The sequence below is a fragment of the Mytilus trossulus genome, chromosome 6 (genome assembly GCF_036588685.1).
Source record: "Mytilus trossulus isolate FHL-02 chromosome 6, PNRI_Mtr1.1.1.hap1, whole genome shotgun sequence".
Classification (NCBI taxonomy): Eukaryota; Metazoa; Mollusca; class Bivalvia; order Mytilida; family Mytilidae; genus Mytilus; species Mytilus trossulus.
This window is the reverse complement of record NC_086378.1, coordinates 61009879-61120626: the sequence shown is the minus strand read 5'-3', so window position 1 is coordinate 61120626 and position 110748 is coordinate 61009879. Positions and strand designations below refer to the sequence as shown.

General features: G+C 31.5%; 4 protein-coding genes and 1 long non-coding RNA gene across 10 annotated transcripts; 2 read left to right on the top strand and 3 right to left on the bottom strand.

The window, feature by feature from the left end:
* The first annotated feature begins 1166 nt into the window (after window positions 1–1166).
* On the top strand, window positions 1167–50267 carry LOC134721633 (centrosomal protein of 89 kDa-like). Of its 4 annotated transcripts, XM_063584756.1 has the most exons (24): window positions 1177–1239; window positions 2514–2564; window positions 9099–9325; window positions 10892–10906; window positions 19381–19493; window positions 23364–23464; window positions 23726–23842; window positions 29292–29361; window positions 30455–30529; window positions 31908–32114; window positions 34986–35134; window positions 35811–35864; window positions 36449–36532; window positions 36802–36914; window positions 37363–37478; window positions 38103–38283; window positions 38454–38517; window positions 39156–39259; window positions 39919–40018; window positions 40548–40589; window positions 42058–42147; window positions 42433–42479; window positions 44086–44208; window positions 44932–50267. In XM_063584756.1, exons 3-24 carry the CDS (start codon window positions 9198–9200, stop codon window positions 45104–45106), a joined length of 2268 nt encoding a protein of 755 aa, XP_063440826.1. In that variant the 5' UTR covers window positions 1177–1239; window positions 2514–2564; window positions 9099–9197; the 3' UTR covers window positions 45107–50267. The 4 variants fall into 4 exon arrangements, with proteins under 4 accessions (XP_063440823.1, XP_063440824.1, XP_063440825.1 ...); XM_063584753.1 differs by lacking the exon at window positions 2514–2564 and having other exon boundaries at window positions 1167–1239; XM_063584754.1 differs by lacking the exons at window positions 2514–2564; window positions 10892–10906 and having other exon boundaries at window positions 1167–1239.
* LOC134721634 (uncharacterized) lies at window positions 13286–18014 on the bottom strand. Its single transcript, XR_010107892.1, has 3 exons — window positions 17503–18014; window positions 16033–16109; window positions 13286–13836 (listed from the first exon to the last, which is right to left on the bottom strand). It is a non-coding gene; the product is annotated as an uncharacterized LOC134721634 (long non-coding RNA).
* A 9693-nt stretch (window positions 50268–59960) lies between the features above and the next one.
* Window positions 59961–90880, bottom strand: LOC134721632 (pregnancy zone protein-like). Of its 3 annotated transcripts, none has more exons than XM_063584750.1 (34): window positions 90764–90880; window positions 89602–89721; window positions 88643–88826; window positions 88206–88374; window positions 87752–87822; window positions 87122–87176; window positions 86446–86519; window positions 86067–86106; window positions 85496–85580; window positions 84767–84911; window positions 83415–83660; window positions 82658–82840; window positions 81931–82101; window positions 81003–81194; window positions 80527–80676; window positions 79801–79938; window positions 78852–78900; window positions 78300–78419; window positions 77623–77737; window positions 76117–76234; window positions 75461–75697; window positions 74443–74574; window positions 73898–74069; window positions 73262–73450; window positions 72325–72403; window positions 71759–71933; window positions 71181–71282; window positions 70233–70413; window positions 69283–69698; window positions 68912–68974; window positions 66337–66479; window positions 63163–63337; window positions 62804–62909; window positions 59961–62091 (listed from the first exon to the last, which is right to left on the bottom strand). In XM_063584750.1, exons 2-34 carry the CDS (start codon window positions 89706–89708, stop codon window positions 61904–61906), a joined length of 4770 nt encoding a protein of 1589 aa, XP_063440820.1. In that variant the 5' UTR covers window positions 89709–89721; window positions 90764–90880; the 3' UTR covers window positions 59961–61903. The 3 variants fall into 3 exon arrangements, with proteins under 3 accessions (XP_063440820.1, XP_063440821.1, XP_063440822.1); XM_063584751.1 differs by lacking the exon at window positions 90764–90880 and adding an exon at window positions 90496–90519; XM_063584752.1 differs by lacking the exon at window positions 90764–90880 and adding an exon at window positions 90372–90395.
* A 5427-nt stretch (window positions 90881–96307) lies between these two features.
* Window positions 96308–97995, bottom strand: LOC134721631 (cytochrome P450 1A5-like). The gene has a single exon (XM_063584749.1). The coding sequence runs from the start codon at window positions 97894–97896 to the stop codon at window positions 96391–96393; it is 1506 nt and encodes a 501-aa protein (XP_063440819.1). The 5' UTR covers window positions 97897–97995; the 3' UTR covers window positions 96308–96390.
* A 7191-nt stretch (window positions 97996–105186) lies between these two features.
* On the top strand, window positions 105187–109118 carry LOC134721630 (putative tyrosinase-like protein tyr-3). Its single transcript, XM_063584747.1, has 4 exons — window positions 105187–105329; window positions 105829–106182; window positions 107273–107388; window positions 108055–109118. The coding sequence occupies exons 1-4, from the start codon at window positions 105327–105329 to the stop codon at window positions 109085–109087; spliced, it is 1506 nt and encodes a 501-aa protein (XP_063440817.1). The 5' UTR covers window positions 105187–105326; the 3' UTR covers window positions 109088–109118.
* The last annotated feature ends 1630 nt before the right edge of the window (window positions 109119–110748 follow it).

The following is a 110748-nucleotide window of genomic DNA, read 5'->3' as shown; positions in this document are numbered from 1 at the left end:
AAATTTTCACGTGTAAGTCTTTCTATCTGGATGAAATAATATGTTAATCTTAACATTTTCCATAATTGTTTTACAAATGCAGAATACGTTTCGTTTGATCCTGGTTTTTTTTTTTGTATATAGTTTTTTGTCAAATAAGGAGAGATGACTGACTCAAATAATCTTATTTCAATATAAAGGAATGAACACGAAAAAAGGTAAAACAACTCACATACTAAACCGTCCGAGGAAAACTCAAAAACAGAAAGTCCGTAATCAAACGGCAAACACATCAAACGAAGGAAGTATAACTACTGTCATATTCCTAACTTGGTACAGGCATTTTGAACTCTTTCTTCCCTTTCGAATTGATTTTGTTTTATGTATTTTGTTTTCTGTTTGTTTCATTTTGCAATTGATTATGTAAAAACAATATAATAAGATAAGCAGAGCTAAGTTAGTATTCAAAGTCTCTTTGTCACCTAAAAAACTTTTACATATTGAATAGCTGGCGTGTACGATATTAACTTTTGCATGTAAAATACTCTGTAGGGTAATATCGTATACACTCCCCGTACTTTTTTTAATTGAAAAGCATTGCACTTATGCTACATGGAAAAGTATCTGTCAATTGCAAACTATTTCTGACATTCAGATTCGATCAGAATAGAAAATCTTACGAAAAAATAATGATATGATATGTGAAAAACTAAACAACTATATTGAATCCAGCAAGGATTTGTATAGTTAGACCTATACAAATCCTTGAATCCAGTGATAAAAGTCAGGCTTTCTATTCACCGGTACAAATGATTATCTTAACTCTATTATAATCTTTACAAAATTATAAAGTTTTTCATTATCTGTGGTATATCTGTAGCTTAAACAGGCATATATATGACCTATAATTTCTAGCGTATATTTGTTTGGAAGATCTAAATCACAATTGCAGACTTATTATTATTTTTTTTATTAAGACCCATTACTACCCGATAAAAAGAAGCATTATTTTTTAAATTGTTGTAAAAAAAAAATAAGATTCCATTTTATTCCGTACTATTGTTATTGTAAAAGATATTGACCCTGATATTTAAAAAAAATATATTTTGGTGCTTAGCCCGGGTTCACAGTTCAAAATATTATTAGGACGACCTTAATACCTTAATTTCGCATATGCGCAATCGGTTGTTTATAATAGTTTCGGTGACTTCCGGTATTTAAAAAAATATGACCGGACGGGCGAAGAAGAACAAGACCTATGTAAGAGAGAATACTGAACGCATAAATGTTTGCAATGACCATATTCGCATAAAAACAAACTAAGTTTCCAGTTTCGACAATTGAAATCCCATTTATGCAACAACTTACTGAAATTCTTGTGGCGGAAAAACATGTCATGCTTGATCATGTTTTCACTTTTACAACCATAATAAAAAAAGCATACTCGTTATAAATTTTTGATGGTAATTGTTGTACATAAAAAAAAAATTGGTGACTTTGTTCCTTATCATTGCTAATAGTTGGATTTGTCAAAATAAAAAACAAAAGTTCTAATCATAAATTTAGATTACACATGATATCTTGTTATACATTCTGTTCTTCTTAAAAATGCAATATTTTAAATAGATAATACAATTGAGATACTTTACTCTAACCCATGGCTCAGCTGTAAGACAATTTATTGCATGTCAACCTCTTGTGCTGATGACCAATCAATTATTAAAAGGACAATGAATTGAATGTTAATCAATCATGTCAATAGGGGAATTAAAACAATGCCATCAGTCTTCTTTTATCCTCAGGACAGCATAACTTTTTAAATAAATGTCTTGCTTCACTTCTGTTGTTTTTATAATAAATGTTTTGTTGTTATGTACATGTTTGTGCTGTCAAAGTTAAGTATGTGTTCTTTCAATTTAAAATTTAAACATACAGACGAGAGGGTGATAGAGCTGATTAGTATCCATCAAAAAGGCATTTTCAACTAAGATTTCCTGATACATTATTGTTTTGACACTCAATGAAATAAAATGATTTAACACTTCAAGTTGGGTGGGCCAGTGGCATGTTATTTACACCCGGGTACATTTTTTGTAATTTACCAACTAGATTTCAGATACATTGTACTTGCTTTACCATGTTTACCTGTTTGGGTGTGTGAGAAAATGTAAATGTCTCTTATTTTCATTGAAAATGAAACTCACTTTATTTATTTGTTTAAAGTACTGTATAGAGTGTTGATACATGTTCATGTAAACTATTGAAAAATATCAGTTCTTTGTAAATTGATGAACATTTTTGTGCATGTGCATTTTCTAATCATTGCCAATTGATAACTTTTAGAATAAGCAACTATGTTAGGGATCATGGTGATATAATTTTTATGCTATAATTGAATGCTAGTTTAACAAAAAGGACAGGGAGTTACTGCCTTAAAGAGCAGGATTCTCTCTAGAAAACTACATTTATAAATCAAGTAATGTCACCAGACATTAAAATTTTGCTAAAATTATAGAATTAAGATTTGGTTTCAGGTGAAGAAAATTGAATGCACACATATTCACCCAGCCCATCATTGAAAAAAGGTTTGAGGCTATGAGTTTGCATGCATTTTGTTTTAGTCTATATTTTATCATGTTAATTATGGTTTTTGAATTGACACTTTGACAGTTTTGAAATATGCTATTGCTAATGCAATAATAATGTAATTCCACCAAATGGAAAAGGAATCGGAAATATATATACATGTACATTAAATCAGTGTTTTCCCTAGGCCATTCATGCATTGCGGTACCGCTACGCATAAAATTTCGGCCGCCATGCATTCATCATACCCGCTATGCATCCCGCTACGTGTGAAATTTTTATTATCTTATAATATAAAGTGACAATTGACAAAACTCTACAGGTGTTCAAACTCACTGGACTGATAATTGATCATAATTAGATGCAACGCTCTGATTTTACAACCACGTTGATTTATGATTAGATAGAACAACATTCAAGACTTCGTTTGCATAATAGAAGTCGGGAGTTAATTGTTTTAATGATGAATATTATAGCCTGATACAGCTTCCAAATATATCCTTCCGTGAAAAAATATAAAGTAAACCTTTTGCAGTATAAATTTTACGTTTTGAAATCATAAGTCTGATATCGAAATATTTATATCAAACGCAGTTGATTAGTTGTAACAGAGAATACACATCATTGGGTTGAAACATGATGTAACTTTGACCTCCGTAGCAGAGTTCAAAAAATTTATGGGTCACTGAATATTCACAATTCAGATCGTTTTTGTTTTGGTGTCAGAAATTATTTTATTTTTCAAACTGATCTTTCAAACTAGTTTTAATCCAGAAGAAAGTAAAAACATTGCTTGACTGTACCTTAAGTTGAATATCTATATCCAAATTAAATTAATTAAAGCTGTAATCCATGATCACAAATTGAATGCTTTGTTTACAATTTGTTAAAAGCCATGTGCTTTTTGGCGGGAAAATTCGGGAAACCCCTTATTAACAGGAAACAGTAACATTTCATTTTATTTATAGACAGTAGGAATTTCATTTTTGGAAATCATTTTGATTTATTCATGAAAAATTAATAATTTCTTAGGGTGAAACTGATACAATACTTTTTTTATTAAAATAATTTACATCTAGGGGACTGGAAAGGGGGGCTGTTTTTATCTGTTTTTTTTTCAATAATATTACAAATATATAAAGTTCACCAGTCTGAAAATACATGGTTAAATGGATATTAGTTCTGAAAAACTCATGTTTTTTTAATTCCTTCATTATTTCCATCATAATCAGAAACAAGCTACATGTATAAGGTATTTCAAACATTCAAACATATATTTTTGGCTTTTATATATATATATATAAGAACATTCCATACTATTAATATATATGTACTTGTAGATAAAACAAACCTGGTAGAGCCTAAAAAAATTCTACAGGGCCCTTGAAAAAAACTTTTGGATCTGCAGGCTGGCCTTAAGAGTAAATGTTAAGTACTGTTTCTGACTGTATTGCAGTTTTTAAAGTGACATGCACAATTCATTTTACTGAAGTGTAATAAAAATAATTCTACAAAACAAACGCCGCGCTACGCGTTGCAAATTCATCTGAGACCCACCATGCATCAAGAATTTTCTAGGGAAGACACTGTAAATGTAAGGAAAAAGTTGTAAACTATAAATGTAACAAAAGTTGAATGTTAATAAAATATTACATGTATTTATTAAACATTTTAACGAAACATAATTTCCAAAGATATTTTAAAGGTATGAAGATGCATGTAGTTAGGGGAGCTAATGTAAAAGCTTTGACAAGTCCATAAGATTTATAATGACATGATCTGACACAGTGTTCCAGGCATCCATGATCCACTTAATAATTGCTTTAATAAGTTTCTATTCACAGTGGCACATCAGATGCTCCTTTAATCTGCACATCTCTGTCTTGAAACTTTTCGGTTACATTTTAAAATATTAAATATTATTAGAAAAGTTTATGTACCGGTACCAGTGTTCTCCCCAGGCCCTTAAAGGACCACGGGCCCGCGATGTATAATTTTCTACCGCGGTGGTATCGTTCTTGCCGCGATGTATATTTTTTCTCCGTGGTGCTAAAGTTTTCGGTAAAAAAATCGTATTAAAATCGGTAAAGTTTCAAATGACTTCAACTTTCAGTGAGGGTTAAAATTTTACATGAAAATTGACCAGTTCTAACCAGTTTAATCCAGTATTGACAGGTAAATTGTTTACACCACGTGATCGATTTACCTGTTGAGGTTAACATTGATGATTGGATTTAATCGATGTACATGATTCTCTTGGGTTTTAATTAATTAAGAGATCATAATTTTAATAACAGACTTGTAATAGGGGACAAGCAGACATTTGTGAATGAACTCTTTTACGCCAGTCTTTAGTCAAAATAATTTGACTGTTATAAAAATTAATTGTAAAGTTATTTCCCCTGATTTTGCTTATCACAAATAAACGCTCCTCACATATAATTTCTCATTGAAAATTAAAATAAAGTACAAATTGAATGCAAAATTATATTAGAATGTTACATTAAGGATAAAAAAATTCTTAGAACATACCAACAAAAATGTTTTGCAAATTATTTTAGAGAATGATACCTTTATTGATACACAGACATTTTGTAATATATATTAAATAGATACGTTTTTGGATGGTCATAGATATAAAAGCTTATTGGGCTTAATCTTAACAGAAATGTGAGCTTAGAATTACTGATACAATTGATATAAAGTATTTATAAACTTAAATTTTAAAAATAATAATTAAGATGCATAAGAAAAGAAATAAAACTGTTGTTAAGAAGAATGGAAAGTAGTTTTCAATTTACTGAAGGTTCTGTAACAAAAATTAATCTTGTTCAAAGTTCATTGTTATGGTCAAATCTAACATAGGGAATGTGTAGTGTAACTACAAGTATTGGGACAAAATGGCTTGATCCAAATATAAGAAGTGACTTTAGTTTGAAGACTAATTGTGCTTTCTTTTCTTTTTCAAAGATATTAAAGTAAACAAACTGTTTTATTGATTTACTTTTTCTACCAATAATGTTCTGACCCAAAGTCTATACAACACAGTACCACAGTAAACAAAACAAAGGCAAAAAGGTAATGACAAAAACCAACAAGAAAAAAATAAGCGATGCAATGCGACACAAAATATTGTAAAATTCATTTCGTCACGCGTTACCCTGGTGCTATCCAAAAATCCTGGGGAGAACACTGGGTACCTTATTTCAAACTACATGTACATGTAATAAGTCATTCCAAAACTGAACATTGTGTTTGAATTTTACAAAATATACTTATTTAAGAACGCCTTTGAACATGGTGGTTTCATCTTATCCTTTAAAGCTTATTAATCAAAGGATATTAACAATAACAACCTCTAACATGGTATCTTAATTTATCTCTTCTTCTCAAAATCTAAACTTTTGCTCTGAAGAGAAAAATAAATTTGAATTTTGAAATTTAAAAACCTTCAAGTACAGTATATCAGTTAATATAAAAAAGAAGATGTGGTATGATTGTCAATGAGACAACTATCCACAAAAGACTAAAATGACACAGACATTATCAACTATAGGTCACTGTACAGCCTTCAACAATGAGCAAAGCCCAACCCGCATAGTCAGCTATAAAAGGCCCCAATAAGACAATGTAAAACAATTCAAACGAGAAAGCTAACGGATTATTGTTCTCTCTGCAAATGTAAAGTTTTATAATGTTAATTAAGGAATAAGGATATCACAGTGTGATAACATAACATCTCAGCATAGGTATTATTACCAGCACAAGTAGAATATGAAATGATTTTTATTTCAAAAGCAGTTTTTGATGAATTACCTAGCCTGATTATAATATACATGTATTCTTTATGTAAAGGTTTAAAAAAAAACCCAGCAGTTACACCACTTTAAAGATGCCATCAAAAGTAACTCATTATCATATTCGGAAGGGGTATTTCAGACAAATACCCACTCAGAATAGGTAAAATTACCTAAGCCATTAAATTATAGAAATTTGTTCTCAAGACTTGTCTACATGTACATTGTATAATAATAACAAAAACAGTATTTTTTAATGTGGTGTAAATGAATATAAACATGTATTACTCCCCCAAACAAATGTACTTATATTATCAATTACATGTATGCATGCATTTCCTTTATAATAGCCAATACACAAGTATAAATGGTTCATGTTACAACTTGTGACGCTAGTACTTTAGTTGGAAGTACAACACACAAATTACTGATCAGGTCAATTGTGCATGAGTTAGATGAAAGGGTTGGTAAATTTGCAGTCCTTAAACAGTCAAGGGTCTAATTTAAATAAGTTATCAGGGAAAAATAACATGCATGTTGTTATTACAGACACTTTCATGAGTTGTCTTCTCTTTTTTCCTCAGTCTGTAATAACATATGTGGGTTATCAGTGAAATATATCAAAAATGTTTTATCTTTAATGGGCACTTGGGAATTCTTAAAAACTTTTGCGCAGTAGCTTTATAATTTACCCTGATAACTAATTTTCTAATTCCATTAATACAATTATGATTAACCATGGTAAATCAATGAGACAAGGCTTTTAAGGGCAAACTAAGCTGTAATAACAAGGCTTATGTTATTACAAGCATGTAATTTACTATATCAGAGTAAATGAGACACTTGGAATCTTGCACAGTGCCTCATTACAAGCTCTAATCATAATTTCTTACAATGAATTGAAATTGATTCTTATGCAAGTCAGAGCAAAGCCTTTAAAGAGATATAGAGAAGCTGCAATAACACCCATTGGTTATTGCAGGAATGTAATTTCTGTAATAACATAGGTGTATTATACATGATTGGTAAGCTATGAGCTGTTATATATTTGCAAAGATTAGTATACATAAAGAAAATTATAATATCAATAGAACTTGAGAAAATTTTAACAAAATAAAGGTTGTATATTTCCCCTTTGAAACATGTAACATACATATGTTATTACAGTTTTTTGATATTTCAGCTCACAATAACAACATGTATGTTATTTTTCTCTGATAACTTATTTAAGTTAGACCCTTGACTGTTTAAAAGATGTAACTTTATGAAAACATATGCATATCCGCCAACTGTCGCTATTTGCAGGGGATTTCCCCCATGAAGGCTCCCAAATGGAAATTTTGTAAGAGCAATTTTGTCCACTATTTTAAAGAAAACAACTATGAGCTTGTTTAAGCATGACATGCACGAAGAAGCCAAAAAAACACATTAGAATATATTTGAAGGCCCCCTTGAAGGTTTTGTAGGACTATAAATCCCATCTTTCACGTAAAACCCCGATGGGCATTTTGAAAAGTTGGCAGGTATGCATATGTGATTCATCGAAACATGTCAATTCAACAAGTCTAATTTGATTAGGTCTTAAAAAAATAAAATATGGTTGAATTCATTACAGAATAAGGTATCTAGAAACAACTCCAATTTTGGTTTGGTCTTATATTACAGTCTTACATACATGTATTGAATACAGGTTGAATTAAGAGGCTGTCCAAGTAAATATCAGGCAAATCCTCTGATATGGGTGGATCGACATAATTTTTTCCCACTGAATTTTGATTCCAATCCAAGGTTAATATCATACAAAGGATATATATATGTCAAAGATATTTTTGAATCAACAGTGGATGGCTCAGAAAATGATTTTAAAGTTCACTTACAATGCAACAAAATGAAGAGTTATCTCCCCTTTTCAATGAATTTTCAGTGCTTTTTATGTATTTTTTTCTTTTTATTTGTTACAGTTAATAATAAAAAAAAAAAAAACTTTGAGAAAGAATGAATTTGTGATATGATATAGATGAAAAAAAATTAAAAGCAAAATATTTCATGTGCCTCCACTGCCTGGTTTTTCCATGGACACCCTCTTAATTATTAAACAGGAAACAAACTTATTTTTATTTGGTCAAGATTAAAACCAGGTTAGCCATTAATTTCAGTACTGGAAACAGATACATGTTAATGGGAACAACCTTACTTTTATTAGGCCTGGAAGAACAAAAACAGCTTTATTTTAATAAACACTAAAGTTAGTTAAGGATAAGCTAAAGAAAATGTAACTTGATTATACTGATGACAATTGAGCGAATTTGTTATAATTTGTAATACATGTACAAGTAAGCCTTTATAACAAATCAAGTTCCCAAAAGTATAATTTAGTATTTGATAATGATGATCATGTTTGAAACTTTAAAATAAATCTAACTTTCCAAAACATGGTAATTAGCAATACCACAACTTTGTTGGCATACAAAATGAAATGTAGTTTAAGCAAACCCAGACATCTAGAAATAATTTGCTTTGTGCGTTTGTTTGTTTTATATATTTGTTTGTTTGCTTTTTATACGACCGCAAATTTTGAAAAAAATTTCGTCGTATATTGTTAGTTTATGCTAAAACTTGTATGTGATGGTGTTTATCATGTTTATCTACATGTTATATGTTTATACATTTACCAGTACATGTCTTTAATTCTTAAATTAACATGTTTACAATTTAATGCTTTTTTTTTAATTATAGGGCACCGTATCTGCAGCTCTTCTTCCGGTGGCTGCTTTTTCAGCTGTACCCAGGACCCCGCCACCAGAAACCCCTGTAGGCATTACTCCAGGCCTCGCAATGACTACTGGAGTACTAAAAGCCTCCATGCTTGGCAGATTGAGAATGCCACCAGCTGGCCATGATGAAGATGTTCTGAGTGACCCAGAGAGTAGTCTGTATGATTACCAACAGATGGAGGAACCGGGGTATGCAACAAAAGTGTACCGTTAAAATAAATTAAGGACCTAATGGATGAAAAAAAGTGGGTTACAACTATGATTATTTGGTCCAAAAGGGTTGAAAGGAGGGAGGGGTTAGAAATACTTGAACTACATTACATTGTATATGGATGTTGTTGTCATTACAACCCCTGTGTCACAAATTTAATATACTTACAATAAAAATGAATTCTTTTAAGATATAAATGATAATTAATTCAATTAATTTGAACTGAAGTTTATGAAAACTATGTAGTTATCCATAACTACTGAGGTGCAATCACATGATAACCTATATGATGTTAGAACAGCTTCAAAAATATTTGTATGCACAAAAGTTGTACCAAAGCTTAAAATTAAGGAAATTTTCAATTAACGTAAAAGTTTCATCCTACACTTCTTTGTCACAATAAGTATCAGTAGTAAACAGGACATAAGATTTGTTTTTCCAAACATTTGATGCACTATGATGAAAGCTACTTATGTACATACATTTCCTGTTGTATAGTTTTCAATGCAAATGAGATATAAATTTATAATTAACTTTTAAGTGATGCAATTAAAGAAAAACACTTCAAATGTTTGAAGTACCAGATTACTTTTGCTACTTAGCTAATTTTGGCTCTTATACTTTACTGAATTTTAAATGGATTTTAGTAAATATTTCCTAGTGGGTTGATACTTCAATGGACTGCTTTTTATGCCCCTTTTAGGGGCATTATTTTTTTTAGGTCTGTGTCTTGATCCATTTGTCAGCCTATTCATCCGTCTTTTCTGCTTCAGGTTAAATTTATTTTCAGGGTGTATCAATCATATTTTCAGGGTGTATCAATCGAATATCAAAGATTTTGTCAAGGTAGTTTGATGAAGTTGAATTTTAATCAACTTGAAACTTGTTTCCAAGGCTATGATCTTTCTAATTTTAATGCCAAATTAGATTTTTTACCCCTTTTTCACTGTCCACTGAACTTAGAAAATTATAGTGCCAGTTGGGCATCCGTGTTCTATGGACACATTATCTTTTTCAGAATTATCTCACCAAATGCATATGGTGTTAGGCTTTCACATCATGTCTTCAAAATAACAAAATATTCAGTTCATAACAAAAATACAAGAAAAGATATTCAAAATATGTCCTGCAAAATTATATATGAGTAAGAAATTCATATTTAACAATATACTAAGCCTAATTCAGAGTTCGCGAAATCTTTTTTCCCCTGGTGGTCCTTGAAGAAAATCTGCTGGTCCTCACTATTAATCTATTGAAAAATACTAAAATTGTGTCAGTCCTATGCAAAATTTTGGTGGTGAAATACTGAGGTCTGATACTTTTCGCGAACTCTGCTAATTCACAATGAGAAAATTCAGTTCAAAGTTGTCAAAGGGAGACAACTCATTTTCATTTTGTCGCCTTTTATAAGTATTAAGTTTTTATAAACAAAATCAGTCATGCATAACAAAAAATACATTGTTAAGGCTATTTGATTTAGAAAGGCACATTAAATACTATTTCATTATCAAACATTTCATTTTACAATTCCATCTATTTCATAGCCTTCATCATGCAGGGTAGGTCATTGTTATGTACATGTTCATATGTCATGTTGGTTAGTATCATTTGGTACACATAATTTCACTCACGTACACATTAAACACATTCTCAATCTGGTTACACATTTTTTAACAGATATGCGTTAATATTTTTCCTTATTGTAATAATGATATTAACTTCTTTTTTATGACCTACCACAGCTATAGATTTACCCTTGTCTGTTTATTTTTCTGTCATAATTTGTTCAAATTTTCTCCAACATTAATAAGAAAAAAAATGAATCATATTGACCTTAATTTCATGGTTGATAACTTTTGTTTTTACCTTTCTTAGGTTTGTAAAAATGGATCTCAAAAGTCAAAACTATAGTGATGCATCAATGATATTCAAAATTGCCTATATGGGCTACCATATTTTTTATAATTATCTGTTAACAATGACCTACATTCCACACCAGTGACATGGGTTAGGTTTGTATTTGTTTTCAGGGTGTATCAATCATATTTCACATATTGTACAGATCAATAACATTGGGTCAGCATGACCTGTTTTTTGATTGACTTTGGTTTAAGCTTTATGTTTTTGTCACATCACAGAAACACATGTTGGTAATTGAATGAATGATATTTCACTGCTGCAATCATTTTATATAGTAGGAACTATTTCACAGCAATTGGGACACTATGACCTACATTTTATGTTTTGTTCAATTATAATCATAATCCACTTGTTGATTCATGTTAAAGACTCTGAAAGTTGTATACTATTGTTTTTTTTTTCTATGTTCATTCTTAAATGGACATCTATGAGAAAACCATGCAGATGGTGCTCCATGCAAAGTTGTTTGATTTTGATAAAACTTTGCTAACATGTTCAGATTGACCTTATATGAAAGTCATGCAAGTTTGAAGCCCTTACACTGCTGGTAACCATGGCAACGATAGGGATTTAGGGTATTTCCCAGTTTATTTATAGATGCATTTATTGAAATGCATAGATTTCATAGATTTCTCAAATAGAAATAAATACTATAATACTTCTGAGTGTTTAAATACTTTAATAGCACAGACAGGATGTGTATGAAGTATAAATCACATAATTTTATTAAACATAATGATATATATAGAAAATAAGGGCGTGGCAAAACACATAAAGTGATAAAAAATATGGCATTTTCATCAAATCACACTAAAATAGACACTACAGCCCAAAAGTCGCTTTAATTTACCCTAAATTTCAGACATACATTGCATTTTCTTTGGTTCAAAATATTTTGAAGGGATTTCGGTTGCAAATTAATTTTATAGATTTTATTGATCATTTAGATAGCCTCCCCCCTTTTTTTGAGGTATTTTCGCAATAAATTGAGGAAAGACTCATATTTCAATTAAACCAAGCATTCAAAAATAAATACTTGAATTATACAGATTGTATTATGCAAAATAGGTAATTCAAATAGAAAATTCAAAGTGAAATGGATTTTTGTGTCACAAACAATAGTAAGCATATATGCATCAGGCTTAAAAACGGGGGGAGCTGCCAAAGACTAATTTTTTTGGGTATTTTTTTTTATTCCAAATTCCTTCAGTACACTTGTCCTTATTACTTTAAAGAGTTAAATCCTTTCATTTCTTCCTAGTAATCCTATTTTGGTTATTGCAGCTTGCTAATTACTAAAGTTTTATTCTGGTTACTCAAAAATGATATGAAATTTAATGTCAAGTTCATCATATTGAAAAATCTTTAGTATTGACATTCAGAATATGTGTTCTACAGGTAAACAAAGATAAGACAGTTGCAACCTTTTACTTGCATGCTGGTAACAATATAAGTCATTTTGATCATGAGTACCTGAGACAGTGATGATAAAATCTGAATTTCTATTGTACAAAGGGAGATAATCCAATAAAAATGTCGTTTTTTTTAAAACCTTAAAATTGCATGTACATATTTATTTAAACTAACATACGCTTCATCAATTTAATAAAATACAAATATATCTCTATTAGGTTATCTGGTGAGAAAGTTAATATTGCAGTTGAGCATATACTATTCGTTTGCTTTTGTTGTAGTACTGTCTTAAATTCTCCTCGAAAAATGTCTAAATTCCTTTTAGCATTGATATATTTATAAATATTTCAATCTGTTTAAATGATCAGAAATGTTATTTTATTTATACCATTAGTATTATATTTAACAATCAATGTAGATGATACAATAACACAAAATGATGCTTAAATGCAAGAATAAGATTACTATAAACATACATAAAAGTTAATTCAAATTGACTTAGCAGCACAAGACAATTGTTGCATTAGGTATGGAATTTAGGGACGTATTAAATTATTTCCATACTACATGTATCTGATAAAGATTTACAAACATGTAACTACATGAACTACAAAAGGTAATTTACTAACAATTCAATCAATAAAACTAGTTAGTCAATCTAAGTAACAATTTCTGACAAATGAAAATATTATAATGTTTATCAAATGGCCAAGTACAACCGTAATCTTCTTGATTGTCTTCAATATTGATGACCTTTTAATGCAGAAGTAATTTTTAGACTTCTTCTTTGCTGATGAGAAAGCCATTCTAATGGTGAGACAGTGAGAACACTCTAAGTCCTTGCAAATGTCTCTCTCTTCTCATTTGTGTTGCAACTGTGTGTTGAATTGGTTGTTGGTAAGACTTCGGCGAGATTCACATTGCTGTTTATTTCTTTTTTCAAAGCATATCCATGAGTTCCATTTCAATTTATTTTTATTTGAGCTTGCAATTTTTTAACACCGACAGGAAAAATCAAAGACAGATCAGAGCCTTATTCAAGTATCCGTAATACTATCCAAGTTTTTCTTCATCATAAACATGTTTATCAACAAAAATGTGTCCCAGCAATCAGTCTTGTTTCATGAACTCCAGTTATTTTTGGATCACCAAATGTCTGTAAAAAATAATAAGAAAACAATTATTATCCATTAAATGATTGAAATTTCCTAAAAAAGAAATTGATTATTAACTTTGTCTTAGTGTAAATGTGTTTCGATTATCACAACTCTGACATTCCAGTACATATAATAAGAAATAATGTAAACTAGCTAAAAAGCTGCAGCCAACTTAATTTTAATGAAGTTAAATTTGCAGATTTCATCTTGTTTTTAATTAATGACATTATGACAACACAAAAATAGGGAGATGAGTATTGATTACAAATGAGACAAATATCCACAAAAGATCAAATGAAATGAATGTAAGTCCCCTGTACAACCTTCAACAATGAGATTTAAACAGCTCAAGTACATTCTATTGCAACGCAGAGATTGCACCTTACTGAGGTTGGTGGTGTTTGTATACCAAATATAGTTGACTAATGCATAAAGTATTAGCCAAAATAGACCATAACTCAAAAACTTAACTTTGACCACTGAATCATAAAAATGAGGTCAAGGTCAGATGACACCTGTCAGCTAGACATGTACACCTTACAATCATTCCATACAACAAATACGGTAGACCTATTGCATATAGTATAAGAAAAACAGACCAAAACACAAAAACTTAACTATAACCACTGAACCATGAAAATGAGGTCAAGGTCAGATGACACCTGCCAGTTGGACATATACACCTTACAGTCCTTCCATACACCGATATACTAGCCCTATTGCTTATAGTATCTCAGATATGGACTTGACCACCAAAACTTAACCTTGTTCACTGACCATGAAATGAGGTTGAGGTCAAGTGAAAACTGTATGATGGGCATGAGTACCTTGCAAGGTACGCACATACCAAATATAGTTATCCAATTACTTATGATAAGAGAAAATTAAACATTACAATAATTCTTAACTTTTTTTTCAAGTGGTCTCTGAACCATGAAAATGAGGTCAAGGACATTGGACATGTGACCGATGGAAAGTTCGTAACATGAGGCATCTATATACAAAGTATGAAGCATCCAGGTCTTCTACCTTCTTAAATATAAAGCTTTTAAGAAGTTAGCTAACGCCGACGCCGGATCACTATCCCTATGTCAAGCTTTCTGCAACAAAAGGTGCAGGCTCGACAAAAAAATCAAACTAAGTTTAGTTCTGAATCCCTTATACCTTGATTTGGTTCAATTTAAAGCTTTTAAGACATGCCCGAAATTAGAAAAATATGACTACAATGTACTGTTTAATTTTGCATAATATCAAAGAACACCAATTATTCCATTGTTTTATCAAATCAAGTTTAACTTTATTTAGATTTAAACATATTTTATTTGCTCAAAGCAAAAAAGCATCAGACACAAGTAAAACATACTTAAAGTTTAACTTTGGACCCTTTTGACCCTATAGCTGATATGGATCATTTAAAAACAAGCCAAAACATTTGAAATTTGTAAAACAATAAGCATTGAAAACAAATATATAATTAATTTTACAGCTAAATTCCAAAGGCATGTAAATCTAAGACTTTGGTTAGCTTGCATGGTTTGTTTGTATATTGTACAATTACAATTGGCATAATGTCTAATCAAATTTAAAAGTACTCTACCAGAAGATATCAACATTAATTACAAAGCTTGAATTAATATATATATACAACGGAGCAAGCCAACCTTCCAAAGTTTTACTCTACATGCAGTAGGAAAATAGCTGTAATAATGCTTAAAGTGCTTTTTCAAAAATGAAAAATACAAATGTAGTCTTCAGGTTTACAATAAACAAATGTATGCATGTATACTATAAATGAGGATCTGTCAAGCTGACAAGAACATATATTTTTTTCTAGGTTTAATTCTAATAAAGAAAACAATTTCAATATGATGAGTAATGAAAATTTTGTTGTGTAAATTGTACTGATATGGCCGTTACATGCCTTAATTGATCATAAAATAAGAATTTGAGTGTTCTGTGTGTTATTTTTACTTTTTGTTTACCAGATTCAACTTTTAAAATTGAAGGGTTAATCTAATTTCTGAACATTTATCATGTTTTTACAATAATAAATGTAACTGGTCAATTTCCAATTTCTGTATATGATTATATTTCACAAATAATGCCACAACACAGGTCATATTTGCTGTCTATTTAGTAGTCTCTTTTTATGACTTGTTTGATTCATTTTTTTATCAATTATATCATATATTTACCTATATGATCTCCTATCATACATGTATCTGCTTTCATTTTTATATTTTTTTTGTGCTTTTCCATCTTCAACATTAACCTGTTGATAAGAAATAAAATATTGTATATTTGTGCATTTGCATGATCAGTACAGTGAGTTACATCTACATGTATATGTACATTGTAAATTGAGTTGGCTTTATAAAATAATGCATTGGATCATTGAAAAAAAAAGTTTTGTAGATATGATAATTAATCTGTGTAAATGTCATAAATGCTATGATATCAATATTAATCACACCATCAAGTAATTCATTTCTTCAGTATGGTCATTTTGAATTTGTTTTATCTGAGTAATCTGTAATGTTATAATCTCATGTTGCCCGTTCTGTGCCCTTTAATTTGGATTAGTTTGTAAGCAACTATTCTGATTCTATTTTATTAACTGATAGAAGTAAATACATGTACAAGTTCTTTTCCCATGTTTATCACTGTGATACATGACCTTCACTTCGGAAATATAAAGAAGAAGATTCACAGTAACAAATATTTAGAGAGAAAAAAAACAAGTTCATAGTCTGTAAAACATGTTTTTGAGTTTGAGAACCATACAAATGTATATTGAATCAATCTAGTTGCATTGTACAATGTAGTATCGATCAGTATCGGTAAAGGAATGAATAAAGACAGGAAATTCACAACTCTTCAGGAGATATATTGTGACTTGAACAGTGTTTTATCAAAACCTTACAAAAATCTTTAGGTAAGGGATGAAAATAATGGTAGGTAAGGGTAGTGCGGTTAACACACATACTTTTTAGTTGGCCTAAATGTACAGTAGTTTTCGTTATGTTTATGTACATTAATTTGTACGTGTTTCTTTTTATTCCTTTTTAGACCATTGGTTTTCCTGTTCAAAGGGTTTTACACTAGTAATTTTGGGGTCCTTTATCATTTTTATAGCTTGTTGTTCCGTGTGAGGCAAGGCTCTGTATTGAAGGCCATACATTGACCTATAATGGTTTACTTTTATAAATTGTTATTTGGATGAATACATGTAGGCACTCATACCACATCTTCCTATATCTATCTACTAAATGTTTACTATTTCAATGGGTTATATTTAAAAACAGGGATTTGAAGCAACCATTAATTTTGAATTAGGAGAAAAAAACCTGAGTCAACGGACTCTTATTGACAATTTGGATAACAAACTCAGGGCGAACTTTGTAATCGAATATATCTTTTATCATGATAATTATAAATTTCAGAAGAATTCTAAATCATTATAAATGTATGTCAATGAAAATTAAATCAGTGTTTGCTTCCAGAAAATTATGTAAATACCCCCCCCCCCCCCCCTTTTTCTCCCAAAGACAAATGGTGAATGCTCTTCTTCCTATATTTATGAGTTGATGTGATGTTTCTAAAGTAGGTCTTTTTATGGTGTCAAATTGCTTTTTCTAACCAAAAGAAATAAAAAACAAACTTACCAGAACCAAATGAAACTGAAAGTTTTGCCTACGAATTTCCGTTGCTAGATTTGCAAGGGTCATGAAAGGATGACATCAACTCATTTTGTCTTCTTGTCCACTGCAATCCAACTCCTGTCCATGTTTGCAGCATATGCATTTAAAATTATGTTATGTGAGTCTGAAACCTAGACATGATTATCAGATAGTGAGTCTAGCCTCATGTCATGTCTAGACTATCTGATCAGGATCAGACTTATCCCAATGGCAGTTGGAATGTCTTAGCCACATGGTTTACTATGTTTTTGTTACACTCTTTCAATGAAAATAAGTTTTTGGCTACACCATATTCATCAAAAATACCATTATTTTCTATCCTTTTGCACATTTGTTGATTTCCCTCCTTCTGTTATTGACAATAAATCTACCTTTTATTGTGAAGAGTTTTACAAAGGGAGATAATTTTAGGTATATTTTTCAGTTTTTCATCATTTATTTAAATAAGCTTATATCAATTTGCAACGAAAATCCCGTTAAGGAATAGTAGTTTGAAGTGAACCATAACGTTTAACAAAATATTGTTTCAATTTGAGTGACTTTTGAGGTTTTATGGACATTTTCAGTACAGGCTGGATTCAAATTCTCGAAAAACACATTTATGTCAATAAAAATAAAAACAAAAATAAAGGTTGAAATAAGATCAAAATTACAGTTTATTTTAGTAGAAAGTCTGAATTTTAAGGTAAAACTGTTTTTCTTGTCATATAATACTTTGAACTATTCAATAAAAAAAAACCAAAAATGTCCATTTTCAACAACATTTTTCAGCAAATTTGGTACTTTAATAGAATTGCCCTGTATTCACATATTTTGAGATAAATTGTCAATTTTTATACATAGAACTATTAGATGTACTTAATACTTTACTAGGAACCCAAAATCAGCTGAAAACTCCACAACCCCTTTCATAATTTTTTTTTGATTTTGCATGGTTTTCTCGTAGACATCCATGACTGTAAAAACTAATATTTTTTCCATCAAAATGAACTTGGTGTGTCCTTTATTTAGAAACTTGGTCTACATGTAAGTCCAGTGGAAGCTTTTTGCAATTATAAAGGGTCATTATTTACATTCAGATTTTAAAGATATTCATCCACAGTCTCACAACATCATCTATTAGCTAAAAATAAGCTAAATTCACCTCACTTGATTTGTCACTTTAACTCTCTACATTATATATATTACATGGAGCATGTTTAGTTAACAACCTTTGTTTTTAGATCACATGACTTACCGGGGTAATTGATTTTAACTTGAACTAAATTATTCACAACAAACATTATAAAAACCATTTTTCTAATCGTTATCTTTCTTATAAAAAGGCTATAAACTATATGTTGTCTTATTTGGTAAGCTGTGTATAAAGCATAATATATAATAGATACATGAACCAGGATTGAAATTTTATATTTGCACCAGACACATGTTTTTGTCTACAAAAGACTCATCAGCGACACTAAAAAAAGCTAAAAAGGCAAAAAAAAAGTATGAGTTTGCAGAGAATTTGAGGACAGAAATTCCTTAAAGTTTTGCCAAATACAGCTAAGGTAAACTATTCCAGAGGCAGTACTCGACTTATTGGAATATCAACCTCCTGAGTCTTCTTAGATGGTCAAATATTCAAAAAGTGCAAAAGTTTTATACACATGTATGCAAATTCATAAATCAAATATCCACAGAAATAAAGATTTTCTTAAATCCAAGAATTAATAACTTGAAATAAATGAATCCACAGTACATGAGTTGCCACTATTATTCATAGCTATTTGTATTTACATATACATGTTAACTTGTTATAGGTTTAAAAGTTATATTTGTTTTATTTCTTACTTTACATAGGTATTCATCAGTAGAGTTTGGGAGAACAGCTGGTGGATCAAGGAAGAGGATCAGTTACTCTGATAGAGATAAGGCTCCTACTCCCCCACCTGGTACCTCTCAACAACAGTTTGGTAGGTACTCAGTGTGTCACACCATCTCTCCTTCACTCTGATAGAGATAAGGCTCCTACTCCCCCACCTGGTACCTCTCAACAACAGTTTGGTAGGTACTCAGTGTGTCACACCATCTCTCCTTCACTCTGATAGAGATAAGGCTCCTACTCCCCCACCTGGTACCTCTCAACAACAGTTTGGTAGGTACTCAGTGTGTTACACAATCTCTCCTTCACTCTGATAGAGATAAGGCTCCTACTCCCCCACCTGGTACCTCTCAACAACAGTTTGGTAGGTACTCAGTGTGTTACACAATCTCTCCTTCACTCTGATAGAGATAAGGCTCCTACTCCCCCACCTGGCACCTCTCAACAACAGTTTGGTAGGTACTCAGTGTGTTACACAATCTCTCCTTCACTCTGATAGAGATAAGGCTCCTACTCCCCCACCTGGTACCTCTCAACAACAGTTTGGTAGGTACTCAGTGTGTCACACCATCTCTCCTTCACTCTGATAGAGATAAGGCTCCTACTCCCCCACCTGGTACCTCTCAACAACAGTTTGGTAGGTACTCAGTGTGTCACACTATCTCTCCTTCACTCTGATAGAGATAAGGCTCCTACTCCCCCACATGGTACCTCTCAACAACAGTTTGGTAGGTACTCAGTGTGTCACACAATCTCTCCTTCACTCTGATAGAGATAAGGCTCCTACTCCCCCACCTGGCACCTCTCAACAACAGTTTGGTAGGTACTCAGTGTGTCACACCATCTCTCCTTCACTCTGATAGAGATAAGGCTCCTACTCCCCCACCTGGTACCTCTCAACAACAGTTTGGTAGGTACTCAGTGTGTCACACCATCTCTCCTTCACTCTGATAGAGATAAGGCTCCTACTCCCCCACCTGGCACCTCTCAACAACAGTTTGGTAGGTACTCAGTGTGTCACACCATCTCTCCTTCACTCTGATAGAGATAAGGCTCCTACTCCCCCACCTGGTACCTCTCAACAACAGTTTGGTAGGTACTCAGTGTGTCACACCATCTCTCCTTCACTCTGATAGAGATAAGGCTCCTACTCCCCCACCTGGTACCTCTCAACAACAGTTTGGTAGGTACTCAGTGTGTCACACCATCTCTCCTTCACTCTGATAGAGATAAGGCTCCTACTCCCCCACCTGGCACCTCTCAACAACAGTTTGGTAGGTACTCAGTGTGTCACACAATCTCTCCTTCACTCTGATAGAGATAAGGCTCCTACTCCCCCACCTGGCACCTCTCAACAACAGTTTGGTAGGTACTCAGTGTGTCACACAATCTCTCCTTCACTCTGATAGAGATAAGGCTCCTACTCCCCCACCTGGTACCTCTCAACAACAGTTTGGTAGGTACTCAGTGTGTCACACTATCTCTCCTTCACTCTGACAGAGATAAGGCTCCTACTCCCCCACCTGGCACCTCTCAACAACAGTTTGGTAGGTACTCAGTATGTCACACAATCTCTCCTTCACTCTGATAGAGATAAGGCTCCTACTCCCCCACATGGTACCTCTCAACAACAGTTTGGTAGGTACTCAGTGTGTCACACCATCTCTCCTTCACTCTGATAGAGATAAGGCTCCTACTCCCCCACCTGGTACCTCTCAACAACAGTTTGGTAGGTACTCAGTGTGTCACACTATCTCTCCTTCACTCTGACAGAGATAAGGCTCCTACTCCCCCACCTGGCACCTCTCAACAACAGTTTGGTAGGTACTCAGTATGTCACACAATCTCTCCTTCACTCTGATAGAGATAAGGCTCCTACTCCCCCACATGGTACCTCTCAACAACAGTTTGGTAGGTAATCAGTGTGTCACACAATCTCTCCTTCACTCTGATAGAGATAAGGCTCCTACTCCCCCACCTGGCACCTCTCAACAACAGTTTGGTAGGTACTCAGTGTGTCACACCATCTCTCCTTCACTCTGATAGAGATAAGGCTCCTACTCCCCCACCTGGTACCTCTCAACAACAGTTTGGTAGGTACTCAGTGTGTCACACAATCTCTCCTTCACTCTGATAGAGATAAGGCTCCTACTCCCCCACCTGGTACCTCTCAACAACAGTTTGGTAGGTACTCAGTGTGTCACACAATCTCTCCTTCACTCTGATAGAGATAAGGCTCCTACTCCCCCGCCTGGTACCTCTCAACAACAGTTTGGTAGGTACTCAGTGTGTCACACAATCTCTCCTTTACTCTGATAGAGATAAGGCTCCTACTCCCCCACCTGGTACCTCTCAACAACAGTTTGGTAGGTACTCAGTATGTCACACAATCTCTCCTTCACTCTGACAGAGATAAGGCTCCTACTCCCCCACCTGGTACCTCTCAACAACAGTTTGGTAGGTACTCAGTGTGTCACACCAACTCTCTTTCACTCTGACAGAGATAAGGCTCCTACTCCCCCACCTGGTACCTCTCAACAACAGTTTGGTAGGTACTCAGTGTGTCACACAATCTCTCCTTTACTCTGATAAAGATAAGGCTCCTACTCCCCCACCTGGTACCTTTCAACAACAGTTTGGTAGGTACTCAATTTTCCAGCTAGGTCGTTCTCAGAGAGCTTAGTGCCCATCGCTTTTATAGTGCACCTCTGCATTTTGTAGTTTCCAGGGTGCCCTTTCCTTTTTACCTCATCTGGCCCAATGGGCCAAGTGAACTTTTTTCATCACTTGGTGCCCGTTGTTGTCGTCCGTCATCGTTAACTTGTACAAAAATCTTCTCCTCTGAAACTACTTGGCCACTATCAACATTAGGGTATCTAATTTAAAAAATGTTTTGGGTGACCCTGTTAACCAACCAAGATGGCCACTTGACTAGAAATAGAACATAGGGGTAAAATGTAGATTTTGACTTATAACTCTGAAACCAAAGCATTTAGAGCAAATTTGACCAAGTTTAATTGTTAATTGTTGATCAAATCAAGATCTATCTGCACTGCAATTTTCCAACGAATCAGACAACTGGTTGGATTGCTGCCCCTGAATTTGTAATTTTTAAGGAAATTTTACAGTTTTTGGTTATTAACTTGAATATTTTTACAGATAGAGATAAACTGTAAACAGCAATAATGTTCAGCAAAGTAAGATCTACAAAAAGGCCAACATGACAAAAATTGTCAGTTGACCCCTTGAGGAGTTATTGCCCTTTATAGTAAATTTTTAACAATTTTCTCAAATTTTGTAAATTTCTGTTACTAGTTGGCCAAGTTCATTATAGATAGGGATAATTGTAAGTAGCAAGAACATTCAGTAAAGTAAGAACGTCAAACTCATCACCTTCACCAAAACACAATTTTGTCATAAGTCCATCTGTGTCTTTTGTTTAATATGCACAAAGACCAAAGTGAGCGACACTTCATGGTGCCTTGTTATTTCTAATTACTCTCCCCATTTTCTTGAAATTACCAAGTATATTCTTGTATGAGTAATTTGAGAAGTTAGGAAATGTTGAGACAGCAACCTAAAAACAAAAATAATAGAAGTTGGTTTTGTACAGTCTATAAAAGTAGCAAATAAACCAAAGAACAGCCATCAAAACTTAATTAAAGATTAGATGTACAATAACTATTGACAAGATTAGTAGTTGTATCACTACTTTATAAACAAAATGTGAGTCAAAATTAATTTACTTTCAACAGAAAATTTCCATGAAAATTATACTAGTGCAAATTTTTTCTTGTATGATTCCTGCAGAACTGAAGATGCTATTTGGCACAGTACTGAAAAAGGATGACTTTTGTTTCAGTCTTCAACTTTCGACAAATTACTGCTGACTTTTTGTGACACATGTACTTTATCTCTGTGTCTGCCTATTTTTAATTTCTTTAACTTGATTCCATTTCAGATGCAGATAACGAATACCGGGTCCTTGATCCTGAGGCTGTTAAAAGGGAAGCTGAGTTAAGTGCATTATATGCCACACCCAATAAAGATCGTAAAAGACAGGTAATATATCATATGTCTTCTAAAATTTTATTGTGTTCTGCTAAAATAATTTATTTGTTAACCTTTGCTACATATGTAATGGCTTTACTGTATGATTGATTGCAGTCTGTTTTTTAACTGAGTGCTGGAGTATATATATATTGTAATCCTATTCTTAGCTTATCAGGAAAGATTTTATACTTTTTTTTTAGCAATTTCAGAAAAATTCTGCATGACTTTAGATTAGAATTTTTAAATGTAAGTTATGTTGTAACATTTTAGTCGCAGACAGTTAATGGGCAGCCATCATTACAACACACAGGACAGAGAGTTAGAGCCGAGATGAAACGCTACCATGACATGGAACAAGATGATACTGATAATGAAGTTGAAGATATCGTAAGTTAAGACGACGAGATCAAATCACTGTTATTTTGACCAATAAAATATGTAGATTCCCCACTGTTGCAATGAAATTTTCTAAAATCAAAATAGGGCTACAGTAATAATATTTTGCAAAGTTACTGAATACAATATTCTTTTAATTGTCTTTATGCATTCAGTTATGATTATACTACATATGTGTTATTTTATGCACATCAGGAATCTACTAGGAATTCTAATATGACGTGCTTCTTTCGCTTTGTAAACAACACTGTGTGAAAATTCTCGATATATCTATACTTAGCGCAGACTCAGAGATATACATAATAATGGATGTTACAATATACCTCCCACGTAAATCCACATGTATTTGAACCTACATTGCAAACGCTTTGCCAAATTTATTGTATTACTAATTTTGATTAAACAAAATACATTACAGAACTTTTATTCTTATTCAGATGCATAATAAAAATAATTAATGTATTGCAACTAGTTTTGTTTATTTCCTAAATATAGTAACACTGTATATTTTGTGCAATGTCAATTTCATCATGGAACACTTTCTCTACAATGAGGGGTTCATTAAGGGATGCAAATAAGCTTGATATTTATGTTACGATTTAAAAAAATATCAATATACTAATTTAAGTTGCAGTATAAAAACAATATTTAGTCAATATCACAAAAATAAAAACTTTTTTGTAACCAACGAAGTTCGTATAATATTGTATTAAAATGGAATTCTGAGGTTTTCTATTCTATTGCCTTTGATTCAGCGAGTCAACTTGGCAGCTCCTTCTTTACGAAATGTCAATTTTGGATTTGACGGTAGCTGACGAGAAAACATGTAAATTAAAAATCAGAAAATATTTGGTTTGAGAATTAAACATATTTTTTCTAGCGGTTATTAACGAAATAATTAATGCAAGTTCAAGATCTATGAGAATATTTGAGCTTTATCTAACAAGGAGTAAAAAAGATCAGCTCCACACACGGCATACCAACCCTCGCTTCAGTATTTAAAATAACTTATTTGTCCTATTAGAATCGAAATAATTCATGGAAGCCATAGATTTGTTGTAAATTTACACATGGCCTGGGCCGTGATATTCGTTAATTTTATCCCTCGCTAACGCTCAGGATAAAATTCGAATATCACGGCCCAGGCCATGTGTAAATTTCCAACAAATCTATGGCTTCCATGAATTATTTCTTAAATGACATACTCTTCTCATTCAAGATATATATGTTGCAATTAATTTACCCTTAGTAGGTTTTTGCTAAGGGATCCAAATATTAGCAACTACAAATTAAAGAAGATTATCTTTGTCTGTGTTTAGGCATCATAAACTGAATAAAATAGATAAGTAATGTGCATATTTGATTAAAAAAATCTTTTAAGATAAAAAAAAATCGAACTTGCGAGAAAAAAAGAAGAGAATTACATCTTATGGTTTACTTTACTTGTCACAATCATTTTTTAATGTCAATTTTAGAGGTATAATTTATTTTTAAAATATTTGTTCAGGGCTTATTCTAGGATTTTGGAGAGGGAGAAGTGAAATTCCATTACCGTTTCGGTTGTATAGTGTTTTTGTGCTTATCACTATTTAAGGAAGTTGGTTTATATATGCAATTAAAAATATTCTTGTCGTGTTTTATATGATATTGTACAAAATGTATAAATTCTAAATACAACGGTTTAAACAATATTATTTGTTATTTATTTATCAGTTATACCATTTGTACTGTGAATTTTAAGTTTGAATAAAATTTGTTGCAAGCCTAGTTATATTATCATGCGCATCATGTCTCATGTGCATCTGCCTCATCTAGAAAAATATCATTTCAAGAGTCCCAGTTTATCTGATGACTCTTTTAAATGACTGAGTAATTTAATGAATATAACCACTTGCCATAAGTATGTAAAACATTATTTATTGTATATCCAGGACATCATGTCAGCTGTAAATTTAGATTCTCTTGAAAGATGCAAGTCTATTAGTGAATATATCTATCAATTACATGTTGATTAACCTTAAAAAAAAACTTTTATCTGTTTTATGCACCTGCCGTAGTGGAGGGGGCATTTAGTTTTACCCTTATCCGTCTGTTAGTTTCTGTTCTCTATCTTGAGTTTGCCTCAATCAAATGTTATAAAACTTATTCAATATGCTTTATTACCACAAAACGCAGATCAATTTTGAATTTCGGTGATGTTGTTCTAGAGTTTGCCCATTTAAAAATGGAAAAATTGCAAAAAAAATAGTTTCTGTTCTCTTTGGAAATACTTTACAATGTACATGTCAGTCTAGCAGGATTTATTTGACCATGACCTCATTTTTATTTTCAATTGCTCAATGTTAAGTTTTTGTGTCTTAGTCTGTTTTTCTAATAAAGTAATGAGTGTATGCAATAACTCAACTATATTTAGTGTATGAAAATATTTTATAAGATAGATGTCTTTGTTTGACCTTGACCTCATTTTCAGGGTTCATTGCTTAATGTTAAATTTTTGTGTATTGGTCTTTTTTTCTAAAACTTTACTTTCAGCAATAGGTCAACTATATTTGGTTTATGGAATTATTGTAAGGTGTATATATGTTTGGCTGGTAGGACCCAGGTATCATCTGACCTTTGCTTAATTTTCATGGTTCATTGGTCAGTGTTCAGTTTTCCTGACTAACTTTGTTTCTTAGACACTTTAAGTAATATGTCAATTATATTTGATGCATGGAATGATTGTTAGGTGTACATCAATGTCTGGCAGCATTCATCCTACTGTGATGTCATTTTCATGGTTCATTGGTCTATAAAATTTCCATGGTTTGATCTGTTTCTTTTATACTATAAAAAAAAATAGGTCATCTATATCTTTGATGTACGGAATGATTGTATTAAAGGTGTAATGTATTTTCAGCTGGTTTATCTGACCTTGACCTCATTTTCTTGAATCATATTCATAAATGTTAATGTGATACTTGTAGTAAAACTTAATATTCATGACTTTCAACATAAAACTGGGGCCTTGGTGGCCAAGTGGTCCAATTAGTTACTACTGTAATCCCTAGCCAGTCAACACTGAGGTTGTGAGTTTGATCATGTTGGTGCACTGGACTCCAATCTTAATTGATTAGGATTGTCAGTTTTCCTTTCAAAGGTCAGTGGTTTTCTCTGGGCACTCCAGCTTCCTCTACCAATAAAAACTGACCATGAAAATGCCTGAATACGGTGCTTAAAAGTGGCATTAAAACACCAAAAATAAATCAATCAATCAACATAAAATCAATGGTCAGCATAGTAGGCAAGGTATTTCAGTGTGAATGGTTTGGGTTTCCTAAGCTTTGTGCTAAGTTTGAACTACATGGTGAAATAAAAGCTGGTTATTGGTTGCATATTTGTAGTAATGAAAAACTGGAATAACATTTTGTCACCATGACTCCATAAATGGGTTTAAAATTAGAATTTTTATATCATTACCGGTACACATATGCACTCTATAATCATAGCTTGAGTGAAATGAAATGAAATGTTTCAAAACTCTGTTTTTAAAGGAAAATTCAGTTGGGGTAGGTCTTTGATTGGGTTGAACCTGTTTGCACAGTTATGAATTGTGTTTGTATCCTGTTTCACTGTGAAAAATTACAAGCATAATGATAACATATCCATATTCTCTAACATTGAAAATGTACACATGTGAACTTACAAATGTACTTTGATTTTTATTCACTTTTTATTGCATGAAGAATTTGATTAAAAATGTGAATACATTATACAATTAAAACAAATTTCATTATTACACTCTATACTGAGGTATAATTACAATTTATCGATAATAATTTGAAGGCCTAACCAAAATTTTTTAACAAAAGTTATGTCGTTTGATTATTTTTGTCTCGCTTGACAGAGTCAAAATTCGAGACATAGGTATGCTGTTTCAGGTGTTGGTGGCGTGAACAATGTATGAGTTTGTGATTAGGTCAGTTAATGGTCAGTTAATGGGGAACCACTAGTGATAAGTGAATGATAATTGGTATGCAGTTGTGTAGGCATTGGTATATCTAATTTCCATAGAGATTATTTGGCCCTCAGTTATTGTCTATTGACTTTGGAACATTTGCTTAGTTTGTATGCCCCACCTACGATAGTAGAGTGGCATTATGTTTTCTGGTCTGTGCGTCCGTTTGTTCGTCCATCTGTCTGTCAGGCTTCAGGTTAAAGTTTTTGGTCAAAGAAGTTTTTGATGAAGTTAAAAGTCCAATCGACTTCAAACTTATTACAGATGTTCCTTATGATATGATCTTTCTAATTTTAATGCCAAATTAGAGTTTTTACCCCAATTTCACGGTCCACTGAACATAGAAAATGATAATAGGAGTGGGGATTTCGTGTACTGGGGACACGTTCTAGTAATGTTTTAATTTGTGATTAGGTCAGTTTAAGGGGAACCACTAGTGGTTAGTGAATGATAATTGGTATGCAGTTGTATAAGCATTAGTATCTCATTTCTCATTTTGGAGATTTTTTTTTATGCAAATAAGGCCGTTAGTTTTCTTGTTTGAATTGTTTTACTGTCATATCGGGGCCTTTTATAGCTGACTATACGGTATGGGCTCATTGTTGAAGGCCGTACGGTGACCTATAGTTTTTAATGTCTGTTGCATTTTGGTCTCTTGTGGATAGTTGTCTTATTGGCAATCATACCACATCTCCCTTATATATAAAGGTGATGTGGTATGATTGCCAATAAAATGATTTAATGGATTAGGAATAAAAGAGTATGGAAAAAAAATATTCTTAAATGAGTAAGATCTTATTTGGTTTTGGAGACAGTTATTTTCCTGGTTTTATCCAATTCTTTACTTGTCATACCTTTGAAGTATAGTTATCATACCATGCATCAGCTTTCCTTAATATCGTATGTACTTTATGTTACAGTATTATGCCTGGCGCAACTATTTTGCAAGACTTTTTATACATATATAAACATATATATGTATTGCAACATTTAGGTTCTTTTTAGTTCAGGTCTTATTTGATAAATGAGAATGAATATATTGGTTGAAAATACTTGTATTTTTATACAGCTTTATTCATTTTTCAGTGGATGTAAACAATAATATTTTGTTATTAATATTTATTGATTTTTTTTCAGAACTGACATTTACATGTACCAATTACATTTCATTTGGATTTGAACTAGACTACATCTTTCCACTTTTATTAGGGTCTATAATATTTGTTTTCAACAGAAATAAACATTTTTTTTAATGATAAATCAATACTGTACAAAGTGGTGTATATGTTGTTTTTAATTGTGTAATAATATGATCATGTTTTTTTTTCTTTTCACATTTATAAAAAAGGAGTAGAGGAAAACATTGTTTTTTGTGTATACTTGCAAAGTGAAAATAAAACATTTGTTGCATTAATGGGAAATTACTCTTGGTTTTTTTTTCAGATACCCAAAGTAACTGTGGAAAGACAGACTACAACACCCCATAAAACTCCTAGTCAAAAATCAAGAAGAGGTAATAAATTTAGATTTTTCTATGCTTAAAAATCAGTTAAAAATGAATTTTGTGACAAATTAATACCTGCATGCTTATCCATGAATAAGTTATGTTATTCCATTTTTATTTTAGTGACATACATTTTATGCATGTTTATATGTGGGAAATCTCCTTTTATTATAATTTCTATAGTTGGCCATTTTGTGTATGACTATTTAAGAAATCCCTGACTAATTTATGGAAAACACTTTAAAAATGACTTATTAGACAGCTAATATGAAATCTGAGATATAATTTGCATGTATGGTGGGCAGCAAAATAAGTGGTAACTTAAAAATCCCCAATTCCCATACACCTTAATCTGCTGTTCAGAGACATTACATTTTCGGTTGTACAAGTTTAGTTTAATTCATTAGAGCAATCTATCCTACTTCTTAAACGATAGGATACAAATGTTCATCTGATGCCATTTATTTTGCAAAAGATATTAAAGGGGACAATTACTTTGCTGTGTATCGTTTAATTTCTTTTTTTCACTGATTAATTTAACCCATATTTCTCCATAATAGAATAGATCTTTAGATGTATAATTTCGGAATTTGGTTCTCTGATATCCTGTTATTCTTACTAAAACATAATTTGAATCTTTTTTTAAACACCACTATTTAATTTACATTATCAGTTTAGTTTAGATGTTATTATATTTATTTAGTGTATACAAGGAAATGTAATTGATTAATTTAGAATTACGATAGTCAAAAATATCTTTAAAAAAAATGTGATTTAGATTATTATGCATAATTTGTTGTAAATAATACATCTATTAAAAAAACAAAATTAAATATTTCAAGGAATTTAAATTCAAAAATTTATTTATTACTTCAAATTTTGAAGAGGACACTTTAATGAGAGATTTATCGATGTAAGTCCTGTACATTTTGAAATGGACATTTACAGTCAAAATTTGATATGTTGAATTAGATCATTTAAAAGCTCTCTGGATGCAAGTTTTGGAATGAAAAGAATTGCATTACTATATCCCAGTTTCCTTATATACACTATGTATACCCTTCTGTTTTATTTGGCATGTATATTGTGTGAACTTCTTTAGATGAGTCCCCTGTTGTCCAACAGGAAAAGCCAATAGAAATCGCAGTGGAGGTCAAACAGTCATCTCTCAGAGCAGGTAGATATCATGTGTGATGGAATCAGGTCATATCAAAAAAGCACTATTTGTTATTAATGCGACAAGATCACTTAAAAGAAATATGTCTAATCAAAAAAGCACTATTTAAATATAAATGCGACATGATCACAAAAATAGAAATTGTTTGATAACCAAACACAATAACTAAATATAGAATTTAAATTTTCACACACACATTGAATTTGTTTGCTCACAAAATATAGATGTGACTTGTTCACACTAAAAATGAAATTGTCTGACCACTAAAGCACAATGTTTGAATGTTTTAAAATATGACTTGCTCACACAAAAATAGGAATGGTCTGATCACAAAAGCACAATATTTAAGTATGAAAGATCACAAAATCATGATAACTAAATGCATACTAGCATGAAATAGTTTTTTCATCATTTGATTTAACAACCAACAAAGATTATAGTGATGTGATCATATCAAAAACCGAAAACTGATTTTTTTTTGGTAATGATTTTTGTAAATATTGTATTCTAGAGCATACTTTTTGACTTAATACTGCACTATATTTTGTGAAAAATGTGCCTTTACTTTAATTGTAAATGCCAGTTAACAGAAGAAATACAAATTAATATACTGGTTTGTTCTTAATTTTCTAGCTATAATATAAATATTCTAATGAAAAAGCACTGTCATATCTTTCAACTTTTTCTCTCTTTGATATTAAACTTTGACATATGATACTTCTTTCAGCAAATAACATTGTGGAATTGTTTTCAATTTTTAACCAATAATTAGTTTGCAACCTTCTTCAATTTGTGTTTCTTTTCCCTTCTGCCTGAGCAGTTCAGGTATCTGATTGCTTTTTTGTGCAGCCTGTAAAATTTTTTAACTTGAGTCTTGAAAATAAAATTTCATCATTTTGTATGTAATGAGAAATTTGCTATTGTTTTACAGATGTTGAAAACAAAAATGTTTAGACCGACTGAAATATCTTTACATTATAAGAATTGTCAAAACCTTTTAAAAGCGTTCTCTTTTAACCTGACTCTAGTAACCTTGTCATTTGCAATAAAGGTGATAGTACCCTGGTATATGTTAATAAGTGATTGAAAATTTAAGTTTCTGCTAATTTTCAATCAAGGGTGCTCAAGTTTCTGCTAAATGTCAATCAAGGGTGCTCAAGTTTCTGCTAAATGTCAATCAAGGGTGCTCAAGTTTCTGCTAAATGTCAATCAAGGGTGCTCAAGTTTCCTTCACCAATAAAATTACATTTGTTACTGCTATGATATTGCTCTAATTTACAGTAAGAGCCATTAAAGTTACGAAAGGAAAAAAGCAGATTTGTCACTTATATTAATAAAAAAACTTTTATATGGCAATAATTGAAGATTTTGATTGTAGAATCTCCTGACAGAAGTCACAGATCTGGTGCTAATACAGCTCGTAGTGGTGCTAACACAGCTAGGAGTGGTGCTACAACGGCTAGGAGTCATGATTCTTTACAACAAAGTCTGGAGGGAGAAAACTATATCCTCCGATCAAAAGCTGAACAACTGGAGTCAGAAGTTATATCACTGAAACATGTGACATCAGCACTGGAACATGGAGGTAGGTGTATACATACACTCGGGTCATCTTATAAATCATAAATTGGGGAGGGGGTATCTCCTCAGATCTATGAATTAACATCTGGAGTCAGAACTTGTTTCACTGAAACATGTGAAATCATCTATTGAACAAGGAGGTAGGTGCATATATCTCCTTAGGTCATCATTATATACTGGTAGGATGAATGAGGGTAATGGGGAATAATATCTCTGATTTAAACATTAACATCTGGAGTCAGAACTTGTATTACTGAATTGTGTCACATCAGATCTGGAGCAGGTAGGAGAGACATCTCTCTGTGTCAACATTTTATTTTGTTATTGTGATTGTTAATCATTGAACAAAATAATGTGATTTTTATACGCCCGTCAAAATTTTGACAGGACGTATTATGGTATACAAATGTCCGGTGTCCCTTCCGTCTGTCCGTCTGTCCGTCCGTCCGTCCGTCCATCCGTCTGTTCGTCCGTCCGTCTGTCTGTCTGGCGTAAACATGTCGCACCGTAACTTGAGAACGACTTATCCAAATTTCATGAAACTTAACATAGTTGTTTCCTTATGATCTGTATACTTTTTGGTGAAAATAAGATTAAAACTTTTTGAGTTACGGCACTTTGTAACTAAAACAGGGTTTGTTTTTTTCACATGTCGCACCGTATCTCAAAAACAATTCTTGATTATGGCTTAAAACTTTAAACACTTTTTAATATCTGTATACTTTTTGGTGATGATTCAAAATTTTATTTTTGAGTTATTGAGTATTTTGTAAAAAAGGGGGAGGGTTTTTTACATGTCGCACCATATCTCAAAAACGATTTATGATTATTGCTTAAAACTTTACACATGTCTTTGTTATATTAATTTAAAGATCTGTATACTTTTTGGTGATGATTCAAAATTTCATTTTTGAGTTATTGAGTATTTTGTAAAAAAGGGGGAGGGTTTTTTTACATGTTGTGCCGTATCTCAAAAACAATTTATGATTATTGCTTAAAACTTTACACACTTCTTTGTTATATTAATCTAAAGATCTGTATACTTTTTGGTGATGATTCAAAACTTTATTTTGGAGTCATTGAGTATTTTGTTAAACAGGGGAGTTTTTTTTTACATATCGTGCCATATCTCAAAAATAATTTATGATTATTGCTTAAAACTTTACACACTTCTTTGTTATATTAATCTAAAGATCTGTATACTTTTTGGTTTTGATTCAAAATTTTATTTAAGTGATATTTAGTTTTTTGTTAAAAAAAAAAAACAGGGTTGGGGGTTTCACATGTCCCGCTGTGTCTCAAAAACAATATATGGTTATTGCTTAAAACTTTCTCAGAAACTATTTATGATTATTGCATAAAACTTCCACACAAGACGTCGGGCGTATCATGCGCTCATGGCGCAGCTGTTTATTGAGAATGCAGTACAAAAACTGCCATCAGAAATTAAAATGCAATTATTTATTACCATTTCATTTTGTGCAAAATTAATGCAATTAAATTTTTAGCTCACCTGGCCCAAAGGGCCAAGTGAGCTTTTCTCATCACTTTGCGTCCGTCGTCCGTCGTCGTCGTCCGTCGTCGTCGTCCGTCGTCTGTCGTCGTCGTCCTGCGTTAACTTTTACAAAAATCTTCTCCTCTGAAACTACTGGGCCAAATTAAACCAAACTTGGCCACAATCATCATTAATGTATCTAGTTTAAAATTTGTGTTTTTTTACCCGGCCAACCAACCAAGATGGCCGCCATGGCTATAAATAGAACATAGGGGTAAAATGCAGTTTTTGGCTTATAACTCAAAAACCAAAGCATTTAGAGCAAATCTGACAAGGGGTAAAATTGTTTATCAGGTGAAGATCTATCTGCTATGAAGTTTTCAGATGAATCAGACAACCCGTTGTTGGGTTGCTGCCCCTGAATTGGTAATTTTAAGGAAATTTTACTGTTTTTGGTCATTATCTTGAATATTATTATAGGTGGAGATAAACTGTAAACAGCAATAATGTTCAGCAAAGTAAGATTTACAAATATGTCAACATGACCAAATTGGTCAGTTGACCCCTTTAGGAGTTATTGCCCTTTATAGTCAATTTTTAACCTTTTTTCGTAAATTTCCATATCTTTTACAAAAATCTTCTCCTCTGAAACTACTGGGCCAAATTAAACCAAAATTAGCAACAATCAACATTGATGTATCTAGTTTAAAATTTGTGTTTTTTTACCTGGCCAACCAACCAAGATGGCCGCCATGGCTAAAAATAGAACATAGGGGTAAAATGCAGTTTTTGGCTTATATCTCAAAAACCAAAGCATTTAGAGCAAATCTGACAAGGGGCAAAATTGTTTATCTGGTCTAAATCTATCTGCCCTGAAATTTTAAGATGAATGGGTCAACTGGTTGTAAGGTTGCTGCCCCTAAATTGGTAATTTTAAGGAAATTTTGCTGTTTTGGGTTATTATCTTGAATATTATTATAGATAGAGATAAACTGTAAACAGCAATAATATACAGCAATTTAAGACTAAAAAATAGGTCAAAATGACCAAAATGGTCAATTGACCCCCTATGAAGTAATCGTTTTTATAATCAATTTTTAACAATTTTCATAAAATTTGTGAATTTTTACTAACATTTTCCACTGAAACTACACGGACAAGTTCATTATAGATAGAGATGATTGTAAGCAGCAAGAATGTTTAGTAAAGTAAGATGTACAAACACATCAAAATCACCTAAACACAATTTTGTCATGAACTGTCTGCTTCCTTTGTTTAATTCACATATACCAAGGTGAGCGACACAGGCTCTTTAGAGCCTCTAGTTTAAATATCAATCAAATTTAGATGTAAAAAAGCTTTTAATTTTTAATTTTTTAGATCATGACACAGCAATGAATTTAATGTTAAAGAAACAGTTACAAGAAATGAAGGCAGAAAATGAAACATTGAAGAACAGCATACACAGACTGACAGTAGAACTCAGTGCTTATCAGGCTAAATTTAGACCACTTTCTGCTGAAGAAAAAGTAAATAAATATTACACATATTAAAGTGTGTGCAGGTGCTTTGAAATTGTTTACAAATAATTAAAAAAAGATATTGTAGTGAAATTATCTAGTCATGTATCTTTAATCTTTATGTGTAAAGTAACTTTTTTTTATATATATAGATTAGACCTTGGTTTTCCCGTTTGAATGGTTTTACACTAGTAACTAGCCAAGGCTCCGTGTTGAAGGCCGTACATTGACCTATAATGGTTTACTTTTATAAATTGTTATTTGGATGGAGAGTTGTCTCATTGGCACTCACACCACATCTTCCTATATCTATTTGAAGAGAGAATAAAAAAGTTTAAAGATAAGAATTTAAGCTAAGGGCTTCAGTTTGCCTTAATTAGCTTTACTAGCTCCCTTACATATTAATAATACTCCAATAAGTAGTTTGTATATATTTTACATGCTGGAAAACACTTTTTAAAAATTAACTTAGCAATGGTATTTTGACCTCCTCCCCTCTCTCACCCAACCCCCACCATTGAACACCCTACTATAGACCTCTTATTTCAAAATTTCTACCTATTCTAATTCCCTTACATAATGATTATACTAAATCAGAATTTCTCAAATTAACTGACAGAAAGAAAAAAAACTAATCCATGTATCAGAATAATGTAAATTTCATGGAAGGTTTTATCTATTTCAGACAACAGCTGGTCTGCTGGGATTACCTAGGGATGGACCAATACCATCTTGGCTGGTAAGTGGCCAAAGCTTAAACATTTACTATTGTAATAACATATTGGTAACTCTTTACATGAAAAATTTACATCTATGTACATTCTATACTTTTACAATAAATGTTACAAGCACTTTTTCTGATGTACTCTAAGTGATTAGAAATGTTGTTATAATACTGTAGTAATGAGCCTTGCAATAGGTCAATCCATAGAATGAAATACTGAAGATGTTATTGTGAAGGAACATATTCCGCACAACTTAATGTTTAGTTCATGGGTTTCTCAACAGACATTGAACCAAGTAGCATAAATTTAAATGACATTAGCATGAAACCATATAACAGTATGAACTAAACTGCATTAAATAAGACTATTTGACTTATATTTAGAAAGTTTCAGTTTGATTAGATATATCATCATAGCCAAAATCTGGTTGCCAATGAGACAACTATCTACCAAGTTCAAATGATTTTGGTCAAAAGATATATTTTTTATCAGCAAAACACTGTTGCTTTGTATTGTGTAAGAGCTTAATACACATTTTATCAAATACATGTCTTTATATTTTAATTGATTGATTTATGCAATCTCTTTTCGTTTTCAGATTGATACAAAATATCTGTCTCCCTTATTTATGGCATATGATGACAGACTGGAAGAAAAAAATAAAATTATACTCAAATATCAGGTTAGTTGAAATTTTTATATTGGCAATATGTGTGGAATGGCTGTAGGGTGTAAATTTAATGGAAATCATTAGCAGAATCTATGTTGTCTTTTCTTGAAAATAACATAATGTGTTATCATCATGAGCTATAATACAGGGTTTTAAAGACTTTTAAATGACAAATGAAATTGACAATCATTGTAAATTTAAAAAAAATGAAACAATAAATATCTTCTTTTTAACATTCGTTTTTGTACAACTAAATACAAAGATGTAATATATGTTTACAGGAAGATTTTGACAGATTAAGAAGAAATGCTGAATCAATAGTGGATGAAAATGAGCAGTTACAACATGATCTGGAAGAAACAGCAACAAAGGGACCTGTTGATATACATGAATGGTTAGTATTATGGACAAAATTAAGATGATTAGTATACATTAATGAGACAGCAACTTAAAGAAAAGAAAAAACAGACATTTTGAAGTCCTCTGATGGTCTTCAACAATAGCTCTTTATTTTATTTTTAGATAGGACCTCATTAATTTAAAAGTTTGGATGCAAAGAGATAAACAGTACTTCCTCTATATGTAATGTATATGGATAGATTACTTTCTTACTTAATTAAAATTTTTATTCATAAAAAAAAGAAACTTTCTTAGTTGATAATGGATTCTATAGAGATACGTTAGCTTATTCATTTAAGACATCGTTTTGTGTCCACTTGTGGGTGAAGGCACCAAATATTATTATTGAGTAAATTTAATGTGGGTTTTTTTTGGCAATTTGTAGTACTTTATTTTTTTAAAACTTTTAAAGGGGATATTCAAGTTTACTCCATTTATTACAGGGAACAATTGAAAGAAAATGCAAAATTAATACTAGAAGAAAATCAGAATTTGCTGGAACAAATCAACATCAAAGATCAAAAGGCTCATGATTTACAGCAAGCTCATATACGGGAAGGTAAAACTAACAATAAGGAAATTTTGTGTGCATTTTTAAATATTAAAATGGTTGAATAATTGACCTAAAATATGAGATAACTTATTCAAATTTTATGAAATGAAATGCATACAGATAATATTATGATACTTCAAAATATGTGTTATATTATTTTTGCAAAACCTGAACCTTTTTAAATCAAGTCCATATTTGTAGAGGTATGGATATAATTTAAGATGGAACCTACAGAAGATACAACAGTTAATTTACATATTTATGAGTGCATTTGCATGCAAGAAAAGTCTTGTAAAGTTCATAGAAATAACATTTTTACAAAATAATTATAATTTTCCTGTACTAATTTTGAATTTGAATTTATGACTGCAAGAACAATAACTACTGATTGAAAACTCTGAATAGTTTTTATTAATTATTTTACATACATCAAAGATATTCAACAAAAAATGACACACAACTCCTATTCATTATTACTTCCCTTGCTACTCTCACAACTTCTGTCCTTTATAACTTCCCTTGCTACTCTCACAACCCCTGTCCATTATTACTTACCTTGCTACTCTTGCACATTTATTTAAATGGAATGACTCTTACTAAAACTGTATTATTCATTATTTTTTTTAAAAGTGACCAAAGTTACAAAAGAGCTTGTTATGATCAGGGCAGAAAAATCCGACACAGATAAAGAAATTGAAGAATTACAAAGAAAATGGAAGGATACAAAACAGAAACATGATGTGTTGATCAGAGAGGGTGAAGATAAAACTACAGTGGACCAGTATATCAATAAGATTGCTGATCTTAAAAAGTAAGTGTTGATTGGCTTGGATGTCTTTGATATGGAGAAAAAAAATGGTGTAAAAAAAGTTATATAATTACTGATATTTTTACAAAAACAGTTTTTTTTAAGTTCATTTAAGTTGATAGGACATGATGACTTTCATTTTATTAAATATTAAATTTCTGATAATTTTGTAGAGAAATGTTAGATATAGAAGATCATCATAGGAAAGACACGGAAGAACTGAGAATCAAATTACAGGTAATAAGTTTTACAACTATAATGGGGAAATTACCATTAGAGAATACTCTTAACATAGCACTCAATATGAGGTTTTGATGAATCTATGCTAAGTCCCATTTTACAACTGATGGCAGTGAGATACAGTGATTAATTCTTCCAAAATAAGTTATAAATTTATGTCAAGGCTTTTAAAAAAATGAATTTATGTCAAGGCTTTTTTTGAGATATTATTTAAAGGAAATTGAAGGTTCTTTATATTTGATGTATAAACAGCTATTTATCCTTTTTATACGACCGCAAAAATTGAAAATTGTATAATTTTTCATAATTAAAAAGAAAATTTCTTCAAACATTTTTTTGAGAGGAGTAATATTCAACAGCATAGTGAATTGCTCAAAGGCAAAACAAAAATTTTAAGTTCATTAGACCACATTCATTCTGTGTTAGAAACCTATGACGTGTCAACTATTTAATCACAATCCAAATTTAGAGCTGAATTCAGCTTGAATGTTGTGTCCATACTTGCCCCAACCATTCAGGGTTCAACCTCTGCGGTCGCATAAGCTGCGCCCTGCAGAGCATCTGGTTATCTCCTCTGATACTTTCTTTAAAAGAAAAAAACATACAATAAATATAACTTCTTCTTTACTTCACAGGCAATGGAAAATGAGAGGAAATCACAGACTAAGACCATGATAGAGTTAACAGCAGAAATCAAAAGACATCAAGCTGAGAAAAAAGCTATGCACAGAAGTATGAGGTCAGTCACTCATATATATGTATATGGATAATATAGGCAAGCTTGTGTTTGGTAAGGAGGCAATCCTATTACAACATCTGAATCTTTTGTCCTGCAGACTTTGATTATCTGTGTATTCTTTGTTGCTAAAACAAGAATATACCATTTTGACAATGATTAGTTAAATACAGAACATGTCAGTGTGAAAAAGACAGCACTTGTGTACAAAAAAAAAAAAATTATAATAGGTAGATATCCAACAATACAAACTCCACAGTAATCTTGTGCTAAACTCAGCTGGCCTTATTGATAAGCAATATCTGCTCCATTCTGCTGCTCATGACGGGTGAGGGATTCCATTTGAAAACTTTTTGTATCAGCAACACTTACGTAAAAAGTGATGAAATTTCATTGTAATGTTCAGAGAATCACAAGATCCTAATCATATTATTGTTCAGTCTATTTTGTGCTATATGCAAATGGGTTTCCCATAGCAAAGCATGGACTTTTTCACATTTATATGTTATTGTTGCTTTCACTATTTTTATTGTCCTTTTGGTATTGACTGCATGGTTTTCTATAAAATTTTGTAAATAGTTACACGCTATGATTTTGGTGTATTAAGGTTTCAACTGTTTCAGTACACATTAGAGATTTAATATGATTTCAATGCATTTCAGGAAAACACAAAACAAGATGTTGTATCTACAAAGAGCTATAGAACAGTCAGAAACAAAAGAACAGTCAGTTCAGGATTACTTAGGCAATATTATAAGAGTGGTAGGTACTATAATAACAAAAATTTTAAAATAAATATCTTGGTTATTCCAGGATAACTTATGAATAGACATGAATTTTGGCATATGTCAATGATTCAATAACACAACACCCAATAAAACAAAATTATATCTTAAAATACAGTTGGAAACTAAAGAAAAGGCTTGTCTAAATTATATAGGCAATATAATTTATGTAAGGTACCAAATTATAATCCAAAATACTTGCTCAACTTAACCTGTCACAATTTTTGAAATAGAAACAGCTTAAAACTTCCAGCGATTAGATTAAGATAAATTAGCCACAGTTGCACACAATTCATAAGCATACTTGCAACTCTTTCATCTAAAGAAAAATTGTGTTTGAACAAAATATTGTCATTTTCTTAATGAAAAAAACCTGCTCTATGATTCAAACTCTTGATCATAAATGGGACTTCTTAAATAATTTACAGCTCTCACATTTTAAAACTATTGGACATGATTTCCTTCTAGGTTCTCAATTTATTAAAAATATTGAATAATATTTGCAGGCAGAGAAGGTAGCACAGGAAAGAGATAATTATGCCAAAGTGGTAAGATATTTTGAAAATTAAAAAATCTGACAACTACCATGGAAGGTGCAAAAGAGCTAGTAATAAAACCTCTTCATAACTTCTGATTTTAGATTGAAATATAAATGGTGTTTCAAATGTTTTCCCATATGAAATTTTGTGACGTTGAAAATGTTTTAAAATCTATTTTATAGTCCGTAAAGTATGATTTAGATGTAATCACTTATAATTTAACATTAGTTGACTCTTGCTACAGTGAATAACCTGTAATGTATGTAGGGGGAGGGTTGTAGTTAATTTTTCTGAGTATCCACCACTGTATTCCACATATATTATTGATTCCACAGTAATGTTAAACATATTCCATTTTGTCATGTTAACAAGTAAAGATAAGGTATAGTAATTGTCTTCAACAGTACAAGAGATACTTCAAAAGATGGAAGAGACTGGTAAATGGAAATCATCTTCTAAATCACACACAAACATTTAAATCACAATAATAATGTATTAATATAACTCACATTGCAAAACTGTACTGTATGTATAATATAAAACTGCTATGGTAGCATGACCATTAAAATTACTAAGTATACATAAAAATAATTATTGATGTTGTTAAAATATGCAGATGACAGTTTATCATGATCAAGAAAGTTCTGTATGTTAATAATATAGGGATAAACATTATCAGGATCATTGAATTTCCTTCACCAAGAAAATACACACAAAAAATGAATGACATTATTTCAGTCAGATATCTTTAAATAAATTTAAAGAAGCCTGAGACCAAAAGTTTGACCCCCCTCCCTAAAAAAAAAAAAAAAGATTGGAGAGCTTATAATATTGAAGAGAGAGAAATTTGTATGTGGTAGCATTTGCTACTTTAGAAAACATATCCAAAAAAATCTGTCAAAGGTTCTCAAATGATGACGAACATGCATTCTGGTTTCTAAGAGACACAAGCTATTGCTTTGACAAAGTACTCATTGCAAAAAAATATTATGAAGACATTTTCCAAATTGAATTTTACTTTAATATTCATTGCAAAAGATAAATCTATAATTCACTTTGATGTTTTTCATCTTTCACATCATTGTAATACACATCACTGTCATGTTATCAGTTTGAAAAGACATTGTAGCAGAAGAATGAGACAAACACATAGTTCATTTATCATATAAATTTAGCAGTTTATATGAAACCTTTTTTTATTAAAAGATGTTGTAGATTGGTAAATATATATAATAGATTTAAGCTTGGAAGAGTAGAAACTTCTTCTTGAAGACAGAATATGTACATGTTAAAATCATTTTAGTAGATACAATGTACTTCGTAACAATTAATAATATATATATAAATCTTACAATTATCTTGCTATTTCCTGATTTTTACAAAATTGGAAGCAAAACTTCATAATTATTTAAACCAACACAATAAACAAGACACATGATTTCATGTCTCTATTTCAATATATGATATGTTTATACAGGCTAAAGAGAATGAGATAGAAACAAAGAAAGCTGTTAACAAGTTACTTCAGGATAATATGATGAAAGCTAAACTGGAAGAAAAGCTCAAGGTATATATATGGAAAAGCCAGTACTGTCCAGATTGATATCTGTCTAATGGATCTAAAGATATCCATACAATAAGGGAACATCATGGTTAAAAAGTATTTTTATTGTTCTCTAAAAGTGATCTTTCTTGAAAAGTAAACATTATGTATGTGGTTACATGTAAGTGTAGAGAGTTTATAACCCAAAATGTAGAGGACCAACACTTTAATGGGAAAATAAAATGGGCAAGCATAGTTCTGAAAGCTATATAATTGTATTTAAACTTACACTTTTGATTTTCTTTACAGCTTTACAAAATGAGAGCAGCTGCCAAGATTAATACTGTGTCTGGCAGGTGAGCATCTGTACTTTTAGTACTGTTTATATCTATGCCCCCCTCCCCCACTTTAGCAAAGGCAGCATTGAAAAATACCCTCGTCCTTCTTTCTGCCCATATTTGCCAAAGTTGATTTCTGTTCTCTAACTTTAGATTGCCTCAACCAAATTTTAAGAAACTTGTACACAATGCTTATTACCACAAATTATTACCACAAATTACAGATCAAGTTTGAATTTTGGGGTTGTGACTTTTATTGTTCTACAGCTATGCCCCTTTGCCATGTTTACAAACAAAAAATTGCTGAAATTTTTTTTGGTTCTTTACTTACGTTAACCTCAACCAATTGTTATGAAACTTATACTCAAATTTTTATTACCTTACCACAAAACTCAGATCAAGTTCAAATTTGAGTCATTTTTAATGTTTAACAGTTATGTCCTTTATAACTTTCTATAAAATGCAAGCGGGGCATCATATGTTTCCCATGGACACTTTCCCCATATTTTTTTTTTCCCATTTTCTGGTATGTGTGTCCATTCCTCTGTTCGTCCGTCCGTCCGTCCAGTTTTTTTTATCAAGGTAGTTTTTTATGAAGTAGAAGTCCAATCAACTTGAAACATAGTTCAAATGTTCCCTATGATATGATCTTTTTTATTTTAATGCCAAATTAGGAATTTTAATCCATTTTCACGGTCCACTAAACCTAGAAAGGGATAGTGAGATGGGCATCCATGTATTACGGACACATTCTTGTTTTATATCTCTCCGTTCCTTGTAAATGTGTATACTATGTTACATATATACTCCTTATGCTGCATTATTAAATTTTCCAAACCCTAGATTGTTGAATTATCTTTTTCAGCATGCAAGCTTTAGGAGGCATTTTTAATTCTCAAAGGAGTAGGTTCAGTAAGACCCCTTTTTGGCCACAAAATATAGCAGTTTTAGAAAATTGTGAAAATGTAATCTTTCAGCTATATTTGGGAAAGTAAAATGCCTCGGCTACATAAATCTGAGCTGTTTTTGACAATACAATGCACAAATATCTCGTTGTAGCATCATTATGTCATGCAAAATTACTGAAATCTTCAAAATTTTAGCATTTTTGGTTAATTTTTAGATGGTTTCCATCTAAAATGAAAGTGCCCACATTTGTGTTCATTTATAATATTGAAATGTAAGTTGTATTTGATGATAATACAAAACATATATAAAGGTTAAGGATGAACACGAATGTGGCAACTTTAATTTTGACAAAAAACATCTGAAAAGTGATGTTTTTTTTGCATATTTGATAGATTTCTCAATTTTTGAGCTTGAATTAGTGCGTTTTTGAAGACTAAGCCAGTTAAAATCTTTCACTTAAACTAATCGAATCAATTGAAATAGACACTTATCTGTTTAAAAAGTGTCCAAAAACTTTCGTAAGATGAACATGAAATTTGAGGCCATAAACGGCTCTTACCAGACCTACTCCTTTATCTTTTAAAATTGCAAAAAAAATATTAATTCAGATTAAGATATGGAAAGAGAAAGTTCTTTCATATGTTTTCAGTCTTTCAAGATTTTATATATGTCACTGGATAAAACAACTATTAAGTTGTTTTGAATTCATTTCCAGGCTAGCAGAACAAGACCAAACATTCTTAAGTCAGAAGAAAGAATATGAGAGGGAGATTAAACATTTACGACATTTAATAAAGGACAAAGAAGATCTGATGCATGGATTTTCAGATGAAAAAAGGTAAGTTTTTTGTAAGTTAGGAACATTGGTCAAAAAATTGAAATTTTTAATAACACTTTTGTTATTCTCTTCCAAATTTAGTATGCGCTTCTAGCTTACTAAATTATAATCCTGGTACCTTTGATAACTATTATTAGGTTTTATACATGTTTTATGTTTGTATAAGTACTGATGTATTTCATGTCACAAAACCTGAGTAGAGTGAGTGATACAGAAAGTGGGACAACCAATAATGGAAAATGATAAAGCTTTCTTTGTATAGTCTGATCTATTATCAAATCTATTTATAGTAAATATGAAATTTAAATACATTTTTGTTTTTAAATTTTTTGAATCTATCATACATTTACCAAAGAATGTTTGCATTAATTAACTGTGAAAAGTTAAAAGCATCTTGGAGATGTTAACTGCTAAAATATAAAACAATATCCAAGATGATGTTGTTTTCAATCAGCAATTTGAATAAATAGAAAATATTAAAAGAGGCTTCTTGGTAAACATGTTGAATGAGTTGTCTATAAAAAAAAATCAGAGAAGAAAATATTTAGATAATTTGCTTACATTCAAAGTTAATTAATTCATTTGAATTATTTCTTATAAAGTGTCTTGATGACATGTTTTTTTCCTCATTTCATAAGAGGAAGATACAATTTATATACTTTACTTTCTTAACTATGAATAAAGATGGCCTAATTGTTTGTGTATTGATTTTTTTTTTTGCAGAGATGCAGAAGATGAACTTGAAGTGATATGGCAGGCGGCACATAATGAGAATGAACGAATGAAAGACGTTTTACACAAAACTGTTAGACAACTACGCCAACATGAAGCTTTATCAGATGCCATGGATAGGGCGGAGCCTAAAGAGCTTGTCCATGTGTCGTCTGATGAACAATGATCTTCAGTTATCTCCCTTGTCAGTTCTCAGTCCAAATGATATCAGTAGAAAAATCAAATTAAGATTTTATATCATAAAGTCTTTTAATTCTTGCAGAATTCAAAATCATAAACAGGAATTTTAATGTGAACATCATGGAACTGGTATTTCTGTGTTGAAAGGAAATGTTCTACCAGTTTGAATTCTCATGAAGATTGAAACAGAAAGTGCTAATATTTTAAAGGAAGAAATTCATATTAGCTGATTTTTTACTCAGGAAATCATGAGAAAATTGTTAAGAAAGTATCAGTCACCTGAAAAAAAAAATGGCATACAGAGATATGTTTCTTTTTTGTTCTGTAAGATAAAAACAAAATAATGTTTATTTGTATCCATAAGCATGTGATGTAGAATACAAATACAAAAATGCAGTAGATGTAATCTTGAACAACAAGAGATGCAACCTTGAACAACAAGAGATGTAACCTTTGAACAACAAGAGATGTAATCTTGAACAACAAGAGATGCAACCTTGAACAACAAGAGATGTAACCTTTGAACAACAAGAGATGTAATCTTGAACAACAAGAGATGTAATCTTGAACAACAAGAGATTCTTCTGCTCAAAGTTTTCATTTTAGTTGATCTTATGATGCATACCTAATTTACTGATGTATAAAGCATTAGTTTCTCTAATTGTAAGTCAATTTTCATTTTTCATTTTTTTCATATTTTACACAACAAACTTATGCACACAATGTCACTTCATTGTATATTAAATAGGACACTACATTTCTTCTGCTCTAGGTCAAGAATTTAATTCTCTGGATTAGTGAAATGTTATATCCCACCTGGTACAGTTATGGAATCTTATTTTTATAATGTTCACCTAAAAGGAACATACAAATACACAATGCCAAAATGTTTATAACTGTTATTTTATATTATACTTTTAAAATTTTATGAACTCCCTTTCTAAGAGGATCTTTTTCAGGATGTTTGGATTTGGCCTTATTTTTTAATAGAATTACAAATATACTCGTCTTTGGATTATTGTTTAATTTCTTGCGATCCGGCACAGAATGTTCTATATTTTAGGGGAGCTTATGATTCAGTATTTATTTTCTCAGAATTCAGATTCACTTACCTCCAACTCTCATTCTCTTCTACCAGATCCCCTTTCTTAGATATTTTAAAAAGTGCAGTTACTACATGTTAAACAAACAGTTTTCTAGATATACTGATATAAGCTACATATATATACATGTCAGTCATGAAAGTGAAATCTTTTTGACAAACATTAAAGAATATAGCTACAATACAGCCCAATTCTGTGCATCTTGGAGTTAGGTGGATATATAAAATGTCAAAATGTTTGTGTTATTTGAAAAGCTCAATTAGGACTGAACACCTTTATATGTTATATTTATTGATATTTTTATAATTGTTGTGTCCCTTTCAACTTTTATTATAGGCCAGCTATGTAGCAAATTTTTGTGGCCAACACTAATAATAGCACAAACACACCAACTTTATATTCATGTTTTCTTTTAAAATTTAGAAGAAAGATTTTTTGAAAAACATGCAATAAAAAATGGTATAAAAGAAAAGTTGCTCATCATGCACATCATAAATTTCTATACTTTAAAATTTCATTTATCTTTTTTTATTTCAAATGTTACAATATTTTTCCAAATTTAAATGCATTTATCAATGATATATATATATATAAATGATTAAGAGTTCATGTTTTATTATTGCTTTGTTTGATAAAAATTAATAAAATGTTATTTTCATATAATATTGTGTCTGCCTTATGCCTGCATTTATTTTGTACCAAATGCATTTTCAAACTTATTGTATATCAAGCCAGCTTATCATGTGATTATTTGTTAAACTTATTTATGTTAGGCCAAACAGTAGTCAGAAGCATATATATACAGACTTATTTTTTGCATTAAAAACACACTTGTTTGAGAATATTTGATTATTTAATATTATCAATCCTGCTTAAAACCCTTTAGAAAACATGTAATTTTGCTGATTTCTCACATTCATGGTTCGCTGAACCCATGATATCTAAGAAAATTATCATTAATTCAGTTATTATGAATAATATTGCTAGGTACATGTATATCAGAATCATTAAATGTTTGGATTAAGATAATATACTTATGATGTAAATAAACTATAGCAGATTTGTTTGTTATGGTGCTGTAAGAAAAGGCAGCAGACATGTTCATATGTAAAGGTAATTTTGTGGCCATATCACATCTCGCATATTTGCTTTAGTGAGTACATAAAACATTTGCAACATTATGACTGTTTATATCCCCCATATGAATTTTGATCAAATTTTTGAAACAGCTTCTTTCAATTATTTAAAAAAAAAAGAGTAAGTAGTTAAAATGCCATTTGGCACCCTAAAAAATTTGTGAAACCTAATAAAAAAAACGAATTGTTTTGATGTCTAATATTGAAGAAAAAAATATTTACATGATATTTTAACTTAGCTTTAGACAATTAGGTGATCAGTGCCATAGTAATTTTATTATTTAAAGGACAATTTAGTTTTCTAAATTTATTTGGTCCAAATATTTATATACCTAATTAGTACCACAAGCATATTGTGTGCTGAGCTAAAGTCTAGTACATTGATTTACTGCTTGATACATTCAACCTTGATTAAGAGCACTTATAAACATGTTTAAGGGGGCTCGCGAGTCTAAATCATTTTTTTTTATTTAACATAAGATTTCGCTAATTTTTTCAATAAATGAACTGTATCTTATACCTAATAGAAAAAAAGAATAAAAAAGAGGGGTCACTGATCATTTACGCCCACTATCTGCCTTCGAAAGAAGCACACATTTTTGTAAAGGTACTTTTTTTCTGTTGAACTAATAGGACAAAAAGGGGTAATATCGAAATAAAAAAAGAATATAATTACACAAATCGCTCAAATTTTACAATTATTTAGTTTTTGTATAGCTTATTTGAAAAAAATAATAAAAAAAATAGGTCACCGATGAGTAAAAAAAGACATTTCAATTTTAATGCCAAAAAATAGCATTTTTGCACCAAATGGAGATAATTTGGAGCATTTTCGATGATATAAACATTTTAAAAGTCATCTGGGGCCAAACCAAATTGATTTTTTTGGTTAAGTTTTAGCTCACCGGGCCCGAAGGGCCAAGTGAGCTTTTCTCATCACTTGGCGTCAGTCGTCTGGCGTTAACTTTTACAAAAATCTTCTCCTCTGAAACTACTGGGCCAAATTAAACCAAACTTGGCCACAATCATCATTGATGTATCTAGTTTAAAATTTGTGTTTTTTTTACCCGGCCAACCAACCAAGATGGCCACCACAGCTAAAAATAGAACATAGGGGTAATATGCAGTTTTTGGCTTATAACTCAAAAACCAAAGCATTAAGAGCAAATCTGACATATGGTTAAATTGTTTATCAGGTCAAGATCTATCTGCCCTGAAATTTTTAGATGAATCAGACAACCCATTGTTGGGTTGCTGCCCCTAAATTGGTAATTTTAAGGAAATTTTACTGTTTTTGGTTATTATCTTGAATATTATTATAGATGGAGATAAACTGTAAACAGCTATATTGTACAGCAATTTAAGACTAAAAAATAAGTCAAAATGACCAAAATGGTCAATTGACCCCCTAAGAAGTTATTGTCCTATATAATCAATTTTTAACAATTTTCATAAAATTTGTAAATTTTAACTAACATTTTCCACTGAAACTACATGGACAAGTTCATTATAGATAGAGATAATTGTAAGCAGCAAGAATGTTCAGTAAAGTAAGATGTACATACACATCACAATCACCTAAACACAGTTTTGTCATGAACTGTATGCTTCCTTTGTTTAATTCACATATACCAAGGTGAGCGACACAGGCTCTTTAGAGCCTCTAGTTGTATCATATTATAAGTTAATAACTAAGAGTGTGATAAAGAAAATTTGTTATAAAAAAACAAATGTTTAATTTTTTGCTGAAATTTTTGTACCTGCGAGCCTCCTTAACATGAATCTGTTCAGAGAAGTGTTCTGAGCCAAAGGATTTTATGATGAATTTTGATATCAATTAGACATGTCATGAGTATAACTTCTATAGATTGTGTATTCTGCTTTATCATAAAATGAAATCATGATTTAGATGTTTGTAGTACACATTCAAGAGGGTCTGATGGGTTATTTTCGTTCTTTGTGATTGGCGCATTTTCACCATGGTGATCCGTTTTTCTTCAGATTTTAATTTTTTGGGAATTTTTGTGATCCTTGATCATGGAAATTTATTTTCTGTGAATCGTGATTGACAAAATAATCAACTCATGAATCGTAATGAGACCCCTCCTATCAGGTCCCCCATTCAATTGTTTGAATTTAATTTGGAACATTGTGATCAAGTTAAGCAATTGTAATTTTGAAACAAACATTTTTTTTGAAAAGTGTATAATCTAGACTTATGATTATATCAGAAATCAAATCACACACTTCTACCATGTGTAAAATTTATTGCATTTTCGATATTTCGTGCCTTTTGTAATGAATTTTATGTTGATTTGGGAGAAGGTTGCCATTTTAAATGATTTGATATCTTGTTACATACATAATTGTATACATTAATCCATGTAAATGTTAAAAAAAAATACATGATGAGAATTTTAAAGAAGTTTTTGGGAAAGAGGGTTTGGTTAAATATTTCTTTGCTATCCTTTCGGAAAATAGCTAGATTTTTTGTGTTACATTTCAAAATTGCAAAATGTAAAATGAAATTCTAGATTATCTGCTTGGAAAATCCAAGAAGAATTATCTTGTTGGACTGATCTCTGCATGCTTTATTAAAGTAAAATCCTACAAATTTGACTGAAGAAAAATATAAGTCTTATCTATGGGGAAATTTAACTAATAAAATGTTTCCTTATTCAATTACCTCAATTTTAATTTAGACAATACATTGACTTTTTTTCGAAAAGAGTTTTGTTGTTTCAATTTATTCATGATTTTAATATTTATTTTCTTGTTAATTTTATCACTTCGCACATATTCATCTGTGATTATTGTTATATTTATGAATATACATTTATTTTAATGTTGTTGCATGTTATCATTTGTCATGAAATCACTTTTTATAGCAATAAATATTTTTTATTAATATGAGTCTTTTTCTTGTAACTTTGAACCAGATAAATCATTCAATATTTGGAAAAATTGTTTTCATAAAAAAAAAGTTATATAATACAGAAATTCACATCCAATCTTTTATGGTTATACCCTATACAAAGCACAAAAAAGTCGACATTCACCTCAAAAGCTAACCAAACCTTTAAACCGACTTATTCAGAAGGGATATAGTTACAACACTGTTGTCAAGTCATTTTTAAAGATGGCATATTTTGGTATCAAACTGATCCAATCATAGGGTATTTGCATCGAAAATAAATACATTTATTCTAAAACAAGAGTGCTCACACCGAAATGTCTCACCTTCTTTACTAATCATTGATATTATGTTGATAGTTCTAAACACAAAGCTTTATTACAACCATCACATAAACTTAACATTAACCAAGAACACTAAACATTGACCAATGAACCATGAAAATGAGGTCAAGGACAGATGAACCATGCCAGGCAGACATGCACAGCTTACAATTCTTCCATACAACAAATAAAAGTTGACCTAATCATGCTAATGGTTATAGTTAAAGAAAAACAGACCAAAACATGAAAACTTAACACTGAGCAATGAACCATGAAAATGAGGTCAAGGTCAAATAAAACATGCACGACTGACATAGATCATAAAATATTTCCATGCACCAAATATACTTGACCTATTGCATAAAGTATTATGTATTAGAAAAAAAGAAAAAAACTCAAAAACTTAATTTTGACCAGTGAACCATGAAAATGAGGTAAAGTCAGATGACACCTTCCAGCTAGACATGTACGCCTTACAATCATTCCATACACCTAATAAAGTAGATCTATTGCATACAGTATAAGAAAAGCACAAAAACTTAATTATAATCACTGAACCATAAAAATGAGGTCAAGGTCAGATGACACCTGCCAGTTGAACATGTGCACCTTAGTCTTTCCATACACTGAATATACTAGACCTATTGCTTATATTATCTGAGGTGTGGACTTATCCTCCAAAACTTTACCTTGTTCACTGATCCATGAAAATAGGTCAAGATCAAGTGAAAACTGTCTGACGAGCATCAGGGCCTTGCAAGGTACACACATACCCAATATAGTTATCCTAATTACCTTCTAAAATTTAAAGATTTTAAGAAGTAAGTATTTTCACAGTATACCAAATAAATCATGTATTAAATACAGAGATTTCAATTCTGGATAAAAGTACTTTCACAGTATACCAAATAAGTCCTGTATCAAATATAGGGATTTTAATCCTGAATAAAAGTACTTTCAAAGTATACCAAATAAGTCATGTATTAAATACAGGGATTTCAATCCTGAATAAAAGTACTTTAACAGTATACCAAATAAGTCATGTATCAAATACAGGGATTTCAATCCTGAATAAAAGTACTTTCACAGTATACTAGTACATAATAAGTCATGTATCAAATACAGGGATTTCACTCCTGAATAAAAGTACTTTAACAGTATACCAAATAAGTCATGTATCAAATACAGGGATTTCAATTCTGGATAAAAGTACTTTCACAGTATACCAAATAAATCATGTATCAAATACAGGGATTTCAATCCTGAATAAAGGTACTTTAAAGGTATACCAAATAAATCATGTATCAAATACAGGGATTTCAATTCTGGATAAAAGTACTTTCAAAGTAAACCAAATAAATCATGTATCAAATACAGGGATTTCAATCCTGAATAAAGGTACTTTAACAGTATACCAAATAAATCATGTATCAAATACAGGGATTTCAATCCTGAATAAAAGTTCTTTCACAGTATACTAGTACATAATAAGTCATGTATCAAATACAGGGATTTCAATCCTGAATAAAGGTACTTTAACAGTATACCAAATAAGTCATGTATCAAATACAGGGATTTCAATCCTGAATAAAGGTACTTTAACAGTATACCAAATAAATCATGTATCAAATACAGGGATTTCAATCCTGAATAAAAGTACTTTCACAGTATACCAAATAAGTCATGTATCAAATACAGGGATGTCAATCCTGAATAAAAGTACTTTCACAGTATACCAAATAAGTGGCCCGAGAACACAGTTATTTCGTAGTGCATTTCTTTTAGACAATAAATACAAATTAAAAAAATCGCACCTGCTCTTTCTCAAAAAGATTTTTACAGTGTAGTGTACTACCAGTGAGACAAATAATATCAAAATTATAGAAACTTCTACCAGCTCTAACTCAAAATATTGACAATTCTGTGTTAAGGGGGTGTAAAATTCAGTTTGACAGCTTCAGACGTGCTAAAATTTGACCTTTTAGAACTGGACCAATTTACTTCTTAACATAAAGATTCAGCACCCAATTTTTTTTTACATGTAATTACATCCCCCTACTTGATATTTCATGCATTTAATATCAAGAAATAAATTGGGAAAGTGTATCAAATAAGACATGCAAGTTATACACTGTTTACACTAGGGACTATATTCGTAGACAACGAAAACCAAAGGACGATAACTGTGTCCTTGGACCATTATAATAGGACAGAAAGACTTGACCAATCTTTATAAAACTTTGCATAACCTAAGCTTAGGCAATTGTGAGATAGGTTGCCAAGTTTCATGGCCATATGACATATATTAGAGACACTAGGGTCATTTTAATATAGACATTTGAATGTTTATTTTTGACGTGTAAATCAAATATCTTCAACTGTCAAGATTTTGGCCTTAAAATTTGAAATTTTGCAAAAATTTGCTTTTTAAATGCTCTTGAATATCAAATATTAAGTATTAAAAGCATCTGAACACTCTTTTATTTATCAGATGTATTGTAATTATTCCAAAGTTAAATTTATATAAGCCTATGCCTGAAAATAGAGATTTTCCAATTTAGGGACGCCTTATATAAATATGCATTTTTCTCAGCCAATTTGAAGATTTTGAAGTTTTTTATGCCTAATTTATTCTTTCATATATATAAAATGTACTTTAAATGTATAGAAAAGTGTCAAAAAGCATACCACATGAGTATAAAATGGTCTTGGGCCATGTAGTACTGAGAATTATTTAGAGTCGATTTAGGCGGTAGCCCATATTGACATATAAAAATGCACACAGAAGCTATTAGAAAAGAAAATGTGTAACTTTTTGCTCATTTCTATGCTAAGGCGTTATGATACAAGAAGTCTAATTGCAAAAGGACTCTTGCATTTAATTTTTTTAGAAACAATATGGTCTGATGGCCAGTTTTTTCACTTTTCAATGGAAAACTTGCATTTAGTTTTAGCCTTAATAGGCATAAAGTTGGACCACTTACTATCATACAGAGAAAAAAAATGGTAGCCTATGAAAGTAGTAAGGTGTACTGAGTATAATAAAGTGCTTTTTTTACAGATTTAGTGAAATATTTGTGATGGACTACAGATTTGATGTACAAAGCTCTTCACATTTTACATACATCTATTAGGCCGTTTAACCATGGCCGTGAATACAAATATCTGCACTTTTTTTCTGTGATAATCTACTTTTCTCTATATCCAGAGTTCACAAATGGTTAATTAAATTTGATTTAATCATAGAAACACAAATATCAGGAACAAAAAAGCTGTCAGATAGAAAGTCAGCATGCCTCTTAGCCATAAAATGTAAACTGCTTTAAAATGCTTATTATAGCCGTAGAATGCCAAAATGGCACATTTTAACAGAATTTCTGTAAACCAAAGATGTAAATCCTTTACTTTGATTGAGTTTGACAAACTGAAACCAGCAAATCATTCAGGAAAGTTGCCAAAGTACAGAATCTAGATTTCAGGAATCCATCTCTTAGGCCCGAGAACACAGTTATTTCGTAGTGCATTTCTTTTAGACAATAAATACAAATTAAAAAAATCGCACCTGCTCTTTCTCAAAAAGATTTTTACAGTGTAGTGTACTACCAGTGAGACAAATAATATCAAAATTATAGAAACTTCTACCAGCTCTAACTCAAAATATTGACAATTCTGTGTTAAGGGGGTGTAAAATTCAGTTTGACAGCTTCAGACGTGCTAAAATTTGACCTTTTAGAACTGGACCAATTTACTTCTTAACATAAAGATTCAGCACCCAATTTTTTTTTACATGTAATTACATCCCCCTACTTGATATTTCATGCATTTAATATCAAGAAATAAATTGGGAAAGTGTATCAAATAAGACATGCAAGTTATACACTGTTTACACTAGGGACTATATTCGTAGACAACGAAAACCAAAGGACGATAACTGTGTCCTTGGACCAAGTCCTGTATCAAATATAGGGATTTCAATCCTGAATAAAAGTACTTTCAAAGTATACCAAATAAGTCCTGTATCAAATATAGGGATTTCAATCCTGAATAAAAGTACTTTCAAAGTATACCAAATAAGTTATGTATCAAATACAGGGATTTTAATCCTGAATAAAAGTACTTTAACAGTATACCAAATAAGTCATGTATCAAATACAGGGATTTCAATTCTGGATAAAAGTACTTTCACAGTATACCAAATAAATCATGTATCAAATACAGGGATTTCAATCCTGAATAAAGGTACTTTAACAGTATACCAAATAAATCATGTATCAAATACAGGGATTTCAATCCTGAATAAAAGTACTTTCACAGTATACCAAATAAGTCATGTTACAAATACAGGGATTTCAATCCTGAATAAAAGTACTTTAACAGTATACCAAATAAGTCATGTATCAAATACAGGGATCTCAATCCTGAATAAAAGTACTTTAACAGTATACCAAATAAGTCCTGTATCAAATATAGGGATTTTAATCCTGAATAAAAGTACTTTCAAAGTATACCAAATAAGTCATGTATCAAATACAGGGATCTCAATCCTGAATAAAAGTACTTTAACAGTATACCAAATAAGTCCTGTATCAAATATAGGGATTTCAATCCTGAATAAAAGTACTTTCAAAGTATACCAAATAAGTCCTGTATCAAATATAGGGATCTCAATCCTGAATTAAAGTACTTTCACAGTATACCAAATAAGTTATGTATCAAATACAGGGATTTCAATCCTGGATATGCATGAATTATTTTCTACTGGGCATTAAGGACACAACTGTCAATCCATATATCAAAAGCTGTTGCCCATCATGCATTGTCAATGATGGAAACATTTTGCCTTTAAAACAACCTGACCTCTCTTGAGCATACAATGAAATCAGAATTTAAATACCAAAGCCACACATGACAACTGGAAACTTAACTTGACAACTGAAGTTTTAAAATGTGGTCAACCATTGAGAACTTATGACATGTTACATATTGACAATAACTTAATAACAAGAGGCTCTCAAGAGCCTGAATCGCTCACCTTAATTTTTTTGGTTAAATCTCTCATCAATGATTATTTTGGCTTTTAAATTTATTTAAATGTTCTTTGAATCGTCCTATTTTCTTCAAAAGCAAAAAAAAAAAATCATTTTCTCTTATGTTCTATTTTAGCCATAGGAGCTATGTTTCTTGACATACAAGAAAATAAAATATAAAATTTATACTAGATACTCTGAAACTCATTTAGCCTAAGTTTGGTTGAAATTGATACAGCAGTTTCAAAGGAGAAGATTTTTAAAAGTAAGTCAACATGAAGAACAAATCAGAGGCAGATTTAGGGGGCCCCCCCTTTTTGGGAAAAAATTTGGTTACTTATATAGGGAATCACTGAAGCATGAACTGAGCGGGCCCCCTCTTAGTTCATTAAGTGGGCCCCCACTTATGAAAATTTTTGGATCCGCCACTGCAAATTGTGAAAAAAGTCTTTAAAGGGCAATTACTCCTTAAGGGGTCAATTGACAATTTTGGTCATATTACTTATTTGTAGATCTTACTTTGCTGATCATTTTTGCTGTTTACAGTTTATCTTAATCTATAATAATATTCAAGATAATGACAAAAAACTGCAAAATTTCCTTAAAATTACCAATTAAGTGGCAGCAACCCAACAATGGGTTGTTTGATTCATCTGAAATTTTCAGGGCTGATAGATTTTGACCTAATGAACATTTTTACCCCATGTCAGATTTGCTCTAAATGCTTTCGTTTTTGAGATATAAGCCAAAAACTGCATTTGACACCTATGTTCTATTTTTAGCCATGGCGACCATGTTTGTTGATAGATCAAAACTTCGGATACAATTTATAAACTAGAATAACCTAAGGAACATTCAGTTAAAGTTTGGAAGTATTTGGCCTAGTAGTTTCAGAGGAGAAGATTCTTGAAATAGTTTACGACAACAGACACAGACGACGACAGACGACGGATGACGACGGATGCCAAGTGATGGCATAAGCTCACATGGCTATGCCAGGTGAGCTAAAAATGAATTGAATTATTCTGATTCATCAGTTCAATACAATCAGCCACTGCTAGACTCAAAGGGTCTGTAGATAAAAGATTCTAAAATAAAACAGAGAAACATTCAAGAAAACATTGGGGTGATCAGCTGAATAATTTCAGAACAGACTTTTAAAAGTAAGGTTTTAAGAATATAAACCAGGGGTGAATTATCAGGTTATCACATTATACAATCAGAATTGGAATTCTAAAAACCTGGAGAAGCTAGGTCTTAAACACCAAAGCATGTTAACTTAGCTAAAATTCTGACTTGCTTAATCACAAAAATTAAATCGCATCTGAAATCTCAAGAAAAAATCTATACCTTATACAGTAAAACCTGTATAAACCGGCCGGCTACATGACTATGAAAAAGGGCCGGTTTGGACAGTGAGCCGGTTTATTCAGGTTTCCGTTTTGACCGGAAGTTAATAACTTGTGACATCCAACATTTTGCATGTAAAAGTTCTTTCTGATTGTAAATTATATCTGCTAAATTAAAATACTTTCACTTCGTTTTTCATTGTTTGCATTTGCATCATAATGCTCGCGTTGTTTGGATTGTAAGACAAGAGTTTCGATTTACTTCCATGATCAATAATTTGAAATGTTGGAATGGCCGATTAAAAAGCCAGAATATTATCAAATGTAATTTCATCACTTTCGAAACGTTGTCGTACAGTGTACAATATCCATTGATTGTTGTCATCCGGGTGTTTTTCATTATCAAGGTCATGTATTTAGGGGTTCACAACAGGGAACCCAGGATTTCGAAATCACGATGTGAATTTCCTACTCCGCGATTTTAACTTGTTTATCCAAGTTAAAACGTAAGTTTAATTCGAGATATATTCGGTGTGTCTTTTCGTTAAATTGACACGTTTATAATGTTTTGAGAAATAATACAGCTCACTACTGTACAATTGTAGGTTCACAGTTTGACACCTGACTAATTGATTATCAAATATGTTTTGATTGCATATCGATCATTGAAATTAATTAGACAAACCGGTTTTGACAGGTAATAATTAATGTAATTAAGAGTATTGGGACTTCATAATTAGACCGGAATCAGAATACACAGGGTCCGGTTTACAAAGGGTATTTTAACAAAGACTTTGAATGAAAAAATATGGGACTTTCATTTTCGGCCGGAATGGACAGGAAACCGGTTTATTCAGGGTCCGGTTTAATCAGGTTTGACTGTAGTAGTCTATATAAGGTCCAGACATATGCCAAGGAAGTCAATATTAACCAAAACAAGCTCATCATTATTAAAATATTTATTTCCATTATATTAAGGAATGTTGATTAAATGTATAAAAACCTCTTTTTTTTATTACAATTTTACATATGTATAGTAATTACAAAACTAGATTTACGTAAAAGGTTTAAAATAAAAACAATTAAATGTCATTTTCTACAAATGAAAAATGTACAATAATATGGAATGTCATTTATTATGAAATTTCATTTTGCAAAAGCTGATGTGTGATATGTCCTGAATATTTGTAATATAAATGTTATTGGAAATAAAAGGATACAAATGCATTTTTCATCTCCAAAAATAATTACCAGATTCATGCATTTTGAGATGTCCGTTTGCGTTTTTAGAAACAGATTTATGAAACAGTGAAATCAAAATGCTTTTAAACATACAAAATTCCTCTCTTGTAAAGAACTAGAGGCTCTAAAGAGCCTGTGTCGCTCACCTTGGTCTATGTGAATATTAAACAAAGGAAGCAGATTGAAAATTGACTACAAAGGTCAATAACTCCTACAGGGGTCAATTGACCATTTCGTTCATGTTGACTTATTTGTAGATCTTACTTTGCTGAACATTATTGCTGTTTACAGTTTACCTATATCTATAATAATATTCAATATAATAACCAAAAACAGCAAAATTTCCTTAAAATTACCAATTCAGGGGCCGCAACCCAAAAAACAGGTTGTCCAATTCATCTGAAAATTTCAGGGCAGATAGATCTTGACCTGATTAACAATTTTACTTCATGTCAGATTTTCTCTAAATTATTTGGTTTTTGAGTTATAAGCCAAAAACTGCATTTTACCCCTATGTTCTATTTTTAGCCGTGGCGGCCATCTTGGTTTGATGGCCAGGTCACGCCACACATTTTTTAAACAAGAAACCCCAAAGATGATTGTGGCCAAGTTTGGATCAATTTGGCACAGCAGTTTCAGAGAAGAAGATTTTAATAAAAAAAATATATAAAATTTACGAAAAAATGGTTAAAAATTGACTTTAAAGGGCAATAACTCCTAAAGAGGTCAACTGACCATTTTGGTTATGTTGACTTATTTGTAAATCTGACCTTGCTGAACATTATTGCTGTTTACAGTTTACCTATATCTATAATAATATTCAATATAATAACCAAAAACAGCAAAATTTCCTTCAAATTACCAATTCAGGGGCCGCAACCCCAAAACAGGTTGTCCAATTCATCTGAAAATTTCAGGGCAGATAGATCTTCACCTGATTAACAATTTTACCCATGTCAGATTTGCTCTAAATGCTTTGGTTTTTGAGTTATAAGCCAAAAACTGCATTTTACCCCTATGTTCTATTTATAGCCATGGCGGTCATCTTGGTTAGTTGGCGGGGTCACCGGACACAATTTTTAAACTAGATACCCCAATGATGATTGTGGCCAAGTTTCAAATAATTTGGCCCAGCAGTTTCAGAGGAGAAGATTTTTCTAAAAGATTACTAAGATTTACGAAAAATGGTTAAAAATTGACTATAAAGGGCAATAACTCCTAAAGTGGTCAACTGATCATTTTGGTCATGTTGACTTATTTGTAGATCTTACTTTGCTGAACATTATTGCCTTTTACAGTTTATCTCTATCTGAAATAATATTCAAGATAATAACCAAAAACAACAAAATTTCCTTAAAATTACCAATTCAGGGGCAGCAACCTAACAACAGAATGTCAGATTCATCTGAAAATTTCGGGGCAGATAGATCTTCACCTGATTAACAATATTACCCCATGTCAGATTTGCCCTAAATGCTTTGGTTTTTGAGTTATAAGCCAAAAACTGCATTTTACCCCTATGTTCTATTTATAGCCATGGCGGCCATCTTGGTTAGTTGGCGGGGTCACCGGACACAATTTTTAAACTAGATACCCCAATGATGATTGTGGCCAAGTTTGGTTAAATTTGGCCCAGTAGTTTCAGAGGAGAAGATTTTTGTAAAAGTTAACGCCGGACGACGACGACGGACGACGACGGACGACGACGGACGCCGGACGCAAAGTGATGAGAAAAGCTCACTTGGCCCTTCGGGCCAGGTGAGCTAAAAATGTATTACACATGTGTGTTATTTCAATGCATAAAACAGATTTTCTGGATAACCCAGTATAAAATTAAAACGGTTGGAAAACATAAATCGGGATATGAATGATGAGAGCACTCTAAAATTACAGCACATTTATACATCAGATATGAATATATATATACATGGGGGAAAAGAAAACAAATATAATATGGCACTGAAAAGTGATTTGTCATATTCTCAATATAATAAAAATTCATTATACAGTCAAAATTTAAGTTTTTGGGTATACAATTCAAAATTTGCAGAAACCTTCATAATTTTGTACCAATTTACTCTTCTGTAATAATGACATTTCTTATTTTTTTCTGTCATCTTTCATTTGTTTCCAAAATACACAAAATGAAGTAAAAACACACCACATAAATTAAAGATGGTTTACATTTTTATCCTCTTTTTAATAGTGTTGAAATTTCACTTTAGACTGATCAGTGGACGTATTATTTAAATCTAGGCAGGTGAATTCATTCATGAACCCTTCATTTAGTAATCAATCTGTTTGTACCTTTGGTACATCTTTTCCTAAAGTTCAAATGATTAAAGGTTTAATATATATACAAAATGATATCTACAATATATACAAAATGTGTAATCCTCAAACATAAATATATATATTTGTATGTTATTTGTAATCACTCAATCAGCACATGTATGACAATTGTAAAAAGAAAAGGAAGTTATGACACAACCAATAAAAACATTGCTGCATTTCTTATAATAACAAAGTTACCTCAGAGGAAATATTGTTTATCTTTAGGACCAACAGTAAAAAGTATTAAAGCACAACCGTGTAACATAAAAGTGTCCTTATACACAAGATCCAACACTTCAGTCATGGAATTGTGGCCCCTGGTCAGGTGATGGACAATGCATTCTATAAAAGAGACCTTGAAAGATGAAAGACTGCTCTCAAATATTTTTTGTGCCCACTACAAGAGTCCATAATTTGTCAATTTAAGATATGCATGCAATGCCTCTCCATATTGGAATGTTTGGAATGTTAAAGAGATTCATTCCATGCTTCAAAATCACCTTGATTATCATATTTTGTAAAGTATAAATTCAAGTTCAAAATTGTAATATGAAATATATAAAAGAAATATGATATGTTTCAATAATTTCAAAATAAATTCATTTAAAAAATATGATACATAACTCCAAATGCTTGTACAAAAAGGAATGTCATTAGAATATGATATGTTTGATACTGATCACTAACCTTTAATTGACAAATGTAAAATTTAAAACAATCATGTAATGAAGTATTTGATTAAGGCATATACATGTTGAAGAAACATTTTATGTACATTTTTAGGAATTCTAGATTTCCATATGTGTATCTTTTATCTTGGTTATACAAATTTTCCACAACTACAATTATCCATATTATGTGCTCAATTTTTTAACTTAAGGAAATACCAGTTAACTCTGATGAGGAGAGTGGATGGCTGTTTAATACCCAAGTATACATTTAAATCTTCGTTAACACCCAAATTCAATATTTGTTTTACTATTTCACCAATGCAAGTAATAAAAAAGTTGAGCCAAATTTAGTAGAAGTTTTATCTGGGAACCAAATATCAGACTTTAATTAATAGCATAAGTATAATAAAAACACAAATATAGAAACCTTTGATTTCCATTGCATAACAATTGGTATGAATCACATGGTTATTATACAAATATATGATTTCAAATAACATTTGGTCAACATAAAGAAGTGTCAAATGAATTAAAATGAATGGACAGTTTGAGAAATGATGAATTCGTATATGTACAAATGTAGTCCTTCTTGTATATTTTTATGCATAAACAGTTATCTCTGAGATATATCAATATTCAAAAACAATAACAATGAGAAGACATTCTGTCACAGGACTGACACTGCTAAGTCACTCTTGAAAGATAATGTTTTACGATGAATCCCAGGAAAAGTGTTATCGTTGTAAATGTTGCTTTAATCACGGTTGCGACATTGAAGAATGGACAATAGGGACACTGATATGATCCACATACATAACAAATATTCAAGTTGAATAAATCATAAGTTGTGTAGAATCTTGTCCTATGCATTCCTGGAAATGACAAATCAAAATACATATGCATAATAATTGTGCTCAAAGAAATCTCAAGTTAACATTATATACTGGTGAAAAAGTAAAATATCTTATCAATATTTCTTCTATCTATAAATTTTCACAGGATTGAAAGTGTTTTTTTAAAGTCAGCAATGCAATTTTCATCCCTATTCTATAACAGAACAGACAAGTGTCATATAAATATCAGTTTTGTGTGGATGGTAAGCTGTTGCTAGAAAACTACACACACCTAAATCTAACATATGTGCTAACAAGTCCATTATCTAGTGTCTATATGTTACATGTTTAATGTGGAAGCAGCAAATACCATTATCATTATGTAAAGTCTAACAGGTGTGGGTTGCATTACCTCCAGCACTTGATAATAACCAATCAGCTTATACAAAGGATACTGAATATCCATTCAATCACTAGATTAAATTTAAGCTCTTAATACTTTTTTTTCAACAAATAAAAAGAATAAACATTAAGTGCACCATTTGGTCTCTGGTGGAGAGTAATCGTATCGGCATTCATACCACATCTTCTTAGTTTTATATTGACTGGAGATTAATTAATGGTTCATACACAAAATAATAAAATTAGAAACTTCTCATTATGTAACAATTGAACATAGTATTTTTTTCTAAAAAAACATAAAGGGAAGTAACTGTTGATGAAGATTTATGTAGTATTGATTAAAACATACCTGGTTCATAGTAATCATATACTCTCATTCTGTTCTGAATTGTCATGTTAGCTACAGGATACCATCGGTAGGCATCAAACTTCACACAAGTCTTACTGTTATCCAACTGAAAAATTATAACGTTCAATAAGTATGAATACCTCATATATGATGCTTATCTGTACAAAAATATTCATTCCCCCTCTTACTTTACTTCAGCCTATTATATCAACATTTATTTTGGAAATCAGACCTTATTTTACTGAATATCTTATAATAAATATTCAACCTTTTAATTGATTCAATATTCCAAATGGTCTTCAGACATGAACTTCAATTCAATATACTGCTAAACAATTTTTTCTTCTTCAAATACTTACATAGCTAAAATACAGGACAACTTTTCTTGCATAGTACTCAGCTCTCTTCAGATTAGCAGGTACCCCTTGTCGTACTATATTCCTCAGGGTATGATTCATCACAACATAACCAGAGGGAACGTCTATCTCTAACACACTTAGTCCAGCTTGTTTACTTCTGGTTTGATACACCCAACTATAACAGACAATTAAAATGTCATCTATTGGCAATTTTTTTTTATCAAAAACATGAAAAAAATTATAAAAAAAAATACAATTCATTTTTTCAATACGAACAAAATAAATGAATTCATAGAGAAAAACATAGGAAGGATAAGTATTATTGCAAATGGAGCTACCTCATTCTGGAAAAAAGGGATAACTACTGAAAAGAATTTTTTATTCAGTTTAAGTTATATCAAATATAATAAAACTGGTTTGAATACAACAGTATTTTTAGTTTCGCTAGTCTTTTCAACTTATTGTTTTAGCATTTGTGTTACATGTTTTATTGGACCTCTCTGTCTTTTCTCTAACAAATAGTAACCTACCTGCCTGACACAAGGATGTAGAGTCAAGATGGAATTATTCCTGCCACTAAGTAACCTACCTGACACAAGGATGTAGAGTCAAGATGGAATTATTCCTGCCACTAAGTAACATACCTGACACAAGGATGTAGAGTCAAGATGGAATTATTCCTGCCACTAAGTAACCTACCTGACACAAGGATGTAGAGTCAAGATGGAATTATTCCTGCCACTAAGTAACATACCTGACACAAGGATGTAGAGTCAAGATGGAATTATTCCTGCCACTAAGTAACCTACCTGACACAAGGATGTAGAGTCAAGATGGAATTATTCCTGCCACTAAGTAACCTACCTGACACAAGGATGTAGAGTCAAGATGGAATTATTCCTGCCACTAAGTAACCTACCTGACACAAGGATGTAGAGTCAAGATGGAATTATTCCTGCCACTAAGTAACCTACCTGACACAAGGATGTAGAGTCAAGATGGAATTATTCCTGCCACTAAGTAACCTACCTGACACAAGGATGTAGAGTCAAGATGGAATTATTCCTGCCACTAAGTAACATACCTGACACAAGGATGTAGGGTCAAGATGGAATTATTCCTGCCACTAAGTAACATACCTGACACAAGGATGTAGGGTCAAGATAGAATTATTCCTGCCACTAAGTAACATACCTGACACAAGGATGTAGGGTCAAGATGGAATTATTCCTGCCACTAAGTAACCTACCTGACACAAGGATGTAGAGTCAAGATGGAATTATTCCTGCCACTAAGTAACCTACCTGACACAAGGATGTAGAGTCAAGATGGAATTATTCCTGCCACTAAGTAACATAACTGACACAAGGATGTAGAGTCAAGATGAAATTATTCATGCCACTAAGTAACATACCTGACACAAGGATGTAGGGTCAAGATGGAATTATTCCTGCCACTAAGTAACCTACCTGACACAAGGATGTAGGGTCAAGATAGAATTATTCCTGCCACTAAGTAACATACCTGACACAAGGATGTAGAGTCAAGATGGAATTATTCCTGCCACTAAGTAACCTACCTGACACAAGGATGTAGAGTCAAGATGGAATTATTCCTTCCACTAAGTAACATACCTGACACAAGGATGTAGGGTCAAGATGGAATTATTCCTGCCACTAAGTAACATACCTGACACAAGGATGTAGGGTCAAGATGGAATGATTCCTGCCACTAAGTAACATACCTGACACAAGGATGTAGGGTCAAGATAGAATTATTCCTGCCACTAAGTAACATACCTGACACAAGGATGTAGAGTCAAGATGGAATTATTCCTGCCACTAAGTAACATACCTGACACAAGGATGTAGGGTCAAGATGGAATTATTCCTGCCACTAAGTAACATACCTGACACAAGGATGTAGGGTCAAGATGGAATTATTCCTGCCACTAAGTAACCTACCTGACACAAGGATGTAGAGTCAAGATGGAATTATTCCTGCCACTAAGTAACCTACCTGACACAAGGATGTAGAGTCAAGATGGAATTATTCCTGCCACTAAGTAACATACCTGACATAAGGATGTAGGGTCAAGATAGAATTATTCCTGCCACTAAGTAACATACCTGACACAAGGATGTAGGGTCAAGATGGAATTATTCCTGCCACTAAGTAACATACCTGACACAAGGATGTAGGGTCAAGATGGAATTATTTCTGCCACTAAGTAACATACCTGACACAAGGATGTAGGGTCAAGATGGAATTATTCCTGCCACTAAGTAACATACCTGACACAAGGATGTAGAGTCAAGATGGAATTATTCCTGCCACTAAGTAACCTACCTGACACAAGGATGTAGAGTCAAGATGGAATTATTCCTGCCACTAAGTAACATAACTGACACAAGGATGTAGAGTCAAGATGGAATTATTCATGCCACTAAGTAACATACCTGACACAAGGATGTAGGGTCAAGATGGAATTATTCCTGCCACTAAGTAACCTACCTGACACAAGGATGTAGGGTCAAGATAGAATTATTCCTGCCACTAAGTAACATACCTGACACAAGGATGTAGAGTCAAGATGGAATTATTCCTGCCACTAAGTAACCTACCTGACACAAGGATGTAGAGTCAAGATGGAATTATTCCTTCCACTAAGTAACATACCTGACACAAGGATGTAGGGTCAAGATGGAATTATTCCTGCCACTAAGTAACATACCTGACACAAGGATGTAGGGTCAAGATGGAATTATTCCTGCCACTAAGTAACATACCTGACACAAGGATGTAGGGTCAAGATAGAATTATTCCTGCCACTAAGTAACATACCTGACACAAGGATGTAGGGTCAAGATGGAATTATTCCTGCCACTAAGTAACCTACCTGACACAAGGATGTAGAGTCAAGATGGAATTATTCCTGCCACTAAGTAACATACCTGACACAAGGATGTAGAGTCAAGATGGAATTATTCCTGCCACTAAGTAACCTACCTGACACAAGGATGTAGAGTCAAGATGGAATTATTCTTGCCACTAAGTAACATACCTGACACAAGGATGTAGGGTCAAGATGGAATTATTCCTGCCACTAAGTAACATACCTGACACAAGGATGTAGAGTCAAGATAGAATTATTTCTGCCACTTAGTAACATACCTGACACAAGGATGTAGAGTCAAGATGGAATTATTCCTGCCACTAAATTTGGGTTCATCATCCAGATAGAGATCGTAGAATGTTTGAAAGTCAACAGTCTCACGAACTTTCTCTTCCCATTCTACATTTACTGTTGTGGTGAGCTAAACAAATATAATTATAAAATATAGATTAAAATTATTATATTGTTGTCAGTCTATACAATACGTAACAAAACTTATTATTGATTAATTGATTGATAGGTGTTAAACCTCACTTTTAGCCCTGTTGGGTTTTACCTGGTGGCCAGTTTTTTTATTGGTAGGAGAAGCCGGAGTGGCTGGTAATAATTGACCTCCTGTAGAAAAACTAACAACCCTTGACAATTACAATGTTGACAGGATTATGATAAGTAAAATTTAACTGCATAGACCACTTGCCACCAAGACCCAAAGCTTATTACAAAAGTTGCATTAAAATCCTGTGATTTCTAAACCTAAAAGAAATCAATAATTTCATGTGAAATAATCCTGTAATTCCCTCCTCACAATAAGTTATGTGAAGACAAGGTCAATGATGTTGTTTCAAAACAAAGAAAAAACTTGTAACAATAGATTTTGTTCCTTGCATTTTTTCTAATCAAGTTTCAATTAATATGTCTACTTTTATTCAAATGAATTCAATCATGGGACCTTTCTTAAATTAGATTGGTTAATAAAAGAGATGCTATTTATAAGCATTTATAATTTACATAACAAATGAACTAGAGGCTCCAAAGAGCCTGTGTCGCTCACCTTGGTCTATGTGAATATTAAACAAAGGAAGCAGATGGATTCATGACAAAATTGTGTTTTGGTGATGGTGATGTGTTTGTAAATCTTACTTTACTAAACAGTCTTGCTGCTAACATTTATCTCTATCTATAATGAACTTGGCCCAGTAGTTTCAGTGGAAAATGTTAATAAAAATTTACAAATTTTATGAAAATTGACTATAAAGGACAATAACTCCTTAGGGGGTCAATTGACCATTTCGGTCATGTTGACTTAATTGTAAATCTTACTTTGCTGAACATAATTGCTGTTTACAGTTTATCTCTTTCTATAATAATATTCAAGATAATAACCAAAAACAGCAAAATTTCCTTAAAATTACCTTAAAAGGGGCAGCAACCCAACAATGGGTTGTCAGATTTATCTGAAAATTATAGAGCAGATAGATCTTCATCTGATAAACAATTTTACCACATGTCGGATTTGCTCTAAATGCTTTGGTTTTTGAGTTATAAGCCAAAAACTGCATTTTACCCCTATGTTCTATTTTTATCTGTGGCGGCCATCTTGATTTGATAGTCAGGTCACCGGACACATTTTTAAAACTAGATACCCCAAAGATGATTGTTGCCAAGTCTGGATTAATTTGGCCTAGTAGTTTCATAGGAGAAGATTTTTGTAAAAGATAAGTAAGATTTACGAAAAATGGTTAAAAATTGTCTATAAGGGCAATAACTCCTAAAGGGGTCAACTGACCATTTCGGTCATGTTGACTTATTTGTAAATCCTACTTTGCTAAACATTATTGCTGTTTACAGTTTATCTCTATCTATAATAATATTCAAGATAATAACCAAAAAACAGCAAGATTTCCTTTAAATTACCAATTCAGGGGCAGCAACCCAACAAAGGGTTGTCTAATTCGTATGGAAATTTCAGGGCAGATAGATCTTGATCTGATAAACAATTGTACCTCATGTCAAATTAGCTCTAAATGCTTTGATTTTTGAGTTATAAGCCAAAAACAGTATTTTACCCCTATGTTCTATTTTTGGCCGTGGCGGCCATTTTGTTTGGTGGACCAGGTCACCGGACACATTTTTTGAACTAGATACCCCAATAACAATTGTGGCCAAGTTTGATTGAATTTGGCCCAGTAGTTTCAGAGGAGAAGATTTTTGTAAAAGATTACTTTAATTTAAGAAAATGGTTAAAAATTGACTATAAAGGACAATAACTCCTTAACGGGTCAACTGACCATTTCGGTCATGATGACTTATTTGTATATCTAACTTTGCTGAACATTATTGCTGTTTACAGTTTATCTCTATCTATAATAATATTCAAGATAATAACCAAAAACTGCAAAATTTCCACAAAATTACCAATTAAGGGGCAGCAACCCAACAACAGGTTGACCGATTCATCTGAAAATTTCAGAGCAGATAGATCTTGACCTGATAAACATTTTTACCCCATGTCAGATTTCCTCTAAATCCTTTGGTTTTTGAGTTATAAGCCAAAAACTGCATTTTACCCCTATGTTCTATTTTTAGCCGTGGCGGCCATCTTGGTTGGTTGACCGGGTCACGCCACACATTTTTTAAACTAGATACCCCAATGATGATTGTGGCCAAGTTTGGTTCAATTTGGCCCAGTGGTTTCAGAGGAGAAGATTTTTGTAAAAGTTAACAACGACGACGGACGACGGACGACGGACGACGACGGACGCCGGACGCAAAGTGATGGGAAAAGCTCACTTGGCCCTTCGGGCCAGGTGAGCTAAAAATGATAATTTAAATTATGAAATATTATGAACCAACCTGCAACATAGCTCTGCCAATACCTAAAGCAGTGACTGAGGCTTGACCATATACGTTCGGAATCTGAAAAAAACAAGGTAGTGGTAAAGTCAGTGTTTAATTCAAAACATTAACGGCATCACACAGATAGCCCAATATCTTAGATTTTCATCTTTATTAAAACATCGTTTATATTTTACCAATAGCGCAGCCTAAATTTGAGAATGGATAGATATAGGAAGATGTGGTGTGAGTGCCAATAAGACAACTCTCCATCCAAATAACAATTTAAAAAAGTAAACCATTATAGGTCATTATGTATTTATCTAACTGAAAATAAAGCCAAAATTAAAATTGTCTAAACATTGGAATATCTAATGTGTATATCTTACAGATGCCTGTTGTGTGTTGGTATAATTATCTTTCAGTAGATACAGGTATTTCATCCATCCATGAGTAGCAGACGACTGCAGCTGTATTTGCATGTTGAATACGTTTCTGTTTGGATCAATCCTGGTAAATTCACTCAGCGCTTCCATAGCAACCAGAGTATCCTGAGTAGATGCAAAGGCACCAAAATAATTCCTCATAAACTGAAGCCACCTCATCATGGAGTCACGTTCCTGCTTGGTGTTACTGGACTGTTGATTTTTTTCATGATTCATGTAAGCCAATAAGGCATAGGCAGTACTCTGAACAGCATATCCATCATTAACCAGAGGCAGTCTGGGTAGAAGGTATCGGACTGTATTTATAAAAGTGGATGGATTGTCCCGCACTACATCATCAGCAAAATAGGTTTCTTTACCTGAAAATACATTTGTGTAATGATTATTATGGATGTGACCAAATTCTCTTTCATCATTTACTTTCTATTGTATTGTCCTAATAGTCAATTTCCACCATCATAATAGTTTAACCATGTTGTTCTTGGGGCATATTGATGTTTCTTTTGCAAATAAGTGACAAATCAGAAATTTGGTTACATAAAAAAAAAAGCTGTACTAAACAAGAAAAAACTTTTCATGCTGAGCTTTTTACAGTTAATTATATGGTATGGGTTTTTCTCATTGTAGAAGGCTGAACCGTTACCTATAATTGCTTACTTCCACTTCATTTGAACTTTTGTAGATAGTTATCTCATATCAATAACTCCACATCAACTCATTTTTACAGAGTAACTAATCAAGAATCATGTTACAAAAAATAATTTGTAACTAACAAGTAAAGTAACCAATCAAATATCAAGTTTCAAAAAAAAAAATCAGACCTATACTGTACAAGTTAACTAATCAGTAATGTTACCAAAAATAATATCAGTCCTATTATGTAATGTATTTACCTGAACGTTTTTGATCCATCAGTTTGTTATATAAAGTCTGACTGTTTTGTTGACTCAGAGACAGTGCATAAGCTGATATTGCCATATGGAATACTTCCTGGGATTCACCGATTTCTGTCGCTCTCTTGGACAAATACTCTGATGCTCTTTGTGCTGCCTTGGTAATACAACTCTGGGCATCCTAAATTAAAATCATATTCAATATGTTAAATTACTATTGATTAACCAAAAAAAATTCTGTTTCCGATATATTGAAGCTAATTTGACCTTTTTTATTTGTCAACAATTATGTGATACAGTGTTGATTCAATCACAATTCTTACTCAATATTTTTTCAATTAGTGTCAGTATTTTTAATTGTTACGATATTTCACATTTATCTGTTTACAGGTTGACTTAATTCTATTGATCTCAAAATGAGATACTTATTAATTCTATTGATATTAAAATGAGATACTTATGTATTCTATTAATCTTAAAATAAGATACTTATTAATTCTATTGATCTCAAAATGAGATACTTATTAATTCTCTTGATCTCAAAATGAGATACTTATTAATTCTATTGATCTCAAAATGAGATACTTATTAATTCTATTAATCTCAAAATGAGATACTTATTGATTCTATTGATCTCAAAATGAGATACTTATTAATTCTATTAATCTCAAAATGAGATACTTATTAATTCTATTGATCTCAAAGTGAGCCATAAAGACTGAAGTTTATGTTTCATGTTAGATTATGTAAAATTTTATTGGAAATTGGTCAAAGCTATGAAACTGGTAGTTATTGTGTCGGAAGAAAAACTGTGGATGAAAAAACAACTGCAGTATATCATAGTACCTCATTTATTGAGGAGTTAATAAAAACTAATCTGGAGCATACTTCCCCTGAAGCATCTTTCAATTTATAAAGTGTGGAGCATACTTAATAACTAAGACTTACCCCTGAAGCATCTTTCAATTTATAAAGTGCAATAAGAACATAAGATGTTAAGGGTACTGGATGTCCCATCAACTGTTGGGTTTGCATCTCTTTAAGATGTCCCTATAATAAAACAAATTCTATAGTAAGTAAAATCATACTTTTAACAAATGGACATCTCAAACATATAGTTTATTGTTCCTCCCATTATTGATTTTTTTTTTTTTAATAAATGCACTGTGGTTTTACATTCAACTCTAACATTTTGTGTATTATATTTTTTTTTAATTCAAGTCTTTAACAAAGCATCTGTATTTTTGTAGTAAAAATTCTTTCTATTGAGGTCAGTTTCTCCATATTACTAATGATGCAATAATTACCATTAATTTTCTATGAAAGATCCAGAGACTATATTTTTACACCAATTTCTAATATCTTTTTCAAATGCAAGTTCACAATCCTTATTTTATTACAAAATTTGAATAAGTGCACTGTATCTAATTTTAAATGCTAAATAAACATGATTACTATATGCTGCTGCATTATTAAACATCCCTAAATCTTAGAGCAGCATAATATAATAAAATATTTAAACTTACATAAGTTCTGTCATAAATAGGAGCTTTCTCTTCCATAAATTCCCCAGTGACATTGTTCTGTTGACTACAGAGATATAAAGCTATCTTGTTCAACAGCTCAATAGGGATGAACATGTCTTTCTCCCATTCTCCAAATCTAGCTTCCTGGAACGTTTTGGCAACAAATGCAGTCAACCTGTAAACATATATGTCAAATATTGTAGCAATTAAAGATATTGATATTTATGTAGAAAATATTTAAGCAAATATATTATATGAAACATGTTTTAATCTAAAATTTGCATTTTCCAAGAATTGCAGTAAAAATATTATGACCAATAATATACACCTCTTTTTAAAGCGTTTAAAACATATTTTTGAGACAATATTTTATACTAAATAAAGTGAGGCAGTAATTTCAGAATTAAATCATAATTGAGAAAAATATTAGATCAACAAATTTCTTTAAAACATCACCAGAAACCTTCAATTCTGACTTATAAATCCCTTTTTTTTTAAATTTCATTTTCAAACCTATCACCCTTAATTCATAACAGATTATTGTTGTTCAAACAGACTAAACCTACCATATGCTAGGAGCCTCATCATCTCTGAACATACTAAATGATCCATCATCATTCATGTAACTCAACTGTCTCTGTAAAGCTATAACAAAACAAATATTACAATGACCATGTGTTAGACAAGCCTTTAAATCTAAATACTGGCTTTAAAAGCTCATGTCACAAAAATAATTGTCATAACTTAAGTGTTCTTGTAGAGTTTTTACTGTAGTCCTACAAAATAGGCAAATTTCAGGTTTCCAGTTCATCCCTCACTCTACGAGCCTATCCTTAAATTTTTGAAGCGAGTTTCTTTACGAAAAAATTAACCATTTAAATCGGTTGTTGCATTAATTATTTATTTTATCATAACTCTTGAGAGAATTGATCACAACAGTATTATTTATTATCACTATATAATTACATTAGATGTAAGTTTCATTATAATAAGTTATTCTGATTGGCTAACATGTTATTCCGTAAACAATTGCATCAGACAATAACATTTATCATGCATGATGACACGAGGTCCCACAAAAAAGTGCACAGGTGACTTAAATAAAACTGGATAAAAATCGTGTTTCCATGATTTTAGCTAAAAAAATGTAATTATAAGTATTGAATACTTCTTTTTGAAACTTTATAGGGTTGTAAAAGCGTTGACCGTGCGTACATTCTTAGAATGAAGCGCTTCCGCGCTTCATACAAAATGTACTTCGGTCAACGCTTTTACCACCCAATAAATTTACAAAAAGAAGCATTCAATTCTTAAATATAATGGTGCAGTTGTTTTTTTGGCACAGTTTTTTAATTACAATTCCATCATAGCATCTTTGAATTTCACCATACATAATTTTCTAAAGTTTTAGGACAGCATTTATTGATAAATCACTAAGATGTTCACTTTATAATAATTTTCTTATTGAATGGAGCGCATGCAACACTAGTTTAATGATCTTACCAATATTCATGTATCCAAGCGTCCTTCTCAAGATGTCATTTGGTAGCTGTTGATTATTTTTCTTAAACTTGAGGGTTATCAGATTGTATGCAAAGTTAAACATGTTCATTTCACCACCACCATATGGCCTGCGCATGATGTCTTCTGCTGTAGGGAACTGGGTGAAGAAACCTGGGGTTACAACATCACCTGCATAACAAATAGTTCATTATTAAATAATTGAACACATAATAAAATAATATTATTTGCATGAAAAAAGACTACAAATATTGAAGAGATAAAGTGAGGTGTCTTCATGTTCAAAATCCATCTGAATGTTTTAGTCTAGTACAATGCAGTGTTGATATTCCTATCAAATCAACGTGTTCTCTACCTGAATGTGGATTTAATTTACCACTTTATATAAAACAGCCATCCATTATTATTATTTTTGTTGATTTGTGTTCTTGGTAGTGCGGATGGAGAGTTGTCTGTTGGGCAATCATACCACAACTTCTTATTTTTATATTTACTCTTATTAACCTTGACACAGTATATCCGTCTTTTCAATGTTGATTTTTTTTTTTAAATCTATTTTTTTCTAATTTACATTTCCAAACATGCTAAATTTGATACTGAACAATTTTGTAAACTTACCAAAGCAAGTGAGTACAGCTTTCTCAGACCCAGGAACATACAAATGTTCTCTCACTTCAGGTTCTATAAACTTGTCAGAAACATTTACTTTCAGTTCTGGGATTTTGATAGAGCTGTATCTGATCAAATCTATCAAATATGGGGTGTGATAATAATTCTCTACACCGTCAGCCTGTAAAAATCAAATTAAACTCTTTTGATAAAATACATTTGTATTATTTCCTGCATATGTTAAGCACTTAAAATAATCTTATTCATGCCTTATTTTTTTCAATTTGAATAAACTTACTTTTTTACCATGATTGAACTTAATTTTTTAACTTGAATAAACTTTACTTTTTGAACTTGAATGAACTTCCTTTTTTAAACATGAATAAACTTACTTTTTGTCATGAATTATTAAAGATGAATAAACTTACTTTTTTAACATGAATAAACTTACTTTTTTTAACATGAATAAACTTACTTTTTTAACATGAATAAACTTACTTTTTTAACATGAATAAACTTACTTTTTTAACATGAATAAACTTTAAAGTACTAACCTTTACATAAATAGTCTTATGGAAGAAATCTCTATCCATAAATGACCAGCATTCTAAAGAGATGTTAAAGCTGCCCATCACAATGTTTGGCATAATTGGCATAAAAATATCCTTTGAAGTTCCAGGTTCCAACTAAATATAAGAATATTAATTAGTTTGACCTCAATGTTTTTTATGTAGGTTTTTTTGTTTCAAGCATTCAATTACCACCAAAGCCCTACATATTTTATCTATTTGTTTGGCAAAAGATCAATTCTATCATCCAATAAATAATACCAGCTTTATCTGTAAATTTGACTAAAAATTGATTCATAGTTAAAAGTACATTTTTATATTCATTAATATTACATTTAACTGATAAAAAAGAACTGCTGATCAATGGTTAACGGATATTTATTGCAGCAAAGCAGCGTTATTCATGAAATTGTTCCTAGCCAGGAACCTCCTCAGCAGATGTCTGATATATCTAAATGTTGCTCTTTTAGATGTTCGTTTATATATTTGTGAAATTGTGTTGTTGTTTCACTGAAGAAACCTCAAATATTCTTTAATTTATAATTATCCCTACTGACGAAGGAATAACTTATATTGATTCATAAATCTACAACTAATGCTGAGTTTACACGTAATTCGAATTCGATTCGCATTAACTAATTCGAAATTAGTTCAATTCGCATTCGAAACGTTTTACGTCCTAACGTCAATTTTAATTCGAATAACAATGCGCGTCAGCTTAATTGTCCAAACAACGTTTATTTTTAAATTGTATTCACAAAAGCGTATTTCTAATGCAAATTAGATAATTCGAGTTAAAAAAAGAAGAGTGTGTGAACGCGATTTGTGAATTCGATTCAATTCGAATTAAATGTGCGTGTGAATGAAGCATAACATAAGTTTATTTGTTATAAAACAGAAGATGACCTATTGCTAACATCTTGTCATTAACACTCTGTTGAATAGTTGTCTCATTAGCAAATATACCATGTCTCCTTTTTTCTTACATATATAAGTAACTTACAAATACAATAGTCTGGTGATCTCCAGGGTGGCGAAGTGGATTTCTGGAATCAACATATCCTTCATCCCCGACAAGTAATGAATCGTAGTGCGGAGATCCTTTCATTGTCACTAAAACTTCAATGAAATTATCACCAGGCCAGTAGTTGAATACTGTTACCCTTACACCAACATGCTCACCACGGACCACAATATCTGGGGCTTCTACTATCATGTACATAAATCTGGTGGCATCATACTGAAAAATAAATTCAAGAAATCAGAAATAGGATTTATACTGAAATATTAAGTTAAAAAAAATTGTTAAAAAAACAACTTTCCCTAGCCTTAATTTGCTTTTTGATAAAATTATATTTGCAATTTGTTATATCAACTGTAAATTCAGAAATTATTGTGATGTTTTTATTATGAAGAAAAATGCGACAGGGTTATAATACCAATAATTCAAACTCACATTTTGAAAATTTTTATAGGAATTAAACAGAATTTTCCTCCATATCGCAAAAAATTAAATCACATTTATGTCTAAATTGCCAAAAAAAATTGCAATGATTTCTGAATTTACTGTAAATAAGAGGCTCATTGTCAAAGCAATGTCTACTCATCCATGAATTCCAAATTATTCCAAAATATAAAATGGCTTAATTCAATACATACCCTAATAGGTTTGCTCATTACACCAAGTCCTAAGCTTCTACTAACAGCAATACCATTTATCATCCAGGTTAGAGGGTATTTTGGAGGATGTACTCTGAATTGCACTTTCCTGTCAGGTCTGAAAAATATATCAAGATGATCAAGTATATGTTCAAAATTAAGAATTTATTATAGAGAATGTCAATTGTCAACATTATAAAGGTTGTATTAGCATGTATATCATTTGTAATTCTTTAGTTGTAATTCTTTAGATACTTATTTGTTTTAGCAAAATTTATAATTAGTAAGGATTAGTTATATTTTCAGTTATAACGATTAAATGATCCACAGAAAAAAAGGGATAAAGAATGTAATAAACTTTATATTATAGCGAACCAAATGAAAGTTTTCCACAGAGTCGTCTGCTCTTGACCAAGGTATTTAAACTTTTGCAAGTTTACCTGTCCCATTGAATCAATACAATAGCTATTGTTCTCTGTGTAGTTTATTCACTTGGACATTTAAATTTCTTCTAGGAGAAATCTATCACTCATTGATTAATTTGCCTGACCAAAAAAATATCTTCTTTGTTGATTGAAATACATGTATAAACTCACATTACCTGCATGTGATACAGTATTTGTTCAATATCAATAATATATTTTCAATCTGTTCAATCTAAGCACTGATTTAATTATAAAAAGTTTATTTCTGATTTTTTTTAACTACTGCATGCATTTATGTTTCAAAGAATCTGCATGTTTTTCATTGTTCTTCAGTTATAAAGAATACATTTATGAAGACCTTTATTTAAACATTATTATTCAAGTTTTTATTTGTGAACAGACTAAAAAATAGCAAATTTTGATAGGTAAAATGTTGAAATTTGATCAGAAATCAACTTTTAATTTTTAAATTAGTGTTTATATCAAACACATTGAAAATGTGTTATTGATTGAATAAATACAACATCATATGCAGTTTTATAATTCCTTATTTGTACATGTATTTTCATCATTGACAGTTCAATTTTTTGTTCAGGTAAAATAATCAGTGAGTGATAGATTTCTCTTGCAAGAAATTTAAAGGTCCTGGCGAATAAACTTTACAGAGAACAATACCTGTTGTATTTGTTAGATGGGACAATAGAACTTACAAAAGTTTAAATGGACAGGTAACTTGCAGGTGAATCTATGGAAAACTATGAAAGGATTCGCTATAATATTTATCTAAAATAATATTTCCCCGATTTCTTCTTTGCTGGTTATATTAAAGTATTTACCAATGTGTTGAAACCTATATTTTATGCATGACTATTTGCTAGAGTATTAAGGAATACTTGTGTTGCCTTGATGTCCACAAATATTATATTTAACAGAAAAGGACAAAGTCCATGTTTTGGTAAAGAGAATTCCCTAAATCACACAAATAAAAATTCAAAATCACAGGTTAAAATGGATATTTTATTATAAGTTTACTTCATACACTACTGATATTTGTAATTTTTGTGATCTAGTGTAATCTTACTTTGTAAAGTACTCTTTCCAAGCCCATGCACTGTCTTCATAAAATCTGAGAACTCGGCTAACTCTGTGAATCATTCCCTCGGTTCTATTGTTGTAACGAGGATCCTCAACTGGACCTTTAAATGAGGAGGTAATTTGTATTATTTGTATTATTTGAAAGATAAAAGAGAGAACACTCAAAATCAAACCCTTCCCAACAAAATCAATGTTTGCTTATGAATTTTGTGATTTTTTTTAATTATTATGAAAATTTATGTGTTTCCCAAAAATAAAAACATTTAAAATTATAATTGCATGTTTTGCATGGTCCATTTCTTAATTGATATCACAATAATTAATCCCACATTTCTATTCATTGTTCAACAATCACAATAATTTATCTCGAATTTTTATTCATTGTTCAACAATTGCAATTATCAATTACACATTTTATTCATTTCAACAATTGCAATAATTATTCACCCATTTTTATTCACAATAATTGATCTCATATTGTTATTCATTGTTCACAAATTGCAATGATTATGCATAATTACACTTTTTTTATTCATCCTTCAATTATCACAATAATTAATCACACACTGTTATTCATCATTCAATAATCGCAAAAATAAATGAATGCCAAAATTTGTTAATCTTCAGTACTCTTAATGAATTAGACTGTCAATCAACACTTACAATTTTGTTCATCAGCCCAGTCACTACAGAATTTCTGTCCATCACATGTCTTGTTGAGATTGTAACATATTTCTCCAGTAAAACAAGGCAATGTACCATCTCTTGTAAAGTTACACGGACCTAAAATCAAAGGGAAAATCATAATTTTTTCATTAAGGGGTTGATATCATAAGGCGAACATCACTTAAATAAAAGTCCTCTATATATTGTTTCTTGTAATGCAAGTCTGTTAACAACATAGCTCCAAAATAATTTTTCTTAATAATGCTATTTCACACTATGTAAATTTTTTCAAAGTGTCAACCTGGCAAACCTTATTATAATTGAAACTATATTATAAAGTCATCTTGTCAACTTGTCAACCATGAAAATATTTATATTTTGAACATTGTCAACCTTTCAACTTGTCAACCATAAAAATATTTACATATTTAACACATTGAAAATCTATTGACATGTCAACCAGTGTCTACAAGTCATTTATCTTTTATTAAAGCTAGATGTTTGGTACTTGTGAAAGCTTATATGTATTATATTTATTTATATACTTACTAACAACTCTGGTGATGGTGACATCAGACAAAGCTACCAATCCAGATTGCTACAAAAACACAAAACAATTGGTTATTTTAAAAGTTCCATTTTTCAGATCTGAAACATTTTAAAACATTTCATATGGACATAGACAAATATTTTGAAGGGTAAGATTCACGTCTGAAACAAAAAAGGCCACCATTTTGAATTCTGTTTTTTTTTTTGTATGTTATCTATCAGAAATTAAGCCTTAAAATCTTCTTTTTATCAATATTGAAACCATTCATAAGCATACATAAAGTATGAATATGTCTTGTATTTATTTTTGACACAAGGATAAAATTGAGAATGGAAATGGGGAATGTGTCAAAGAGACAACACCCCGACCATAAAAAAAACAAAACAGCAGAAGGTGACCAACAGGTCTTCAATGTAGGGAGAAATTACCACATCGGGAGAGTTCTTCAGCTGGCCCCTAAACAAATATATACTATTTACAAGGAGTATATATATGACCATATGATGTCCCATTGTTTAAAAACAAAAGACGATGCAAGTTTTTCACTTTTTTATTTGCAACAAGCCAAAATATTTACTAAAAAGAATTTAAATTTTAAAATACAATACAGTTATCTCCAAAAATCTAGATACAAAGGACACTCACCCTCAAACAACACATTGTTTAAGATCTTTTTCAAAATTATTGCCTACACTGTCATACTTAGCATACAAATACTGTTAATTCAGAAATTACTGCGATGTTTGAATATTGCATAAAATTTTACTCTGCTTTTTAAAAATTTGTATATGAATAAAAACATGATTTTTTTTGACTGGAGAAACCCATCAAATTTCACCAAAAAAACTAACAATCCTAGTCAATTAAGGTGAGTCTAGATTACCTACCATGTTTATAGCTAAATCCTTAAAGCTTGTTCATGAAAACATCAACAATTTTTGTACTTACAGAAAGAGTGGTGGTAGTATCAATTCCATGTCCTGTAGAAGTGAAGAATTTATATTCAAACTCTGTCTCACTCAATCTCCACAAGTGTTGCCATGCTCTCCTATTGTCTCCATCATACGAATTCAACTCATCAATCAACTACAAGAATAAAATTACATCATAATTATCATTTAAAATGAGAATACATGTAGTTACAAGCATGCTAAAAATCAAATTTATTCCATAAGCTGCATAGGATAATAACCAGTCTTAGGATAACCTAATTCCAACCAGCCAAGGCTTGTAAATTTGCTGTGGAGGGCCTGTCAAAATCATCTCTACAAGTCAATAGAATCTTACTAAAAATGTTCATAAAACTCAGCTGTGTGCCTGTAGATTTGAAATATTGTTTATTCATTTAGTAATTTTTCATTTTTATTTTATTGCAGAAAAGGTGAAAATATAGGACCATAATTAGCCGACATCTTATGTATATGGTTCATAATGGCAGTCAATTACAAAGTAAGTAAAACAAATTAACAGTTCTTAAACAATGATTACCAACTAGAATTCCAGAATTATGACAAAATTTGTGTCACTGTTTCTGAATAGTTTTCCTGACCTTTCAATCTAAAGATTGCTCATAAGTCTGATTGTAAAGAGTAAGTGCCACAAGGTTTATCCTGAATAATTCCATTATCTTTAAACAATAGACCCTCCAGCAGAATACCCAGTACACCAACCTACCCTGTATTCCGTGAGTCCATCATTGATTCCTCTACTGTAGATATCCAGAGGCATGGCAGAGAAGGCCATGTAAGATCCAGGGTCAGATTCTCCTCGAATCTCTACTGAATCTCTGGTAAAATCTTTACCTAGATTCACCTCAGCTTTGACCTAAGAGAGAAAAGATTTGACATTTGTTATAAATTGCATGTCCTTCATGTTTTTCTTTTAAGTAATCTACTAGATAAATACACCTGGAAGTGGAGTTCCAAAAAACAAGTCTGACCCTGCCATATTTTCATTTGATAGTCTAAAGTGAAACACTTTGTTAGTAGTTGTTATATGTTACAGTTAAAATTTATTCTTTTGGAGAACAAGAATTACATCCGTTCGATATTTTTAATCTTACATGTAGTTCTACACAATTCTATAATACAGATCCAGTTTTTGGTTTGACAGGTAATTAAATCTTATTAAATATCAAACAAAATACTTACTGGATTAGCTCTGAGCCCACTGACATAGAAACTGATGCTGTCCATGACTATTTCTTCTGGTTGTCCTGAGACATAGTACACCACTAATCTGGCTGTAGGCACCATTTCTCTAGATAGAGCTATAGCGAATGACTTCCTCCTAGATATCATTTCTAATTCTTCTCCAATGATGATATTTCCTTGGGCAATAACCTGTTAAAATACCATAATGTTATAAATAGTTTAAAATAAAATCTAAATAAAGAAAACAGGGTCCTCTGCAAGTAAAAATATATATTTATAAACAAGCAAAAAGATAAACACCTAAATAGGGGTATTATGGCTGACATATTGTAAAATATTCCCTCTTTTTTGTTAATTTGCAGGGGATCCTATGAAGTATTATCTTTAAATTAATCAATTTTTTTATATGTTGAATGAAATTACTACAAAAATCTTAATGACAAAAACTTCAGCTAAAGCCTGTAATAATGAAAAGCTTCCAGCAAAAAAAAATAAAATAAAAATTAACAATTTTACCCCAGTGAAAAACCTGTTCTCGTTTTAATTCTGCGTATAATATTCTTTTAATTTTTAACAAAATAAGGATTGTTAGAGCCTTAAATCACATAAAGTGAAACTATAACTGATAAAAAACCACTGACCTACCAAATAATAACAACTCACAGTTTTTGTATACAACATTATCAATGTATTACCGAGTATGGTCTGGAGGAATCGATGATAGTCCGTCGGAAGGGGACAATAAATGGCTGACCCATGTTAAGAGAGAGCCATATCTCTTGCACGTTAAAGACACCCTTGTAGATTTCGAAAAAGAGTAGGCTAATGCTGCTTCAAGGCAGCACTCGCACTCGCAAAGTAGAGGGATTAATATAAATCCCAATCCACTATAAATAAATATGTTGAAACTTTTTTAATGTATTACCTGGTAGTAAATTCTAGGAATATAGTTAGTTGTTCTAACATGAAATATCATGTATTCATTAGCACTAGGATTCTTTGTAGATGTGGACACAGTAATATAACTGTTACTTGGTGAGTAGTACCGAGTTGTCTTCATCTGGATTTCTGTATTCATATCATTATTGTATCTTGCCTGTAATAACATAAAGCATATTTACTTACAAATATATAGAGAAATAAATTTAAGAAGATAGGTGATAAACTAAAGACAGTTTTATATATCAACCTAAAATAATTAGTCCTGTGTGTACAAGAAATAGTTAAGTTTACATAATGGCCTCAATTACCAATATTTCATCGCACAATAACAAAGTATAGTAATTAAAGGATTAGAGGATATATTATGCCAATTTCATTGATTCAGATGTCTCTAAATCAATTTTTGAATTGACTATAAATAATACTACAGCTGATTCGAGAGTACAGCAAAACAACTTATTTTACAAGCATTTTCTTTTTCCATAGAATAAAAAAAAATCCTTTAAATAAAAACTTTGAAAATTGTAAAAATAAATCAATATGAAGAAGCTTGAAAGGGTTGAAAGCTAAAATAAGGTTTAATTTTATCTTGAAAGATAAATTGGGTTTACAGCATACATATCATATTTGGGACATTCATGCCAATATAGAAAGAATATAACTAACTAAGCTATGCATTTCATATCTGAAAAAATATGCCTATTACTTACATAAATATCCAGACCGGTAATGGTATTATCTGTTATAGCTAAGTTAATTTCTGCTATTCCATTAGTTGGTGTTACTGGTCCAGGTGTAGCTACTGATCCTGTGGAACCTGCTATTGGATTGACTATAAAGTGAATAGGTTTGGCAGGGTTAACCGCTGAACCATCAAAATGCATTGCTGCCACCTGCAGATTGAAAACAAAAAATATAAAAGTTTCATCACAATTTCTACAATAATCCCAATTCCTCACGTAGAATACTAAGATGATTCTTTGACTCATAATTTTTATTATGGACACACAAAAGTCATAAACTCCATAATTGGGGCAGTTTATGAATTTCAATATTGTCTTGTTGAATAATTGTAAAAAAAAAAGTGTTTTAACAGCTCAAATTTAGTACTTGATATTTCTGAGAGTCAAATAGGGAGTCTCATTGGTTGGTTCCGATCCCAGATACTGCTTACTGTTTTGTCAGATTCCCGCTTACACTATGTACGTAAGCCATTCTTATTTTCTTGTCATTTCCCAAGTCTTGCAAGACCTCGTTTCTTGTTTTCATGCCACAAAAATTTGACTTTCACGTTGGCAATCCTGCGTCACGCTTAGTCCCCAATGAGACCCACCAAATATGAATCAAAAATGATGGTTAGAAATAAAGAAAAAAAAGTTTTCTATTTATATCCAACCAAAACGAGCAATGTATGTTTGAACTAAATTATAGGGCAAAATACGACTGATTTGTAAGGTAACCATATACCTGAATACTAAGAGTAGAATCTGGTTTGAATGTCCTGACAATATCTCCAACCCACTGTAATCTTATCCTGGAACTGAATATAACAGTACTAGCGTAGCCTTCCTCTGTCATCATAAAGAACCAGTCATATATACTGACGTTAAACTGTAACTCAAAATCCTCTAATGTGACACACTGAGGGTAGAACCTTCTCACTTCCTGCCTTATTTGTTCCATGTCAAATTCAAAGAATATTGGTCCTTTTACCTATTAAGTGTACAGTAAAATAGGGATTTCTTTCTACTTCAATATTCTCTTTATTTACGTTCAATAGGCTATTTGCCAATTCCCGTCATTGACCCTATAATTAGAGACCTTTACTTTTGTTGTCTCCCTTTATGAGGAATATAATTTTTATTTACAATGGAGAGCTAGCAGAAAGAACAAATTTACCTGTGCGTAATGTTTGTAATCTATAAGGTTTTCAAATCTTTTAATTACATTTATTTGTTGTTTTTCTAAATACTTTTGACATTAGAAATTAATTTTCATAAAAAATTAGTTAAACCGCCAATACATCACTTCTAATTCATCATGATTTGCATTGGCAAAAGCCAATTTTGTCCGGTATGGAACCAGTCTACGATTGACAAAGGGAAGTAATTTGTTTAAAAAGTGTGTAATAATAGAATCAAATCGGTAATTGGCAAATGGACTATTCCAATGTTATCTATTTGAGTTATGACTACTTAAAAGCATATTTTTTTTTAATTTGTTTCGTTGTTGCAATTGTTACATTGATGTTTAGGCTACATCTTTATTTATTCATACAAAGGCAGATACCTTTATAATTACACTTTAAAGTTAATTTTCTGTTTTGTAATTATTTTTTGCCTACAAGATTGTCATGAGCATGTATTAAATTGTTATTATAATTTCTATCAATAATTGAGATTAAAATTTTATCTGATATTTTCAGCGTCAATTTCTTTTACATATATATGCTGTTATTGTTACAGTTATCTGTTTGAAGCTGTGCTGTTTTGTCTCATTGGTATCTCCTTATTTCTAATTAAAAATTCTGTTCTTTCTCAATTGGTTAATGTGTCTTCACAAATCATGATTATTCTATGAATACAGATGAACCCAGGGATAAAAATGTTCAAGAAATGACACATTTTATATAAAGAAAAGATGTATGCAGACTTGAAATAACCAAAAATTGTATATTCAAGAAAATACAAGTTTTCCTCAATTTACAAAAATTGGCACACATGAAAATAAATGAATATATGCAGTGTGAGATTTTTGTATTTTAAATAGATAAGTATATGTATGAATTCGGAACTACTGTAGAATATAAATAAACCTACATAAGGGTAAACTTGACGTAACATGACAGGAGTTATTTCTGACTTGTTGTAATATACTGTAGGATTCTGATAACAAAGTGAACTTGGTGGGTACACACTGACAACAACGGTTCCATTTCCTTCTGTTGGACGACCAGTGGTAAAACTATATATAAAGAGTACAAAAAATATAGTATGTTTACATGTTTATTAAGGTGCTATGGAACACCTTGACTAAAACTTATTTGGCTCGTTAAATTTTCATAAAATTTTGACACAATATCAAATTGGACTTTCTGACTAAAATACAAAAATTTCAAAAACTTGAACCACATACTTTATCGGAAAAAATTCATTTGATTTATAGCATTTTGACAAACACTTATTTTGATCAAAGAGAATGCTTATATTTCCTTAACAATAGCATGGGATAAAAACGTTCAGCTTATTTTTACAGAGTTATCTCCCTGTAGTTTTATGTTCCACCTAAAAAAGTCAAATTTCTGAAAGATACAGGAACATGTGTAAGTAGAAATTTAAAAAAACTCCATGATACTTTTCTGATAATTTCCTTTTAGAAAGATTACCATAATCTCTAAAGACTACATTTTAACTAATGGAAAGTTATATGTATATATGATTAACAAAACTAGCAACTTACAAAAATACATCGAAATTCAGTCAGCCAGTTAAAGGTGTAATGAAGGAAATAAGAATCTATGTAATTATACTGTATATAATAAGACTTACTTTGCATTAACTATTCCTCCAATGGTTCTCTGATTGTCCATAATATATGGTTTGACTGTTACGTTCACATCAAATCTGGGATCCCCTGAAAAAGCATGTACAAAAATATTGTAATTAAATTTAATGGTTCACACTTCGTCTCCAATGCCAATAATAGAATGAATAGTAGATAACCACATACGCCTATTTCACTCATTCAGACTGCTTTCATATTCATGCAATAAATGTACTGTATTTAAAAAGTTGCCGCAACTAAATCTCCAATTAACAGTGGCAACACTTAAAATACCAAACTATTCTAGCAAACTTGGTAAAAAAAATTCATTAAACAAAACATATTCTGAAATTGTACAACATGGTAACTTATGGCTCCAACTGCCAACTGTGGAACTGACAGCAGATATCATCCAATCAACAGTAGTGTGACATATTGATCATATTGCCCTAGAATAATTGGCGACTAAACAACTTAAATTATTAGGTGGTTTTTTTTCTTCTCACATTAGAGTAAGTGTTGAAGATTATTTATTTTATAATGAATTCATTTTTTTATATATATCATTTAACTTACAGTATTCTTCTACTAAAAAGTATTGGTTGTATCTTGTTCCCTGAAAAACAAAGGTTAATGTTAAAGATTTCTGAATGGTCACTGACAAAGAGTCTACCAGCTTTATCTTGAGAGTGCAGATTAAAAATAAAAATTTTAAAAATATTTATCATCTTTTGATTATCAAACATTTTCAGCTTGAAGATATAAATCCTGATAAAATTGCAGTCAAGTTGCAAATAAAACAAACAATGCTTTACAGACTTTTTACAAAGGTAAATGTAAAATTTGATCTAACAGAGATTGATCTCACATTCCGCAAAAATGACATCTTTAAGAATATTATGTTTTCAAATTAAAATAGTGTCAACTTTTATTATATATTGTTAATTATACTTACAAATGCATCTACTACTATGGACCAATTACCATAATTAGGCTGATCTGACAGTTCAAAACTCTGACTTACAAGACCTGTTAAAATAGTGGAAATCTTACTTTTAAAACATCAAAAACAGAGCAACATTCAACAGCTTCAACAATAAAATGTAACTGACCTTTCATTGCTTATGATCAAAAGAAGCTTCATGTTACACTCAAGTCAGTGCAGTGTATTAAAAACAAGGAGATAACGATGTGTAATGATTGTCCAGGACACTACAATCCTCTAGAGCACAACAGATCCAGCTTTTATGCATATTTGTACTTCCATTTTTCCTTTTTTCATCTAGCCATATGTCACCAAGTCAGGACTTCCTCAGTTGTTAGCTTTGTCATATCTAAATTCATTATTTTCAGAAAAAATGAAAATGCAGGAGAAACTCTTTTTTGGGTTTTGTAACAGAGAGAACGATTATTTTTTTAAAATTTTCCACATTATTTACAGCCTTTCTTAAAATCTTAAAACAAAAAAAAAACATATCTATTCCGTAATACAAAATACCTTACAGGTATTTATAAAAGGACTGAACTTTTTTAAAATCCAGAATTTGTTGAATAATTGCTGCATGCACCAAATAAAATTTAAAGTGTAAAAAAATTTCTTTTTTTTTCTTAATCTTTTCTTTTATTTTTACCTCCTGCATTTGTCTGAACAGCCAACCATCTTCTTACAGGAAAACCTGTGGGATCCTAAAAAAACCAACATAATGTCAATGTACGGAAGTGAATCTTATCATCATTATTTTTGCTCAACATAAATTAAAACAAAAACAGCCATTATCAGCTAATATTTGAAATTCCTTTTAAATACTATTACAACACTAACACTGTTACAGGTTAGGACAGGATTGAGTGTTTACAACGACATTTGTTCTGTGCCTGTTATAGGAACATGTGTTCTATTGGTTGTCTATGATAAGCCATAATGTGTACCGGTATGTTGTTTTATTTTAAGCAAAAATCAGGCTGTTCTGTTTGTTTTGTTGAATTGTTTTACAATTTGTAATATCAGAAAAGCATGTGGTTGGCTTGGTGTTAGATATGCATATCCTGGTAGGATGACTCATCTTCCTTCAGATTACCTTGAAAGTAAATAGCATGTTTTTGAAAAACCAACTCTGAGCGAAGTACAAGTAATGATAGATGTTTGATGTTCAGCATTCATTAAACTATAATGTAGTTTTCTCAGTTAGCATTCTTCAAGAATTAGTGAGTACATGTACTATGAAAACAAGAATGTAAAAGTTATAAATATCTATACTTACATGTACATATATGGTCATACTCCCATATTTTGGCATTAAATTTGGTAAGATTGGTACCACCCTGAAATGCACTGAAATCAGAAACAAAAACATAATTTCTTCAAAATAGTGTTTATCAATACTAAATACTGTAAACACTTCATTTTCATGTTTACACTTTATTATGTTTAGCCCTCCCCTCCCTAGACATCATGCTGCAAATAAATTTTTATAATTTTCTTATTTCATTGATGCTGCAAATGAAATTTTACAATTTTCTTATTTCATTGATTTATTTTTATAAGAGAAGATTATATTAGGTACTTTGCATACTTTATGGTGATTTTACACTTCAACATTTAAAACTTTGTGATTTCCAATATTTTTGAGTTCCATATTTGTTCACATACTGGGGTACACATATGGTTAAACTGTGACTCTTTGGTCATCATATTTTACTTCTAGATGTACTTACCAGTTTGACTTTGTCTATAAATAGGTTTACTGAGCTGTATCAACAATGAAGCCTGTTTGGGACTAAATTCTAATCTGGTCTCATTAAAAAATATATTCCCACTGTTACTTCCATATTCACTGCCTTCCACTCTCAAAATATAGTTTCCTTCTTGAGCATTGCCAGGCATCTAAAATAAAGTGTTTTATTTTTTGTTAAATGTGAATAAATTATGTCTTTTCATTCTAAAAGAATTCAAGCAATTTAGGATATCATATAAATGTGCAAATGAAAATAAAGTTTCTGTGATCCTTTCATTTTAAGTAATGGTCTCTATCTTTAAAAATTTCTTAAACAATGAATCAATTCTTTCTCTTTTGATAAAAAACAAACCCCACAAAATAAAGTAAAACATTGTAAAATTTTAAATTATGAAATTTTAAATTAAGTTTAATTACCCTCATTTGCATTATTCTGCTTCCAGGACGATCAAACATTAATTCAGATCCTGCATACATCACTTTCCCCTCCACCACGGATATCTTTACATTAACTTGCTGATATTCTAGTCTCAGAATAGTCACAAAGACTTGAATTACCATACTTGGTCTGATTCTTTTAGGTGCCACCACCAGGAAGGTGCTATAAATAGAAAAATAATATCATTTAACTGTTCAATAATTATAGAAGAAAATATCCATTCCAATAATGTAAACAAGGTTTAAACATTCTTATGATTTTTAGAAAATTCAAGCATCAGAATGACTAAGGTAAAACAAAAAATAACGAGTCTTTAGTGAAAAAATACATGGTGCAATGTATCGTCTATTGAAACAACAATAAATTAGGGGCATGTTCTTTATCCCAAAGTCAGTGAGGTTTTCAATAAAAAGCCAAACAGTTTACCTCAGTGCAAGTTCAATAAAGTCATGCCTGATTGTCAAAATGACTAAATCAGCTAAATAAGTTGAACATGGGTGTCGTTTTTTACTACATAATGACTTGAGTAAATGTTAAAAACACACTTGCAACATTACCAAAAAATTTGATGTCATTACAAGTTAAAATTACATTTATTTTATCCCTTTTGTTATTTTTTCATATTTGCTAAATTATTATGCTGAACCTTTTTTTTTATATATTTTAGGTTAAAAAAAAGTACCAACATATGCATATTTTTTTTTTAAACATACAGGTATGAGAAAGAAAAAAGATAGAGCTTTTGTTTAAACTGCATTGGTACATGTAGGAAGACACCTCAAGTTTTTTGTTTTTTTGTGCTTCTTCGGTTGCTGTCTTGTTGTTTTGCACCTACATTTCAAATTAAAAGAAAAGTGTAGATAGAAAAATTTCCCATTAAGACTAAAACCATGCCAACTTTTAAAACAAGTAAGACAATTTATTAATGATAACTTACGGGGCTCTATCCATCTTGTAGCCATCAGTGTTAGTTATTACAGTGTCTCTAGTTTGTGTCCATCCTGTCTGCACCAGGACAGACAACAACAATAGGTATACCAGCATTTTATGACAACATCTAAAAATTAAAATGAACATGTATTATAATCAAACGATACATTCTTAAATACTTCTAATCATTCAAGTATTTTTAAACAATTAAATGAAGAATTTCTAATTGTATGCACCACTAGTCTAAGGCAGTTAATTTTTCCCCCAAGTTAATGGTTATTATATAATACCTATTTATGAGAATGTACCACTTACAATTCTTTGCATTTTCCTCAAAAACATTGTTTTTATTGAACATCATTCTTAGTATTGGTGCATCTTTCATGTTCAGCAAGCGATTTAAAAAAAAATTTAAGGAAATTAAACTGCTGGACAAATTAAATTCTTATAAATGATAATTAAATAATAATCAGCAATGCTTAGTCATTATGGAATGGTGATGATTGATGCCCGACTATTGAAATGAAAAATGGTAATATCACATTAGAGGTGAGGGGGTATGAAGAAAAAAAGCATTTGGTAAAAAGGGCAGGATACAATATCCTATCCTGCTATAGATTAACCTCTTAGAACGCTTTAGTACATATAAAATTAATATTGTCAATCATATAACTGACAGCTCCTTTTTTTATATAGATGAACTTGAGTGAAACCCCAGAATTATTTGAATCCATTGCAAAAATAATCATTTCTAAGAGTGAAATGTAACTAAGTTACCTGTTTAAGCAGTAAATTTGTCAATTACTACTAATTTCTGGTAAAATGAACTTCAGGAAGTAAACCGGAAGTGCCTTTTTTCAGGTGAAACTAACCTAATAACATTTATTTAAAACTATACTACCTGTTCTTAAGGAACGATTGGAACTGAAATATTAAATAAAATACTTGTATAACTTCGTTTCAACGATAATAATTACATGACAATGTTATAATTGTGACTAATTCTACGGAAATGGCGGTCCAGTTATAAACATTTGAAACAGCACACCTGTAAACACAGGTGAGCATGATGTCTACAGGTGTGATTGGAAGTTTTTCTTGATAATGACTTTTGTTGTTCTGTACAATATATATTTCTAAATGAAAATGGTCTTAATAAACGTACTCACCTGTAAGAGTTTTCTAGTTTTCGGTAACGAATACCTGAGTTGTGTCTAAAAGGTCAAGGTAAAATGCAGCCTCGATTCAATTTTCCTTCGGAATTTCCAAGTCCAGTCAGAGTATAAAAGCGCGGGAAATTTGATTTCGCACGAGGATGACCTCCGTTTTATTTTGGTTACGTAAATTTTAAGACTACATCAAATCAAAGGAGAAGGTCCGATAAGACCCCTTTTTGGCCCCAAAATATAGCAGTTTTACAAAATTGTTAAACAGTAAACTTTAAGTTATTTATTGGACAGTAGAATGCTTCTGCTACATAAATATGGGATGTTTTTGACAATTCAATGCACATATATCGAGAACTAGCACCATTAAGTCATGCTAAATCACTGAAATCTTCACAATTCTAGCATTTTAGTTAAATTTTAGACGGTTTTTGTGAAAAACGAAAGTGGCCGCATTCGTGTTCATCCTTTCTATTAAAATGTAAGTAGGATTTGATGATAAAACATAACATATATAAAAGTTGAGAATGAACACGGATGCGGCCACTTTCATTTATGACAAAAACCATCTGAAAAGTGACATTTTCGGCATATTTTGTAGATTTTTCATATACGAGCTTGAATCGGATCGTTTTTAATGACCAAATTAGTTAAAATCTTTAACATAAACTAATAAAATAAAATAAAATAGACACTTTAGTGTTTAAAAGTGGTCAAAATCTTTCGTCAGATGAACCTGATATTTGAGGCCAAAATCGGTCCTTACCGGACCTACTCCTTTAGATAAATATGCATCTGCGATGAACTTTCATGCTGAGACTAACACTGTGTTATAGTAGTCTCAGTTTCATGTAACACAAACAGCTATATCTTAACCCCATGCTGAGCTGTGAATAAATATGCTTAATTCATTTCTTAAAGTACACAAGAATTCCCCCCCCCCCCCCCCAAATTACAGGGCCCATAAAGCGCATAAAAACAGATACAATTGATTTACATAATTGGTATCAACAACAATAATAGAGGCATATATTTACATATAAATTTGGAATATAAGCATTGGTCAGAATCAAGCTAAAAACCACATATATATTGTGAATAAAAGAATACTGAAAATTACATGTTATATATGTATTTATTCTCAAATTATTTACTTGACTTAGTGTCAGTTTCGTACCCGATCTCCTTAATTCAAAACAGTCACAAATATAACAGCCAAGTTTTCCCATAAGAGTAACATTTTCTTGGGTCAAGAGCCATCATAATTTAGAAGAATTATTTAAATTCATAAAATTATAACAATTGTTAGAAATGTCTTGAAAAAAATCACCCCTTTGAATATCAAAAAGAGGGCATTCTAATAAAAAATGATATATACAAACATCTGGGGATCATGAGTATATTGACTAACCCCGGTATATACTTCAAGCTCAGCCCTATAAGGTCTTATAATTTATCTAATTCGACAATTGTCAGCCATTTTCAAGCAAAGGTACTTCGGGACAGAACAATTTTTTTTATCCCTCCCCCTTTATTCCAAAATCTGTATTATTTTTTGTTGTCTATTAATTTCAATATTTTAAGCGTATTTCTGTATTATTACTATGAACATATAATTGTACTAAATTACTGATATGTATAGCTTTGTATAATATATATGATATATCAGCGAACAATAATGTACTGTCACCACTGTACCTATATTTTCACGGATTATCCTAGTTGAGTGACCCTTCATATTTTGTAACGAGAAGCCATTAGAAACAACAAATACAAACAATTAGCACAGGATATACACCCCCTTAAAACACTCTAAGGTACATGATTTTTACTGGTTTTAAACCAGCTGTGATTAACTGCGAGAAATCTAAAATCAGTACTAAGTATCTGTTTTGTTGTTAGATGTCTACAAAAGACTTGAATCAGTGACGCTTGAATAAAAAAAATGTTAACAAAGCAAAATAAAGTACGGAGTTGAAGAGCATTGATGACCAACAATTTCTAAAAGTTTTGCCAAATACGGCTACGGTAATCTATTTCTGAGGTAGAAAAAGCCTTAGTATTTCAAAAATTCAAAACTTTGTTAACAGTTACTTTATAATTATGAACATCATGTATCAATGATAACTCAAGTCAACACAGAACACAGAAGTGTTGACTAATAAGCTGGTGGTACCCTCGGGGAATTAAAACCCCACCAGGCTAGCAGTGGCAGCGACCCAGTGGTTGTAAATAAACTAATCTAGATATATACCAGGATTGAAATTTTATATTTACGCCAGACGCGAATTTCGTCTTCAAAAGACCAATCAGGCATTGCGGTCATAAAACTTTCAACCAATCAAAATACTGGATTTCATGTTTCGAGCATGATTTTTGTGCTCCGAGCACTGAGCAAAGTTTTATGACTGGTCTGACGTGACAGCGTATCTTTTTTAGTTGTCCAGTCTGCTGTGGCTTCGCTAGATTTGTATCTGTTTTGTTTCTAGCCCATTTCAGCTTATTTTTCTGATTTGTTCTTATGTTATACAACAGTACTGACAGTCTGACACACTACTGTCCCTGTTTAGAGGAAGGGTTTGACAAACTGGCAAGCAAACTATTTTAACGCCGCCATATTATGTATGTATCTATACCACGTCAGGAGGCTGTAGTTCAGTGGTTGTCGATTGTTAATGCCTGCTATATTTGTTTTTCGAAAAACATTTTTTTTTTAGAATTAGGCCGTGAGTTTTCCTCAATTAAATTGTTTCATATTTTTCATATTGGGACCTGTTCTAGCCGACTATACTCATGTTGAAGGCATTCTGGCCTTACAGTTGCATATAATTGCTTACATCCACTTCATTTGAACTTTACAACAGAATGCATTGAGTGTGTAGGTTAATGTAGAATCTTTAGTTATCTTGCTTGTTATCTGAACCGCGAAGTCCTTATTATGTTAGGTATATACTACCCCCTTTTAAGACAAAACACTACAAAAAAAATAAAGACTGAGCAACACTAACCACAACAAAAACCAGGGGTGATCTCAAGTGCCACGTACTATTTGAGTATACCTGTCGTAAACTTTCCAGCCATTCATGAACCAGCTTGTTGATCGGAGTGAACAGTATGTCAGTACTTTTAATACTGTTGTTTTAAAAGAAGCACACGTTTTCCTTGCAAACCACATACTGTATATGGAAGAATGATGAGGCGATTTTTAAGCTCTCATCATTGAGAGCCCAAAATCAAAGAGTTGTAGGAAATTTCTGGAATTTTAGAATGGAAAAATGTATAAATCTGAGACTGCTATATACAGTGTCCAAAAAGTCTAAAACTAAAATACATATAAGACAGCAACCATTTTATTTTCGGGGGGGGGGGGGGGTTATGTTTTTTTTTGGAAAAAAAGTTTGTTTCCAGTTTTTGGAGAAAAAATAATTTGTTTTTGACCCTGAGAGAAAAAAAAATTTGTTGCACCCTCAGCTGCCACTATCTGTAATGCTAAATTGGAAAAAAACAGAGAAAAAAAATCACGGCCATAGCCCCCCCCCCCCCCCCCCCCCGAAAATCAAATGGTTGTTGCATAAAAATTTAAAACACCAAAACATAATAATTTCCATACACTTTAGTGGTAGATTTTACCTAATTTTGTACATGTTTGTTGTAATGTTTGGCACCAAAGAACACCCATAACCAATATGCATTATGCATTGGCGGATACAAAATGGGGGTCCGGCATTGGAACCCTTTTTCCTCGAAATTAGCAACTATTTATATCACCGTTCGGACTCAGTTCTGCAAGTAGCAAAATTCAAACAACACGACGAGTTACAAAAGACCTCTTAATGGCAAATGTAAAACAATTCAAAAGAGAAAACAAACGACAAACGACAAAAACAATAAACGAAAAAAAATATTTAAGCATTCTACTGTTGGTATATTATCTTATGTAATAAAGATCTTATGTAATAAAGATCTCAATTTAATCTTGTTTTTATCGAATAATATATTGCTTCATTTTCACTTGAAAAATGGAGAGTGGTAGAGACGGTATAAACTAGCATACTTCTTAATGTAGTCGTAGAAAGCGTTTAATGCGCTGATAGCCTGGACTCCTTTTAAGTATTTTCTTTGTTGCGATAATCTTTATTAGTTCAGCCAACAATTCTTGCCAACAATTCCACATTAGAAGAAGTTTATTTGGTAATTACTAGTAAATTTTTCACGAGTGGTGGTACATGAAAATTGTTTCCAATGTAATCGTGTAATGGTATATTAGAACATGTCAAGTAAATAGAAGATTTTTTTTTAAATATCCGTAATGTAAAAACCAAGCTAGAGGCTCCAATATCGCTCACTGGGTATTTTTCGCCTTAAATTGTTAACATGTGAAAACAAAATCTGTGTGTTGAAACAGACTGTAAAATGTGAGGTTCAAAATAATGTGTCACTTTCACCAATTGTGCAGGATTTGATTACCCTACAAGAACAGAAGATCGTCTGTAGTCATATTATTTGTGGGGCTCGTGTTACGGTGTCTTTAGTTTTCTAAGAAGTGTGTTTCTTTTGGTCTTTTTTTTTTGTATTTTTGTGTTTGCATTGTACATAAGTATAATATCTTTCTGCTAATGAGCTTCGACTGTCCACTTGGAAAGTTACGCCTCTTATTTGTCTTTTTTGTTTTCACTCTTTAAGAACTTACGAGAAAAAACTTATGAAAACCATGCGGTGAACTTCCTTTATAAATAAAATGATTTGTGTGCCTTTCACCGTAGATATATCAAGCTGACCACACACAGAACATATATAAAAGAGGTGTAGGTCATCATAGATTACGGGTTTCTACAATAGAGGTGTATTTTTACCTCAAAATTGCTCCGAGCCTGTTATGTTTTGAACAAATTAAAGACACTTCCAAATATCTGGCAACAAGACAAATTTTTGAGACGAGAAAACGTCTATAATATAATAAACGACAAACATACCAAGCTTACTATACAGTGCAATGACAAACCTATATCAATTCCTTTGGAAACGATCACATTTGCACATGCATTCATTGAGAGCAAGCTACATTGTATAGTTTCTATGCACTATGCATGCAGTACTATTGCATATGACTGCATTTAACAATTGTTTTTTTGAAATGCAATCTATGGTCCTATGATCCATATGTATCATGATTAATAAATTTGTCACGGAGTATTATTTATTAAACACACTTGCAATGTATTTAAATGCATTTGATTTTGAGAAATTAAAAAGTTATACAAAAGTAACACCCGATGAGGTATTATGACAAGAATGGAAACGCCAGTTTGTATTTCATTTTAGCACAAAAGGGGGGGGGGGGGCGAAAGATACAAGAGGGACATTCAAACTCATAAATCGAATATAAACTGACAACGCCAAGGCTAAAAAAGAAAAAGACAAAGCGGCTAACAGTAGTACACAAAACACAACATAGAAAAATAAAGATAAAGCAACACGAACCCTTTCAAATATGGAGAATGATTTCAGGTGCTCCATTCATTTAAAGGAAGAATAATAACTTCTACGAAAATGTGTGTCTTTTTTATTTATTCATATCATTCTATGATAATCAAAACGAACAATAATACTGTTGTAAGTCTGAAAGTTACTTATCTGTGTTCCACAAGTACATCAAAATCCAACGGTTTTAATGTTAGTCCATATTTACTGTCAATAACGGGAACTTTGCCAGGAACTACGGAAAATTTGCAACGTTGCAACATTGTGGCAAAAAATATGAAAAGTTCCATATGAGCTAACTGTTCACCAGGGCATTTTCGTCTTCCAGCACCGAACGGTAAGAACAAATCTACCTTGTTCACAGACTTCTTGTCTTCACCTAGAAATCTGTAGGGATTGAATTTCTGCGGCTCTGGAAATACCTTCGGGTCATGATTAACGGACCAGAGGTTTAAGAAAATTAAAGTATTTTCCGGTATAAAATAGTCATTCAAAACCGTGTCTTTAGTTGTGCTATGTGGAAGCGCAAACGGGAATATACAGGAGTGTCGCATGGTTTCTATTATTGTACATTCTGTGAACGGAAGGTGTTCGAGATCCTCGAATTCGGGATATCGGTCCATCCCAACATACGCTCGAATTTCCTGATGGACCTTTTCTTGAATTTCTGGGTGGGTTACCATAAATAGCACACTCCATTGTAGCGTACTTGCAATAGTATCAAAACCAGCACCAATAAGTTCTTGCACAGTCAAAAGTATATGTTCATCTGTTAGTCCCACGGCGGACTTGGCTTCTTCTGGTATTTCTTCCGTGGCCCGGATTAATGCATCAGTAACATCGCGAAGATTGGCCGGGTTATAAGTATCCAGATGTTCTTGTCTCTTTTTCAAACTAAAATTATCCATAGTTTTAAGTATACCAAGAAACGTATTGAAAGATCGTTTTGTAAAATGGCGCATCCATGGCATTATGTCGACGGGATTTCCAGCAGCCATTGTTGCCATGAATTTATCGTTCATTTTCACTAGAAAAACAAAGTCTTCATCGTCTCTCTGATATCTTTGACCAAAACAAAGTGCACAAATAATGTTACCAACGGAAAGATAGATTTCATTGTGTGGATTTACAGGTTTTCCTTTAGATGATAGCATATTATTTGTCAAGAGTTCGGCCTCAGAAATAATTGCCTGTTCGATCGGACTGTTCCTTTTATTTGTGAACGACGAAAGACTATTCTGTGCAATTTTTCTGTGAAGTTTCCATCTTGGTCCATAATCACTAAATCCCATACTTTTCCCGTTTGCCAGGAACTTAAATGTATAAAAGTCTGGTCTACCGGCAAAGTCTTCCGCTTTATTAACGGTCGCCTTTCTGATGGCAGTAAGTCCATTTATGACAATAGTCGGCCTACTGCCCATCATGATCTGGTAAACGTCACCATATTTTTTTCTGAGCTCCGTCAAATATACGTGAGGTTTCTTCCCGAGACTTGGAAGATTTCCGAGCACTGGCCAGGCCATTGGACCCGGGGCATTTGAACATTTTCTATCATCCTTTTTTGTACGATAAATGATCCATACCAGAAGAAAAGACAAAGCCAATAAAAGTGGAGTATACACAGATGTTCCCAAGTACATGTACTGAGTATACATCCCTGTAAGTAAAACTCAATATAAATTCACTTCTTGTTGGTTGTGTTTAAAACAACACATGTACTGAATCCTCTTAGTCGGACGCAAATAAATACTAGGACAGTCTTATATAACTTTGAGTGACATCTCGTAACAAATGATGGGCGTTACGGTCGTTTAGTTTTGATTTGTGTAAAACATTTTAGGACGGACACTCTTTCCATAAAAATGACATATCTGTATCTGTCCAATGTTAAATGTCACCAGTTGACCATGTAGTTTCAAATTTCAAATAGTTTATTTCGCATATCGCACAAAAGAAATTTGAGATTATTTCCTTACATTACTTCTTTTGGTTTTAAACACAAACACATTGAGCGGAATGTTATTTTCACACACTATACTATACCAAGGCGACAAACTTAAATAGAAAACAGCTGACTATCGCGGATTTCATTCCCAGTTGAATGAAACAAAATTATATGCTTTTATCTGCTTCGTGGCTTGATTGCTTTATTTTTTGTTATTGACTGAAATTTAACACTTGAAAAGAGAAAAGTATTTTACATCTTCAACCTCGGTTGACAAGAGAATATGAAACACCTTGAGCTTGTCCATTGTCCGGCAAAGTGATTTAATTGTTGTCATGTCATTTTGACAAGTCTGGCCTTTAGACAGGTCACTCATCTCTTTTATGTAACTGGAAAGAAAATCCTCGTGATGAAAAACGTGAAAATTTTAAACATCTGCCAAATTGATGAAAACTGCTCAAATCTTCATATTTCATAGATGATTTATAGAAAAAACTGGATTAGAAAAAGAACAGCGCTGAAAACTCTCAATTTCCAATTTAAGCTTGATTCTTGCGATTCGTGAATTTTTCGTCAGTTTATTTTTTGGTACAATAAACTATGTTGGGTCAGTACAATCTTATTAAAATTCAGACCTATATTAACTCGCTTGCTCTTACATGTATAAGTATAAAGAATTCAGAGAACTATATGTTAATGAGATTGGGGTCAATACTCAATCTAATTAAAATATAGATCTCTGATTTCGTTATACTACATATGCTCATACATGTAGTATAACTTAATCAGATATCTTTATTTTAATTAGATTGGGTCAGTACTGTGCTTTAGGGACCGGTCAAAATTTCTTGATGCATGGGACCGGTGCAAACTGTAATGGGACAAGCACTTTTTGCAGTGTTTACAGGAATGGGACTCAATGTTTTTTCATTATTGGCAAGCATGGGACATGAACTTTTTGAAACAATGTCTGTATATGAAAAAAAAATTATTTGATAAATCTATAACAAACAAAAATAACATCATGAACATCTAGCAATGTGAATTTAACAGTTACAACATAGCAAATTCATTTTCAAGATTTAAAGAACAGTGAAGGCAACAACAAAAAATTTTGAAACAAAATAAACATGAAAAAATACTTTGATATAAAATTAAAAAAATATATATGTAAAAATTTGATTAGATATTTTACATGTATAACTGTTTAACAAATGTAAAAAAAAACGAATTCATGGATAGGGTTTCTGCACAAAAAAGCATGATTGTCAAATATAAATCTTTCCTCCCATAAAGCAGAGTTGTCTCCCATTTACCAGAGTTGTCTTTCCTGACAGAAGGTATTTTTTCTATTAAACATCACTTTTATTTTTTACTAATTAATTAATTGGGCAACCTAATGATCCCATCAGAACAACAAATCTTATGCCAATTTTTTGTCACAGAAAAATGTCCTTGGATTGAAACAGAAATTTTGAAAATGACCATGCAATTAAAAGTGCTACTTCAACCATAATTAAACAAAATGAATTGTTTTAATGTTTCTGTTTTATTTTGTACATGTAGACCATAATTCCTTAGATAAAACAAAAATCTAACATGCTCAGAAATGATGTTCAGTGATGACCCCCTGAACTACCTTAATCATAAATATTATTATCATGATTATGCAAATTCAACAGACATTGTAGAATGAAAACTCTTTTTTTTATAATACATACTGGCTGTAGAAAAAGAATGTTTGTGGAAATTTAACAAATACAGTAGTATACTACCAAAAGAAATGATTGGAATATTCATTCAAAGGTCACAACAAATCTGGAACCCACACCCAACAAGCTCTGAATAGCCCAGATATAAATATATAATCAATCAAGCTGCATATATGTTGATAGTAAATTTTACTTTTTTCCCACTTTTAAAAAAAATGTTTAAAATACAATATTGTTGTAAGTGGAAGTTGGAGATGTTCACTTCTTTAATTTTGATGCTATTTTCACATTCCTCTCGTTTTAAATTTGAAAATTTAACTGTCTTGAGATGTTCACTTCTTCTGATATGACTATTCAAATAATGGGGATTGCCAGTTTTATTCTAAGCAGAACAAAAAATCATATTTTTGTAAAAAAAATTTTTGTTGAAAATTTACCTACCCACTGTTTATTTAGAATAGTCAGATTCTAAATTAAGCTGCAATTTTTTTGAAAAAATGTATTCTACCATACACTTCATACATGTTAATTGTTTAATATTGCATTTATCATTTATTATAATCAATAACATATTGTCATCTGTTTGGGCTCCTGTGTTGGCAATAACATATGCTTATGTATTGTTTTGTTTACTTTATAATAGCAAAATAGATACAGTTCACACATAGTAGCATTATTTTTCAGCTATCCAAATACATTGTAGCATGAAATGTATCCACAACTTTGATCATGTTTTTGTGCTTTAACATGGGACACACACTTTTTTACTAGGTAAAGTGCATGGGACAAGCATATTTTTATTCTGACAGTAACCATGGGATCAAGAGAATTATTTCAGACAATTTTCTTTTTGCACCGGTCCCATGCATCAAGAAATTTTGACCGGTCCCTTATGCAGAATGAATTATGCCATTGCGACAATTCTTAGAGTGGTTACTTTTCATGTTAATTTGAAATCATGTCGTTCTTCATTCTTATCTTAAAGGTTTGCTTTATTTATACAAGTCTTATACACTTCCGTGTTAAACTTCCAAGTTCAGTTTGGGGTTCTCTTTGCGGTCCGCGTTTAAACTATGGCGATTCTTTGGAAAATTAAACACAATAAATAAGAATTTAAAAACAACTAACGTTATAAGTATTGGATGTAAATTTCAGGATAAAACGATTATACTAACTAACTTTTTTGTATGATCATTGTACAACAGCCCTGGTATGACTTTATAAAATAATTGTTGTACTTTTCATATATATAATAAAAGTTAAACACTTTCTCTTTATGAAACAAGAAGAAGTAGGTCTCTGGGTCGGACATGTAAAAGTAAACTGCGACAGAAGCCTATTACGTTAAGTAGGACATTTAAATAATCACTCTTGTGTGTTCTAAAGAAAAGAAGTCAATTCAAACTTATTTCTAAAACTTGAACATTTTAGATACTGACGACAACTGAAAACTGTTTGCCAACGTCAGGACTTTTATTTTCACCCTAAATCAAAACAAAATTAAAAGTATTAAGAAAAATAAAAGGGGGAGACTTATCTATTAATAAAATTGAGAATGGAAATGGGGAATGTGTCAAAGAGACAACAACCCGACCAAAAAAAACCAGCAGAAGGTCACCATGTAGCGAGAAATTCCCGCACCCGGAGGCGTCCTTCAGCTGGCCCCTAAACAAATATATACTAGTTCAGTGATAATGAACGCCATACTAATTTCCAAATTGTACACAAGAAACAAAAATTAAAATAATACAAGACTAACAAAGGCCAGAGGCTCCTGACTTGGGACAGGCGCAAAAATGCGGCGGGGTTAAACATGAAAAGTAAACGCATAACAATACGCACATTAAAATTCAGTTCAAGAGAAGTCCGAGTCTGATGTCAGAAGATGTAACCAAAGAAAATAAACAAAATGACAATAATACATAAATAACAACAGACTACTAGCAGTTAACTGGCATGCCAGCTCCAGACTTCAATTAAACTGACTGAAAGATTATGATTTCATCATATGAACATCAGGCACAATCCTTCCCGTTAGGGGTTTAGTATCATACCATCATAACATATATGAGAAGAACATAACCCGTGTCATGCCAACAACTGTTTTCAGAATTAATGTGTTTAGTTCCGACGCAAAGACCTTATCAGTGACTCAATATTAACGCCAAAATATGCAATCTTTAATGACTTGACAACAGTATCGTAATTATATCCCTTCTTAATAAGTTTATTCAAAGGTTTTGTAAGTTTCTGAGGTGAATACTGACACCTTTGTGCTTTATAAAGAATATTTCCATAAAAAATTGGATGTGAAATACCTGAATGTATAAAAAGTCTGCATGTTGAGCTATATTTACGAATGATGTCTTTATACCGATGATAAAATTTAGTAAATGTTTTGACTAGTTTGTGATATCGAAAACCCTGGTGTAATAATTTTTCAGTAATATATAAATTTCTCTCGTTAAAATCTAAAACATTGTTACACACACGAGCGAATCGTACAAGTTGAGATATATAAACACCGTAAGATGGTGACAAGGGAACGTCACCATCTAAAAACGGATAATTAACGATAGGAAATGAAAAATCATCCCTTTTATAATACATTTTAGTATTCAGCTTTCCGTTAGTGATATAGATATCAAGATCGAGGAAAGGGCAGTGGTCATTATTAGTATTAGCTTTATTTAAAGTAAGTTCAGCAGGATAAATTTCATTAATATACATACTGAAGTCGTCATTATTGAGAGCCAAAATATCATCCAAATATCTAAAAGTATTATTAAATTTGTTTATCAGATGTTGTTTTGATGGGTCTTTGCTTATTTTTGTCATAAATTGTAACTCATAACAATACAAAAAGAGGTCCGCAATAAGTGGTGCACAGTAAGTCCCCATTGGAATTCCGATAATCTGACGATATACCGAATCCCCAAAGCGAACAAAAATGTTATCTAGTAAAAATTCAAGGGCAAATATAGTATCAAAGCATGTCCAATTAACATAGTTTTTTTGTTTATTGCTACTAAAAAATGACCTAAAAGAGTTTGAACATATATATTCACATTCTGAGTTTTTGAATGCCCATTTAATTAGGTGTGTGATTTTTTTCTTACTGAGAATGTGAGGCAATGTGGTATACAGGGTAGAAAAATCAAAACTTTGAACAGATTCAAAATCACCAATATAAGCATGCAATTTATCAAGTACTTCCAACGAGTTCTTGACACTCCAAAAGTAATTTATTCCACTATTTTAGAAGGCCTTATTTGAACAATTTATTATAAGGTTTTAATTGTACCAAGTGTGCTGGTAAGAAGAATAGACAATTTAGAAGTTGAACAATGGCTTGAAGACGAAATAAATCTATATGTGTAAGGGGTTTTGTGTAGCTTCGAAAGCCAATACATAGTTGGGACTTTCATTGTATTTGGCTCTGCTTGTAAAGCGGTGGCTAAAAGGTTATGTTTGTTACAGATTTCGTTTTCTGAAAATGGAGTCAGTTGGAATGTTGGTGAATTGGTGATTTCCTTTTTCAGAACCTCAATGTAAAATTTACGTCAAACAATAATAATATTATTAGCAGCTTTATCGGCCGGGACAAAAACAAATTCCTTGGCTAGTTCTTTTAGTTTATGTTTGATACGAGAAAAAGGTTTATTGTGGTTATTGTTAATAGTAAATGTTCTTTAAAATGTTGAATACGTATATCAACTATCTTCATTACTGAATTAAAAAAAGAGTCCACAGATTTTTTGTCAGCTTTTTTCCGTTTTATCCATTTCATACAGTAAGTATGGAGTGAGTCGTGGATGATATTACGACACTCATTCCAATTAATAATAGACGGGGGACTATATTTAGGTCCTTTACTGAGGAATGATTTTAACTCTCGGTCTTGGACGATGTTAAGATCTTCTGTTATAACATGGGAAATGGGTCCATAAATATATTCGGAATTACTGCAATTACATGAAGTAGGTGTATGACAGTTGTCAACGTATGGAACATTATATTGATATTGATAAGAAATGGAACTAATATAGATCAAGAAAAGGGGGCTCAATTGTTAAAACTGTTTGTCAGGCAACGTATGAGATAAGATTTTTACGCGAAATACTATAAAACATTAAAACTGATATATAGATATTAGAAGATGTGGTATGAGTGCCAATGAGACAACTCTCCAGTCTCCTCCCTAGTCACAATTTATAAAAGTAAACCATAATAGGTCAAAGTACGGTCTTGAACAAAGAGCATTGGCTCACACCGAACAGCAAGCTATAAAGTATACTTGTACTTGAAAAAAATGGGAAATGGAAGAGTTGTTTCAGAAATAAAAATAACCTACTAGTTTTATGTTGGGGGTTATTACCAACTATACTGGTATCGATGATTGGGTTAATATGTTAAAAGACATTGATATTAACCACTGACACACATGAAATATGGGTTAGTAGAACTAATCTGCTAATGTTCAACTGTACAGCAGTATTCTCTTTCTTCAAAGTCCATTTTGTGGTCTCTTTAATTTAAAAATAATCGACATAAACGTAATTCGAGTAAAGATTTGATACCCAATATCTTTTCTCAAAGTTTACTAAATCCTTCCAACGTCACTTTGTCATTTAGTATATTGTACTCCATTATTGTTTCTAGTAATAAGTCAAATTATTTAGGGTATCATGAGAAACAATATAGGATACATTACAAATACATGTATGATGAAGAGATCGTAGATTTTCATAATTCGGAAAACTGTATGATATACATTTCAGTCATTTAAGTTCATGGTGATGCAACATGGGTATACCGTGAACTATGATTCAGTATACTGTTCTAATCTATCTATTTAATAATATAATATTCTGTTACGGAAAATGGTTGTGTTACACGATAAAATTTCTCTGCCTTACGACCTCGTTTTAGAAACGTAGCATCGCTTTCTACAGAGGATGAGAATAAAAAATAATTCAACTTTTTTATATGAATATACAGAAAGACAAATTTAAGTCAAATTCAAGTAGGCAGACCAAAACACAACCTTCATATTTTACCTAGAACTTATGTCTACCTATTTTGAAAATTTGACAAAAGTGTCCCCCTTTTCCCATTTAGTCACGCCGATATTAGGGCTTTATTTAACAAGTGTTGTCCCTTTTGATCAGAAGAAAAATTGATATTTTATGAAAATCTAATAGCGTAAAGAAGAAAATGGTTGTATTAATGTCATGAAATTGTCAGATGATTACCGTAGGCACTTCCTTATTACTGTGCAGATTTCTATCAATATCTTGAGAACATGGGTAGATTTGCTTAGTGAAATACGAATCGTTATGTTTATATTCAACAAATAATGAAACTTGAAAATGGATTTGAAATGAAAATAAAGCAAGTGTTTCTGGTATTATAAGAATTTAATGAGATGGTGAGTAATTTATGTTTAAAACAATTACTTTCTAATTCTAACTTGATTTTTTTAGAGACATATGAGAAACTGTTGTAGCATTGGAATGTAGTTTCAACTTTATGTATATATACACAAAACTATTATAAAACGACAGTCTGTCCAACTTTTAAGATAGATTAGTTATTGGTTGACTCACGTCCAGTGGCCACATTCTAACACACGTATAATCATATAAAAAATAAAGTTAGGGTGACATTTTTTTAAAATATGAAAGATCAATTTTCGTTTAAAAAATTGGGAGGGGGTCACTTAACAACCAAACCTTTTTCTGGTGTATTTGTTTTGTAAAGGTAAAAGGATAGAAGTATTTGTGGGATCTGAACTACTCACCAATATTAGAGGGCAAAATGTATATACATCACCTGAGGATTAAAACAGACATTTTAAACGTTTTATAGCGATATTAAATAATTTCGTTTCTAATCGTCAACTTTTAATCGTTTTACTCTTTTTGAAGGATACACGAATACTGCTTCTGTGGATAATAGTATACCTATGCCTTTTTGTAAGCAGCATACATTCAAAAAGTTTTTTCATCCATTCTTCGGTGGTCAATGGAAAAAAGAAAATTGTTGCCACTGAAGTGAACTCGACGGCATCCTCATTTGGAAATACCCGCCCTAAAACTGCAGCTGAACCGAAGTCTGAAAAGTTCGAGATTCCACTATCGTCTGTTGACCAAGAATGGCTCGGATCTCTGTTGTACCATCCTAATGAAAGTGATATTCGATTAAGAAAGGAGTACAGACAATTATCTGAAAAGGAAAGAGAAGATTTAAATGTAGCATTTAATCTGTTAAAGAACGACACGGTAAGAGTTATTGTATATATTCATTTACACCATGTTCCATATTCAATCAACGTGAATGTCCTTTGTAAAGCGTCATGTTACAAAGGAGGCGAAAGGCCATTCTCTTTGAAAGTACTCTCAAGAAATATTCAGAACGGATCAGATGGTTTTTGGTTGTCATTTAAATATGGTTCAATCCCCCACTATCAGAACTCGTGCTCTGGTTGTGGTTAATTTCTTTATTTTTATAATAAAATATCATAAATGCCTAAAACTTAATTATTGTCATCATATCTTATGTACATATATATGTCTTAAGGCTAACAAAGAAACCGGCAACATAATGTTATCATTTAATTATCTTTAATTTGGGATATGCAGCTTGGCGTTGTTTTTTTTATTATTATATCGGAATGACTTTTTAAAATTGCTTTTGTGTTGGTCTGTTATCTGGGTGAACAGTTTCTGATGTTTCTACGAAGTTAATAGCATGATGGTGGTTATTCAGTTTAATTTTGAAGTACATTGTAATAAGTAGATACGAGTAAAAGATGTCGAGTAAATTCAGACACAGCAATCGAATTTGATCGAAAAAACAAATTTAATAAAAAATAAACATCAGACAACTTAATCATATACTGTTTTTAACAATAGAAAAATATTTATCCCACAATGTCAGATGTGTGTAAAAGATAGATTGATCGATTGTTAGTTGCTTAACGTCTAGTGGCTTAGTAATTTTTCATGCATCTTCAAGACGATAAACAGATGGAAACCATTACATAAATGCATCTGATTGCTTAAAACAGAGACTGTATATATGTCTCTGCTTAAAATAACTCCAAAAAATCCTTAGATTTTTTAGAGAAAAAAACCCGGGTTGAATCAATTTTATTCTTTAAGAACACAGGAAAAAAGTGATTCTGTTCTACAGAAAGAATATGTTATTTTTAAACACTGTCAATAAATTGAAAACTCGAGACAGAAATTTTTGACAATAATGGAGCGATCACAACTATGTTTATCTAATATATTTCAATCGATACATATAAACTTATAAATGAAGGTTGACCATCTAAAGTAACTTTTAATGTTTCTACTTTATTTTTAGTCAGTTAGCTTGAACAAATATGACCTGCTGGCTAATATCCATGCTCGATCGTCTGCTAATGCTAATGCACATCAGGGACCAAATTTTATGGGCTGGCACAGAGTTTTTCTACTGATGTAAGTATCTAAATTAAATCATTAATCAAAAAAGATAGTAATTTTTATTCCAATATGTATTATATGAGGGATTGAAAAGGTTATGCAGTAGAAGACAATGGTGGACAGAATAACGAAAAAGACCTAGAAAACAAAGAAGACATCCCATCCATTCACTTGAATATCCATCAGCATGACAGATGGATTAAAGGTTAAAAAATAATACTGAGTATGGTCTTAGGACCAGATCCAATTATCGTAGATGATAATCAACAACCTGATAATAATGTGGTGATATCTTAAACGAATAAAGAATATGAGACAGCAAACCAACAACAAAAATAATTTAAAAAATACATATAGAGGGCAACATACACACTTCAACAATAGACTTGTGTCTAAACAAAATGTCCAGGCTCAAATTCGTCCAGTGGTTATAAAGTTATACATATATGCATTCAACTATCGTATAAGTTTCCTTCAAACTGTCACTTGTTCTGGTCCTTAACATGCACGAAATATTTGCCACTGGACTTTAATCAACCAACAATCACCATTTTTTATATCAATATTCATATTACATATTAACATATTCTTGTCCTGAACATAACTTTCATTTGCCACTGAATGATAAGCAGTAATCTATCATCATAATTATATGACTTGACTAATCTTCTCTTTTTAAAGGATGGAGAATGCTTTGAGACAGAAAGTAAAGACTGTTACAATACCATACTGGGATGTAACATTGGACGAAGCCATGGACAAACCATACAGTTCTATTATCTGGTCACCTGACTTTATAGGAAGTGGTGATGGGGTCATCAAAAAGGGGGCTTTTGGTCATTGGCAAACACAATTTGGGTATGGCTACCTCATGCGTTTTTTAAGTGGACAAGGGAAATTAATGTCAAAAGAAAATATAGAGGATATTTTATCAAAGAGCAGATTAGGGGAGATAACAAATCCTGCAGCAGAGAAGAAATTCAACATTGAAGAAATACACAATGACGTTCATGTATGGATCGGTGGGCAGATGAAAACAATAGAAATAGCTGCTTTTGATCCAATATTTTATCCGCTTCACTCTTTCACGGACTGTATATGGACAGAGTTCAGGGAACAACAGAAGGCAAAAGGAATAGATCCAACTTCTGATTATCCTGAATTCTATGGAGGACCAACACACTCACCATTTGCTCCCATGTCTTTAGGAAGTGTTATGGTTATTGATGGAATAAGTGACATTTGGAATCAATATGTTTATTATACACCTAGGCCCTCCTGTAATGAAACTTACAATGGATGTGATTCATCATACATTAAATGTGATATTTCTAAACGAAAATGCATATCTAAAAGTAGAAATGAAGTTGAACTTGAAAATCAGTCATTAAAAATGATAAATGATGATAAAGTGCCAACTGATCTTGTGAAATCAGGATTTGAAAATAATGCAAGTTTAAGCAAAGAAACAGACTCTGAAATGTTGTACATTTCGAATAGACAGCTTATCAAAAGATCAGCCATTGTCAATTACAGACAGTTTGATAAACTGAGTGAAAACTCAATAGCAGCTCAGAAAGTTGTGAGAATTACAACAATTTCAGATGTTTATCAGTTCTATTCATACTTAACAGATTCTCATACAGATTTGATTAACTTGTTGTTATTCTTAATTTATTTGAATCAATTTCACTTTAAACCAGAACACTATTGAATTCATTAAAAATAAAAAGAGTTTTCCAGTATCAGGGATGTTCTATTTATAAAATCATCTACACCAAGGCATATTCTTATAAATAGACTTGAATGTGTGTCTATAGTTATTGCCCAGAATGATAACACAGAGAAAATGTTAAAATTGGTTATAGTACAATATGCAGGTTATTTATATATTTAAACAGAATTTCCCTTGGTGGGAATGTTTCCAGTTGTGAACGGATTTTGTGTGCATTTTTGTATGTTCATGTCTTAGAATGAGGAAAACATTTTGAAATTTTTCTTAACACTGCTTAGATACTATGAAGTTATTTACCATAAATTAATCATAATTATGAAAATGCCTGAAATTAAGACAAACAGACTAATGGCAACAGCAAATGTTAACTGTAGTGCTTCATTTAAATATGGAAAAAAACGATACTGTGAATTAATTTATTTTTTGTTGATTGAGGGAGAACAGTATTTTCATCAATGTTTTATTCTCTGGTTTCACCAAAATCTGAATACAAGCCTATAGATAAATTGTACTTCAATGAATATATAAATCAATGGTTCACATTTAACCACAATATCCATGAAAATTGGTGTTCCACAAATAATAATGAATCCACAGTATATAACTGACTCCTGTAGATTCATAACTCAGATCTGGGTAAAAAAATGAAGATTGTATTGCATAATGTTACAATTTATTTGCAAACTGTAAAACAGTACATAATGACTTATAAATAACAGTGTATATATATATATACATATCCACTAATATAACACATGGTATAAAAATACCAATGAAAGTTCTTATTCTAGATTAACTTGAAAACTGTTTATCAGATTATAATGTACAGGCTTTGCTTTGTCAGCTAAGAACAATTACTAAAGTCATGGCTTTTCATTATTTTTTTAGAACATTCACAATTCAATCTTTCTGATGCAGAATTTAAATGTAATTGAGATGTAATTGAAATGTAATTGTCAATTACACACAGTTTTGGCTATTTGTAATTCATTACTTTCAATTAATTGTAATTGAAAAAATACTTTATTAAACATTACATTCAATTACTTGAGAAATTGTAATTAATTACGGTCAATTACATATTTCAATTACCCCATGTGTGTTCTCAGTATAAAAAATAAATTGAAAAGTAGTACATGGTGTTATGTTTCATGGCACAGAATCATTTCAAAAACTGGAAAAGTATAACACTGTTATTGCTGTTTTATCATCTATAAGTTACTGTGAGGTCTTCAAAACTGAGAACAAGCTATTTACATCTCTCTGTTAATTGGGACAAAGCCCCCTTTCTAAGTGAAATTTTGGCTAGTTGTGGACAACCGAAAAAATTTATTATCATTATTGATTGTCCAATTTACTATGTCAGAATGTGTCAATGAAGGAATCCCAACAGAAATTTATTTATTAAATATTCCAGTTAAAAATAGTGATCAAAGAATGGACCATTCTATTTACAGATGTTGAACTTTCAATGGTATCTTTAAACCTTGTGTACAAAGCACATCACAGACAAATCAGCATAAAGCACTTACAATTATTATATAAACACTCACCAATATCATAAATGTTATAATAACAATGTAAATCACTTGTTACCAGTTTCTTTTATGTCATTTTGAAAGAGTTACCTCCCATTTGTG

Bases quoted from the DNA above. Each gene is read 5' to 3' on its own strand.
- LOC134721633 (XM_063584753.1), top strand. From the start codon at position 1,207: ATGACCGGACGGGCGAAGAAGAACAAGACCTAT. The intron at 30,530-31,907 runs GTAGATATCATG...TTTTGATTGTAG, and splicing joins ACAGTCATCTCTCAGAGCAG to AATCTCCTGACAGAAGTCAC. The intron at 38,518-39,155 runs GTAATAAGTTTT...TTTACTTCACAG, and splicing joins AACTGAGAATCAAATTACAG to GCAATGGAAAATGAGAGGAA.
- LOC134721632 (XM_063584750.1), bottom strand. From the start codon at position 89,708: ATGCTGGTATACCTATTGTTGTTGTCTGTCCTGGTGCAGACAGGATGG. The intron at 79,939-80,526 runs GTAGGTTGGTGT...TTATTCTTGTAG, and splicing joins ATGGACTCACGGAATACAGG to TTGATTGATGAGTTGAATTC. The intron at 71,934-72,324 runs GTAGGTTTAGTC...ATATGTTTACAG, and splicing joins GATGAGGCTCCTAGCATATG to GTTGACTGCATTTGTTGCCA.
- LOC134721631 (XM_063584749.1), bottom strand. From the start codon at position 97,896: ATGTATACTCAGTACATGTACTTGGGAACATCTGTGTATACTCCACTT.
- LOC134721630 (XM_063584747.1), top strand. The intron at 106,183-107,272 runs GTAAGAGTTATT...CTTTATTTTTAG, and splicing joins ATCTGTTAAAGAACGACACG to TCAGTTAGCTTGAACAAATA. The intron at 107,389-108,054 runs GTAAGTATCTAA...CTCTTTTTAAAG, and splicing joins CACAGAGTTTTTCTACTGAT to GATGGAGAATGCTTTGAGAC.